Genomic DNA, 144179 nt, shown 5'->3' with positions numbered 1-144179 from the left:
AATCTGCTCTAGTGGAGCTAGAGCACTGCCCATGGCAGGGGGGTTGGAACTAGATGATCTAAGGTCCCTTCCAACCCAAACCATTCTATGATTCTATACCAACATCCTGGGAGGTTGAGTTCACCCTGAAGATCCTTTAGGATTTTCATATTGCTGCGGTCTTGAACAATCAGGTCCTAAATTGGTCACAAGTACATTAAATAGAATGGGGCAATAAGCTGGCACTTGGCTCTAGTTTACATTTAAGATCATGCTCACTTAGAAAGCACTTGCATCACTAGATGGAAATGGTAAAATTGTTGATGATGATGTGAAAAGGACTGAGGTGTTCAATAAATATTTTTGTTCTGAATTTGGAAACAAGAAGAATCATGCACTGATGTCACAAGGACAATGCACTTTCCATCCCATTAGTAACCAAGGAGGCTATTAAACAGCATTACTAGAGATAAACGTTATTACCTTAACAGGTCTAGACAACTGTCACCCTCACAACTAAAATGAATTGGCTCAAGGGACCTCTGACCCACTCCCACTTAATCTTGGAGGACTGCAAATGTTTTAGAGGACTGGAGAAATGCTGCGTTTTGGGCAAATCATTAAAAAAATATCACTAGGGCAATTGAAGTAATTCTAAGCCAGTCAGCTTAGCAATTCTGGGCAAAGTAATGAAATACTAGTATAGAAGTCAGCAAATAAAGAATGTCAGTGGAAATAATAGGGGTCAACAATATTTACAGGGAAAAAGTCTTGTGAAAGAAACTTGATTTTCTCTTTCCCTTAAATTATTGCTTTGGTTGATAACAGCTACTAAATAGATGCAAGATATTTGCCTTTTGTAGATTGCTTGAGCATTTGCAATACTCTCATTATAAATTACCACAATAACTAATAACATTAAAGTATCAGGTAAGTAAATTAAGAACTGACAAACTGGCAAATCTTAAGTAAAATACAGACTTTGGTAAAGACTCAGCGAGAAACAGAAGTGTAACCAGGTCCTGATGCTACAGCCAATGCCACCCAGCTGCTTTTTCTAAGATCAGTGGTTTGTGCAGTTTGTGTAAAACTGACTCCAAGTAAAAAAACTGGGATGTCACGGTTTCTAGGAGTGCCAGCTGAAGCCAGTTTTGTACCACTGCCTTCTCTGCAACTGGCTATGAAAAAATATCATTGTGTAACCGGGCTGCAGCTGGTCCCTCCGGGCACACGAAATCCAGAGCGTGTGCGGGGCAGGAGCTCAGCCCTGGGGCCTCTCTCCCGGCTGTGGCAGAAGGGACAAGTGCTGGTCGGCTGCAGAAGCAAGTCGATCTGAACCGCTCCACTTCGGCACCCGTGCGGAGCCCCCAGATCCCCCTCTGACCCTCTCGGATCAGGAGATCGCCCGCTGGCTGGAGACGGGCCGTGTCTTCTCGTGCATCGCTCCTGGAACCCTCCCAGCCCTGTGTGCCACGGTCCAGCTTCATGGACCCACTGGCCCACAAGAGGCTTGACGTTTGGGATTCCGGTTTTCGGTCACCAAAGTAGTCGTGCTGGGAGTATTTAGCACAGCTGAGCGCCTCGTCTGTGCTCTGACTGCTTTTGCTAGACAGCGTAAAAATAAAAAGCTGAGAAGTAAACATGGAGATGTTAACATCCTTACACAGCAAGATTTCACATCCCTGAGAACTTACACTCCAAATTCCTCTTTTAGGGGAGGGAGAAGGGCAGGAGAGGCTTTGAACACCCTCATCTAGTAGGAATAGATCTCTCAAAATCCATTTATGTTAGCAGAGGGTCCGACCACGTGCATTTATTCTGCTCTGTGTAATTACCACTTTTGCCTCCTGGTAATTATTTTACTACCCAGGAAGGATTACAAAGCCATTAACCTGGAAGAGAAAAAGAAAAAAGCAGGGGCATGTGAGAAAGACTTTGAACACCAAATTCATTCACCAGTTAGAAACAAAAGTGCGTGTTCAGAAGGTTAATTAACAAAAAGTCTGTCTCAAGGCAACTTCTGCTTACTACTAATGGATACCATGAAAATTCATAAATTCGCTGCTCCCGACGGGAGGATTTGCTGACTGCAGACTGCTGCGTGGGACTGCACCTCTCTGCTCCTTCGCAATGGAAAGGCAGGGGATGGTCAGAAAAGTCCCTCATTCAAGCGAAGGGGTAAACTCCTGCTGACTTCAGCGAGGCCAGTTTTTACACACTGTGTCCTTGTCTGTCAGGGGGACACATCGCCCCGTGCTCAGGGAAAGGTTTAAACTGCAGCCTTTGCTATTTGAAGGGAAACTTAAAGCTCTTGACCTAAAATTAGCACTGCCAGCTGTGTTTCGGGCAGCACACCAGCTTTTGCTTCGCTCTTGACATGAGGCAGGAAGGTCCAGACTACAAAGGCTCCCGATGCCCCGGGGACCTGCTCCCACCGAGGGCAGCCACGCACAGGCAGAGCAGGCAGAGCCAGTGTATAATGAGCAAGAGACCCAAGAGCTCACACGTGCTCTGGGAAGTGACAGCTTTCCTGGGAATGGCCATACCCTGTCAGGCAAGGGGTCATCTAGGCAGCAGTGCCTCTCTGGCCACAGCCAAAGCGAATTCCTGGAGAAAAATGCAAAAATACCTACTTGCCCTGGGTAGCGCCTGCCTGCCAGCCATTCGCAGCTCAGGGGCTTCCTCAGGTCTGTGTGGTTTCCTTCTGCTAAACAGCCTTTTGTGAATCTGCCCAGCCTCTCCTTGAACTCGGGATAATTTTTATCGTTCATAATATAATACTGCACCAAAGAGATATAAGGCACATGGGGCTATGTTTTGCCTTCCTTTACCAGGGTACAGTGGCCTCCCCGGTACCGGTGGAGGCAGAGGGGATTTAGGACACCTGTATTCGAAGGGCTCACTGCATTTGAAGGCTGTTATAGATCAGCTTGCACTGAGTTTTCCTTCAGGCCTTTATGCAATTGCTGTGATTTCTTGGCACTGAGTGCGAACGATTCACCTGAGTTGAGTCATGCACAAGGCGATGTGGCTCTGGAAGGCTTCCCACTGCAATCGCTGTGCTCAGCAAGTCCGCGAGGTGAATACAAAGGATCTTGCAACTGCTAAGCCTTCTAGGGAAAAGGAGAGAGTTAAAAGAAATTCAGCAGTCGCCTGCACGGATCACAACCATAGACTTTATAAATCAAGCTTAGCTCCTTTGCTGGGGGAAAGCAGCTTCTGGAGATCTAAGACTTGAAGGGAGATGGCATAGCTAGAAGGTTGCATTTGGGGGACAGGGCTGGATGTTGGGAAGGTAAGATGGATTTCCACAAAAATGATAGAAGCCAAGGAGCCAAAGAGCAACACAGAAGTGACTCCAGAGCCCACCCTTCCACAGCAGGCATGGGACAAATAGCATAGGCTGGGTGGATAAGTAAAAACCTGGTTAGAAAGACAGAAAGCAGAGAGATACCAAGAAGGCAGCAGAGGCAGCATCACTTGATATCTGGGGAGAAAACTGGCAGTCAGTGCTGCAGGTAGCATTACCAGTTAAAACAGAGAGTGGAAGAAAATATTGCATTCACCAGCACCTGATCCAACGCCCATTTCGATCGGCAGCTAAGCTGCTGCTCTTTTCAGCAGGGCGTGATGGGATGTGGCAAGGGGTTGCAAGATTTTGCATAAGGTTGGATGAATAACTCCGGCAACACCTCCCCTCACCACTGTTATGCAGCAGCTCTACAATCTAGATCAAGCATTATTAAGAGGCTTTCTAGGGACCAAAATGTACATCATTTGGCCCCACTTGTATCTATTCATAATATACATTTGTTGCAATGCTTCTTCTATCCATACTGTCCTACTGAAACCACTGCCAGTATAAACTGAATGCTGCCTGTGTGCTCTCAAGGTGGGATTGCAATAGGTTACCCAGAGGATACAGGATCGAGGCAGGGCAGGAGGTGAGCAATCAGCCCTGCAAGTCCATGGGCAAATATTCAAACACACTTACACTCCCAACGCACAGAACCACCCCAGCTGCAGATGGGAGGGCATCAGTCCACAAAACTCAGCAACCTGCGATTCAGTTAACATCTTGAACAGCCAAAATCCAGAGTGGCCTTGGTGACATGGACATTTCTGCTTTGATTTTCAAGATCTGTGTTGCTTGAACCTGTTTATCTTGTGTTTAGCTCCATGACCTGATTAAATCCCAAGTCAGCAAAAGAAGTAAGCTCAAAATTATGGTGTATGCCCAGCAGTTCTCTTTCAGGTATTAGAATAGAATAGTTCCAGTTGGGAGGGATCTACAACGATCATCTAGTTCAACTGCAATATTTGCCTGTAAAAAGCTATGCATGTTCTCCCCAGAGCCACCTGCCTTGCCTAGTAGATATGCCCAGTACCTCGGGCTTTACTCAGTTACTTGTAGTTTTATCACAAGAAGCATTTATTTTAAAATTTGACATGCCAAGCACGTGCCTTAGATTGAATTTACTTAAGTTCCTTGATGCCAGTGAAGATGGCTTTCTGGAAATCCTGCTTTGACATGGCTTGAAATGGTATAAAAGTAGATGGGAACAGGAAGCCTGAGGTATAAGGACTGGGCCATATTCAGATGCTCTGGGTTCATCCAGGTGCTGTTTCACTCCTTCGTAATCATAGAATCATAGAATCCTTTAGGTTGGAAAAGACCCTTAAGATCATCGAGTCTGCTCTGAAGACGCAGGCAATGGGAAATGGCAGGTGAAGGGGCATAGGTGGCAACTTGGCCATCTCTGTTTGGTCATATGTCAGTGTCTCTGAGTGAGGAAGATGGGTCACGTGTGGAAGAGAGGCAGGTGTGACGACCAGGCTCCTGCCAGATCTCACCATCTTGTTGAAACACAGCACATTGCTAGAGTTTCCGAAGAGAGTGGCTTGCCAGCATTTCTTGTCCCTTCTAGTCTTTCTTAGAAATAACTAAAAAGAAACTTGGCTTCAGTTCTGGGCCTGAGGCAAAGAGAGGATGGAGGGGTTTAACCCAAATGACTAAGCCTGAAACCGAATATAACTAAGTGAAAACGGGTTTATGAGAGGAAGTTAGAAGTAGCACTGCCAACCTCACCAATAAAAGGTATTATGTCAACTGAGCTCAACATTTTGTGGTTTCAGTCCTCTCCAAGATTTTTAATAGGCTGTGAACTTGTTCCTTCATATATTTGATCACATCAAGAGATATTCATATTTAGAAAATCATTTGGAGAGTGTCTAAGTGAAATAAGGGATTTTAAGATTCCCTCATGTATAATGGACTTTCTAAGTTCCTGCTTTTGCTGTGATTCCTTCAGCTGTTTCAACACTGATTCTGTACAGGGCAGCACATGAATACCACAACGATTGGCTTTAAATACAAATGTATAAATATTCGTATACACTAATGTGTGCTTAATCGAAAGAAAATCCCAACCATAAAGAATCTTTGAGAATGTGAACTCTATTTTTTGAAAGCTAAATAAACTTATTGTAACGCAGCCCACCAGTGTAAGGCTGGCTTGTACCTTTCTAGCCATCTTCCCTTCCAAAAATGAATAAAAGAATCGTCACAATCCCTTTTATACTGAAAACTGTGCCTGCATGAAGGAGGGAGATGGGTGAGGAATTGTCTCCTATGTTGATGCCAGTATAGTTAAAGAGGTAGAAACAGAAATGGAAATTGCTTCTGCACCCGAATGATTGCATCTAGGATGCGATACAGAGGTGAAACAGGAGCAGGGAATGCCTTAAAATGAGCCCTCCTGTGATGGCCACACTTGCTATGGGATACACAGATGATCAGTTCCTTCCAGAGCACTCACTCAAATTTGCCTTATTTGACTTTCTTACTGCTCAGTATTTCATGTTCCTCCCTTGAAAAACAAATGCTCTCAAATTTCAGGTCCTTTTCCCTTCCCCATTTCTCTTTTTTAGCACAGACTTCCTTAGGTGTATTATAAAGCTTAGCTACCTCCCAGGTCGAGCCTAGTCCTCTGTTAGCCTCAGGCAACTACATCACAACACCCCACATATAAACAGATCAGGTTCTACCTTGTAAATCACTCTGGGCTTCTCTTCCCGATACTCATCCCCACAAGGACATTCTTCCAGCCCCAAGAGTTAGAAGCTGGTTCATTCCCAGCCAAAACTACTCATGGGACAACCCGGATCTGCTGATCCGGGAGCCAGCATTGAAGCCAGAAGCCAGTCCCTTCACCCGCCCCAGCGCATGGTCCCCGCAGCACACTGCACCACAGCAGTGTGGCCAGAGACATGGCCATGGCCCCTTCAGCTCCAGTTTGCTTGACCAGGCCCCACTGGCCACCTCCAATATCTTTTGCATGAAAGGTGATAGTGGAAGAGTGTGTTCCATGCTGTGCAGTGCAACACCGTCCTGGAAATAGTCATCCCTCCTCTTCCTCACCAGGGCTGCTGCTTCCCACCCCGGATACTCCTTGCTTGTGCTAGTGCAAAATTCACATTGGCACATAAACAAAGAGAAAAAAAAAAAAAGAACAAAACACACTGGTTTAGCCCAGGACAGGTCTTCAATGGCAGGATGGCTCCCTTCAGTGGCCACACCACCTTCAAGTGCTCCTTTCTCATTGCTTCCTCCTACATTCGTCTTCCTTTCACACAGAGGACCAGACTGAGCAGAGTATCCCAGCTGAAGTCTCACCAATCTCTGTACCATGGCCTTTATCCTGCCTTGTATCTACTGGAAATACATCCCCACCCCTTACATCCTAGGAGTGGACACATCACCATCAGGACCATGGCATGGTGGGGGATCTCAGTCCTCCTGCTCTCAGAGGCACTGAGGTGTTCTCCTTCCCGGTCATTCCCAAGCATCAAGCACCTGTTTCATGGCAGAAACTCTGTTGTTACTCCATGCACTAACGCTCACAGCAACTGAATTTCATCCCCTTCTCCTACTCTTTCCTCTTTGCCCCGCTGGGACACACCAGCTCCCCTGTACTGGCAATAGTTTCCCAGTCTCCTCCTTGAGGAACTGCTCTAGCAGCTTCCCCCAAGGCCTTCCCTACTACTCACATTGCCCTAGCCAGTTCCTTACCCCACCAAAACACTCATACTAATTCCCATCTTAATGCATAATTTCCCAAATGGCACTTTATCAACTGCTCTGAGAGACAAGGCGGGTAATGTATGGTTGCAGTAGATCTTACCTGGAAGATTAGTTCTCTTATCAAAGAAAGCTAACAGGTTAGGCTGGGATGGTTGACTTGGGTAAGCTCTGTGGATGTTATCTCATTTTCTATTTGCTTCTATGTCGGTAAGTGTTCATCCCTTCAAAGTTTCTTTCAAAGCCTTTCATCCCACCGAGGTGAGATTAATCTAACCTGTGGCTGTCCTGATCTCACCCTTCCTCTCTACTTGTTTCCAGTTTGCGCACAATTGGAGTACAGATCTGTGCTTCTCCAAATCAGAGCATGTGTGCTGCCTTCCTTTCCTGCAGAAGTTTTCAACAGTGTTTTGCCGCAGGCTTTTAGCAGACAACAGCAACAACCAAAAAAACCAACCACCCTGATAACAGGATGGTTTCAGTACTTAAAGAGGGCCTATAGGACAGATAGGGAGGGAGTCTTAATCAGGGAGTGTAGTGACAGGACAAAGGGTAATGGTTTTAAACTGAAAGAGGGTGGATTTAGATTAGATATTAGGAAGAAATTCTTTACTGTGAGGGTGGTGAGATACTGGAACAGGTTGCCCAGAGAAGTTGTGGATGCCCCCTCCCTGGAAGTGTTCAAGGCCAGGTTGGATGGGGCTTTGAGTAACCTGGTCTAGTGGAAGGTGTCCCTGCCCATGGCAGGGGGATTGGAACTAGATGATCTTTAAGGTCTCTTCCAACTCAAGCCATTCTCTGATCTATGATCTATTCTATGAACATGCACACGTGCATGCACAGAGCAGGGCTTGCAGTAGACTTTCTGCAAAAGGAGGTGGCAAGAGGAAACCATGTCAGTGCCATGACTTTATTGGAAAGGGGTAGTTTGCTAGCTGAGGAAAGCCAAAACGCTAAGGTGCAGTGAGGCAGGGAAGGAAAGTATGGCATCATTTCTCCTGTCCAGACATTGGAAGGTAATATGTTGTCATTGGCCACGTGTCCACCCACCTGTAATATTTATACAGCTCCCCATCATCTTTTAGCTGAGCACTCAGGATAATAGGTTTATTCCCTTCTGAGGCAGGGAAATTAGCCTTTTTTCCATTTTACAGGAGAAAAAATAAGGCACAGGGGGGCTAGATTTGTGTCATATAATACCATAATAGCATAAATACACATAATAGCCATTACATGGCTATTTTTAAATCTTTAGCTGCACTCTTCATTATGCACTATTTTCACAATGCAGTGAAAATCAAAATGTCCCAGTGTGGGAAAATTGCTTACCGTTACCGAAAATACAAAGTAGGTTTTCACGGCAAAAGAAAAAATCCCACAACCTCAAAGGTGGTTTCACTTACCTTTTCTAATTAGCAAAATACATTTATAGTCAAAACACGCCCCTTCCAGATATTACTGTCATCTATAAGCACATAATATGCATTTTAATTCATTTTAAGGTGTTTGTCTGCAGCAAGTCTTCCATTTTTAATATACCTGGCCACGTCAATACATTTAATATTGTGAAATGGTTGGCTTTCAGTTTTGCTCAGAGTTTTATAGATGAGAGCTACCGAACTGCCCCATAGAAAGGTTCAGCCCCGTGGGGTTTTCAGTGCTGTTAACTCCTCCTGAAGCCAGCCTTGAATGGGAGCAAGCACTTACTGCCTGTGTTTGCATTTACTTCCTTAGCTAGCGTCTTGTGCTGCCTTTTACCACGAACTTCATGCAGAGTTTTTGCTCCTTTGCCCTGACAATATGATTTTTCGTAAGGCAACCAGGCAGGGGACCTGTAAGTATTACCTTAAATATACACTAGAGGATGCTCTTGGGTCATCAGTGAGAGACAAACTGCTTCCTTCTACTCTCAATCTGCAGCGCGTCAAGACGTTTCAAGGCTCAGAAAGAGTTTCAAGGCACAGACGGTGTTTCAAGGCTTAGAAAAGATAAGAAGAAAATGTTCACATAGGGACAAAAGTGTAATGTAAATGACAAAGTAGTGACAAAAACTACTCCCCCATGCTTTTGCAATGCTATTACTGATCAATATACATTTAAAATATGCATGCATGCAGGCAGGGACTTAGACAAGTCCAATAGTTTCCTTTTTTTTTTTTTAAATCACCTATTCATTATACATTACGTGGGACATAATTTTGACAGAGAATATGGGGCAAATATCAGATAAAGGACATTTCTAAATCCTCATGTGCTGTAATCGTTATCGTAGACAACAAGGAAGGAAAGGAGGAAGTTTGGGGCTGTTATGCATTTCTGCAGCTCTGCAGAGAAGCACCCTCCCCACCGCAGCACCCATCTCCCACTGGGTAGCAGCTCCCAGGACTCGGCGAAAATCCTGAATTTCAGCCTCAGGGCTCTCTGCGCTCAGGCTGCTGGCCGCAAGCGGGAGCCCCCATCCTCCTGGCAGCTCTTGGGGTATCTTGAGGGCGTTCCTGGGTCCAAGACACTCTCACACAACAGCCTGGAGGATGGCGGCCAGCAGAAAGTTTAAGCACACCCTTAAGCATCCGAGTGCTCCCATTGATCCAAGATTACGCCTACATGTATAATCCAGACACGCAGCGGTGCCTTCCCTCCCACCGGTAACAAGGGAACTTCTGCAGAGATTTGTGTTTGTACCAAATGCTTGTTTATAATGGCAATAGTGTCTTGCTCTCTCGTGGTTTTATTTTGCTGGTTTGAAAGACTTTCTCTAAAAGCCCCCTTTTCAGCAAACTGCCTCGTTTTGCAGGATGAAACCCATTGCAGTGCACTGGAACAAATCCAGTGTAACGAAACACCTGGATTCAAATTCAGACTGTCAGGTGAGATTCAAACTAATAATAAAAAAAGGATTTTAAATGAAGGGCTTGCAATTTCAGGGGGAGTTGGAAAACCCAGGGGGGGATTTTTTGTTTTTTAAAAACAGTCCTGGCATTCTCAAAACAAAAGAGAAAGGAAAACCCACTGTAAAAAGCTACATTAATTTCAACACAACGTGACTAGAGGATGCCGTGTCCATCAAAACCATGCTAAAACTCCAGCTCAGGTGGCTCTTCAGGGGCCCAGCACCTGCAAGGCTGCAGCCGGGAGAAACCTTTCCCAGGAGCAAGGCTTGCTCCAGCCTTCAGCCTTGACAGTTCATCCAGCAGAGCTTCTTTCATACACAAAACTTTCTGTACTTTGCTCCTGTCTGAAGGGAAGGTAGGTTTCAACATCTCCCACAGCACAAAGTCACCCACCAGCTGGAGTGACAGGGGAAGCTACCAACGCTTTTGCCACCCACACACAAAACCATCAAGCCCAGTCCATCGTAGTGCTGGTATGGCCTCGAGGAGGAAGGTAACGTAAACTGTGCCGCTGCTGAAACTCCTCTGGTGGGGAAGTTCATGCTGCTGGGTGAACTGGTGGTAGGAAAACAGATTAACGGTGTAACCAGTAGTCGTGATGCTCACCTGGGACTGTAGGTTGCAATTCAAGACCTTGCTGCAGTCAGAGAGCATCTTAATCACTCAAACTGAAGCTGAAACTCCTGCTCTGAACTTCAGACCCCTCATTCAAATTCAAACCTTTTCCCTTGGAAAATCTATTTTCCATATAAATCCCCAGATACCCTTTCCTGCCCCAAAGACGTGCGAAATGTTTGGCCTAAGCAGCTCCATGTGGTAACAAATCCCAAAGGCTAATTGTGTGGAAAAGCATTTCCTTTCATCAGGTTTAAATTTTCTGCCTTTTAGCGTTGACTGCACCCTTTTCCTTGCATCATGGGAAAGCAATGTTTAATGCACGGAGCTGGAAAGAGCCCAAGACCACCGAGCCGTTGCGTGAAGACCAGCGGGCTGCCAGCAGCTTTAAACAACTGTTGATCACCACCACCAAATTCCAAACAGATTACCAAAAAAGGCCAAGGCCAAACCCTTATTTCTAGGCTATAAAAACAGATTCTTCCAACTGTTGTTATGGTGAGGAATTCAGCTCGTTTGCAGATGACAGGCGGAGCGGAGCTGTCAGTCGCTGGCAGGAGGAGAACACCCAAGGCTTGGGAAGTTGTACCTTTCTCCTTTATTTTGCCTAGGTAGTTGCTAACATCGCAAACAGCTTTTCAGAAGAAAATGACAAAACATCCTCTTTCAGTTTGAAATGAAGCCGTAGTTATTCTGACTTTCTCCAGCAGCATCTCTAGGATGTCTTTGCAGTGTGAAGAGGTTTCCTCCTCCCTCCCCAACTTCACTTTGTCCTCCCAAGCATCCGCAGGGGCTGGTGGCTCTGAGGGCGTATTGGGAAAAGCCAGACCAAGGGACAAAGGGAAAAGCTGGCAGTGCCCCTGCTTTGCTCTTGCTAAGGAGCAGCAGCAGCTCTGGACAGAAGTTGGTTCAAGCCCACCAGCCCAGTCTGGTCTGAACGGCTTCAGGCCCATCTCTCATGGGAGTGAAGCTGAGACAGCAACACAACAGGCAGCTTCAAACCACGCAGCCCACATCAACCTGCAGGCAGGGGGTGCAGGGCCCTGGATGTGGCTACGCCTTAGCAAAGGGGGTCCAGGCTCTGGCCCCCTTTCCTGCTGCCACCTCCTTATAGGGGCTCAACCCTCAGCCTACAGCAGAGGTGGTCCCCAGGGATGGGGCAGGGTGGAGCACACCCATCTTTTCCTTACGAAATCCAAAAGCAACCTTGTAGAAGAGGTCATGCACCCAAATCCAGCCTTTCCAAGAGCCCAGGAGAGCACCAGCTATGCCAAGCATCCCCGTATCAGGCTTCCAAACACAGTTTTGCTCCCATTTTTGAAGGAGGATAACTTAAAAAAAGGCAAACTCACCGACAGGGCAATAAGTCAAATCAGTGTGGTTTCCCCAGCTCATTTGCGGGGCTGACACTGGCCAACGAAGCCATCACTCCCGGCTCCACCTGCTTCTTCCCAACGTGTGTCAGCAGCAGCAAGCTATGCACCTCTGGCCATGCCCACGCCAAGTCCTCTCCCAGGCACAGACCCATGCGTGCTGGGCAGAAAGCGCAGCAGGCAGGTTGGGAAGCAGCAGAGCTGGTCCCGCAGGGCTCCCGGGAACTTTCCTTCCTTTGGGCGATAACTCCTGTATCTGGGCTCTGCGGAGCTCAGGCAGAGACACCAAGTTTGTCCCCACCGGGAGAGTGCCACGGCATTTGTTCGGACCAGGCAAGGCAGAGGATGCCCTTGTGCACGTAGCTCTGCTCACCTTCCTCCCTGCCCAGCCACTACCGAAAGGGAGGAAATAACTAGCTGATAATCCTAATAAAAATGCAATTAAAAATTAAGCATTACCACCCAAATCCTTTGCTGTAACAATGTACAGGGTAAGCTTTCAGCAGATTAGTCGGCAGCTCCCAGCTACCCTGTATTCACGTGCATAAACTCCACTTTTCTAAAATAGCTGTACCTGTAACCTGCATGCTCAGATAAACCGGCATTGCTTTGCTCCCTTCCCTGGGAAGACGTGGCGTGTGGGGGACAAGTGCTCGTCAGAGGCAAGAAAGCTCTGGAGTAAATCCCTTTTTATTATCTGTAGATGTAAACAGAAGGGCTGAAAAGAAGTCAGCTCAGAAAATATCTGGCTACTACACATTAAAATGTGGTGTTTGGGAAAGTTATCTGAAGGGCAGCAGCCTTCCCGAGGCTCAAATCTGCTTCCATTTAAGTCAATAAACATGAACCTCAGCTAAAATACTGAGCAGAGATTTCTTCACAGATCCTTCATTCAAAATCTTTGGGTGAAAGAAAGTACAATTATGATTTTTGTAGGTTTATGGCCAAGAAAATGTAACCAGGTTATTATAATGGAAATGGTGTCACTCATATCACCACAGGGACAAGGCCAAAGTTGTGGTTGAGATGGAGTTATGAATAAGCATTTTTGGGTAAAGTAAAAAAATACACTTTTGGCTGTACAATATAGCCAAACATAGAAATAGGTAAATTTCAAAAGTCAGAGTTCTGAGATTTTTTTTTAGTTTCTGAGGGGTTTTTTGCTATTGAAGTTTGAAAATGGCTCTTTTTGGGGCGAGAGCTGGACTGGCTGAATTACAATTTTGAATACAATCTCCTTATTTAACTGGTCTCATTTCCTCAAACAAAATTCCTCTAGGATAAAGAAATTCTCTACTTCATCCATCCTCACAGTTATCTTTGCTTTAACAAAGTTTCCATGTTAAGTTCAACATGAACGTCTTTTCTGTACACATCCCACACACATTCGGATGGGCAGTTATGCACGTTCATAACCTCAGCAGTTAAAATTTTGTTTAAACACAACTCACCTCAAAGAGCTCCAGAACAAGCCAAATTTGTTGCCTGCTCTACACAGGCTTCAAAGCAAGGTCTGTTTGCATTCACATGTCATTAAAGACAATATTGATGAGCTAATGAAAGGTAGAAGTGGAGCAAGGCATCAAACGCTTGACAATAATCCAGGGACAATTTTATATTGAGAAAAGAGCTGCTCTAGTCTAATGAAGCAGAGAAAGAAGTTGAAGCAGCAGCAGAAGTGCAGGCAGATGCTAAAGCAGCCTCTGCATGCAGAGGGGGAGACAAGGGAAGAAACTGAGCTACAGGTTCTGCTTGTTAGCTAAAACCAGCTGAAGACACGCAGATAATTTTCCCATCCCTGTTTATTTCCTTTTCTTTATGCTTATGATGCAAGTAGAGATTAACATGATTTTAAACAAAGCCTGAACTGTTGCATAAATTCAAGTTCTACATACAGTCTTGAGAAAAAAAAAAAGGATGAGTATATGAAAACCAAATATTAATACAACTGGTTTCTTTAGGATCGTGGAGGTGATTTTGTTATGTGTCTTTCTAACAAACAGCCAAATGGATATTATTGCCTTGTACCTCAAAGGGTAAACACTTGACCAGACTTAGCTTGAGGCTGGGGGAGAACCCACGTTCTCTCAACATTTGCCTCTGAGATACTTTCAAATTAATTTTTCTTCTGCTTTTTCTGTTGCCTTCCCACCGCTTTTTCCCCAACTGCCTTCTATAAAGAGGCCTGTGCTCATGGCAGCCCAATACCGGGGTGGAGGGGCTCATCTGGGCTTGCTAATAACCAGCTGTCCCTTCTGTGTCATAGTGAGAAGCTGGGTTTGGTTTAGTTCAACTTGTTGCACAGTTTTGCACATGCACGAGGTTTGAGGAATCGCACAACGGGCCTAGTTGATTTTTTTAAGGGTTAAGAGGTAAGATGGAAAACAACACGTCAAGAATCCTCTGTGACCCAGGTTTCCTTCTCCCACATCCCACGCTACAAATGTTTCATGCCCTCAATTCGGTTTCTGGGTCGCTCTGGCATTTCTCCCAGCCCCAGCCTCGGCAGTGGGGTACGTGGAGGAGCTCAGCATGGGGACTAGACCCTGCTCTATCACCTCACCCTGTTCAGGCGCTCCCAACCCCACGCGGAGCCCGGTTTGGCTGAAACTCAGCTCGTGCAGAGAGTGCATCCACACCATCTCGCCTTGCTTCATCACTGCTTTCTACACAGCATGGAAGCACTTCCCAGGCGGGTCTGCAGGGCCAGGCGCCCACAGCAACATCCCACCCTACTGCTGGGAATAGCAGAGTTCTCCCTCATTTCAGGACCCAAGATTTCACCCAAATATCTTTTGCTGTTTGTTATTCTAGGGAGAGGGGGCTTTCTGTGGGAGATGACAGTATTGCAGAAGTGACTTCAGCATTATTGGCTCTACCACAGCCAAGAGACAAACACTTTCTGCTATTTACCCCTCAAACTCCGGTCAATATTTACTGTATTGCCCTCAATGCATTAGTGAAGACATTCACTCACATCCGCTGCTTGCCAAAAAGCAAGTTAATTTAACTCGGTGATACAATTCAAAGCGGTTTTGAGTCATCTACATCCCTGGCTGTCGGTGTCCAGCCAAACACTGCATCCATCCATCCATGCATTAATAAAGTCTTAAAAATAGACCATCGATTCCTCTAGACCTGAAATGACACGTGTGATCCCAGGAAAGCAAAAGACCCAACAGGGACGACCTCAGCTGAGGGGTGCAACGCAGGTGGTTTTCCTAACGTGTCTTCAAGTGGTGGTGGCCGGGTCCTCCTGCTCTCATGGAGCCCACGTCTGGGGAGGGGACACTGAAGATGTTCCGACAGTGCCAGTGCTGCCGCCTCGGCTGGGCTTAGGTGCTGACAAACGGCGGATCAATTATTCATCAGCTAAAAGGCAGACTTCTATTACAACAGATGTTTCTCCGAATGTTTGACACTGCCCATTAACTCACCCTTTAATTTTAATTGCTTAACTAATGGCTATGTTCAAGGTTAAATGAGTTTAAATCTTCATTCTTCTCTTGTGCCGCTTAATATAAAGATACCATCCGACCTAACAGGGAAAAGGGAGGGAGAAGGAACCGAACCAAGTATTGTCTTTGACGGGATACAAACAAGTGGCCAGTTAATCCTCCACACGCCTGCCTGGGGGTAGGCACAACACTCGGACCTGGTTCTCTCTGAAGCAGAGAAGCGATGGAAGGATCCCTCAGGCTGAAGGTGGCCGTGGGGTTGCAAAGCCGGCTGGACCTGGGACTGCAGTCAGGAAGGAGGCGGCGTGGGGTGAGCATCCTTCCTGAAGCCAACACAGAGAGGAAGCGCCTGCTCAGAGAGGTAGGAAGTGCTTGTATCAAACACGCTGTTTAGGTTGCTTCCAAACTGAGAACTCGACTTACGTGAGTAATCTAGGTTTGTAAGTCATGTGGTGTTGGCCCGGCACGGTGCTCCAATGTTTCCTCCTATAAATATTTATAGTCCATCTGAAGAGCAGAGTTTGCTGGCCGAGCGGGGAAGGAGCTCCAGAGGAAGAGGAGAGCTTCGCCTCCCTGCCTGGGGCAGCAGGGAGGGATTTGTCTCTCAGAGGATATGACCCCGAAGAAGTGCTAGGCTGCAGGGCAGGGGATGCAGTCCTTGCCTTGCTGCTGCCATTGCATCCTTCTGGCTGATTTCTCCACTCATTTTGCACCAGGCGGGACTACGCAGCTGGTGCTCAGCATCTTAGCGAGATCACAAACACACGAATTTCTGCAGCGTGCATAGCTACGGTCTTGCTATCTGCCAAGCCAGTAAATACCATGCATTTTAGCTCTACAACTTGGTACCCCCTAGGAACGAGCAATATAGGTGCTGCTAATGCCACAGAAAGAAGCGTGCCCCTGTCCCCTCACTGCTTCCCACCGCAGGCACTAGGATGTCCCCACAGCAGTACCCACCTTCTCTGCCAGGATCAGTCCCCTCAAGTCACACCAGAAGAAAACCTAAGGACGTATCCTGGAGAGGCCACATCACCAGGCAGGAGGCTTTTCCTCAGCTCAGGCACGCTCAAAGACACCCTTCGGCATAGCATCTGTTGATGTAACTCAAGAATATGTTGCACCATTTTTCTAGCAGGGCCCATGGATTTAGTTTGGATAGTTCAGATCTGCCCCCCCCAAAAAAATTACCAGTACCAGTGGGAATAATGGAAGAGGCAGGACCAGACCCAGCCCTCGCCGGCCCAGGGAGGAGCAGCACCACAGCACCCCCATCCCAGCAGAGGGACTTGACACACAGGGTCAAGGAAAACACTTTTTATTCTCTGTGTCTTACCACACTAAGGACACGAGAGAAGGAAAGAGGAAGCAGGCAGAAGAATAAACATTTTTTTTCAACATAAAGGAGAAAAGGAAGCACGTCTCCTTCCTTTCTGGCTTGCTTTCCTTCCTTTTGTCCTTCTTTCAAGAGGTGAAGGAGCAGAAATTAATGCACACCATTCTCCAGGTTGTTCTCGCCCTTCAGGATATGTTGGTCCAGATACTTCTTGTCTGTTTTGTGAACGATTTGGAGACTGAAAGGTGAGCAGACTAGGGCTACAGGAGGCTAGGACCTGATGTCTGCTTTGCTGGTGTAGATCTAGCTGAATTCAGCCATTACAGCCAAACCAGGCTCTAACACTATGTTCCTACCAGGATTTCGTAAAAACTCTTTGGTTACACCCCTCACTCAGATTCAGGAAACCTAGTCCCCACTTTTTGTCCAGGAAACATTCAAGGTCAGGTTGGATGGGGCTCTGAGCAATCTGATCTAGTTGAAGATGTCCCTGCTCATTGCAGGAGCGTTGGACTTGATGACCTTTAAAGGTCCCTTGCAACCCAAACTATTCTATGATTTACCAAGGAGGTTATAACCAGTTGCTTCACTGCCATCACGCATCAGCCTCCGCTATGATCATGACCTAGAGCATGCCCAGGCCTGGGTGTCCATGTAGGAAGAGGGAAAATCATTAAAAGACATCAGCCTGTCCCCTGTAGCCACAACCAGCATTACACCACAGCTGTTAAGACCAGGGCTGGCCATGGTTAAATACCCCTCCGGGTCCCAGGGACAGTTTAGTATGAGAAGAGATGCTCCCTCCTTCCTGCCAGAGTCTCCTCCACCCCAAAACGGTACCAAGGAGAGACAGCTGAAAACCTGTGACCTTCCAATTTCGCATGCAGCAGGAGTGTTTCCCAGCCCTTCTTCCCAGCTAAGCAGTTATAAATTGGAACAAGCCTCTTTAGCTTAGTTTCTAAACTGAAAAGAAGTTCTTAGGTTTTTTAAGTTTTTTTTTTTTTTTCCCCCAAGCAGGCTCACGAGGACATCCACTCATTTGATTTTGGCTCCAGCTCAGCAGCGTTCGGTAGTGACAACCATCAATCCTGCCAGACAGCCGATGGCACAGACTGCTAGGAGTGGGCGATCTCAATTTTTTGCAGCTACGCTGCAATTTGCGTGGCGGTTCAACGCTAGCTGGCAGGCAGCCAGGCGTTCAACATCCTCCTCCCACCCAGAAAGGTGTCTCTGCAGAGCAAGGTGCCGGGGCTGCGCGACGGCTGCCAAGACCACGGCATGAACCATGCCAGTCCTGCAAATAGATGCCGGATCGCAGAGCTGTTAATCCTACACATTTCAATGTCGCAAAGTTCACCAGTGAGATTTTTTTTTTTTCCCACCCACCGAGTTCAGCCTGAGTGGTATTAAGTTTAATTTTATGGATGGCAGAAAAGGAGAAGGTTGCACCAAGCACTGGCAAGGTTGAGGTCCGGCTACCGGCTTGCCCCTACCCTTTGGTGAATATCAGATTTCTGAGTGCAGAAGTGAGGATTTCATTCTTTGTTCTTAAACTCATTCTTTCCATCCCAGGGGCCAGTGGAATGTAATCTCTCCAGATGCCAGCACCTCTTAGGAAATTGTAATATAGCAGCTATGCACTGTAAGTGGCTTATTCATACAAGGAGAAAAGAATAGTAATATCCTTGGGGGATGGTTTTGAAACGGTGCGCGGTGACACAATCCCAGGGACAGGCAGGACTTACTTCAGCTGAGGATCTGTCCCCAAAGCACGCTTGTTTTCAAGAGGAGCAGCAGAGCTGGCATTTCATAGTTTGCTCTTGGTTTGTTTAAAGTCTTTTCTTGCTGTTTAAAACCACCAGTTCTTCCTTCCTGGGGAGGGAGGCAATGCTCTTATGGGTGCTGTAAATGATCAGAGCCAGACAATCAGCTGAGTAAATTATCCTGTCCGCTGACACTAAGAGACTCCAACGAGCTACTAGGAACCTGATCAGTGCTTTTTTCCCCTCTTGCTACTATTATAATAAAATAAAGGTTTGCTGAAAGTCCCTCTTTGGAGCAAAGCAAAAGAAATGCCTTGTGGAGAGCAATTCCAAGGAGCATTCTCAAAGCTCTTGTCGACCAACTCCGAATTAAGAGGTTTGTTGAGAAGAAAAGGCATGCAGGAGAACAAGGGAGCCCGAAGAGCCAACTGACAGATTACCACACGACAAAGCTAAAAGGGAACTCCAAACCCTGCCAGCGCGGCTGCCCGCAGAGCCTGCCAAGAGCCAGATGCTGCCGCGGGGATAATATCCTCCAGGGCTGGGGAACCGGGCACTTCTCAGCCTACCGAGCTGAGGACAAGGGGATGGAGGGGCAGCTGTGTACCCCAAGCGCATCACATGTATAAGAAAAAGCCTGGAGAGAGGCATAGGCAGGTCTCTCTGGAAAAAAAGAGAAAACTAACAAACAAACAAAACAAAAACCCAGGGTATCTGCTTCTTACCCAGAAACTCCTTGGGGAGGCGGGGGGGGGGGGGGGGAAGAAAAGCTGCAAAAAAAATTTGGAGTCCTTCTGGGTAGCATCTTTCTTCCTTATGCAAAGCAAACTGCCACTTGCAGGGGGGGGACAGCAAACAGGTCAGGCAGGGGAAGAAATGACACATAAGCAAGGGAATAAGCAACGTGCTTTGCAGAATTAGGAACCAAACTGCACACATTCAGGAGCTCAGCGCTCACCCCACTCCAAGTAAACTTTTATTAGTAACCAGCTCCGATGGCTCTGCAGCAGGATTATGCTGAGAAAAGGGCAAGTTAACACAGACATACTGGTGTTAACATTACCCTTGAATGGAAGTAGCACAAACACAAAATATTTGTTTCGCTGCTACTGTGCAACATCTGTTCCTGATGTCTTAGACATTCTCCACTCTCCCTCCCTTGGGGTTTCAAAGTACACAAGGAAGAGGGAGAGGCTCGCAGGTAGCTGACGCCGTTGTGCCCGCTTGGAAGTTGTGCGACATCAGAGCCCATTCAACAGCCTTTACGTGGGCAAGAGTCTGCACCGCTGCACTGGAGTTTGCCCCACCAGCACAGAGCTTCGCAGGATGCGGCCAACAAACCAGACACTTTCTATAGAAAGTGCATTATATTTTCTGCAATTCAGTACCTCCACACGTGAAAATCTATGGGGATGGCAAACCTGAAGACTTTTACCTGAAAGACTGCGAATCTAATACTTTCCTTAGCAGATTTAAAAAAAAAAAAAATATATATATATATATATTTTTAAACCCCACTGAATCAGCCAGCTTTGGCTGCAGTGCCAAAAGCCAGTGATACAGTAAGAGCTCTCACTACATCTATTTTTCTTCCACAGAACCCTTTAACACCATGTAGTGGCAAAAGCTAAGGGAGTTTGTGCCAGGTCATGATGTGGAAACAGGCTCTCCCAGGGAAACTCCCGGCACTGACATTTTAGCAACAAGGCTTTTAGATATGTCAACTTGAGAGGAGAGTTAAGAGATCCAGATATCATGACTGTGCATGAGATCATCCTGGGGGACAAATTCGGGTTTTGTAGTTACATTCCTGATATCTCCCTGCACTCCCCTGTTCTCCATCAACTGCACACAGCCGCATCACATACCATGAAGACCCAGTATATGGAGAAAAACACACACAAAAAGGCATATTTTGAAAAATCATTTTCCAAGATAAATCTCCTACATTTCCTTATTCTGAAGCAGTTGACATTTTTTGTTGGGTTTGAAATAAATGAACCAAAAGCCAGAACTTCTGATTTGAAGGTGAATAATAAAGCATTGCAAGAACTTGCCAGTATGCTACTGGAGGCACAGTGAAACACTGCGAGAAAGTCACTGTGCTCATACCGTACTTCAGAGCAGTGTTCAGTAAGTTTTGGCATCTTTTGATGTTTGCAAATACTGTAGAACAAAGTGTCGTCTGATCTTTTAAATCCTAGTTTTACAAGCAGCAAGGCTTAAAAAAAACAAGCCCAATAAAACAGGTGGCTTTTGTTGTTGAAAGTCTCGGGTGACTTTTTAGCCTAATTTTAGAGGTAACAAGAGTTTCTGATTCTGCTGATGCTGAGCAGTTAAACGCAGCGCTCAGGAAGGATTGCAGTTTCTCTGCCCCGCTGGAACTCAGTGCTACCAGGAGCCAGAGCACCTCAGCCCCATTAGCACCAGCAACAAGAAGTAGCAGCACGATTACAATCATTTTAGGGTGAGACCAAGGCCCAGAGCCTGTGCTTTGCTCCAAAAACCATTCACCCCTTTTGTGTTCAAGTCTGCAACTCCAGAATCCTCCCTCGCCAAAACTGTCCTCATCCGCTGGGTGCAGAGCCTGGCTCTCATCTTCGCTGTCTCTTTGGACAAGTCTTGCCCTTGCAGGAGGGGATGGAGAACCACCTGAAGACACTGCTGGCTGCGCCCTAGGCAATGAGGCACTCAGTAAGGTTGAGAACAGCAAGTTCAAGTCCCAAAAGGCTGTGAAAGGCCCGAAGCTCTGCCTGCATCCCTCCTGGGCAAGCGCTGCCACCCCTGGCTTATGGCGCTGAACAGCATCACTGACTCCAGCTCCTTTCCTTCCCCAGCTTTGAGAAGGTCCAGACAAGACAACATCGGGTGCTTGAGACCGTACGACCTCTGGATACGTGGAGCTGAACAGAATTCCGTGCTCCAGTTTCATGGCATTGAAACTAGGACTGGGTAGCAGCCGAGCAGCTCAGCAGAACTTCCTCAGACCTGCTCCCCAGCTAGAGCAAAACTCAACCCCCTGGGCAAACTTGAGCTTAAGCAAACTTTCCACGCTCCCTCAGAAGCATGGAGGTGAAAGTTTGTCTGCCAGGTGTAGGAGAAGTAGGTGCCAGGAGACAAAGCGCTGCCCAGATCAGGGGACGATGGTGAGCAGGCATTAATCCCGCTACACCCTTCCATCAGCCCGAGCAGAGCAGAGATACAGGTACCTGCAGCAGCAGGTCTCACAGACCAGGTGTCTCCCAGCAGTCCCAGGCCCTTTCCCCTCCAGCAGTGAGTTTCTCCACCATACTCTCAACATACGTCAGCTGAAGTGCTCGGACCTTACAGGGCAGAACGCAGGAAGGACCGTCACGTTCACGACCTCATTCACTTACCAACACCACCACAGGCTACACTATCCTGCACTGGTCCAGCTCCAGTCTCACAAGGTTAATAACCTTTGGCATAGCCTGGCCCCTGCCTCGCTTTTCCTAGCACGATGTATCTGAACACCCTCCTTTTGAATTAATGCAAGAGAAATTACTTTCATTAGTAAGACGCTAATGAGGTTATTTCTGAAGTCAGAACCAGAGCTTCAGTTTGAAGGCTACAAGAAAGGGAAGGCAATCACATTTGGGTTTTTTTCCCCTAAAAATTTCAATGGTATTCATTAAAAAGAGATCAAAATTCTACCTTAAGCAAAAGCCTAAGAGAAGCCCCAGGAGAACACAGCCTACTGTTGGCCAAGCAGAGGTCAGTCCCTAAGAGTTTCCTGAAGAACAAATATAGCACCGAGGTCTTAACCCTGCACGTTTTACAGAAGGCACTTCTGCCTGCATTGACCCAACGGCCCATTTCTCATGCTGCCCACCTATAGACAGCAGCTTACAGCCTGGGGCCTCCTGTATCTTACTGGCCATGAAATAAAACACCCAGGGGGCTTTAGAATAAGCTCATTCTGCAGTTTGGCTGCTTTGCCCAAGACTGAAAGTTTGTAAGTTAGGTCAGTTCCCCACATAAGCCCATTTTTACAGCTCAGTCATCACACTGCCAGTAGAGCCTCCCTCCTTATCCACCTGAGAAGACAAAAGCATCAGAGCATATGACCTGGGCTAGACATTAGGGGGAGAAAAAAGCTTTCCAGGCTAAGGGACAGGTGGGCGCCACGGCAGATTGCCTGAGGAGGTTCCCGCAAAGAGGTTAGACACATATTTGTCAGGTAAAACTAACGGTGAGTTGGCCCTGCACAGGAACAGAAGGACAGATCAGATGCCCAGACAAGGTCTCTTCCCCTCCTCTTCCAAGGATTTTGTGTATGTTCTTTGACAGCAACAGGGTGAAAGGGTTTGCTTACAAAACATTTTCAGAAACAAAACTGTTTGATGTTTAAGAACATCTCTAAGGAAATGATTAAAAGGAAACCAGCTTCTTCTGACAGCTGATTAGACGTCAGAAGGTTTGAAATCCTAGTCACTGCAACTACTCCCAGTCTACCAAAACTAAGATATTTTTATTTAATTTACAAAGTAAGGGAGATAGAAGCTTCTGCTCCTCCAAATGTCACTGGCCCTCCATAAAAATAGAGATAGCTTCCGGTACATGAGAAGTGTCGCAACATATTCCTGGTCCTTGTTCAGCGCTTATTGCCAAAACCTATTGCACAGATGCAATGGATTTTTGAACACAAGATCTATTATGTTTCCTGCCAGAAGCTCAAACGTGTACAGGCTTTCAAAACACCTTGCCAGGTAGTTACTTTTTATACTGACTCAGTATTTGCTGGCAGTCACTGCCAAGCATTAGCTTGAGTCTTACCAATAGGTTGGGAAGTCAGCACTGCTAATGAAATTCTTCGTATTATCTGAACGATCATCCTCCCCCCATCCTGAAGCAAAATTCAAGTAATCCTCATACTCAAGGACCTACCCAAGGCAAATGAGTGGAATTTGTGATACTCAAGGCAGAACTGGCATCACCCTTTCCGTCCCCCTCTTGCACCCAGCCCAGACCAGCATCGCATTTGTTCTGCAAAATCCTGCTGGACTGGAGCTGCCTTATTTCCCTCACTTTGGAGACACTGTATTTTTACACTTGTGCTTTTGAGTCCAAGCTCCCTCAGTATGACCTTGGGAACGAAGATGGCACTGTCTCATTCCCATCTTGTGCCAGCCAGGAAGCCCAGCGCCTGCCAAGCGCCGGCCAGACACCGCAGAACATCACGAAGTGCGAGGGAGGTTCTTCCCTGCCATGGCCGAAGCCAAAACAGCCATTTGATAATTAACCACCCAGATCAAGCCAGACAAGCCACGATGATGAAGGCAAAGATAGCTGTGCTCCCCCACACAACCTGCGCCCGGCGGGGTGGCCAGGAGGAGGTTAGGGGCTGACCCCAGACCTCGCTCGCAGACACGGCGGCAGATGTGCCGGGCTTCCCCACAGTCTCCCCCTTGCCTGGCAGATGCTGGCCTCTCTGGGAAAGCGCTAAATGGATTCTGCTGAATCACTGCAGCAGATGGTTCGTAACACCACCTGGATAGCACAGAAAAAAAAAAAAGGAGATAGATAAGGAAGGTTGGGGAACAGAGAGTACCTAGTGTGTGGGCTGAGTTATCCCCAGGGAGAAGTAACCTGTGGATAAAGTCATCACTTGAACTTTTGTTTCCCCAAATTCCTATGTTATTAAGACCGATAACATCCCTTCCCTAGCAATTCTGTCCCGAGGTCTACAATATATATTGCTTCAAAGCTCCTTGGGAAAAGCCTTCAAAACCCCTTGGGATGCCGGGGCCCAGCCTCTGCCGCTGGAAAACGCTGGCAGCGCTGCGCGGCACAGGCTGCTTTGGCTGGCAGCAGCACCAGCCTTCATCCCTGCCTGTGCCAAACTCCTCTTGCTGGGGTAGGGCACATACAAGGTTGACGCACATACAAGGCCCAGCCCAAGAATATTGTAACAGGGGTTTCGAGGGGGGTTGGTTTGTTGTTGAAGCCAGGTTGGCAAGTACTTTTCTGCAACAGATCATTTTGAAAGGGCAGAGGAGCCAGCTGTGTACAGAAGCGTGCAGCTGTACGAGAGGGAACAACAAACAGGAAACAGGTAACAATAACCAACGTGTTTGCTCACTCTCCTCCCGTTAAACAGCATTAGCAATTTTATTCTTTTTTTTTTTTTCTTTTTTTTTAATTGGGATGAAAAGAGCTAGTCAGGAAGAGAGCAGGGGGCTATGGTGCATACACAGAGGGTGCATGCTTGGAAAGCACTCAGCATCCTTCTGCAGCGGCTCATCCCCACATATGGTAAGTAAGAAACCAGGACCCCTCAGTCCTGTTGTTATGAAAGACACCTCACTGCACAAAGTTGCTCAATCTGCGGCACTTCCAGCCAGGTCCTCCCCGGCACAAAACATCAAGTCATTTGAGACAAAATGTTCTCTAGGCAGGTCACTCACAGCCCCGTTCACGATTCCTCCTCCTCCTCCCAGGACAACGCGTTTTCACACAGCAACTGCACCATAGGCTCAACTCCATTTCACTTGAGCCCAGCTTTGTCCTACATAGGCTGTTTTTGCTGGGTCACACCTGCCATCGATTTCCTCAGATAACAGCTGCTGTTTCATGTTCTGCTGTGCGCCTTCCTCAGCAAAATGGCACAGAAAGATACTCATGGGCAAGCGAAGCTCAGGGTGGCACGATCCAACCCTGAGCACCAGTAGAAGCTGGATGGTGACAGTACTACCAGCAAGCTGGGGAATACAAAGATCCCTCTATCCCTCCACCCCAACTACTTCTCATGGGGGACCTCCCTCATTAACACGCTTGGAGGCTTATTTCACCTGCAAGAATCTAACTTAAGCAATAAATATGGTCCATCCGCACAGTGCTTCCCACAATGCAGGATCCAACAGGACCAGGCACCTCACCTGGTGACATGCCCGTGGGTCAGCATGAACTCTCCTCAGTGGTTGGGAGGCACTTGGTCCAAACCCGCACCCCACCACCCAAGCTAGGAAAAAGCCATTCCTCCATGGTCTCCAGCTGCACGGTGGCATTCGGCGACACAGGGCCAGATGCACCCAGACATCCACAGCCACCCCTGTGCATACCAAGGCCAGACCACCTCCAGAAAGCACTTAGCACTTCAAAACAAAAGCTAAAAATAAATAAAAACGTTTCACAACACTCACCCCAAGGAGAACCGGCCTTTGCAAGGGCAGCAGGAACCCAAGCTGCTGGCATTGGTAGGACTGACCCTTGCCAACCTGAGCCCATTACATGCCGCAATCCTGGAAGATGACAGCCCTTGCAGCCTGGGGTTAGGACAGCAGATGTCCTTGGGGGTCACCCCCTTTCCCATAGGGAAGGGCAGGATCACTCCCAGTGTACCTGCGAGCTGGCAGGCAGGGAACCCTGCCTAGAGGGATCCCATTGCTTGTTTGGTACATACGCACCCCACACCCCCCCCTTTCCAGTATCTGCGTAGTGGCCTGGTTTCTTCTCGAAGCTTTTTATATTTCACATTCCTAAGATTTAATTATGTTATCAGAACAACAGGCATCAGGATTTGGAGTGCCAGAATTCACATTAGCAATTGCTATCAACAAAGAAAATGGGCACAGCATGCCCATGCCAGAGTAGATGTGGGCTGCTCTCCTCAATCTACTCACGGTTATTTATAGCCTGTTTGCAAGCCATCCACCTCCCAGGTTTAGCTTCGAGCTTGCTTCTTTCTGAGCACCCTCTCCCTCAAAGTAAAGCCTTTTACCTCCCCTCAATGGTAGAAATTAAAAAAAATATATATATTCATAGTTTCTAACACTTCACCACATCGGAGCAGAACCGCTGTGCATCTCCAGCAGCTTTCTGCCCTCCCCGCAGACAGGGATGGAGGCACAAGGTCTGTGAGGCAGGACACACGCTTGAACACAAGAAATACCTATTTTGAGATGATTGCAAGGAAGTGGCTACATGATAGCATGAGTGGAGAGATAGCTGTGCCTCCACACCAGCACTAACTATAATTTGCCCATCCTTCAACCAGCACCATTTCGAGGCAGTCTGATTCGGCCAGGATCCTTCGCCTCCAAGTAATTAAGAAACACAAGACACAGTGCACATAGTACAGGTGCAAACCTACCCACCAGCTTATTCTCCTGCCCTGAGCAGCAGCTGGCATGGACAGCTCACGTCTTCTTCCTCCTAATCCCAGCTCCTCCTGAAGTCAACCCAAGTTTTAAGGCGGATGTTAGCGGGAGTTGGGTCAGACCTCAGCTCTCCCAAGCCTGGGAGAGATGCAGCGCTTAAGAGAACCCCTCCCTTCACGCAAGTTAGCCGACGTGGCTTCGGTCAGCCCAATGGTGTTGGGATGCTGGCAGGCACCAGCGCCCTTTGCTGGGCTGTCCATGCACGCTACATCACTTCTGCATCCACAGGCTTGTCACCCCGTCCCCAGCACCCGCCTGCAGCTGTAAAGCAGCATCGCTTGGGGCAGGGCTGGTCCAAAGCACACTCAGGGCATCAGAGGGAGAGTTGAGCCCGTTCAAACCTCCCTGATACTCCGGTTAAAATGCAGAAGTGGTGCTGGTTTTAGTCCTGCCCAGTGACTAAGGAAATGCTCGGTCAGGCTCTGACTGAGATACGGCAGCTCCTCACATGCCTAAAATTCCACGCGGCCCTGAAAAAGAAAGACATTATTAGAGTATATAATAATAATTTAAAAAAAAGCAGCACAACCACCTGTAAAACATTAATAATAAATAACAATAAAAAACCCCAATTAATTAATAATAATAAAAAACCAAACACCACACCCCTTCTGCTAAAGGGGGGAGGAGGAGGAGGCTTAAGCTTACAACTCTAGCACGTTTTATTTTGTGTAAATTTATAAAGACAACAATCCTAGTCACGATTGTCACATTGTACAGCACATACCAATACAGTGGCAAACAGAACTCCACACAAAACTAAGCGCTAACAGTAGCTTGAATCACTCTTCCTGCGATTGTCGTATCTAGACTAACAGTATTACACTAACACTGAAGAAAAAATAGTTCACTATAAAACAGTGATAGAACGTTTTTATAAAATATATTCCATTCCAATAGCTTTTCTACATACTGTATACTATAAAACTCTCCCACAAAAATTAGTGTCTTTAAATATACATATTTAATCTGAACTGCACCAAGATTAAAAACAATTAAAAATATCAATGATTTTTTTTTTTTACATTAACTTCACAGTATTTGTTTGTAGTAGAAGACAAATCCAGTGTTTAAAATGCAGAGCAGGACTGTTCCCTACAGAGACAGTAACCGCCCCACAGTGAAATAGTTTATGAAGAGACAAGCTAAGTGTGCCATGTTTTTAGTACTTCTCTGTAGAGTCATGAACCATTTTGAAAACATGCTCCGAGCTATTGCAACTTAAAAATAAGAGACACACACAGAGAGATAGCCAAAAAAAGTCACCTTAAGAACAAAAATAAGTGCAAACATTTTTTTACTTTAGAAATTCAAGCTATGAGGAGTGGGAACACAAATACCAGACTATGAGAACAGCGTGTTCATGATGTAGTCAAGAATGAGAAAGTCTTTTTTTTTTCCTTTTTTTTTTTTTAAAAAAGCTTTTGCCCCATATTCACTGCAGTACAGAGCATGCTCATAGCATCAGTTTAATGAATTATTTCTATACTAAGATCAGACACAAACTTGTTTCAACTTTTCCCTGCTCCATACGCTAATGATGTTCTTACGGCACATCCTATTTTATGATCTTCTAAAAAAAAGAAACAGTAATTGAAGACTGAAATGCAAAAAAAAAAAAAGTGTCACAAGAATGCAAAATTAAGATTACCAGCTTCAGTAATGCTGACTCTACATTAAACTCTTTACATGTTGTTCAACATGCAAAACCCATTGTTATAAAATTTAAAGTGAAGTGTAAATTAACTAGTTTTGAAATAGATTAACAGTAATAATTCCACTTCAAAAAAAAAATCTAATAAATACTATATCAAGTATCTTCAGGAGAAAAAAAATAACTTAATTTTAGTAGAAAGAAAAATAACTTAATTTTAGTAGATTTTGTTCAGTGCTATTTCCAATCACAGCAAAAAGAAAAAAAGAAAAAACTGATTAAGTAGAATAAGACCACAGTACCAAAGCCACTTATGTTCAAGATACAGTACTCTCCCACAACTTTCATATGTAACAGGTTCAGCAAAAATATTTTACAGTCGAGAAATTAGACTGAAAACAAAACCCAAAACTATAAATAGAAGCAAAATTTCACATTACATGTACATTCATAGTTTAAGAGATGAATAATAAGAGGAGGCTGTAACAAGTATATCCTGATTTTCTTTAAAAGAGGAAGTATTTTTAAAAAAAAAAAAAAAAAAAAATCGATCCCATATTATTTATGTAGGTAGTGCTCAGTTTTTGGACCAGAGGGGGAAGGCATTGGGAAATTTTTTTCTTCATAAGATGAAATACAGTATTTTAAGCACAACTTTTTAAAATAATCTAACTCAGTGCTTCAAATTCATTTTAAAATAAACGCTTAAGTTTTACAAAACAACTCCAGGAGCGTCAGGAAAGCTGGTGAAGCAACACTAATGCAGCAGAATGACATTCAAAACCCTCAGATATTATTATATTTCAGTCCCATGTACACGTACCTTGAATGGATAATTTGACTGGAAGGGAATATCTGATATTTACTGACATGCACAGACCAAAGGATGCTCTATTAGGCAAGTAATTGAGTTATTTTGAGTAAAACTGGTTATAGTTACAGGCAACCTCAGTTTACAAACAAACTAAAAAAAAAAAACCACCTAAAAATACCCCAAAAACCTCCTCTGAAAAGGTGGGACATGGGGGAAAAAGTTGGGTCATGTTTTCCCTCCAGCAGTTTATCTGCATACTGCCCCTTCGAAACACTGGCGATTGCACCAAATTCGGCCCAGAGGGAATCACCAACTTCATAAAAAATTAAATAAAATAAAATTCCGAGCTGCTGATTTTAGCATAGCAGCAAACTTCTCAGACAAGATAGCAGGGCATCTCCTAACACACGTGGTATGAGTTACCTTGAACTAAGAAACCCCCAGAACCTGATACCGAGAGGGGTTATTTAGCCGCTTTGGGGCTGCTGTCCCCCCCCAAGGGGGACAGGATCAGCCCCTGGGTGTCAACAGGGGAATGAAAATATTCACATATCGTGATTTTTTGTATGTCGTAGCATGCATCCTTCAACATTTCAGGAGTGAATACACTGCAGAAAGAAAGAGGTTTTCCATCCACATTTTATGCTCAAAAGCAGCTTTTCAGTAGGTCAGCCCAGGGAGGAGGATGGGTGGGAGGGGAAAATTTAAGTCAAGTCCCGAGGCAAAAACTTCTCATTCAGATTTTAGGACCGATGGCAAAACTATTCTAATGTAATAAAGAGAATAAAAAATGACCAGTACCAAAGATGCAGCCAGGAATCCTCAACCCCTTTATAATTTGGGCCAATTTAAGGTCTCGTCTAGCTCTATAAAATAAGAGTACTTCCGCTTACTCTGCGATATGCAGACAAGTTTCTCTACACTGAAATGTATTTAAATCATAGTTCATCTCTTTGGATGTTTCTATGCAACATGCAGAGAGCATTAGGGGAGCTTAATGGAATCCAAATTTTTCTCCGGAATTTGCTGATAATCTTTCTTCAAACTAAAAAAAAAAAAAAAAAAAAAAAACAACCAAAAAAAAACCCCAACCCTGACCACAAAGCAAGTACTTCCAGCATGAAAACAGATGCTAAATCATTGCAGAATTACTTAGATCATTTCACATTAATAATGTACCATGGGTGCGCAAGAGAAGACCTAAAGGACAGTGCTGGGAAGGGGGGAGATGGAGAGGTGGAAGGATTGCATTAAAAGGCCTCTGGAGTGTATACCTCTGCATCTTTTAAAGATCATATACCTGAAGTGAATATCACCAAAATAAAATAAAGGAAGAAGGAAAGAAAAAAAATATTAAAATTCAGATGCTGCCTTTTTTTCCTGTTTTGTTTCGAAAGGGCGAGGAGGGGTGGGAAATTAAAAAAAAAAAAAAAAAAAATCACGCGTCTCAAACAACCAAGGACTTTACAAGGCCACAATGAAATTTGCGGATATGTCTGTACAAATCCCCAGACTGCGTGAACCGTCTCTCGCACCACTTGCACCCGTGGGGTTTCTCCCTGGTGTGCACCACCGCGTGGCGGCTGAGGTTGTGGGAATACTGGAAGCTCTTTCCGCACTGGCCGCAGGTGTAGGGCTTCTCCCCCGAGTGAGTCCTCTCGTGCCTCTTTAACGTGTACATGCAAGAAAAAGTCTTTCCGCAGAGGGTACAAGTGGGGACCGACCCGTCGGGGGACAGGCGGGTCCGGGAGCCGTCCTTGTCACGGAAATGAGAGCTCAGGTGCAGCTGAAGGATGTGCGGGCTTGGGAACACCTTGCTACAGAGGGGGCAAATGCAGATATGCCCGGGAGGCACGAGGACACCCGAGGAGGAGATATCCGACGAATCCATGTCGTCCTCGCTATCGTCTCGCTCTTGATCTATATCCTCCTCTCGGGCATGAGAGCTGCCATTCCCCGTGAACATGTGTCCTAACCCTGTCACTAGGCTTTTGGCTGAATTCCCAAAATGCTGACTCTCCGGACTCCTGGCTTCGCCGTCCTCCTGATCTGACAGCAAGTCTTGTTCATCTTTAACAAGTGGCTCGGTACCCTGCTGCTGGCTGTCGGAAGCCAGCTGTCCAAAGACATAGGAGGGGTGTAAGGAATCTCTCCCCGGCACGGCTTGAAAGACAAATCCAGCGCGCAGTCCACATCACTCGAAGCCAGGGGATGGTTAACAGACCTTTGGGACAAAGGTCCTGTGGAACTATTGACATTAGCCTTTGTTTTTCCAGCTGCTGCAGCGCACGGTTCTGCCTCTGTCGGCACAGAGCTGACACTTATATGATCAGAGGACCAGGCGGGGTGACTGCTGACCTTTTCTTTGCCTGCTGCTCTCTCGTATTCTGCAACGCTGAATTTTTGTTTGTTTCCTGGGTCAAACTCGTGGACCAGGGGCACTCCGGCGTCTAGAAAATGCTCCGCTTTCTCCAAACTAGCCGCCTCATCATTAATCTTCTCTTCCGAACATAATTCTTTATCTTTCAACTTGCCCTTGCAGACTTTCACAATGTCATACATGTGAAGGTAGCTAGCCGCAGCCAGCACATCTTCGACCGGGAGACTGTTGAATTCCAGCTTTCCCTCGTACATGAATTCGAGCAGCAGGCTGAAGGCAGGGGCTGTGACAATGTCACTGTTCAGATGCACAATATCCCTTTTGTCTAACTGGTCCCTGTAGAAAAGATGGAAGTACATACTGCAAGAGGCAAGAACGGCTCTGTGAGCTCTGAATTGAGCTTCTCCAACTAAAACAGTACAGTCACACAGGAAGCCCTGGTGACGCTGCTGACTCAGACACTGCAGCAACTGGCGGCTATGGTCTGGAAACTCCATTCTTCCTTCATAACCTGTTCAAAACAGGAAAAACTTGAATGCTACTGTAAACTAAAGCCTCCTAGCAGCTGTAACAAACAGATCGGCTTTTTGGTAACACAAGCCAAAGAAACAGCCTTGGAGATAACGTTTACTGTTAATTGTCTGTAATAGTTTTATTGGGGGGGGGGGGGGGGGGGGGAAGGAGGGGGGGAGAGAAAAAAACCCAACACAACATGCTTCTCATCCTTTCGCACCTGCTCTGAACAGGAAAAACTTGATTGTAAGTAAACAAAAGCTAGTAAAGCGGCAGCCCCTCCAACCTTTGTTTCTCCCAGTAAGCACTAATAAAATTAAGAGAAGGAAAGCACACACACACACACAAATAAAAGCATAAACTCCCAGGCTGTCTTCCCAGCAATGCTAACTCGGGGCATCTTTTAATAAAGCATATTACCCACGTCACGCACATACACACACGCACATTTAAACTTTATCCTCAGTCGTTATGCACCGAATCACAACAAAACAGTCGCGGCTGGTGCTGGGGAAGCGGCGTTTTTGCAGGGAGGGAGCAGGGCGGGGAGGGCGGGCGGGGGAAGCGGCCCCGGCCCCAGCACCCGCATGCGGAAAGGGGCGGGGGGGGGGGGGGAGGGAATAAAGGGAAAAAGTTTCCCTTGAAGTTATTAAAAGCCAAGCAGGAGAATAAGCGGCGTAAGGACAGCGAGAGGGCAGGGCTGAGGCTGCAGCCGGCTACACCTGCCGCGGCCGGGCGCTTACCTTCCCGCGGGGCGCGGCGGAGCCGGCCGCGGGCGCGGAGCCGGGCGGGCAGGAGGGAGCGCGGGTGCGTGCGCGAGTGCGAGCGAGGCGCGGCGGGAGGGGGGGGGGGGGGGAAGAGAGAGGCAGGCGGGAGGGAGGGAGGGAGGGAAGGAGGAGTGCTCGGTTTGCTAATTACACCGCAAGCTGGAGAGTCAGCTGCTCTGACTTCACTGCGATGGAAATGCTACCTCCAGCTGTGCGCCTTTTAATGCCATATGTTACTCCAAATCTCGCTACCAGCCAACCACAGCTTGCTGCCTTTTAAAGTTCCAGCAGCCCCATTTATAGCCCGCGATTAAATCCCACAAACTTGCCCCGAGCCCGCCCCCCCTACATACTCCCCCCCACCCCGGACCCCACCTCCCACCGCAAAGTTGCTCCCCGCAGCCCGCCGCGGTGACCTTCGCCGGCGCCCGGCTCCGCGCAGCGCGGGGGGGGGGGGGGGCACCGCGGAGCCGCTCTTCGGAGCCCCCCCCCTTTTGCAGCCGCGCTCCCCAACTTTGCAGGGAGGACTTTCCCCTTGCGGGAGGGGGCGGGGGGGGGGGGTTCACCCTCCCGGCCGGCTCACCGCGTACTTACCGGCGTGCGACGGCGGGGCTCGGCGTCCGCATGTGCGCGGTGGTGCGCGGCGCTCCGCGGGTGCGGCGCGGGGCCGGCGGCGCGGCGGTGTTGTGGAGCAGGTTGTTAGCCGGCCGCTCTCGCGATACTTTCCCTCCGAGCCGCGGGTGTGTGTGAGTGTGAGTGTGTGTGAGTGTGCGTGTGTGTGTGTCCCCGTCTGGTGCACACAATAGCCCCCGCCGCCCCGGCCAGCCCCGCCGGCGGCGGCCGGTGTGCGCTGCCGGCTGTGCCCTTCCCCCCCCTCTCCTCCTCCTCCTCCTCTCCTCCTCCTCCCCTTCCTCCTCCTCCTCCTCCTCCTCCCCTCCCGGCCGCTGCATTGGCAGCGCGGCCGTCCCGCTCCCAACTCCGCTGCGCCGCCGCGGAGAGGGCGCGCCCGCCCGCTGCAGCCCGACGTGCCGCGGAGGGTGGCGGGGTGGGCTGCCCGGCGGGGAGCAGGGCCGCCTCCGCGAAGGGCCGGGGGGGGGGGCACGGAGGGAGGGAAGGAAGGAACGAAGGAAGGAGCGCGGCAGCGGGACTTGCGCGGCGCCTGCCCCGCGGCGGGGATGGGGGCGAGAGGCGAGGCGCTCCCCCGGATTTATCTTTAGTTGCGCGTCAGCTGATAAATACCAGATGCCTACGGATTTTTCAAGATGACCTTTTCGATAGTTGATTTGAATTTTAAATTTTAATTAGCTGTAATCCCATCAAAAGTGAGCGCCTTCAGAGGGAGAGAGCGTAGAAGCGCGGGGCCGGCGGGCGGGGCCAGGGCTCGGCCGCGGTTCCCACCGCAGCGCCCGGGGTCAGACCCGGCAGCCGCCGAAATCCGCCGCAAAACTCCGGCTGCCGGAGCCCCGGGTGCCTCCCTCGCCCCGCTGGAAGCCGGAGCGGGGCCGGCGGGGGGGCGGAATGTCGCTGCCGTGGGTTGTCCCGGGAGCCTCCGGGCTGCAACAGCGCTGGGAGGGAGGCAGAGGTGGCCGCGGACATGAAGCGATGGATTGAGGCTCCGGGTCGAGGTTGATGTTTAGGGTTTTGCTGCCCTTGGAAAGAAAAAGGGATGAGTTTGAGAGTGCTGTTAGGTTTGGGGGGGGGGGGGGGGGGGGGGGGGGGCGGAGGGCTGGTGTCACTTCAGAGCTCCCCTGCAAACACACTGTGTGGTGCCAGTTGGAGTCTCTAGCCTGTGCTTTAGCCTCCAAGAAGTAACACAGGGAAACTCCTTTCTCTTCCTTCCTCTAGGTTGCCTTGTCTAGATTATCATACCCACAGGACAGCAACTTTTTTTTTTTTTAAATGTATGTCTTTTCCAATGCACAATGGAAGCATTAGCGCCTTAAAACATCAGGCTTATTGATTGGTATATTTGTTACTAATTTAATCCCGTTCTTTGATATTTTATCTTTAGGCTCTTTGTCACGGAAATCAGGGTGTACGTTGCCAACACCACTTTTCTCTCACGGACCTCAACTATTTAACTCCATTGGCAGCGAATGCCAGGATATTTGGGTAGGTTTTGAGCATTAATGACTGCATCATCAAAAAGCTCTTCTCAGGTATTTGGTAATACCATCATCCATACCGTTCAAATTAGGGAAATTCCAGCCCAGAATGTGGAAGTGCCCAGCTCCAGCGAAAGAGTTAAAGGTCCTGGGGTTAAATCTGTCACCGTTCAGTAAAGCTGAGAGCTTTATCTGTTTGTCCATGATGGCAGAGACGATCAGGGAACGGCAGCTCTCTGTCCTTTTAAAGATGGTATTATCCCGCAGTCGCAGCCTGATTATACAGGCTCTACCAAAAGTGGAGCAATTTCTTCCCCAAAGTGCAAGTGCAGTTTCCATTAAGTTACTCTGTGGATTTGTCGACTTGCAGAGTTTCGCTGTCTTTGTACACTGGAAATGTTAGGCAGTCTCTTGTATTCGTATGAATTATGCTGCTTGGCAGAAATCCCTTATTTTGTGTAATTCCTTGTTCATTTTTCCCCTCTCCTCAATAAGGGGAGAAAAAATAAGATTAAAAAAACCCCAAGGTTTTAATTCCTGTTTGGGTGCTGTAAGCTAGAAATAATTGTCTACAATCTAGCAGTGTCTTATTTTTAGTAAACCAATTACAATTTCACAGTAAGTCTGTGGTCATTACTGAGTTTGAAATGTCAGAAAATGCAACATCAGGTATACATTTTGCATGTTGTTGGCTTGCTTTTTCAGGACTCAGAAATACTATACTCACCTTCACACCAAGGCAACGATAGATACAATACAGGTGTTGTACTGATTTAACCACAGTTGTATAAAATACTGGTAGTACAACTCTCTAATGTAAACAAGCCCGAAGTCATTACTGGAGGCAAGGCAACAGGAAGAACTGCCCCAGAAACTTTATTCCGAGAGCTCCTGTGTTTCTGAAGGCCCTCGTGAAAGCATGACATGGTAAGCAAACCATCTGCTTTCATCTCCCTGGCCCCTGAGCCCTTTGCAGGCTGAAGGCTCCCCTACCACCAAGCCCAGAAGAGGCTCCGTTTTCAGTCCTTCCTCGAGGGAGCGGAGCCAGGCAGCAGCTGCTCGGCCGATACGTAATTCTCCGACCGGCATCCGTGCTCGGGGGAGATCACGACCATTGCGCCACCGAACATGAGGACGGCTGAACGTGAACGAGGACTGATGGTAGATGTCGGGAGCCACCATGTTAGGCATCCTTGTGCAGCTGTGTGCATTCCTGGGTCCAGCTGAAACCCTCCTGGGTGCCAGCGAGCCTTTTGCTGTTTATGGAGCCTTCTAGAGTTGAGCAGAAAGCCTAGGTTTAGGGTAGAGAGAGTAAAAATCAGCGGTGCTGGCAGGGCTTTCACTTGCCAAGCAAGGCTAGCCCCGCTCCTGGTTGTTTATGCTGCCTGGATGCCAGCCAAAGCCCACAAAAATTAGTAGAAAAACCAACTGGATCAGGTCCATAAAGCTTGAGGACTTACTTCCATTCTTAGCCCTTTGATCCAACAGGAGTATATATTTACCGAGCAGGGCCTCTCTAGCCCTCTTTGTTGGCCAAATGCAGAAGTGGTAGCAACAGGTTTTTCATGTGATTTAATTATTTTCTCTCTCACCGCATTGGGCAGAAGCCTCTTTGTGTTTGTTTCTACATGATTTCAGTGCTTTTATGTTCTTTTTTTTTTTTGTAGAGCATCTTCTCTGTGGTAGTGCAGTTGCATTTCAGAGGGAGAGTCGGGGCCTGAGATTGTTTGATACTTGCAGGATTGAAGGTATTTTAAGTGCATTGGTCATAGCGAGGTTTATTTGCAGTTCTTCCAAACTTTTCCAAAGGTTGATTTATCCCATGCAGATGACAGCGGGCATTAGGACTGAATGCTTCATTCCCTCCTGTGAAACAGGGAGGAATTTAACCCCAAAGGATGCTGAGCCCCGTGGTGGTGAGAGAAGGAGCTGCCATTGGCGTCCACGGATCTTCCCCAATTAGCAATCTACTCCAGCACTTACCTTGCAGTCAAATCCAAGGTCAGCTTTCGGGGGGTTACTCAGTTTGCAGTCAAGTCATAAAAGTGGGCATGACCTTCCCAAAGATCTTTTCGAGCACGTCATCTAAGACTCAAGGCAGCATTAACTTGCACTATTGCCATTCCAGACATTAATCAGAGCATATATTGCAGACAGTCTCCTCAGCAGTGTGCTTATGTGAGTCGTATTTGTTTTATGGCTGTCCTGCTGATTTCTCCCTGATAACAAGACCCTCTGTGTGCTGGAGTATTTGTGAGTATATATTGTAGCAGCTAGGGCCATTGTCAAATCATCCTACCAAATGGATAGGCTCATAGCACTAAGCTGCATATATAAATTACATATTAACTTGTTGTATTTGCTATAACATGGCTATCAATAAGGATACACCAATCTAGCGACATGCACTGAGAGCGCAAAGGACTCTGCAGAGGTACCGCTGGCACAGGTCACGTTTGACTCCGCAGCAAGAGCTTGCAACATCCTCATCCGAACCAGCCAGGCATTTAATATCACACCTGTACTTCAGCTCCCTTGTCAGCGGCTGGGAGACAGCTTCCTCTCAGTTATTCATCTTCTATAGTTTCACTCAGCTTGCCTAACCCTCAACTTCTGGTTGTTTTTGTTACAATCTGCCATGTTCTGGATTTCTAGAAATGGTAAATGAAGGTACTTTTTCAGCCTTTAAAAATCCATTGTTTTTTTCCATAAAGAGAGCCCACTTCTTGGTTTGCAGTAGTGAAGGAAATTTGCATGGCATTGATAAGGCACACTCTCCTCTCTGAGAGGGGTTTTTTCCCTCTTTCACCCTTGCTAATCACCCTGGCAGCCATATTTTAATGTTGCTTGGGTTTTCTTTGGCACATTCAGAATATAATATACATTTACTTTAAAAAATCTAATACCATTAAATATGTTATTTCCTTTTCAATATTTGTTTTATTTATTTATCCATCCCCAGGAAGGAAATCTGAGAGCCCACGTTATAAATTAACAGGTGTATAGAAGTTTGTAGCAGGATATATAGAGAATGACAGTGAAAGGCCATAAATACCAGTGGACAGTAAGAGACAAAATTGGTGTCTGCTTTGGGACCAGGCATAAGATTTATCAGGCCCAGACAAAAGTCTTTAAATCTGAAGCCGATGTATTCTCAGATAAGCTGAGCAGCACTGGTAGGGTCCAGTGCAGAGTTACTAATTTCTTATTAAAGGAGAGGTTCTTAACTGGCCTTGCTCTATTTGTAAGCAAATAATACACCGTGTTAACAATGCACTTTATTTTAGTAACTCCCAGAAGAAAAGAGGGCTAAATACTGCAGAAGTGTTTTGCTAGATTAGGTCTGGGAAATCTCACAATGGAAATACTTGCTAAGCAAAAATATAACCTAGAATAAAGGGCTTCGTACTAGCAATGTTCTGGTGCCAGTTCAGCAGCAGTTCCTCAGAAAATGTTTTGTCCCAGGATAAATCAATTTTACCTCCAACTATTACCCTGAGCTTTGTAAGGCAGAGAGTTGGCATACCTATCCCACTGTCTGTACAAGGTCTCTTAAGCAGGATCCTCTCTTGGGACTTGTGGGGTTGAACATATTCTTAGAACAAATGTTGTGGTCGTCATTAGATAAATCTGCAATCTCAGGGCATAAAAGACTCTATCTTTTCCCACGTGTGGCATATAGTCTCGGTCTTCTCTTGATTTTTGCTTTTCCACGGGGTTTCTAAATCAACCCAGCCTGAGCAAATATAAACAAGCATAAGCATCCCAGATGCCAGTTAAAATAATAAAATCCCAAACATCTCACTTTTCTCCATTCCCCATACTAAAACCTTCATGTGCGACACAGTTCACACCATCATTGCTAAAATCTTTTTGTTGTTGGCCTTAGTGATGCCCACTTTTGCCCTCTCGAACCCATCCAGATAGGTGCAGTAATCACCTCTGCTATTTCTTTATCCTTTTGTCAGGTACTGAATCAAAACCAAGCTCCTTGCTCCCACCTCCAAGACCCTCTGTAATTTGGAGTGCTCACACTGGCATCATCTTCTAACCCCATTCCCTACTCTCCCTGGACGCTTTCTTCTTCCCTCACCCCTGCATCCTTTTTGTGCTGTCATATTAGGCCCCTTCAGCATGGGTGTCTGTCTTACTCTTCGCCATGCCTCAACCTTTCTTTGGTGTCGTTCCCTTCAGTCTAGTCAGAGGAGCTGGGATGAGGATTTGGAGAGAAGCAGCACTGGATAGGAAGGATTTTGGGGTGAGTCTGGGAGCTCTGTGCAGAGAGAAGCTGGGCTTGGTGTGCTCCCAGCCTCTGCTTGACTCCTTTGGGAGCCCGGATGCCAAACCCGCGCCTCTGAGAGCAGTCCAGCCACCAGGGATGGAGAGAGGAATGGGAGGCTGGGGATGGGGAGGGCAAGACAGACCATTTTTGTAGTCAAAAAGAGCTGCTGTTGTCTCAGGGCTGTAAAGTAGCCATCACACTGGTCGCTCCACTTCCCTCTGATGTATTCCAGGTGGAGGGGAAGTCCAGAGAATGTCATGTAAGAAATGCAAATAAAAATATCTTTCTAGACTTCCTTCTCTTATGTACTGTCTGCCAAAACCTTCGCTCCCCTCCTTTACTGTTTTGCCTATGGATGTGTTTTATGCTTTTATCTTGCTCTTCTGGTAAAAGAAGTACTTCTTGCTGCGAGTTTACATAACTTGCTTTTTACTGCTCTGGAGATGAATGTGGAACTTTGGTCTTAATTAGACTCTCAGTGTAAGTCCTGTTTTAATGAATCACTGAAATATGTGAATAACATTAAGCTTCAGAATATGGTTGCAGAGTTGGATACTTAAAGCTGGTTGCCCGGCTGGGTGAAGGTGAGGGGGAAGGGACTCCCTGAAACACGGGCATTAGGTTTGAATTTAGCTGCAGGTAGACTCCTCTGCCTGTGGAAGAGTTTTGATTTCAGAGCTCACACTTGTGTACTGAACGCTGCTCCTGCATCATGGCTTCACCATGCAACAAAGTGACAGACTTCACAGCATCACGGGTTCAGGCTGCAGTTTGAGATCCAGGCTATTACATTACCGAGTTCCTCCTGCAACACAGTGAAGCGCCTGAGCTCCACCTGCACTCATGGAGGAGAAGGTTTTTAGTAGTTTGCTCTCGGAAACAAAATGGGATGGCAGAGATGTCAGAAAATGCGCAAAACCTTGGGAAACAATGCCAGCTTATTAAGACATACTCCTGATGCTTTTGCAAAGTGTCAGTCTTGTCTGGCGAACCCAGTGACACTTTATTAAAGAGCATTTGGAAAAAAGGCTTCCAAAAGACGCTCAGCACTGTGCTTGACTGGAGGTCAGCCTGTAACAGTTAATAAGTGAAAGGAAACAACCTGGAATGGTAATCACCTGCCAGGGACCTGCAGGCATTGCTGGTAGGATGTCATCTGGTCAAAGCAGGATGGGATGAATGGACCACTGTCATGGAAATGGTGCTGGTGACAATATTTGCCATTCGGTATACAAAAGGGTTTTGCAGAAGTTGGCATGATGGTGAAATGTTCCGTTGCAGAAAACAAAAAATGGACTAAACTAAAAGTAAAACTAAACAGACTAGAAGAGTTGCAGAAGAAGTAGCAGTGGGCCAAAACCCTATGGTTTTTACATCTCCCTTAGTTTGGCTGACCTTCAAGACCCAGACTTGAGGATGTGCCTAGATGGTCCATTTGGCTGGGGTGACTGTAGGACCTTAGTTTGCGTAGCCAGCAGCATACACAAAGTGATGTGCTGCTGCTCATTTCTGCCTTTAATTCCATAGTACAAAAGGCTGAGTACTTATTTTCAGCAGAGTGAAGCAGAGATGGCCTCCAGCTCAAGTCCAGAGCAACGTTCAGACTACACCTTTGTAATTGGGATACTCTCAGGCTCTCTGCTGCATCTTAGGGATGAATATGGGGGAGGATTTGTGACTACATGCATTTAGACCAGACTTCTAAGAAGGCAGGGAAAGAAAAGGAAAGCAGAGGTCCTTTTAAGATCAGTTATGATAAAAAAACCCTAGAATTTTGGGGGTTTGTTTGGTTATTGGGAGTTACACCTGAACTCTCCCAGCTCTTCCAGCGCTGCATTTGATGTAGAATCAATACTGAGAAGACCCTCTCTGATGCAGAAACTGAAATCCAAATAATATCTCTCTCCTAACTAGGAGATCAGATTGCCGATTTAACGCATGTCTACAGGTAAGGTGGGCAAATGTAGAGAGATTTATATAGAGGAGAGATTGGAAAGAAAGAAATTGCAAGTTAAACGGTGTTTGAAGTGACAGGGAACTCTGGGGAAATAGGCAAAACCTGAAGAGCAGCGAAAGGATAAAAATGGTGAAGTTCTCTAGAGAGGCTGAAAAAAGGTACATTTTATTTACTGGAAAAATAAGATGGGTAAAGGCTAAATCCCACAATCCGTTACTCATGCAAGGAATCCTGTTGACTTAAATACTTGTGTACAAGTATTTCTGTGGGTAAAAGATTTGTTGGACCGCGTCCAAAACCGGGTTAAGGTTGATGTTTTCACAGAGACTGCAGTCTTTCGTATGCCACCCCGGGTAGTAAATGACAATCATGGGATGCATTTTACAGGACGCACCAAATAAATTTAAACACACACACCACCCCTTTGCCTAAGTGCGTGGGAGGTTCAGGGTGGCGAGGGGCTCACAGGAAGGTGACTCAGTGACCTGGGAGGCAGGGTCGGTGGTTACGACTCTGCCGCGGCTGAGCGTGGACCCTCTGCCGGAGAACGCCACTGCCAGCACAAACTCGCACAAGTTGTTTTGGCGCCTGGCCTAGAACAACACGGGGCTGTTTTTTCCCTTTTGTGCTCGACTCCGTTGCAGTGTGACAATGTGAGATTTTTAATTTTATATGCAGAAGGAAGAAAGAATGCAACCTTTTTTCTTTTTTTTTTTTTTTTTTTCCCCTTTTTCTCCACTGTACTTCATGTGCGGCAGTGTTACAAAGCCAGGTCAGCAAATACTTTATTCTGGCGACAAGTTTTCGTGCAAAGGGCACAAGGTGTGGCTGTGAGTGACCAGGGCACCTGTAATAGTCACAGACAGAAGAGAAAACCCAGGATGTGCTGCCCCCACCTTTAACTTTCTGCAGTGGGTTCTTCAGCTGTGGGCTGCCAGGTCCAGCTGATGCAGAAAGAAGGAGAGAGCAACGAGCAGAGCAGGAGAAGGGAGGTTTTAGGTGCTTAAAGCCCGATAGACAAATGAGATAAAAAGTCCCATCTCCCCCATGCCCTGCTCTTGGCACCAGTGACTCAGGGAGCCAAGTTGCAAATCTTGCACTTGTCCAGGTGTGCCTGGATGGAGAAGAGTGACCCTGGCCATGCAGGACTCTTCCCACATCTTCAGCACAGCCATTGGAGTGACCCTTGCGTGTACCTGCCCAGCAGCACCAGGAAGGGCTCCAGTCTGCCTAGATAAGCCCAGTCCGAGGAAGCTGGAGGAAGAATTGCTCATCACCCTCATCCTCCTCCAGGACTTTGCAGAAGATGCCGTGAATGTGCACAGCCCCAGTGTCACTGAGGCTTAACGCTAGGCAGGTGCTCCCTGGATCAGGACCTAAATGGTTAATTTTCAAGTGGCTTCTTAGAGCAGATGTTCCCATGTGTATCCCCTCCTTCCCTCTTCTGACACATTTCCTACACAAACAGCAGATTGCATTGCTGCTGTCCTTTTGATCTGCGGGAGGGGGAGGAAAATCCCACACAAATGATATTAGTTCTCTTTTCAGGCAGGCTGGTGACGGTGCGTACGGGCATGTGCCTCCCTCCCACCTCTCCCTGCCCAGATGTCTTTTCTGGGACTTTCTTCTTTAGCCTCTGCCCACTTCTGGAGCTGCTTTTAAGGTTGCTTACCTTAAAGTCTGGAAGGAAAGAGGAAGTAAGGTTGGGCAAATTGTGGAAAAATTATGATTGCAAAACATTGCTGTCTGTCTAAACACATACAGGGGCTGGGGTACAGGCTGATCCATCTGCTGCCACGCTGCTAGCACTTGTGCGGTGCCTCACACTGGTGTACCTGAACTCCTTGCAGGCGCTGATGAATTAAGCCACGCTGCCTGGGTGAGGCTTAAGATCCTACCAGACAGGAGACTGTCTTTGAGCTTCTGTCCGAGACCATTCCTTATCCCAAACTTGCTGTCCAGGCTGGTGGGGTGTCGACTCACAGGCCCGCGTAGCCTCAGAGTGGTTGCAGAGGGACGGCTCTTGCAGCCTCAGTGCCAGGCGACTCAGGGAGGGATGGCAGGAGCCTGCAGGTTCGGATCAGTATGGGGAGATCAGTCCTTCCCTCTTTCTTCCAGGATAAGAACCAGGGACAGCAGATAAACTTGGCAAGACAGCAGGTTCAGGATGAATTAAAGGAGGTGATTCTTTATGGGATTGTAGTTAAGGTGTGGATCTCCTGCTTGGCACCTTCAGGGTGCCAAGACTGCATGGGTTTGGAGGACCATGAGAAAATTCCATGGTCAATAAATTCACCAGAAGGTGTTAAACGCAATGCACTGGTTTTGGCTTAGAAAGCCACACAGTGTTGACAGTGTGAAGAATATTCTGGGGAAGCATACTGATTGCTCACCCTGTTACATTCATCCCTCCATATCACTGCTGTTCTTTGTTGGAGAGAAGACACTAGACTAGGTGTACCTTTGGTCTGCCCCAGGATGGCCTTTTTTATATTATTATCTCAAGATATGGAAGAAAGCTTGCTTTCACTCTGCTACTGGTGGCAGTTGCAGAAGCCCTCTTAGACGTATGGTGGAGATGATGGAGGTAGGTGTGGTGGCCACCGATTTTTCTAGCATCGTCCTCCTAATTCCTTCCTGTGACTTGACTGGTGTGAAAAAGGCAAACAGTTCTGCCTGAGCTCTTTCCTAGAAAGACCAGACATCATTATTCAGGAAGAGCCTTTGGGATGGCTGGGATGCTTAAAGCTGCCGGTATCACTGGCCTTGCCACAGCAGCCGGGTGGATGCACCGACGCGGGGCAGGATGCATGCGTGAACTAGCCTAACACTGAGCTGGCTGCTGCTGAGAAATCTAAACGTAGCCAGCAGAGTTTTGGAAATTGGATCTTTTTCTTCATTTAATTTTGTCTTCTTTCCCTGCTTTAGCATCATCCTCATTTCTAACCCCCAGCAGTAGGCTTATAGTATCAGGGCTCTCTCCTGTTGTCTTTGGAGGCTTCTATAACGAACACCTGATTATTATGAGAATGATGTTTCTTGAGGCAGGGGATGGGAAGGCTCAAACGTGACATTGTGACCAGCCAAAACAGCAAGCCAGGGAGTGACTGATTGAAATGCTTTAAATAACAAATTCTTTTAAACCAAAAACAATTCCAAAGAGACTCAGCCTATTTGCAGATGTTATTCATATAGAAGGAGAGTCAAATATCATCAAATAACCCACTAAGCCTGACTTGCTCACTGGCTTAGAGAGGATACACTAAGCTTTGCGCTTTATTTCACTCGGTTTCTTGAGCTTGTAACCAGAACCAGGCAGTTTGCAGCAGTCAGCCCGCATGTTCAATTCAGCTCTTTCCTCCATAGTTAAAATTGTTAAAATTGCTCAAGAGTATGTAATGAAACCACCTCTGTGTGGCTGTTCACCAGCATTTCTGCAGAGGCATAAAGTACGCGTGGTGCTGGGTGGGCCTGTGCGGTTTTGTGTATCGAGGAGGGTGCGTGCAGCGATGCGGCTGGCACGGGCAGTGCTGGCCCCTCTGCTTTCCCAGTGCCGGAACGTCTGCCCCGGCACAGGGCACCGGCGGCGAGCAGCGCTGCTCTCGGGGTGAGCCCAGCCCTTTGCAGCAGTCGGGCAAAAAATACGCGTAGCAGCAACAGGCAGCAGTGGGGAAAGGAAAGAACAGGCTTGTCACGCTTCTGGAAAGAAAAGTGCAGGTTGCTTTTCTTTCATGGCATTTCAAATGCAGCAGCTTTTCCTGTTGTGTTTGGGCTATTTCTTAGATGGCGATTTGCTGATATCCTTGGATTTCACAAATTTCTGATGTTTAGTGTTTCACCTTGGCTCCAGGGGAAAAAAGAAACCTGCCCAGTTCTTTGTCTTCCCCATTTACATTTTCTCATTATTCCTCCATTGCAACTCATCAAGTGAACTCTCGTTTCAAAAAGTACGGGGGTAGAAAAGCTAGAGTTTGCTGTACTTTCATTTCCCTGTAACTTTTCCGAAGTTGATGAAGTGATGAGAAGTTAAAGTCTGAAAAGAAAAGCAGTTGGGAAAATGGGGACAAATGAATCCCTCCCACTCCTCACCCTGGCATCTCCCCAACATCTTTCATTTTATTTTGTTCAGCAATAACAACAATAGGAAACAGAAATATATATCAAGTAATCAAACGTCCTTTATGAATGCTCAAAAAAGTGATTTTTTTAGTTTATTTCCGTAAGTATTGGGCTTTGTTGCTATACATTCTCAGGGCTATTCAAAAGGGGGGTTGTTTTTTGGGAGCACACATTTAGTTGAAAGGACACCAGAGTTGCCTGAAGCAAATTAATTTCAAATTCAGATTAAATAAGGTGAGGGAGGGGGAAAAATGGGAAAAGTTAAAAATAAAAGCTTTGGAGAAAAGCAGGTTATGGTAGGCACACTCCCAGCCACCAGGAGCTCAGGCTGAATACGAGAGACAAGGATTCGACCAGAAGTGTGGGAAGACCAGGGTCTCCATGAACCATGCAGGTACACTTGCTCTTAGATATTATTCTGTCCATCAGACCATATTCTCTCTATGATATCAGTAAAAGCTGAAACCAATTTCTTTGTTTGCGCGTTTCCCAAAGTTGCCGGCATCCCTCCTTCCCACCTCGCGGCTGGCCCATGGTGTGGTACAAGCTCTCCTTCCCAGCTGCTTTTACAGGTCATCCCGGCAGTGTTACCAGAGCTCAGGGCTTAGGTGGTTGCCCTTCACATCAGGAGACCGTATGACACTTTTCAGCATTTAAAAAGATAATTTTATCAGTTTCATTGCCTTGTATGTAATATATATTTATGAAGTGTGTATCCATATGATTTCTACCACTGAGCTTCTAACCCTGTGGCAGCCCTAAGGCTTAGTAGACTTACACACAGCAAGACTCAGATTCTTTCCTTTTAACATCAAATCGTTCATTATTGTGTGATTTATTCAAAGGCTGCAGCATGGAAAGTAAGAAATGCCCGTTGTTGCCAATAATATAATCACATGTGGGGCTTAATCCTGTAAACATGCACAAGTAAAGTTACTTACATATCTAAGTCTTTGGTGCATGCAGCCATTTGAATAAACTCCTCAGCCTGAATGTGCATCTGTACAGTATTTAATGCGAAGGGTTTGAGCCAGCCTGGGGTCTTTGTGCTAAATATATAATAATTATTATAATGAGGGTATTAATGATTTATTTGTGTGCTGTTCTTACATCTAGTGCCAAATATTATACAGAATGTGTATCTGGGAAGAATTTAGCCCTTCGTATTTTATATCTGTAATAATCCATGACTGAGTTGCTGGATTCCATCTCATTTGTATATGCCATATTTTTTTCCAGAACATCTGTTTAAACCCACACTGGATAGCTGCCAGATTAGTGGAAAGGATATGGTATAAAGAAGACTTTTGTTTCCTCCGAGCAAGGAGAAAAAAATAAGTTACAAGTCGGTGCATATTGCCGAGAAGAAGCAACTTTTTCTCTCCAGAAGCAGATGTCCTGTAGTGTTCGAAAATGAAATGTTTTTGTGTCTCGCAGGCAAAGGTTCTGCGCTTCAACAATATTGATTGTCAGTTAGTACAGGCTGTCAGCCTGCCGTGGTTAACCTACCAGTTGTTGGAGAGACAATCATGAGCAATTAAGAATCACATTTCGCAGTTTCAAATGCATCCATATTGCCACTTTATTCAAAATCCTTTTTTTCATGTTGGAAAGTACATTGATGAGAGAGAAAGAGTTTTCTTTTTTCCTCCTGCCAACCATATTTTCATTGCTGGCCAAATTAAGAGAGAGATATATTGCTCATAAACTTGCTGCAGTTTCTTGATTAAAATCTTACATGCAGCACTCCTTTCAACATCAATCTATAATAATAAGGAGGGAGCACATTGCATTGCATGTCTTTGTGTTGTGCCTTAGATGCAAAGCACCAGGGAAGCATCAGGGAAAGACTCAGCTGCAGAACAAGCAGTAACGCAATGAGAAAAGGACTGTTCTTCGCGAGGACGGACCTTTGTGATTTGAAACAGGCAAAAGGATAGGAAGATGAAAACCAAGAAGAGCCGAAGGCTTAGCAGCTGAAGTTACAACGGTGCTGGCTATGCAGCGATTATGGGAACAGCTGATAGAAGTAAGGTAGCAAAGTGCTGAAATCAACCTGTTACGCCAAGAAAAACAGCCCACATGAGATGAAACACGGAGTGCTACACAACCCCAAAATCAGCAGTGCCTGGAAAGCTTGTGGCTCTTGTCACCCCTCTGCCAAGCATCTTTCAAGGCTTTGGTAGCTGGTGGCCTTTTAGAGGGAAATATCAGAGACACTGGGTCTGAGCACTCTCTTACCAGAACTCAATGTGTTACAAAGCCTGTGCCAGGCACTATGCGCATTATGTTGTGACAAACTGTGTGCATACCGTCACCTTGGCTGGTGGTTTCAGTCCAAACACCTGGGAACCATCTCAACCTCATGAGCCAACATGACTGAGAAGGACTTTAGGCAAAGACAAATCCTGCCTCCGTTTCCAGAACTCTTCCAAACCAAATCATTTCCTAAAAGCAACAAAAATCCATCAGTTCTTCCAAGAGAGCACACCACTCATGGCCTCAAAAGAGATTTCTGACCATCACATGACTCCCTTCACAGGGTTTGTCAGCACCCTGAACCTCAGAAGCCCTTCCCATGCCTCTGCCACCCACCTCTCGTGAAATCCATGTGTGGTCTGGGTCCATAGTGCTCAGGGGAATGGGACCGGGAGCAGCACCGGCAGGTTTCGCTGGTGGGACTATGCCCCTTGCAGAACACATGAGGTTCTGCCTTACACACAGGCAAGGCAAGTAAATGTCAAGTCCTAAGTAAAACCATATAGATCATTCAGAGATTGTCAAGAGCAACTAGTAGAAAATGTCAGCACACGCTTCACAATTAACAGAGTCAGAAAAAATAGTTGTCTGTGAACCTGTCCATGGAAAGGGTTTCTTTCCCACCTCACACTCCTCTCCATCCCATCATCATTACAAAAAACCCCAAACCCTGAGCAACATCCAAATGGACCAAGCCAGCAATGGACCTGAGCGGAGTCCCACAGCGCTGCCTTGGCATTGCAGCACTGATGGATTAATCAAGTGAAATCTTCATGACTCAGGATCTCAGCAGAAGTATTTCAGAAATGATCAACAATTTGGGGCAGCAGTACTAGCAAATGAAAGGTGCTGAAAATGGGGAATAACAAGAAAAAAGGGAAATTATGTAGCTGAATAATACTGAGAAATCATCTCCCACGCGCAAATATACATAGGTTCTGATACCAAGCCTGGTATGAGTATAAAAGTGAAGAGTTTCATCTTTAGTAAGACTTTGTCAATTCAAAACAGATTAAAGGGATTTCTGTGCAGTAGGTCTCTCTGACCATCTTCACCTCTCCTCTGTACAAAACACAAGTTTGTGGTTTCACAATCACATTTTCCTATTTTTAAAACATGTTTTCTCTGCCGCCTTGCTTTGTGAGAAAGACACTGAAACTGCAAGAGAAACTGTCTTGATGGAGGAAACTGAAATGGCTTCGTGTATGACATGCGAACAATGGAACAAAGTAAACACCAACAAAAATAGAAAGCAGTGCTTTATTTTCTCTCTGATCTTTCATTTTTAGGAGCTATTTGTGATTACAGAGAACTTCCAACATTTCAGGCAAATAGGAAATTTTTAAACAACTGATGTAATAGAGAGTTTAGGTGTTAGCATGCGATGAAACAATATCTTATTCTTACTGACAGCAGAATACAAAGATTTCTTGTATTCAGGACTCTTCCTGAAACTAGCAAGAATGATGGATAAATGTCTTTAAATGGACTGCAGATCTTTGCATCACACTCAATAACTAAATGCTCTGTCTCTTTGATTCTTCTAGGATTAAACATTCAAGAAAACTAAACATGATTTTCCCCCCTCTCCTATGTTTGCCTTTGAGTTGAGGAAAAGTTTTCAATCAAGCGATTCAAGCTGTGGAAAACGTTAGGTACCCTGAGCACCTTACTATGATTTATGATCCCCAAAATCTCGATCCTGATACCAGAGATGAGAAACTTGGATCCATATTGAGAAAATGACTTGGTCTTATGCTAATCTCGATCAAACTGTTGACACTGCATTAAGCAAACATAATAGGGTGTAATTACATTTTACACTGATCTATAAAATATTCATGTAGTAATAACGAACATATACATGCAATCATACAATATCATCATCATAAACTGTGGTCAAATACATATGATATTTGCAATGCTTATACCTTGTTCATATAAATAAATATTCATTAGAACTGAAACTAATTACTGCATGGTCGATGACAGCTGAGAATATTAAGCACCACTACTGAATTATACCTTCAAAGGCAATTTTGAAATGACATTCATTTTCAAGTTCTGGGTCAGTTTGTTTGTCCAGCTATGATAATATTTTTTTCCAATGGAAAGAATAATGTTTATACTAATTGTCATGCGAATGTCTAAGCATTTTCTGTGACTAGTAATCAAATTAGGGAGCTGCGAGTGTCTGTAAGTACACCAATGTTAGTCTATTTTCATATTTAAAATTGGCCTTTCCCACAGCTCATTCAAGTTTATGTTCGAGCCACATGTCCCACAGATAAATAAACAGATGCTCTATATAAAGAGTTAGATCATATTCTGAATGAGTGAGGAACATATGTCATCATTAAGGGAAGCTTCGGTGCCAACGCTGGCATTAAGGTAGAGGAAAGAAAACAAGGAAGAACTTGAAATAGAGCAACATAATCCCAAGGAAGTTGTCAAAACCAGAAGAGAGGTTATTTGCGCTAGAGTTGGCAAGAAAATGTTGTTCGGCCGTTTTTGCTGAAAAACAAAAGAATAGCAAGAGGAATTTTTGATTTTTAACTAAAAAACGTCCTCTGTTGTTGGTAGTTTTGGGCTGAAACCAAAAATTATGGGTTTTTTTACCTCAACATGACAAACCCCTAAGTTTTGTTTGAACAGAACTTTTTGTGAGGGATTTAAGGTGCCCAGTTTTCCAATGAAAACAATGACAAAACAAATAAAACTGAAATTTCCCAAGAATATTTCTCTTTTTTTGAAATTTAGGGGTTTTCTTCAGTAAGAAATTTTCATGGAAGTTTTTTTTCACATGCCGCTGATGAAAGGAGGATATCCAGATATAGCTGATAATAGATCTTTACTGTCTGAATGCAACTAGATGACATTGTTTTTATTGTTACTATTGTGTTGTGCGCTTCATAAATAGAGACTGGAAAGACAGTTCATGCCCAAGAGATCATTGTAATCTAAATATAAGTCTAGAGGCTTTATTTATAAAATGTACAGAATCAGGGTTTTTTAATTGCATGCAGAAATATTATTCAGAGAAAAATACTGTGCATACATGAAAAGAATTTTAGTTCCCAGGTTTTGGGAAAATCATAAGTGAAAAATTATGCTATAAGTAAAAAAAAAAAGAAAAAGTTATCCGCAAATGCCTCATGAATTTATCTGCAATTGATCATAGCAAATGAGCAGAGGACTAACATAGAAAACCTGGAAAAGACTGAAGAGCCCCCTGAAGTACCAGAAGAGGGAGGGGAGTCTGTGATGTGCAGAGGAGAGATCACTGATGCAATTAGAGGGTTTATGTAGGATATTGTTTCAGGTGATGGTTGGTTTCCTAAATCACAAACTTCCTAAGACACATCCGAAGGTGCAGTGAATAATAATGTGCAAAGCACTGGAAGGACAGAACTGCTGTTACACCAATTTTTATCTCTAAATTCACTAAAAAAGGGTTTATTGCTTGGATGAAATCCACAAGAATTGGGGGATCCAAGGGTGGGAGGGGAAAGACTGTCTCAAGGAAAGGAAAAGACCTGTTTCCCTGCTATCGGTGTAGCACGGTGGGATCAGGAAATCGGGGGCCAGGCTGGGGAGCCTCTGGCCGGTGGTACGCAGGGGAGGTGGGATGTTCTGCATCTGCATATTGTGCACCAGCTCCGGAGGAGGCTGCTGGTTGCACCGGTCAGTGGCAGTGTGTAAAGATTTGGCAGTACGCGGCTGGATATGTGTGACTTGGCTGCCCGCACCATCTTTTTATGCACTTAATTTGAGAAATGAGTACACGACAGAAATTTCTGATGGCCTGACATGACAGAAAACATCCAGTGCTCTGTACGCTGAAAACCTCCTATAAAGCCTCAGATCCAGATCTAGTCCTATCTGAAGGAATATCCGCCTGGCACTCCAGATTTGGAAAAGAAATTTTACTGGGGAAGTTGTTGGAAGGTTTTTTGGAGCGGGACCATTCACACCAACAAGCTTTGGGCTATTTCTTGTCCACGGTTGTGCAACTGCCCTTCTGCCCAGGTCTTCAGCACTGCCACTGAACAAGTCCAACACCAACCAGCCCCTGCCAAGGGGTCCCGAACGTTTGGGAGTGAGGGAAAGGGGCAGCCTGGTCTAGGGTGGCCACTTAAGTTGTCTTCACCCAGTCGTTGTGGCCGCCACCACCTGCTCTGGGTCTCTTGCATGGGCAGGTCTTCTGAGGTTGACGGGAAGGAGAGCAGAACCATGGTTTGCCGAACGCAGTCAGCGGGCGCTGGCAGTCGGTCGGCAATCGGGTACGTTCCTACCTCGCTCCAGCTATTTCATTTATGTGACAGTTTGTGGGAAACATCTGGCACAGCATCTGACTGACACATCTCCAGCTACAGAAAGCTGAGAAAAATCAAAGCAGCCACCAGGGATAACAAAATGCGTTTTTATGCATCTTAAGCCTCATTCTCTTCTCTCAGCCACCAGACCTGAGCCAGGGGTAATTCAGCTAGATTCAGTGAAGGACAGGCTAAAGACAGCGTGAACTTTGGTTAAAACGTTCCTGCCTGATGAGACGATCCCTGAACCAGGCCATCCAAGTTCCCCTACTTGCACCATCACTGATTTTGTGTACGACCCTGGGCAAGTCATTTTTCTTTCCCTCATCTCAGTTTCTCTCTCTAAATGAGGGAAACAAGACACTGCTTTGGTCACGGATGTTGGTATCTGCCAGTGCAGTCTAGAAGAGTTAAACGTAATTACAGCCATTCTGGCTCCATCGATGATTGTACGTAACGTCTGGTGATCATCCAACAGCCAAAGGTAAAACAGGACCAGGAGCTGGAAGGTGAAACGTTTTCAGTTCAGCCTGAATGTGTAGAGCATGTTTTTAGGGCAGATGATGAACCACTGCAACGGCTTACCAGTGACCATGGTGGATTCTCCACGCAGAATATCTACAGGCGGTCTGGGTGTTTTTCTGGCATTAAAGATAGAGGTTCTAGCAGACTAGAAATGTGTTTTAACATTCAGCTTTCCTTCATCCAATAGCTGATGTCCTTGCTACTATAAATTAAAGATAATACTATTATGTGAGGGAAACCCAGGTCTCTGCAGGGCTCAGATGCACGATCCAGTTACTGCGAGTGAACAAGCTACCTCATGTCAGCTGAGATGTGGTAACTCTGCGAGTACTTGCTCCTACAAGCAATAACAATAGCTCCCTACAGCAACTGTGTGCTATTTCAGTTTTGCTTTCCCCACCACAAGAAGTGCCATTCCACTGCCTTTACAAGAGACGAAGCATGCACACAGTTATAACAGTTGCTCAGCTCAGTTGGGCTGACAAGCGCTAGCTTGTCAAATGGCAGTAACTCGATCGAATGTCTGAGCACTAATATTGAAACTCCACTGAAAATGAGAAGACCTCTTTGGAGATGTGTTCATTCTCAAGACGTCGTAAAAGTGGATGTGGTTTTACAGCGGCAAAGTTCAAACAGGTAGCCCACAATCTTCTCCCTGGGTCTATGTGAAGCTCTCCAGCTTTGTAACCAGTCACTGCTGCTGTTATCCAAAGTCGCTGCTTAAAATAGTCTGCTGTAGGAATACACCAGAACAGCCCTCGTCCCACATCCAGCCATCATACAGAATGATCTAAATGCAAAAGAAATGACAAAAATTGTGGTTTTGGGAATAATTAGATCAATTAGAATGTAACAAGGAGAGTGGTCTAGACATAGACGGCATTTAAATTAGCAACAAACTGCTCCATTTGGGTTCTTCAGTTCAATCACCTATTTAATCATCAATTCATCTATGTGAATTCCTAGCAAATTAGAGAATTTGCTAATTTAACATACCCTGAAGGTGGTGACTAAATTATGTATCAATGTCACTGATGCCTGCTCTGTCTAAAGCATAAGAGAAATGCAGCCAGGCACTTCAGAGAGGGGCTTTGGTGTCACACGCTCTCGAAGGATCACATGAAATGCTGCATTTTAGAAAGGTCTGTAAGGCTAAAAAAGACACTTTGGTTCTGCATTAGACAATCTGAATTTTGTTTAAACTTTCCTTGCCCAAACCCGAAGCCCATGCACAAAGCCGCCGATAAAAGAGAAGGAACTGAAATAAATTTCATTCTCAACATGTCCTGTACTCCAAAGTGGCAGGTGGCCATTTTTGAAGCCAAAGGTAATGAACAATAATCACTTTTATAAGCAATATAGTATAAGCAGATCTAAAAGTGGGAAATGATACAGGAAACCGTATCGTCCTCTTAACTGATATGCTAAGAAACTATCCTGTGGCTTGTATAGCACTTCTCCCAGGCCATACAAGATGCCATCAGTCTCTCCTAGTGGGGCTAATCCTTACCTAGGTGAAACCAGCCCCTGTGGAAAGCCTGCACAAGAGTTATCCATCACTCAGGTCTGCTCCTCTAATTGCAAGTGGCACCTAAAAAAAATCTGTTCTGTCTTTATAATTTGTGCCCTGCCAGAAGCCAAAGTGTCCTTCCTCTGGGGTTCAGACGAGATCCTCTCACGTCCTTCTTCGGGACTGACACGGACTTCAGTGAGACTGAAATCAAGCTCTGAAGAAAACAAGTGCACGGTGAGTCTCTGAAAGGGATCTTTGCAGAAAACATGGGTGGGGAGGGAATGGAAGATGAGGAAGTTGAGTGGGGAACAAATCTGGGAGGAAAACAAAACTGGAATTTTTGAAAAGTCTAATTTTATGCTGTGCAACCTACATGTTTTACCCTCTTTCCCATTCACTTTCGTTGTAGACTCAGCAATTTGAGGAAGCTCCTACTGCGTAGTCAGTAACAGATTGAGGATTCAATCTTGGGCCCTGCCTAGAGCAAAAAAGATTGTATTATTTGTCACACACAGTAGCTCTGCTTAAACATCCCCTAGAAACAGGCATGCTCCTCTCTGGTGAGACCAGGCTGACAGTCCCAGAGATCCTTTCAGGTATGGTGGATGGAGTGGTACCTCTACAGGTAAGAGGCAGCATCGTTCCAGTGCGAGGTGTGCTTTGTCAGCACACCGTCATCTGCAGGGGTTTCTGAGAGGTTACGTGGTGACTTGAAAACAGGCTTACCGTCAAAGAGTTCAGATGCTTCTTGAGTGGTATTCAAATGCCTAGAGATATAGGGATGGGTGCAGCCTTGGCAAGATTTTAAAAGCAAGATAAGGAGAAATGAATAATTAGGCATCTGACTGGAGCTGAAAATTCACATCTCTCCTCAGGACCGGTGCACTGCTTTGGCTAAAATAAGATGCAATTTGAATCTTTGCCAGTTGCCTGTATTAAACTGAACCCTTTTTTTTTTCCCCTTAAGATCAGAGATTGCTTTGTTCAATGTTGGAGCACGTCAGAAATTCTTCTGTGATCCTTGGATGTCTAAGTGGGGGGAGTGGAGAAGAAGGAGTTACCATATTGCTGCATTTGGCACCGGGTGCAACCGAGTGAATGCTGCCTCCAGGTCTGGGTCTGTGATTCAGCAGGGATTTTGATAAATTAAAGAGGCTGCATAGATGCAGGTACCCACCTTGCTACCTCTCCACGCCTGTTTTAGGACATTTGGCTTGGTTAAATATAAACTCCAAAGAGAGGGTCCCTCTGCTCACCCCGGGGCTGGCTGTTTTCAGAGAGGTTTGCCCTTCAGCCCAGGACCTTGCACAGAGACCAGCTTTCTTCCATAGCCACTTGCTGGCTTTAAAATGACTTGCTCCCTTCCCAGATGGGCCTGATAACAGCACAGAGCTGGCTGGCCCCAGGCCCTTGGGATTGTAAAAGGTTGCAGGCACCACTGCTGCAGCCCAGAGCAGAGCCAGGAGAGGGGTTACAAGAAAAACTCCCTTTGACTTCAGCAGAAGTGAGATTATTTGGGCAATAAATGAATACAGCAAGTATATGCTAATGTAGCCAGATCTGAAATGAAAATAAAGACAATTTTAGCATTCCTTTACAGTGCCTGATTGAAGAATTTGGTCACATGGCAGTAAAGAAGGTCACTGAAGAGAGGTCTTTTAACAGAAGCTCATTCGTATTTTAAACTGGTCACATGCCTTTTCATTTGTGTCTTCTCTGATGTGAGTCTCCTCTTCCTTCATCTTTATTTACATTGATCTGTTCTCATATTTTGCTTTGAATTGCAAGCAGACTTTTCTCTATTACCCAGTTTGAAGGGGCAGCAGAGGCATCGGAGGCATCCCCACTCAACTCCTGTTTGCCCTGTCTCCGAGAGGAATCATTTTTCCTAATGAAAGAGCATTATGGCAATCGCATTGACACAATGCATTTTATGCTGACTGGTCAAGATCAATTCTAGAAACAAACTGTAGCATGCGAGTGTTTCTACTCTTCCATTTGTCTCTGCAGTCAGGCACACGTCAAATACATTCCATGTCACGTCGCGGACCAGAACAAAAGGTTTGCATCTAAAACGGTGGGACTCATAGCTAACATTATCAGAAGTGTTGCATAGGGATGCCACTGTAGCAAAACATGCTCAGAAGGATAGCAGCGTTTGTAAAAGCATGCAGTATATAACGAGGAGAATTTCATCATGCAGAGCAAGGAGACGTGTCGGTGGCTACAAAGCAATAGATTTAATTCATACCTGAGAATAATTTGATCTTCAGTTTTCCTCCACACTACTTACTACGCCCAAACAGCTTGTACGAGCTATTGATGGGCAGAAATTGTCAGGGAGTTATGGCTTTTTAAGATCTGACTTTCTCAGCAGTTGCAAAGGCAAGAGCAGAATGCTGATTAGCTCTAAGATGGCATATGCATAAAAAAAAGGACCCCAAGAATACGATAATTCAAGGCTACTTAAAATGAAATGTGTTTTTGTAAACATTACGCAAATAGTGATTTGGGGAATCTGAGCCCCGAGCCGAAAGCCAGCCTGAATGCATTTCCAGGGAATGTGCAGTTAGTACCTTGACCGTGGTAAGATTACAATGAGCATTTTCAACTATTGCTAACTATAAACAGAAATTTGAGCTGTGTGGGTCAACATGGTGACTCAGCAATCAAAGTTACTTCATCCTGCCGCAGTCAGAGGACTGCAGTTTGGTTTCCAGCACCACGTTTAGGATTTCCAGGGGGAACAGGAGATGAGTCAGGGAATTAGAGCAACCTTGCATTACTTAACTAGTGCTTGTGGCTTGATCAATGGCACTGGGAAGGCTCTGCTGTAGGGAACCCCTGCAACAGTGTCGCAGTGTGCTCGCTGTTACAGAGCGCTGTGGAGGCTGCCAGTGCTGTCAGATGTGGGGGGGGGAAATAGTGGAGAGAAGAAAAAAAATATATGGTCAGCAAATAATGTGAGAATTTACTGTAGCATCACATAGCAGATAATATTTACCTTATTGTGCATGGACTGGTGCATACGGTATCCCAGCTGCGATGCAGGTAGACACAAAACTTTATATCCCATGGCTCAAAAATACTGCTATTTTCAAGGTACAGCCAATCACCGGTAAACTGGAACGCACACAAAACCCGTGACGTTCCTAGAGCAGGAGCGTGTCCTCACTCGTCAGCTGCAACGTCAGGCAGGTAATTAACAAATGCCTGGATAAAATGAGCGAGGTCTTGTTTATCAATCAACATACTATTAATTAGCTCACATGTCAATTGTAATTGAAGTGATTTGTATTAATAATGGTCATCTGTGCAAGTTGTATGGCGTACCTGCAGGGATCTGTGCTTGCTCCTGGACTTAACTTTTGGCAAACATTCTAACCTAGGAAATATCTTCACAGTTTCAAAATACTAATTTTTTGAGAGACAACTAGCTGTGTAACTGATGGCTATTTATTAATAGAACCTATACATGGAAAACCATCACCTAACAACTACTTCTGAAATAAAAACAGAGTAACAGTGTTATGTAAGAAACTGTCTAGCTGAAGCAATGTCATAAAAAAGCTCCAATGACACACATAAGGGGGGTAACATTATTTGCAAATTATAATAATAGCTTTCCACATCTGTTCTCATGAAGAGGGAAAGCTGTGTGGCTGCTGGTATTTTATTTAAGATTTGAATCCATCCATATTGCTTTACATTTTGTAAAAATATCGATGACTCTTCATTTTACCTTTTCTTACTTTGTTAAAGGCAATGCTGTAGCTCAGGTTACTCTGGGGTTGTCATCATCCCAGGATCAGGTTGAGCCTCTTCTGGAACTGAATTGTCCCAGGTGTGCTTTCAATTTAAAAATGACTCTATGAAGACAAATATTAGGGCAATCGCAGCTGCTTCTGTGCTACTGAACATGATTGTTATTTTATCATTTATAGGATTGCCAGAGCTCCCTGGTGCTGTGCGGTGTCCTGGCACCTCACAAGAGGCAACGTCTGCCCCAAGGAACCTATGATCAAAAACCAGAGAAGGGGCTGTGGGAAGAGAATTAATCAATGATTGACTTTCTCTGCATTAAATACAGGAGTGTCTGAGGTATGGAGATTAAATGACTTGGCTAGGTTATGCAGAGAGTCTATAAAAGAATTGGGAATTGAAAGTAGCCCTCTTCAATCTAAATTCAGACACGTTGAGTCATCAGTCAATAACAAGACTGATTTCCATGGCAGTAGCGTTTGGAGGCTTTAATCAGGTTTCATGTCCTATTATGCTGGGTACTGTGTAAATATAGAATAACAGATACTCTCTGCAGGCATGTCCTTAAACAGATCCCCGCTGATTTCAGTGGAACTCTACACGTCCAGAAGGGTACCCTGGGGTAGATCTGATTTTCTAAATAGGGATGAGATGCAGTAGGTGAGAGTAAAACCTGCAGGATTTATGGGGAACAGATTATAGGTAATGGGATCACAGGGGTGCCTGCGTCAGATATGCAGTGTAGCAACTTTGTTGATCACTTGTTTTATTTTGGAAGAGGGTAAACGAACAAGGGAAAATCATAAACTTTTTCAGTGGGAGTCTGGTACTTACATGCTTTGAAGTATCCGAGTACTGGTGTTTTACTGAATTGCAAAGTTTTCCTGCCCAAGAATAAATCAAAAACACTTAAAACAACTGCAGCAAAGCTCTTTTCCATTTTTTCACATAAATAGTCTTTAGCAAAGAGTAAGCTCTTTGCTAACTTAAAAGGTGGGATGGTGAAAGCTAAATGGAAAATAAAGACGCTATAATGGGAAGAACCATGAGCACATTTGGAGGACATCTGCTGAGATGTTATCGGTGGCATAGAAGCCCTGCCCATTCGGTGACATCATTTTCTACAACTTCCAGCCTGTCCTGGCAGGCTCAGGGGCTGCAGCGGGAACGCTGTGTGAGAGCCAGGCTGGATGCAGCAGAAAAATACAGTGGGCCTGATTCCCTCCAGGCTGGCAACGAGTATCTGGCTGAGGAGCAGCCAGTTCTCCAGCCGAATGCAGATGACAAGGCTGAAGGCAGTGAAGACTGCAAGGCAGGTCAACAGGTTGATTTCTTTCACAGTTGCCTTTATTATTTTAATATTTAGCATGTATGTTAGACAAGCACCGAGAAGCTCCTGCAGAGACTGTGCTCGGCACTGGACATGGACATGCCGAGAGGTGGGTTCTGTCCCACACGGCCCCGAAGGGATGGCCCTGTTATGCACAGGCTTTTAGTGAACCCAGCTTAATGCGTGAGCCATTCTATTCAAGGCTGGGATGGGAAGTTCAGCAGACAGGCAATGTTTGATGACTCGAGGACCAAGAAAACTAATGTTATGTGCTGAGTATGGTGAGGGGTGGAGTGGGGAGGGCAAGCAAATAGGTACTTGTTATATTAGCAGACATGCAGGGTTTTTTAGCCTGAATTTTGCAGTGTTTGTGCATGTGCCTGATTCTTATTCCTGATATCTCCTTAAACTTCTTCTTAATGTCTGCTTGACTTCTGGACATCATTAGCTCACATGGCAGCAGCGTTTTCAATGCCTGTGTCTACATTAGCATGTTAGACTGGATCAGGAACGTGCTTTTGAAGCAAATCTCCTGATCATGCTGATTTATTGTGCTTCGGTCTGTATCACAGACTGGTCTTGAAATGCATGCACTGGGCTCCCTTCCAGTGAACCTAAAGCAGTGAGATCCTGCAGATCAGTTCACGTGAACTCTGGCCACCACTGGGCATGCAGTCCATGGGATCCCGTTACCGCTAGCCCGAAGCACCCCCACCTCACTGAAACACCTTCGGTGTGGAGACGGGGTCCTCAGCACCGACTGAATCACTCCAGAAAACCACTCCCCTAGGGCCACTGCTGCTCACGCAGACTGAGCGCATCTCGGCTTGTTGCCCACAGGAAACTTCAGGCTGGGGGGGAGGAAGAGGGTTTGGGCTTGGAGAGGAGCCCTGCCCCTCAAAGCAGGATGGCCATAACTCGTTCTGGCCACAGGGTGCAACAGCCACAAACCTATCTGTAGGCACAGCTAACAAAACCAGCGTAGATGTAGCCAAAGGCTAGTAAAAGCACTCAAAAGTTTTGTGACAATAAGAAGTCAGGCAGAAAAGGAGACCTCAGTGATTTCACTGAGGGCAAGCGGTAGCATGAGCTCAAACCTGATTAGACATCAAAGAACTACAGGAGAGAGATGCTCAAACAGCAAAAAAAAAAATTATAGATATATTTTTTTTAAAACAGATTTTTTAATATATATATAAATATTTATATAATATTTAAATTATTACCGGGGCTCCCCTTTCATAGGACTGCTTCTTGTATTATAAATAAAGCAGAAACTTCTCTCTCTTGTTGCTCGATAAGCCGTTGCTTTTTGGTTAGTGTCTGATCGGCATGACTGCAGAAATGAGGACGCAGCAGGGCTCTGAAGTAAAGAGAGCACCAAAGATACGATTTTATCTTTCCTCTCTTTTCCTGCTTTTATTCATGGTAGTGTCATCTCTTTTACCTATGAGGTGTCAATACAGATGAAGACATCACTAAGTGCAATTTTATGACTGCAGTAGCCAGAGGGTCAGACCAGAATGATGCTGAAATGGTCACTTCTGCCCTTAGAAGTTTCCAAACTATACAATTTTGAGGAGGTGATTCAAAGGGTAGCAGATTTTTGCGTGCATGCAGATGCCGTTAAAAATGCACTGACGAAATTAAAAGCAATCCCTTCTAGCGTTAATATACAAATAATAAAAAAACCTGCCAGTCCACTGGATAAATGTCACATGTATATACATTTTAAAGGATCTAGGAAGCCCCTGTCACCATAACGCCTAAAACCTTAACAGCTCAATTACAGCTCTTGATCTCTAGGAAACTGCAAATGTCATCAGGAAGACTGACCTGCTCTGCGCTGGCTTTCACCTGGAGCTCAGCGAAACCAGAACCCATTGCTGTGCTGGTGCCCACATCCAGCAGCACGGCTGCTGCTCCTTCCACGTTTCCATGTGGGGATCTGCAGGGGTAATCAACCATTCAAACTGCACCCAAGTTTATATGCCCACATTGTGCTTAACTCTGTAATTTTAGGTGAAGAGCATAATCAGCGTCGGGTGCATGAAAGTTGGGAATGCAACAGGAACCTGAAAGTTTTTGCTTTTCTTTTAATATGTGTCCATAACTTCAGTACTTCAGTCTCAAGAGGATTTGCCTTTCTGACTATAGTGAAGATCATGATGTTTCCTCACACAGATCACTGGAATTTCAGCACTTTCAGGTATCTTCCCAGAACTAAGAACTCATGACATGTTACTTTATAAGCAAGGGGGAAAAGCAGCGGTTTGAAGCAGACGTCAGTCCCTTCAGATCAAAGACCGTGTCTTCTGATGTGTCTCTACAGCGCCTAATGGTGCCTGGTCCAGACTGGGACTTGTGGTTGTTACTGTAACAACACAAGCGGCTGCGGTGGTGTATGAGACAGAACTGATATATTTGTTATTTTTGTACGTTCTATATCTAACTAGCGCATTTTCTATGCAAACCAATTCAGTTCCTGTTTATATACCAAACTCCCCATAGCGTGTTTGCTGCCCCTTGTCATGGCTATCATTATTCCTGGTGAAGAGGACTGTACTGCTCTCACTTTGGAGTTTGTCAACAGCGTTCGTGACTCAGCCAGAAAAGCTCTTTGCGGGACTGGGAAGCGTGCCTTCTTCCTCCCGCTCCAGCTGGAGAAAGCACACTGCCATCCCAGGGCTGTCCAGCTTTAGCACCCTGGCGACCAGGAGCAGAAGCTGGAAACCAAACCTAGGTCTCCTGTGCAACCTCTCCCAGGGCTTTTAGCGAGCCATCAGGAAGAGCTCCCAAAAATGCCTCAGCAAACAGGCATCATTCAGTTTGCTGCTCTTCATGTTACCAGTTTAGCTGACACTTAGTCTTGTAGGAAATTCATCGGAGAAGTACAAACGAAATCATACATTTATTTATTCACAAGATGAATTTCTAAAAAGCAAAACTACAATGTTTCAGTATGACTATATTTATTATTTTTTCCAGATAGCCTGCTACTGTTTTGCTATTGAGAAATACACCTTCAAACATTGGATTTGTTCAATTTTAGAAGCACAACTATGTTTATTATATTTGGCACCATGAAATGCACTTTTAATTTGTATTTTTGTTGAGCTAGATTTTTGTTTGAGACCAAACCTGAGTTGTTTAAAAGCTGTTAATGCCTAGACTGAGATACTACCTCTGTAATTCTAATAGGATGTCATATAGTCTCTTCCTTTGAGTACCTTTGAGTACAGCCCACCTTTTAAAAAGGGAGGAACAAATTCACTGTTGGCCCATAAAGGTGCTGTCATTACTTGCAATCATGGAACAGAACTTGTTCTACTGGGGGTTAACTCAGTAATTCCACTTCATCTTACCGTGCTAGTCTTTCTTCTTATGCCTGACTGGATAAAAAAAAAATTATCCAAAGCTGCATAATTTCAATGTTTTAAAATAACTTTAAAAAGTTACATCGAATTATATGTTACCTATGCATGTGTTAAAAATGGATGAGAACAGGAGTGCCTGCTCTTCTGGTATGGTATTGATACACTGCCTGGCAATCAACCATTCTTTGCCACTAACCCCTACGTTCAGTATTTTCGGGTAATATAATACCAAGGAACAGTTGATGCACCTTATCCTGAAACATTTAATAAATTAGAGTCAACAGATGTGAAATTTGAGGAAGCACTCAGGGAAACCTAGGGACTTCCCTGAAAATTAGGGTTTATAGACTATAATCCCAATGATGATAACTGAGTGATAAAACCCACATTGTTTGCATTTATAACAATTCTTGAGTGATTTCATTGTTCTCAAAGAAAAAAAAAGCTGCTTTTGTTCATTGTTGATACAAAGTCACTCTTGTTGTTGCAGACCAGGCACTTCCTACTTTACCTGGGTATTTTTATGCACAGTACTTTGCTGTGTTTGAGAGATAAGCCCTTACTCCAGACTCTGAATCGCACTTCCCCCTCAAATTTGGGGAATGTCAGATCCAGATCAGGATCCAAACTTTCTAGTTTGGGCCTGTCTTTCATCATGATAAATCAACAGTCGGCAAATCTAAACAATCTGTTCATGTTGAAATTTGGGGGTTTTTTAATTGTACTTCCTTTCCAGCAAACAACAGAGGTTTATTTTCTTCTCTTCAGGACAGAAAACTGTTTACGGTATGACCTTATTTTTTAAACTGCTGCTTCATTTGCAGGGGGAAGTCCTAATGACCTTGCTCACCACGCAGCCTGGGAGCTTATCAATCAGGACGGGGTTTGGCAGGAAGGCAAGAAAGCTCTCCTGCAATCAGATCTATTACCAGAGATCCCCCTGCCTGGACAGAAGTGTCTTACAGCCAGTGAACTCCTGTACTTGCACATGCTCTTTATTGCTAGGTGTAACTGCAGTCTGAAGACTCAAAATTAGTTCATAAATGAATTTTCCTCTTGTTTTTGTTAAGTTTGGGCTGCCTGCAAGCTTTGCACACTGATGATTAATTTAATTTTAAATATAACTTTAATGCCTACCTACATTTTAATTTACACTAAATATTCTGTATGTAATGCATGGTAGGTCGAAATGTGATCACAAACCCAGATTTTTCCTTTGCATCTTAGAGAGTTCTCACAGCCATTTCATTCTGCCCTGATATCAACAGAAATCTTTCCACTGACTGCAGCAGATGAGGATTTGACCCTAAAGTAGGTAATTGGGCCCGTACCATGGGGTCTGCTTATTCCGCTAAGTTGCCCGAACGGTACATTTTTTAAAACTCTGCTGAAAAATGCCGTAGTAAACCTAAAGGAGTGCCATCATAGCAAATACCATGCTGGTGTAGCAGCTCTGCCAGGAGGAACTGGTCTGTTCCTTGGTGGGAAAGGAAGTCTTGCTCTTTCTCCCTCCACCATGAAGAAGAGTGAAGCCGTTCCTTCTCCGACTCCTCGTTGGCTCCTCTAGCACACTGGTGTACCCAAAATCCAGCGATCCATTTGACGCTCAGGAACCCTTGTGACAGATATGATTAGATAGACCTAGTTGATCAAAATGGAAGAAGAAAGTGAATTTCACTAAACGTGTACAATCATTCAGATGATGTGGTAGAAAAGCCCTATTATATCAAATAGATTTGCTACAAGTGTAAAGGCAGAGTCGTATTCCCCAGCTTTACTGCTGTAAATGCGTTTTATGCACCCTTATGTTGTTAACAGTGCAAAGCTGTGGGAAGATGTGCTGTTTTCTAAATTCCAGCTAGCTTCTGATTGCAAAAATGTGATCATCAGTAATCGTACGTTTCTGAAGAAACCCAATCAGTTCTTCCAGCCCTGTTAGCGTTTATGGCACTGTCAATTAGAAAATAAACAAAATCCCTGAATGACCAAAGAGGGCAAATTTTGATACCGGAAGCGCGGAGAAATAATAAATCTGTCAAAGGCATTTCCACAACATCATTTTTCAGAGCAGAACGGCTCTTCAAAATCTTACAAAATACTGCTGTGCTGTAAGCAATAGTTCAAGTAATTTGTGATGTTTTGAGCCATTCCTGCTGTGAGAGCAGGATGGCCTCGAGCGCAGCGAGGCGGCGAGCAGAGCGGCATCCAGCCTTGCTGCCCCGGCCCCTCCGCCACCACGAGTCCCCGGGCAATCGCTTAACCTTCCCATGCCTCACAGCCCGCCTGCTGCGCAAAGGGATATTGAAATATCCTCCAAGGTACCGTGATACCTAATTATTTAATCAATCGGTATTTCACGGGCACAAGGGAAAGCTCCGAGTGCAGGGTAAGTGGACTGGCACCCCACACTTTCGAGGAAGCTTGCTGGTGGCACCCCAAGAGGTTTACGGGGGCCTGGCCCTTCCCAGAGGTTGCAATGCCGGGGGCCGCCAGGGCCTCTCCCCTACGGCGGGGTCGGGCCCCTGTTTTTTGGGGTAAATTGCCCACGCTCCAGGCGCCAGGCTCCTAACGCTGGCGGCTTCCCGCAGGGCCGAGTTAGGACAGGCCACATCACCTCGCGGGGCACGGCGTCCCAAACGCCCGGGTCAACAGCCGGGACGGTCGCAGGGGGGCGACCCCGCCGCCGGGCCGCCCGGGGACAGGCCGCGCCGGGGGCCCGGAAACGCCGCCCTCGGGGCCTGGGGCCGGCCTGGCGGGTGGGCGGAGGGGGGCGGCGGGAGGGCCGGGCCGGCGGGCGCTGCCCCGCCGCGCTGAGGGCAGCTCCAAGGGCGGCGAGGCCCCGGCGGCGGCGAACCCCCCCCCTTCCCCCCCCCCCCACCCCGGGGAGCGGCGCGGACCGGACCGGACCGGGGCGGCCCCTCGGCACGGCGGGGCGGGCGGGAAGCGGTGCGACGGCGGTAGGACCCGGCGGCCGCTCCCCGGAGGATGTGAGCGAGCGCCGCGGAGACGCGTGTGGGACGAGCCCGGCCCCGGCTGCGGGAGCTCGGCCCGGTGGCGCGGGGGGAGGCGGCGGCGGCTGCGGGGGGGGGGGCTGCTGAGCGAGGCGAGGGGCGGCCTCTCCCTCCCGGCCGGAGGCAGGGCGGCGGCGGGGGCGAGGCGGAGCGGCGGGGAAGGCAAGCCGGCAGCGGGAGCGGGCGTGTGAGCCCCATGGGCCGAGCGCCTGCGAGAGGGGGAGGAGGAGCCGCCCCGCAGCCCGCCGCCCGGGGATGGTGAGGAGGCGGCGGCTGCCGGGAGCCCAGTGAGGCCTTCGCTCGGCACCCGCCGGAGAGCCCGCCTCGCCAGCCTCCCCCTTCCCCCCGCTCGCTCGCTGGCTCGCTCGCCCCTTCCCTCCCCTTCCCCTGCCTCCCTCCCCGGCTCCCTTCCCCTGCCGCCGCCACCCTCCCATCACCTCCTCCCCGGGCTCCAGCCATGTAAGTGACCCGCTCCCCCGGCTGGGAAGGGCTGGGGGAAGGAAGCGACGGGGACGGGGCCTGCTCCGCTCGGCCGCGCCGTGCCCGCCGCATTGTGCGGGGCCGGGAGGGGAGGGGAAGGGAAGAGAAGGGAAGGGGGGCGGCCGCCCTCCGCCTTCCCCGGGCGGCGGCCGCTGACCCGCCTAGGCCGCGGCGGCGGATGGGGGGCTGCCCCGCCGCCCCCCCCCCCCCCGGGCACGGCCGGGCTGCGACGCCCCGGGGCGGCCGGGCGGGGTGGGGGGGTGAGGGGGGCCGGGCTGCGGGCGGCCCCCGGCCGGCGTCCTGCCGGCGGCCCCGCGGCGGACAGGAAGCTGTTGGCTCCCCCGGGATGCGGTGGATGAGAGGGTGGCGGGGCGGGGGGCTCCCCCGGCGGCCCTCGGGCCTGCCCCCGCCCTGGCCCCCTCGGAGCCGCGGCCCTCCAGCGCCGGCGGGGGCTGGGGCCGCCCGGGACCTGCCCGAGCATCCCCCAGGGAAACGGGGGTGGCGGGGGGGGGGGTGTATTTCTAAAACTGTGGCAGATAAAGTCGTCAAGTGCCCCCCCTTCTCCCACCTCACCCGCCCCCATTTTCTCCCCTTGTCTTCTGTAGCCGCGTTGTTCAGCCCAGCTCTGCTTTGCGGACCACTAAGTGTTTGCCGACGGGGGTGTGATTATTTCCGTGGGCATTTGGCGTGTGTAGGTGGCTGTGCAGCGTTTGTGGACTTGATTTTTTTTTTTTTTTTTTTTTGCAGTCGTGTTTTGCAGAGCTGTAGGGAGCTGTCCTAGCCCCCCCCAGGTGAAATTCTGCAGTTGCCAAAATGTTCTTGGAGACTTCTAGGACTTTTGCTTCTGTTTCGTTGTAGAAAGCATAATTATAATCAAGTATATGAATGTGCTGGGACTTTTTATGTATTTTACTGACAGTACGCTACTGATGCTAATGCAGCTTGCACCTTATCGGTATCCCTGCCCTCCTTCCACTCCTCTAGGGAAAGTATTTAACTGTTTTTCTTTTTGTTTTCCTGCCACCTCTAACATATAAGAAGCAAATCCCTGATTTGCTCTTGTTTGTTTTATTTATACCACAGGAGGGATGTACATTTCAAAATACAGTTATAAAGGGGAGTTACTAACACTTAATTCAGAAGAATATTTGTTTACAGGTAAATAAATTTGACATACTGCATGACTAGTAATTACTTTTGTGTAGTAGTTAATTTCCTGATGACAGCCACAACATTTGTCTGAGTTAACAGATTTAAAGACACTGTGGAACTGCCTTTGATTTTTTTTAAATAGGAGGGTTTTTGTTGTGTGTGATGTTTATAGAACTGTTTTTGGTGTGCAGCAGTGGTAAATCAAATTTAAGAATTGATCCAATGTCCACAAGTAACTTGTAGCTCCAGCATTCACTTGCTGGCTTATAAAAATGTCCTTTAAGTGATTACATTAAGAATTAAATAGGTTCATGACTGACTTGACTTGTTTGGGGACAGAACAAAACTTCTGTTATAAATACTTTAAAATGGAATTTGATTAAATGCATCTCAAGTTGGTACAGAAGTTCTGAGCAGTATAGTTCTTAAATTATATGAGCATAAACTGTAAAAGGACTTGTTCTTGTTTGGGAACATAAAGAGGATTTTGTCTGGGCTGTGTCTTTGACAGAGAGGGTGTGAAGAAGCCTCTTTTCTGCCATCACTCAGTTTTGAAATAGGCTGCTTAGTTTGTCCTATCAAGCTATAGTTGTGGTTGCAGCTTGGACAGCTGGATGTCGTAACTCTGGCCCCTCACCTGAACAATATTAACCTCCTGTCTATTGATCAGCAAAGGCATGAGAGTACAAGTATTTCAAATTACAGTTTTGTAAACCTAGATTAGGCTAACAGATTGAAAGAAAAGTGGATGTGGCTTTAGAGGTTTTTGTTCTCCACTTACCATTTTCCCTATATCTTAGTGTTCAGAAAGGCCTTTCTGAACCTTGTGATAAGCTGCACTTGCTGCCATGAAATACCAGTTTAGACGTCGTGTCATTTGACACAGGACATATAGTAGCAAATACTGGTGACCGCACCTAACTCGTGGCCCATAATGCGTTTTTGTAAAGTAAGCTAAGATGCTGGAACAACCTGGTCCTTCTAAGCTTTCTTGAAAGCTGTCTGCCCAGATTTGGTAACTGGGTCACGGTGCGAAGCTACTGCGGGCTTAGAGGGCCTTGAGTGTGTTGGAACCGCCGCTGCTCCTGTGAAGCACCCAAGGCAGGATTTGCATAATGCAGGAGATGTACTTCACTGGTCAAAGCCTGGTGGGGACACCTATCTACGCTCCACTTGAAATGTTGGCTGGAGCCCAGCTTTGTTGTGTCTGTGCTGTTCAGGTGCAATTGGCTGTCAGCTGTGAGCTTACACTGGGTTCTGGGATCTGCTGCAGGAAGAGAGCTTAGGTTGCTCATGATATCCCATGTAATGGGCCCAAACACACGCTCCTCTGCCCTGCTCCATTTCCTGTGTGTCTCATCTGCTCTCATGACAGTGTCATGTGGCCAAGGTTAGGCAAACACGGGCAGCTGGATCCTTTTTTGCCTCGTCCTACCGCGGTGCATTATAAGAACATGTAAGGATGTGTAGCACATTAGGGCTGAGGGAGTCCTGGGAGCATCAGGACTGTGCCACACCAGGGCAGTGGGCATCGGTAACTGGTGGTGTGACGGGCAAAGCGTTACGCCAGGAGCATGCTTTGCTGTAACCTGCTTTCTGATCTGGGCTAACTAGTACAGCCTGGACACAGTCTAACATGTCAGGTGAGGCAGTGGCAGGACCAAGATTGGTGGGTCTGATCGTCCTTCAGTCTCTTGCTTGCTCTCCCTCATGAAGATGAGGTGATTACCATAGATGCTCCTGCATCCCATAAGCTTAGGTTTCAGCTTCAGCGTTATGGAAGAATTCCTTTTCTTCCTGCTCTGCTTTAGGGTGTGAGTAGAAACAAATATAAAATTTCATCTTGGAAAGAGGACAAGGAGGACAGATTCATCCCTTGATTTTGTAGAGACAAAAGAAGGCGAGCATAATAAATGGAAGAGAATGAGAGAATGAGCTCTAACGCGACTCTCCCAAATACGGAAGAGACGATTCTGCTCCACCTTCTGTTAGACGGTTGGTTTGACTGACTCCTTAAAGCAGGTTTCGCTGCTGCAGTGCCTAAGGAAGTGAGTTATCTCATTATTTATGAAGAAGTTAATAACCTTTAAGGAATATATGCGTAAAACCAGCGTCACCGTGATACCATGCTGATGTCATGCCATTCATGATTTACTGCACTTCAGCCGCATGAGGAATACTTTGGTATTGAAAAAGGCATTACAGAAGTGCTTATTGAAAAACAAGCAAACAGAAGGCTAAGAGAAAGACAGAGTTGTTTAGCTTTTGACAGTATTCAGTCATGTGCAGACACAGGCTGGAGCAGCCAGGTCATACTTACCTCAGATGCCCTCTGTTCACTGGGAACCATTCCTAGATGGCCATAAATGAGGACTGTAATCATTCTTCTTTTTTTTTTTTTTTTCCCCTCTAAGGATTTTATGGAAAAGGAACTTTCTCTGGTTTACGCATCTTCAGTAGTGCGTTGACCTGTAGTTAACTTACTCTTCTATTCCGAGAAATTACTCTTACTTGCTGCCACTGTCTTCAATAGCGTCTTTTACTAAAATAGATATATTAGGCACAGCTTGAACGTGTGTTTTAAAATATACCAGATAGAGTGGGTTTGCTGCTGTTGGAGCTGTGTCTATGGACATCTTGTTGAACAGTGAGAAGGGATTCTTCACCAGCTATTCGCAGTGTGAAGAAAAAATAGCTTAAGGTTCCCCCTTATAAAATAAGCGCTCTGGCATAGCTGACTGAAGAACTGAGGTGGAGCCCATGCTGCAGGTTGGTGTCAGGAAATGTTTAGTGTTTTCCCACTTCGTTGTGCCATGCTACCCAATCTTCTGTGCATGGCTCCTTTACGATACCCCCTGCCCCCTTCACCACCCCTCTCCCCTTGAAGGAGACAGGCAGGTAAAGACACATCCCTGATAGTAGGGCTGCAGTAGCAAGTGGGGAGTGTTTCTTGGGTAGAAATTGTAGGGAAAAGGCAGTCCAAACTTTTTGGACACCACAGACAGTAGAAAAAGTAGTTCCTCTGAACTTTGGATTTCTTTGTTCTGCTTTTTTGGGCTGTATTGTCATTCAAATTCAGATTATGAGATGACAGTTTAGCCTGTGACAGCAGGAGGCTGCCAAGTGGTAACCTTGGCAAGCGTTAAGCCAGAAAAACCTGGAGTAAGTTAGCTGCAGACTGCAGAATTTTGGGCCTTCGTACTTTTTTCTGTTTTTAATAATAGAATTGTCCTTTCCACAGACTAGTTTGTCTTGTAGCTTCCTTTTTTACGTATTGATTGTTCAATGCAGCTAAATCATTGAATTCAAGATGCAGAGGTAGGTTGCACAGTCCCTGCTTTCTGTTACGGCACAACGTTAGAAGCGTTAACTTTCACACCTGGGTGTTGCATTTCCAGACGTAAGCTGTGATAATCTTAGGGGTTTTGTTCAACACTTTGCAAATTGCTCGATGCTTAAACAAAGCCTCTAAACAAGGTCTAGTCTCCTGTTGACATCCACAAGTAAGTCTAGCTCACATGACTATTGTGCATGCAATTTTGAAAGGAGAATGAAAGCCTGCCATGTTCGTCAGGTTCTATCCTAATTGCTCTGGAGCTAAAGGAGTTTATTCCAAGGTAACTCTGGCAGCTGTGGGTTACTGGTCTCTATTCTGCAGCATATGGTGTTCTCATATTTGTTTATGAAATTAAGGAATTCTTACATGTCTCTTGTTCCAATGTCATTTTTCATGTGTTTTCCCTCCCTCAGGCAAACGTCTTATCTGTTTCTTGGAGTTGATAATTATAACCAGTGAGATATGGCAGATTTGTAATTTGGGGAAAAAAAAAAAACCAAACCACCTTGTTTCTGGGGAAAAACTAGAAAATGAAGTGTTACTGGAAAAGCTGAGGAATAGTGATAAACAGTGAAAGTTCGCAGGCAAAGTATCACGGGAGTGACCTCCTTTCTCCCAGTCCATTTCTGCTGGCAGTGGTGGAACTTGTTCAAATTTGACCTCCTTGCTTCAAAGGCTGCGCGTTTCAGAGCACTGGTGATGTATGGTACAGAGCCCTCTGTCCCTGCTGGGGTTTCGGTTCTAGGTTGGATTCATTTTGACCACCTGTTTCTTCCATCCAGGGTTGTGTCTTAGTGAGTTATGGGGAATTAGTTGCTTTTTAATCTAGTTTCTGATGGATGGCTATCACCTGCATGCTCAGAGATAATTGATGCATGCGTGCCAAATGCATGCAGAGATGGTGTATATTTGTTAGGCAGGAATGAGATGTGTCTGTGGTTGGAGAGAGACTCCAGTAAAAGCCAGGTCTTTGGTGGTGGATTACAAATGCTGCTGGGTTTTGTTTTGTTAAACTTCTTGGTTACTGCTGGGAATTTGTCACCAATTAAATTTTTTGATCACCCAAGTCATACCAAATTGAATGGTGGTATGGACACTTCGGAGAGCACAGAAGTCATTAAAGAAAAACAAACAGAGAACATTTGTACCATAAGCAGAAAAATAATCAGATTCAATTTAGAAAAATAATAAAAGCTAATGCATTTGGGAAGAGATTACTTTCAATGAGGGAGAGAAATGTGAAGAACATTTCTGTGGTAGTCAGCCATGAGCTAGGCACATTTTCAATAAGATACGGCAATTTTGAGCTATTTAGATAGGGACTTCATCTCATAAAGCAGAGGGGTAAAAATCCTAAGTTGTATTTAGGTGTATTTCGTTGTGAGAAAGACAGCAGCAAACTGCAGTGCGTTCAGGGAAGAGCAATAAAATTGATCAGGGTGTTATAAGGGCTGATTTAGGATAACAGAAAGGTACGTGAACTTATCTGATATTCTTTGTATACCTCTAGGAGAGGTAGGAGTTATAAATATCAAAGGTAGAGAAGACGCTTTTTGGGGAGTCGAGGGGATCTGAGCGGGATTAACAGGATGACGCTGAAGGTAGGAAAATCTGAAGCAGAGTATTGGGAATTTTTACTGTCAGAGGTTTATCTCTAAGATGCACTCTTGGTAGTTGATAGACTGCTATACATCAGGCTGTAAAGAAACCTTCCAGAAGAGGTTCTGGAAGTCATCTTACCAGGAAATATTTAAAACTGGACTTTGTGAAATCTCAGAATTTTTATTGTTGTGGAGAGTGAGGTGGTGTTGGAGAGATGGAGGTCTACTGGGCAAGATTTTGCATCCACCTGTAATCCAGACAGCATCTGGTGGTGGTGTGAGTCTGTCCACAATCAGCCTGCTCAGTGAAGAAGCAAGACTTTAGCAAGCACGTATTTTGGCACCTCCATCCGCCGAGATATAAAAATCCTTGTGAAGAGCTAAGCCCTCATTTAGGATTTGTAATAATAATTAAAAAACCCCAAACCAACAGCCCAGCAATGAAAGCTACTCCCTGTTGTATCCCTTGCTGTACATATGTGACATGCTTGAAAATGATGGTGCGCTCTTCTTTTGATCCTTTTAGAAATAGCTGAGAAGGAGAAAAACGGGAAAAAAAACCCCCATCCCTTTTGTGGAGCCTTCTGCGGGAGTTCAGGAATTTCAACAGAGTGATCTTTTGGCATAAACTGATTTTTCAAGAGACATTCCTGCCATTATGAATGAAGTAGCAATAGTGAAGGAAGGGTGGCTTCACAAACGAGGTAAGTGTCTCTTTGCTCCAGGACAGTAGATTGACTTTCTCTCGTGTGGTGACCTGTCCTTTAGCAGCATATCTTCAAATAGTCTGTTACTTTCCAGTTCACCCTAATGGGAGATGGCATATAAGGAGCATGCGTGACTTCCAAGTTTGAGAAAACGCACAAGGGGTTTTCTTTGGGGGGGTGCGTGTGTGTGTGTGTTCACTGAAAACTGCGTCAACTACTTTGAAAATGATGATAAAGATAGCAACTGAAGGAGATGCTACTTAGAGTGTTAAAGGTTAAACTGTAGCAAATTATTTTGGTTCATATGTAGGTCTGCAGCTTTTCTTTTTCTGTTATAAGGTAGAATTGTCTTGAGGTGAATCTTCACTTGAACAGTGAAAAATACGCCTGTATTTTGCAAGCAGTGCTGTGCTCTTGCAGAGACTTGCTGGAGAATGTGCTATTTTGTTCGTGTCTGAACCGCTCTTGGTACCAGTGTCCTAGACGGGAAGAATAGCCTTGAGTTTGTGCACTCTGTGCATTTCTGTTGTACCACTGATGACATTTGATTTTTATAAGAAGTCTTTATTCTTGACTGGGTGGCAAAATGAAATAACATAGTCACGTGTGCCGTTTTGCTTTTTGCATTCTTAAATGTTTTATTCTCAAAACAGTGGATTTGTTCTTTTTTGGGGGGGTAGGAGGGTGTTTGTTTTCAAGCACTACAGCATTGCTCCTGTAAGTTACCTGACTTACCTGTTTCTTTGTATGCTACTATTGTTTCTTGGAAAGGGGAGAGCAGTGTTAGGTACTTTCCATAATATCGTCATTTTTTTGGACCAAAAACAGAGTCTGTGTGCTCCAGCAGTAGGGAAGCTCACATGGTTCTGCAGACTCACGATTTTTCTAGAGGGTTTGCAACAACTTGACTGAAGGTGCAAAGGTGTAGCATAATTATTTCTGGAAGAAAATGGAAATACGTTATCATAACCTTGATAAAGGCTGATGGTTCTTCTGCAACAATAAGAAATTTCTAAGAATTTAGAAAACATGTTGATAATCCCTGTTTTAAAAGGGTGGAAACATATATTTCTAACAGCCAGATATGCAGCTTAGTTTAGCAAATTGTCTGATGCTTGATGTAAAAATATTTTGATAAAGTTTTTTCCTTTTTTTTTGTTCTGGTTTATTTCAGTTAGAAACACCTTTCCACTCATTATCTTACATAACTCATTCGATGATTCTGGTGTACCACGGCTACCTTGTTCTGATAAAGTATTTGAGAATTATGCTGAATGAATGAATCTAGAAACTCTTCAAATCAGAGATATGTTTTTAGTTTTAAATGATGTTTTTAGGCTGAATTTTTTTTTAACCTTCTATTGTTACAATTCTTCCTGCACTTACCCGTAATTCTAAAAAAAATTATTTTGTTATTTTGAGGAGCACTGTACAAAAATCTGGGGGAGAAACATTTATTTTAAAAAGTATGAAAATGGAATTGTATTGTCAGGATGATTCAGAGGCAGATGTGTCTGAAACTTTAAAACAGTAATGTTGTATTTCAAGCTTGTCTGTATTTACTCTTGAGAAATGAATTTTTGTTGTTTCTAGGATTACGATAAACCTACTTTCACATAAGGAGACCTCTGGAGGAGATCTTAGTAAAAGATGCCCTGATCTGATTTTTTTTTTTTTTTTTTAATTACCTTAGAGAAACAGATTATTATCTCTGATGGTTTGCTGATAATATTATGAGATTATCTGCTGAACGCATTTCCAAAATGTTACTCTGCATGTTCTGCATATTTGAGACTGCAAATTTGTGCCCAAACACCCAAACTGTTAAATATATCTTGGTGGTTTTTGGATGCCAGGTTTCCTAATCTTTTTAACCTGTTCCTCAATGCCTTTTAGCCTTCTCCGTATGTGCGGGTGACACCTATTTCGTTCCGCTTCATTGACTTTGCAACTGTTAATTTGGTGTTGTCCATGTGAGGAGCGTTTTAGAAAGCAGTGCTATCTCTCCTCCTCAGCTTGCCACTGTGTCAGCTCCGTTATTCTCTTGGTTTTTGTAGCTGTTTCGGGATCAGTTGACAAATTCAGTTCTCTTGGCTGGGGATGCGTGTGGGGGGAACTGATCCACTCGTGTGCACATGTGTTTTGTAAAGGATTTTTTTTTTTTTAAATCATCTACATTTACTGCCAGACCCTATGAGTTTGCTGGCTGTGCAAGATCAAGTGCTTCAACCACAGGATGTTTCCAAAACTGATGTCTGATACTGTGAGCTTCTGCAGTTAAGGCATAAACAGTAATTACTGCAGGGAGGGACTGCTAAAGGAGGATTTTAGATATAGGAAATGTGTATTGTTTGTCTTTTGGATCATTTTTAAAACCGAAGGTTGCACTGCATGTGTTCTTTAAAGATCCTAGGGCTTTCCACATGCAAATATTTTAAGTAGTGACTGGCCAAAATCCAGATTGGGCAATGATGTTCTCTCTACCTAACATTCCCCCATAGCTTTGGTTGGATATGGTGTCTCTTAGTTCACGTCCTGAGCAGTTGAACAGCATGGCTGTGTGCAGTTAAACAGTTGCTACATCTCACCCCAGCAGTGGCTTAATTTTGGTGGTTTTAATGATTTGTGTATGTATAAATCAGGCTGCAAAGTGCTCTGGAGCCCTTCTGGATGGCAGGTGTATATAAGCATAAAGCCATCATTAGCAGGAGCAGGTGTTTTGGCCTGGCAGGGAAATAGCAGGGCTTTCTAGAATTGTGGGGTTGTTTTCTTCTGTCAGCATTCTTTACATTTCTGTTTTTGTTTCCAAGATTAAAAATACAAATGGAGAAATGAAATTAAACATCACTGCCTGGCCGAGAGCTCTTGGCAGTTCTGTAAGTCAGTTGCTTAAAGGAAGCTGTACTTCCAGTAGCACAGACGTTTGTTTGTGCAGGGGCCAGAGTCATCTCCATGACATGTCTAACCTCAACCAGGCAAAAATAGAAGAATTCATGAATGAATCTTTTTTTTTTTCCCCTTTTTCCCCATTGGCAGCGCTTGGTGCTGTTACTCTAATCACACTGAGGCGATAGACTCTTGTGTGAAGACAGAAACAGTAGTTAAAATACTAACCACTCTTTGCATAACTGCATGGCTGAAGTGTTCCAACACACACGTAGAAAACGTGAAGAAACTCAGACTTGGGGTTGGTGTACTGTATGTGTACATCCAGAATGTGTAGTCCCTGGTTGCGTTACGTTGAAGGTTTGTTTAGTGGGAAAGGATGGGGGAAATGGGTCGATGCAGAGGTGCTGTAATTGTGATTGAATATGAGGGGGGAAGGAGAAAATTATCTGCCCAAATTGCTGCTTGTTGAGTTCTGAGATTACAGGTTTTCTGGATGTATGTCATGAGTATCCTTAATTTTGGTCGTGTGTTGTGGAACTTTTTGGATAAAAGAGGTATGCCTGAGTGTATTTTATTGACTTTACTGATCCATTTTAAAGATCTCATTGGATTTCTTGCATCTTTCTGCTCTGGTCCCTGTTTATAAAGGTCCTTCTATTGTCTTCAGTCTTCATCCTGGTTTTTTTTTTTTGTTGTTGGTTTTTTTTTTTTCTTTTTTTAAGTCTTTCTGCAAGGCTAACAAAGGGGGGATTGTGTGTTTTGATACTCTGTCATCTCTGTCTTCCCCAGTATGTCCGGTTTTCTCATTAGGGCATAAACTTCTATGGAAAAAGGAGTCTTTTGGAGGCAGGGAAAGAGGGGGAGCGAAAAATGTACACTGACATTTAAAAAAGGAAATAGAAATCTCGATTTCTCACTCGAGAACTCTGAAGCAATTATAAGTAGCAGGAGAGACCTCTGTATTCATCCATTAATATTTAGCAGCAAATGTGGAGCTACTTTTTGCTTTTGTTTTTAAATAGTATATAAACACCGCACAGTAATTTTAACTGTGAAAACCAGAACGTGTCCTCCAAATGTCAATTTGTGTGAACTTCGGGCAGGTAAAACTGTTGGACTGGTTGGGAGTCTGGCTTCCAAGCTGATCAAAATTGCTAGAGGTCCTTAAATAAGAAATTATACAAAAGATACTTATTCCACTTATGGAAATACTACTAATTTTTTTTGCTAAAGAATTATTTCTGTAATGAAATGGAGTGATGCAGACGTCCTAATAAATAACCAGTAGTCCATTGTGATTTGTCTTCCTATAGCTTCATTGCATAAAATGAATGCAGGATCCATATGTAAAATACAAGCCAGGAATTAAATGCTGATTGTTGCTTCTAAGTTTCTCTAGCAGAATAGCACCGATGGTGAACTTTAGCTTTGTTATTTTGAGCACAGATTCATACTTTCAGTATTCTGTTGGGATGAATGAAAACAGGATCTTACGAGGTATGACCAGAAGTTAACTTTTTTTAAGCCAGTGGGTCTCTTGTGTTGCTGTTTTTCTTCACCTCTTCTGTCTTCTCTCTTTTGTGTTCTCACCATATTCCCTACCTCTTTTTGTATGCGTGTGTGTTTGTGTTTTACTTTGGGATGTTTTTTATTTTTTACCTTGGCTTCTGTCTGTCCCTGGGATGTAGCAGTGCACTTTCTTGATGACCTGTGTAGCCACATCCTTCGAGGTTCAGATTAGTTCAAGGATTGTCTGGCTTTCATGGTATTTCAAAGGAATGGCTGTGGCACTTGATACAAAGGATCCTAAGACACATCTGAACTCTGAAGATGCCAGCTATAGAGGGCACAGCTGCTTCAGAGGAAAAATTGAGGGGATGAGGAAAGGTAAGAAATAAGATAGGGGCTGAACAAAGAAAGGAGGGTGGAAGTTTGTAACAGAGGCAAAGAAGCTGATTCTACTTCCAGAGCTGAAGGGTTGCGTTTATAGGGAAATCTGTTGCTGCTCTTATTGGAAACAAAAGATAAGCTGTGTCAGTTTGTGGTTTTTCTTGTGTATCTCTTTTTCAACGCAAGGGGCAATAGTTTTGCAATGCTAGCTCTCGGTTGCTTTCATTTTGCTTGCCCTGTTCTGGGAAAAGGGGATAGGGGAGGAACCAGGAAATTGTCGACCAATAAATCTGACCTTGGTGGTAGGCAAGATGCTAGAGACATTAAGAAGGGATGAGATCACAAAACATCTGGAGAAATATGAGCTGATAATGGCTAGTCAGCTAGACTTTTGGAGGGTAAATCTCATCTGATGGAATTATTTGTGGAGAGATCATAGGAAACAGGCTGGATCCAGTGTACTGTAAAAAGTCTGCTTTGGATGACAGGGAAGTCAGATGCTGAGGATTACCTAGTACAGTGTAACTATACTGTACTACATCTTTGAAAGAGCTAGCACAGCCTAGAAATTGCTCATCTTCCTTCCACTGAGCGGACTACTTAAGTCTTTGACCATCTTTGTTCCTTTCCAGTGTCCTTTTAGAAAAGTCTTTCTTCCAGAACATTTTTTCGTGTAGGAAAACCCGTTCTTTAAGCCACAGCTTCACATTTTTGAAGGCTGAAGTCCAAATGTTTTTTTTTCAGTAGAAATTACTCCCAAAAAATCATTATTCCAACATTTTCCCTCACCTCTTTTGCAAAATACTTTCAGTTCTTTAGAGAAGTCATGCTAGGTTAGATGTTTTTCTCTGTGTTTGTAAACTGACTGTCTGGAAACGTACATGTGGGTGACACCAAACGCACTCTCGCTTTGAATGGCAAAGAGGAAGAGCTCAGATGTTGATGCCCACATTATTTCTGTCAGTCCTGGAAGTTTACTTTCATATTCTGTTTTATTGTACTTCAGAAGCAAAACAAACTAGGTCTCAATTTTATCTCTAAAAGTGGGGTAACATCATAAATTACTGTTACTTGTCATTAAAAGAGATTTGAGAATGAGGGATCTAGGACGTTGCAAGCCCTGTTAAAGCAAGCCTGGGAATGATTGATACAGTGGATCATGCAGAAACTGCCTGCGTTGGCTTTGATCCTCTTTTTCATGGTTCCTTCATTTTTGAGAAGGAAAAGGTAGACCTGTGCAAAAACCAAAAAAAAGTTGTTCACGTGTGGTTTTCTGTTATTTTTTTCTCTCAGTAGGCATATTGAGAACTCATCAGGTTTGGATTTAGGAAGACAGAAGTACTAAGTGAGTATGCTGTTTTGAGGTAAAGATAGAGCAAGAGAGTAAAGCTTGCCCGTTTTTCTTGCAGGAGTGGTTTTAGGCAAGGTGCTGTGCCATGCATTTTAAATTTGGCGCCTTGTCCTCACTTGAAAATGTCTTCCCCTGCAGCCCCTGTGTGGGTGCCAGAAGGTTCCTTCCCTTGCAACATTCCATGCTGGTGCTGCCCCTGCTTAAGCACCATCAGTTGCACTCCTTGCCTGTGCCTGTGGCTTCCCCTGCCTAAACTTGCTCAGTGTTAGCACTCTTAGCCCTAGACTTCACCATGTGAAAAAGCTGGTGAGGACTTTGGTGCTCTTAGAGCAGTACATGGTGACATGTAGCGTATCTCCTTTTATTCACTTTTTATGTTACTAATAATTCTCTTAAAAATTAGGGTGGTGGTTGGTCTCAGACTCATTCAGGAAACAAACCTTAATATGTATTGGAAAGAGGGATTTGCTTAACATTTGAACATTTAATTTGAATGCATTTTAAAAGACAGAGCAGTGTAAAAAACAAACAGCTGTCAGCCTTGTGGTTTTTTTCCCCTTTTACATGTTAAAGTAACTGATTTACTAAGAAAAAAAATGAGTTAAATCTTATTTAAAAAGTCATCTCTCATGGGGGGAAGACAGAGGAGGGATTATTATTTTCAGATGTATTATGTTGCAGGTACAATGTGCCTCTTAAAGGGGGAACAAAAACCAGGAAACTATGTGAGGAAAGAGGAAGAAAAAGAATGGAGAAAGAATAGCACCATATTAGGTGTGAAGTAGTGTGCTTCTGTGAGAAATATGTACAGCAACTGAAAGGGGGAAATAATGAAGACTGACTTTGAGTGCAGTTGGAAAACATGTTATGGAACTCTGGGATTATTCTCCTGCCTCTTCAAGTTGAGCCAAAAATGTGAAGAAGATAGCTGGTCAAACAATATTGTGAAATTTGTCAATTTATTCAAAAGTGCACGGTCATATTTGAGGACAGCCGAGGTAAACAATCATCACAGACTGCGGGCAAGTCAGTTACTGTTTCCCTGAGTCTCTTGGGTAAGTGGGGAGAGCATGTTTTGAAGTGCTGTCCAAAGCCCAGGGCTTTGGTGAACTGCATGTAGAAATACACTTCGGAGTCAGTGGTTCTGTGCATGACTGCAGTGGTATTTCGTGCTAATATTGAGACTGAGTGCAGCATCTGAATCATTTACATGGCTATCAAATCAGTCTCCTCTGCTTGTACTTTACTAATGTACTCTTAATGAGAACCACAGAACATGCATGTCAGAGAAGTGGGTTTTGTGTTGGTCGTGAACCACGGCCTTCATAGGAGATACCTGTTTTGGGAGGGAGCTCCAGTCTTAGAATGGTTTGAGTTGGAAGGGACCTTTAAAGATCATCTAGTCAACCCCCTTGCCCTGGGCAGGGACATCTTTCACTAGATCAGGTTGCTCAAAGCCCCATCCAACCTGACCTTGAACGCTTCCAGTGATGGGGCATCTGTAACTTCTCTAGGCAACCTCTTCCAGTGTTTCACCACCCTTATAGTAACAAATTTCTTCCTTATATATATGTAGTCTCAATCTACTCTCCTGTAGTTTAAAACCGTTACCCCTTGTCCTGTCACTATAGGCCCTGGTAAAAAGCCTCTCAGTCTGTCGTATAAGCCCCTGTTATATATTGAAAGGCCGCAATAAGGTCTCCCCAGCGCCTTCTCTTCTCCAGGCTGAACAGCCCCAACTCTCTCAGCCTTTCTTCGTAGGAGAGGTATTCCAGATAAGCGTTATTATGCTGATATGAAAGTCTTAACTAGTGAGGTTGACACTGGTGTTACCTGAGTGGACTTCAGGTGCTGATGGAGGTCAGGGCTGCTTACAGCAGTCGCTGCTAATTCTCAAATTTTAAGTGCAGCCCTTATGTTTGTGGTGGCTTTATAAATCAGTTCCCACCTGTAGAAGTCACAAGATTTTGTAAGTTTTGCCCCTTTTTCTTTCTGAAGCAGAGGAGCTTGCTAATCCTCATGATGTAAAGAAAAACTGGAAAACATAATCCGAGTGCCGCCTTCACAGTTTAGACTAAGGAGAAGAAAAAGGGCTGTTTAATTACTTTTAATGAAAAATCTCAAAAAATAGAGGATTTAAAATATTTTCAGAAAAATAAAAACACACACTATAACTTTTAGCCTTAGCAATATACCCTACTGTTCCTGCAATTGTGCCAAACGATCTGGGGATCAAGAAATGCATCCTGATTACACTTCTGAAAGCAAGCTATGTGGAAGAATATCTTTCACATTTTCTGCAAGAGGCTTGACAGGTCTAATGGCTAATAGAAACGTACAAATGAAACTATATTTGAACTGCTTTTTTATCCATCAAATGCCAGTTAAATCTCAAGATTTAAGAGAAAAAATAGTTATTTAAAATTTTTGCCATGTGTTTCCATATGAGCCTTCGTACGTGCCGTATTACAGCTGCCAACATAATGCTGCCTTGTTCAGAATGATGTAGTTACAGTGGTGTGGAAACTATTTGCAATAAGTAGGGTTTATGCCCTGAAATACAAGGGTACACACTATTTTGTATATTCTTGCCATTATGCCTAAGTTGGAGCTTCACAGTTGGAGTGTCAGTAGGAAGTTACACCTTTGAACAAACCTGTTAAGCAGTTCAAAATCCATTGTCAGGCCTCTTCATAGCTGCAAAGTGGGAATACTACCTTTTATTTGCTGGTTGCTTTTCAGGGGCTTCCAGGCATGGATTGTCTGGACTGGTGTTTTTTTGTGTGTCATACATATCCCTGCGCCTGTCTGTGGTCTGTAAACTTATAAATAGCAGTCAGTTAACTAAATGAAAGTGTTTTCTCTGTAATGCAGATTTTTGGGGATTTTGTTTTTTTAATTTTTAACTTTCAGTTATGCAATCTCCTTCCCCTCCTATCCGTTTGAAGTAGAAAGGAAATTTTGGAAACACCAAGAGAAGAGAAGGCATTTTTTTCTTAATTCAAGACTTGACTTAAATGTGTAGTTGCATAGGTTTAGCTATATTATATGTTTATTATTCCACTGCAAGTTTATGCATGGAGCAGACTAGAATCCAGTTTTGGTAATATATGGTGGCAGTGCTGGTTGTGGGGCTTGGAAGTAGTTTTATAGGTGGAAATTGATTTCTGGACATAGGATATGAATCCTTTGCCACTATAAATTCAGTAATCAAGTCATTCTAAGGTAGGTGTTCTTTGTGCTGCTCTGGCAGTGTCTTGAGAAGACCATGCTTTAGATTGGGAGGTTAAACACCACTAATTATGGCTTTTTCTTCAATAATTTTTTTAAAAAAGAAATCTTGCCTTTTTACATGGTTGTTAATAGAAAAATGGTTTCGCTGCTTTAATACTGCCTGTGGTGATATGTTTCAGACAGTGAAGGCGTAGGATAGTAGTTGACTTCTTCAACTTGAAATTTTCTTTGCATCAGATATCATTGTAGTTCTAGGTCTTCTTTTCTGGTACAGATACATTTTTGCTATAGCACGAACATTTGAAGGTATATAACTGATGCATCTCCTGGTGCGGAAGTCGAAGTTGCCTTGTTACTTGCATGACAGGAAAAGTATTTATTCTAAATAAGAATTAGGCGAAAATTACTTTTTCATACGTGGAAAATCGCTGCAAACTTGCCAGCAACAGCCTTCAGCTGACTTGCAGAGATATTGCCTATTGAACACTATTGTGACAGCTTGTTTCTGTCGTTTTCGCTGAAGTTTAGCCTGTAAAGTCAAGATATCTTGATCTGAGAGATGGGGAGATAGTTAAATTACATCATCATGGAAGAATACCAGCATACTTAGCTTTAAAGCCATTCAAGACTACATTGGCACCCCTTTGTTATACAGTGTAGCTGAAAACGAACTGCAGCAATAATGAACCAATCCATCTAAATCACAGCAGCTGAACAACTGACTGTTCTATCTCAAAATGCAAATGCCTTGTGCAGAATGGATTTAATTGTAAATGTTTGCTTAGTAGGGAATATGAGCCTTTTAGTTTGTGACAATAATCGTGAATACAAAGACCCACAGAATTTTAGGGTTTACATAGTTTGTCCCTGTTCTCATAACAATATTTCAAAGTCAGTCTTTTAAAATGTACCATTTGGCTTTTTTCTAGCCAGTGAATAGAACTCTAAATGCCCAATCTTTAAGCGGTGTTTCGAAAACTGAAAGATAAATTTAGCTCTATGTATTTAGATCAGGCAGGATTTTCTGTTGTATTTCTTTCAAATCTATGTTAGGGCTTTTATATAGCTTCAGATAATAAGAGGAAAAAGCGCTGACTTTCAGAGCTTGGATTTGGTTTTGCAGTGCAGAAATGCCGAGTGTAACTTAGAGTATTAGCGTTTTCTTTGAGGTTCTAGTAAGGTGCCTCTCAAGCAGTTAAAATGTTACTGTTAGGAATTTCTTTTCTAGTAAAACACACCCCACCCCACCCCCAGCACCCTTAAAATCTTAATTCTTTGTTAAATTCTTGAAACCTGGCTGCTGAATGCAGCTCATGAGGATGAATCTCTGTCACCGATTTGAATGAATTAAAATAAAATAGCATTGCCATTTTTTAGGGAAAGGAAAAACCTTACCAAGCTTCACTAGTAAAAAGAGAGAAAGCAGAAATGCCTGACTCCAGGCTGTTCCTAGGTATCTTTTTGTGTAAGGAAAGACAGATAAAACTTTGAAAACACACACACAAAAAAAGTGTGCATGTTTATGCTTCTGTTGGCATTTTGTGTATTCTTTAATAGCCTTCACATGTGGATTAGTCCTTCTGAAAAAAAAAAAAAAAAGGCAACCAAGCCCCCTGAAGAATAGGCCTTTGTGACACTGGAGAAGTTTACTGCGCCAAAGTTATGGTAAGAATTTGTACATTTTGGCTGCTGGAGTACTTCCTTCCCCTGCTATGTTTTTAATGTTGGAAACTTGTAAGTGTGGAATAGAGGGTGTTTTTTGGTTTGCCCCTTTTTTTTTTTTTTTTTTAAATGACAATGCAAACATTCATTTCACAAACTAAACCGCCCGTTCACATGACGCTGCTGGCTGTATATAAACACCCTGTTGATCTTGTTCTGCACAAGTCTTCATTGGGCTTCCTGAGTCATATAGAAATGCTCTGCTGCTCTTTTTGGGGATGTGCTGTGGACTTAGGCTGTATCTGCTCAGATTTAGTTTGCCAAATTGATATCCCTGAAATAAATGTTTTTACTTGGAACAGGGCCCTCAAAGTCGGGATGTTTTTCTATGTCTCTTTTTCTCTGTGTGTTTAAAATATTTCATTCTGCTATCTTGGGAATGGTTTTTGTTTTCCCTGTATTCCTCAGATAAAGCTGAACCTGTCGGGGAGATGTTTAGTATTTCTTAGTTGCAAAACTGTCTTCCTCTTACATACGATGTTGTTTCTTCACGTGGATCTTATGTTTAATGTTTTAGTTTGTGGGTAGGCAAAATAGCTTGGGATGAGAGAGCCCTGCAGAGCACAGAGGGCCGAGAGGACGCCGGTAGCTGCACTGCCAGGTGAGCCTTCCTGGCAGCCCGGGACGCGGCGACAAGCTGTACAACACAGTTGACTTCACAGGGGTTTTCTGGAGTAACCAAGGGCAGAATTCGAGTCCAAGGCTAGACTGTCATGGTGACAAAATATTTAGAAAACATTTTCTTGCTTGAAACAAAAGCTTGGATTGTGCAACACAAAGTACCGTCCCAGTGTAATAAACGATGTTGTGTATTTTTAAAGGGTTCTGTGTGTTCCCTGATCATCAGCTCTTGCTGGATTCAGCACATTCAGGTAAAACGAGGCATTTTTCCTCTGGACTGTTAGCTTTACAAGCTGGGTTAATTCTCCCCCTTTGCTCAGTGGGGTTGCAAAGATGTAGCAGCCAAATCTGGCCTCACATTTTGAGCATAGTAGACAGCCCTGTTAAAGACAGATGCAATGGAGCAGCTTCTTCAGCTTTGGTGGCTCACCTGCATTAAGAGCAGTTGCTTAAATCTTACACCTTGTCATTGGCATAGACTGATGTGATCCTGAGTGAGCTCTAGGACTAGACTTGGTGATTGCTTTTATTGTATTAGAACGTACTGTTCTTGCTGCAGTAGGAACCTTTTGTACTGTAGGTGTTTCATCCTTCCATAATAACTGCTATAACTTTTTTTTTTAATGTCTGAGTTTTTGAGATGTCCCAGCCTTACTGATATCTACCCTCTGACTTGAAAGGAAGCCAGAGGTCTAAAGTGGCTGTAGTAGATTGTTCATTGGGAATAATATAAAATTATTTTAAGATGAGCAAACCTGTGACAACTGAGTGAAGACTACTAGCCAGCCGTGTACAATTCAGTTCAGCACAACTGCGCCATTTGGAGTTAATGCATTTTTTTGCAGTCTAGTCTGTGTTTCCTGGGTAATATCAGTTGTAATTTCGGAGAAAAGCATGATTTTACATGTATGCCACCTTCTCTGCTCAGAGCAGCAGGTGGCCAGATTTCTTTCTGAAATAGTGACTTGTCTCAGCTCTACAGCAACTATAACCAGATCGTCTGCAGAGACTGTATTTTTTGATCTTCAAAGAAGTTGATGTTTTCAAAGTTGCTGTAGTTGTTGGAGTATACTGTTATTCATGAAAATGGAAAACAAAAGCAAAACATGGAGGGGGGAAATATACTTTTCTAAGGTTTGCATCATGTTGCGTCTTTGTATGCTTGGCATGTAACCTTGTCCCGTTCAGAGTGCTGCTCTGAACAGGGCAGAGCTCGTTCTTTGGGCTGCTGCTTTGTTGCTATCTACTAGTTCCTCTGTTGCACTGAGCTGCAAAACCAGCTGCTTTTGCTTTTCATACCTATTTTTACCATCTCTAATTTGCTATTAAGATGTTAGCTTCTGCCTGCAGTTTGCCTAGCATATCTCTATACTGCGACTACAATGTGGGGGCAAGCAAGCACTTCTGTGCTTTCTCTTGTGCCACCCTTTCACACTTGGGAAATGGTCCCTGTAAACAGCTGCAGTACTGCTTTACTATCCTCTTTTAACAGCTCTCGCTCCTTGTGTTGCTTATAAAAGGCCTTGATGAACTTGCAGTGCATGTGTACTGAGACTGCTGTTCGCTGCAATGCCCAGTATTGGTCCCCCCTTTTTTGTGTGTGTATCTGTCTGGCCTTCCGTTGTCCCTGTCCTGTGACAGTAAACTCTGCAGAACAGGGACTATCTCATTGTTTTATTTGTACAGGAGGTGGCTCAGCTCCAGGTGTGTATCTGAAGTTGCAGTGTACTGCAGTAATACAAATCATTATGTTATAGAAAGCTGTATCTAAAATAGGAAAAAAAAAAAAAGATCAGATTTACTGTGATAAGTTTTATGCCTTTTTAAGGGTTGGGTTTTGGTGGGGTTTTTGTGGGTTTTTAGGTTTTTTTGTGTTAGTTCTCTGACAGGTTACTGGCAGGAATGTGCAAAAACCAGTATGTATGAAGTTTTCTTCCCATTTTAAGGAATCCTCCTCCCTATGGCCAGAGGAAAGCTGCTTCTCAGCAGCTGCTCCAGGCTACTAGGAATGGGCTGCTTCACAACAGCTCTTGTTGGTGTCTTGGAGAGATTTGTTACTCCCACGACTAGACTGGGTGTGCTTATGGCAAAACCTCATGTTTCTGGAGACTTTTCTCTTTTCAGGCACCATTTTAGAAGTGGAATGACACAGAACAGGATGTGTGGTTGTAGATACATGTTCATGCTTCAGAGGCTGTGCATACTTTTTTGACCATGTACAATCCTGTGCTATTTCTCTCATCATTCATGGGGTGAAATAAAACATGGAGGAACACAGAATTAATTTTTCCTTTTTATGTCCAGTACACACACAGAATGTTTATTGATATTCGTCTTTCTGCTGACTTTTGCAATCCTCAAACCAGTTACTAGAGGCAAGGAGATTAAAAGGAGGGCACATAGCCAAGCAAGACTTGAGGTTTTATTCCTCAAATTTGATTTGAAAGTTGCAGTTTGATAAAGTTACATTCATTCTATTTTTTGCCTTTGTATTTTTATAATTCTCCTGAGTTACCTACATGTACTATTAGTGTTAGAATTTCTTTTGTAGTGTTTTGAATGGCCCTGCTTTGAGTGGACAATTAGACCAGATCACCTCTAATGGCTCCTTTCAACATAAAGTATTCTGTGATTCTTGACCAGTTTGATATTGGGAATCTCATGCCCAGCCTCATTTTGAAGGAGAATAACAACCCCATTGGTAGAGGTGCTTGGTTTTAGTTTTGGTATTCCTTGTGGTGGCCGTCAAACAGAAAATGAATAGCAGTTCCTCTGTTGTCAACAGGCCTTTTCATTTTTCAGTGTTGGCTGATCTGTTCAAATACAGAAGTCGGGATTATTCAAGGAAAAGGTTCAAAACATGGAGTAATAAACAAAGCTTGCTAATTTACTACTTGTTAGTATTCTGGGTCTGTGCTTTGGAACCAAAAGTTGCTTTTTTGCTTTAATTACTACAATGTCTGGTTTACTAAGATTGGTATGTAGCTGTGAAGCTGCTGGGAGTTTTGCTTTCTTTTGTTTGTTTGCTTGGCTGTTGTTGCTGTGAGGCTGTCAGAAAGTAGAAATGTTTCTAACCTCATCCCAGCCTTTCTCCTTCACCCTTTTGTAGTCCTGGTATAAAAGAAGGGGGAGAAATAGGGGTAGCAGGATGTGTGGTGGGGCTAGCTCTGTTCTTTCTGGTCCTCTCCAAGCAAGGCTTCAGTTACTTTATGTCACTGATGGAAGTTGAATTAGGTGCCTTGATGGTCACTTTCAGCAGTAGCTGGTTGGTTGCAGCTCCTTGAGACTCTGACCATGACAGAGGAGATGTGCTTTAGATTCACATTGTGTTGCTGTGGCTGAAGTTTACAGCAACAGCCTGTTATAGAAGTAGAGGCATGGGCCGTAAGGTCCATCTTAGCAGCAGCGATTGACAGGATAGTCTACTGATAGAGGCGACCTGGAAGCTGAGCATGGCTGATCTGGTGCCCTCAGCTAGCACCAACTCACAAATTTCTTCCTTTGTCCCAATCAGTATAGTGACCGTGTCCTTCATCAAGGCCTGTTCATGATGGTTTAGTAGCGGTCTGTCATCCTTTGGCTGTTGTGATGAGCAGCCATCTTTTGGAGTCAGACTCGACAAATCAGGTGATCCACAGGGTGATGGATCTCTGCTGTTTGTTCCAGGGTAATAGTCACCTCAAACAGTTGACATTACATGCTGCTTTATGAATGCCCTTAAGTTGTAGAAGCTTATTACACAATTGGTGCTCTGGATGGCTGCAACTGGAGTCCCAAAGGACAGAGTAAATTTTGGACCTGATGTGCTATTTCACTTAGAAGAGAGGGCCTTTGAGGGCAGGGTTGAAGTTTGGCTCAGCCAGAAATGGGAAACCTTGAGCAGTCTCCAGCCTCTGGAATTTGTTTTATCTGAGACAAGATTGTTGTGTGAAGTCTGGAGCCAAGGTCTCCATATGAAACTACATCAGATCTGTGTTTAGATCTGTGTCTGAAATGAGATAGCTGTAGTTCCAAAGGGATTTTTTTATTTCTTATTGTTTTATAACCTAAAATCTCCAGAAGAGGTTGGTTCTTAAAGGATGCATGTCTAATACCAGCTTCCTATTAAAACTTTCACTAATTATTTAAAAATTTTACTTATGACCTGCCATGGATTTTTTTTTTCATTTTTCTACTTTGAAAACTTGATACGTCTTCCTTCCTTTTCCCACAATACCAGGATAGTGCTGACTATTTTGGAAATTGTTTTCTTTGTTTAGATGTGGACTTCTGAATGCAAACCACGCCTGCATCTGATACCCTCTTCCATTTTTGCTGGGCTGGAAATGCTGTTAATAAAAGGCGTAGGCATTCCCCATTCCTTGTTGCCCAGGGGAGATAGGTAGGTTGTTGAAACTGAAGGCAGAGCATCTAGAAGCTGAAGAGGTGGCTGGTGTATTAGAGTACCGTCCTGGAACTGAGAATCGAAGCCAGTCCTCCCCTGCTCTGCCACAAACTTCCTCCTATATGATCATCTCAGATAAGGTTATTTTTATCTCTCTGTGCCCCAGTTCCCTATCTGTAAAATGGTGATAACAGCACTTCCCTACTTCACAGGGATGTTGTGAGGACAACTGCAGCTCAGGCTGTGGGGCTCTTGGATACTGTGGTAACTGGGAGCACAGATGGAAGAAGGGAGCTGTTCCGCATAAAAGATTTCTGTTCTTTAAGCCCAGTGGTAGATTACAGCACTGATGTGAGTGTGGCTTCCACTGAAGGCATGGCTTGACTGGTGCCATGTCTTTTCTCCGAATGTTTCCTTGCTCACTACTGTGTGCATACCAGCAAAGCACTTAACGTCCTTGCTAAATGCTATTGTTTGCATCCTTGGCTGCAGGCTCTGAGAGCCCAGGAGCCTGGGTGAGACTTGCTACTCATGTGTTTGCCAGCGTGGGCTGCTCACAGTGACTGAATGGAGTACGTACTTCTGGCAACAGCCACCCAGTGCGTTTCACAGACTCACTCAGACCCTGGAAGGAGTTAAAAATACATATGAATGAATTTTCACTTGCAAAATTCAAACTACTGTGGCAGTTACTCTGAGCAAGCCATGGACTGCAGTCTGACCAGAAGAAAGCAACTGTCCTTGACATGACTGGTTAAATTTCATAGAAACCACATCCTTTGTGTTGCCACTGACAACATAACATTCCTTAACATTTGATTTCAAGTGGCGCTTTATTACCCAGCTGTACATGCAAGCATACTTTCTTCGGAAGAGTTTCTGTCCAAAGACACCACAGTGGAGTGCAAACCTCTTTCCGTTTTAACGTGGACTTTGTAGTGCTTGTTTATATATAGTACAAGCAGGTAAGAGACAGGAAGCCTGTCTGCTTAACATTTACATTGTCACATGTCCGAAGGGAAGGCTGCGGTGAGTTGAATATTTGTTCAATCAAATCTTGCTCATGCAAATTGAAGTGTCTTTTTGGGGAGCTTTTTGGGCCAGGAGGTAGGAGTGTACTTCGTTTATTGCTTGCTCCTTGAAACATGTGGCTCATGTCATCTTTCGTGTTCACCTGCTTTGATAAATTCTATATTTAGTTGTCTCTGCCCATCCACTTGAACAGGACAAAAATAACTTCAGTGTAATCCATCCTCTCTGTCCTTTCCTCTCCACCCCTTCCCTCCCCTTTCCTTTCCTGCTGCTGGGTTTAGGGCATTCAGTTGTTTGGGAAGTGGTGGATTTTTTGTTTGTTTTGCTTTGTTTCCTTACAAGTAGGGTTGGGGAGCAGGAGAAAACATTTATACCCTGCAATAAAATTGTTGTGAAGAGTATGCAAACTGTCAGAAACACTTCCTCCTCTCTTATAACGTTTGCTGAGGGGTCAGAGTGTGTGCAGAGTGCGTGGAGGGAGGTGGAGCAGAGAGGTTGAGAAATGACTTGCATGTGGTATACATCTGTCTGACAAAAAGCCAACCGTGCCAGGGGATAAATGGACAAACAAATAGTGTTTCAGTTCTGAACTCGGAGGTTGAACCTAAAGTTTGCGCAGGAGCAACTCTTCAGATAAGTTTCCGATGGACCTTGACTCCTGTTGTGCAAATGTAGTAGCTAGCACAGAGGAGACTGTCCTCTAAATCCATGCTTGGGAGAGGATCTACACATACGCTATGGTTTGCATGGCTTCTCCTGTGTCCCATGATGGGCATATGTATATATCGTCATAAAGTCTGACACAAATCAACACTGGCCAAAACCCCCAGAAGTATTTAAGCGCCTAACCCCTTGACTTTAGCATGAATTAAGCACAAAATTAGTTAAGCACTTTTGTTAATCTAGCTGTGGATGTTGACTGTTTTTATCTGCGATCCACTGAACTTACCAAAATGTTTGCTGTCTATGTTATCTGAAATATTGTTGTCTTCAACTATTAAGCTGATAGGGATTTGAGGGAAACTGTATTGTTTTGGTGAAACTGCTTTGAGATACAGCCTGCCAAGTTCTTGTATCTTGAGCTGAGTGTTGGGTATGTTGTTGTTGCTGACAGACGCATTGTCTGGAGATGTAGGGGGAGTGTTTGTTCTCACAAAAAAATACCACTTTTTGTAACTTCAGCGATTTTTAGGTTGTGTTAAAGGTGGTGATGAGGAGCAGAAAGATTGAGGGAAGACCCCTTAATTGATGCCTAACAGAATTCAAGTTGTTTCTTGATGAAATTTTTCATTCAGTATCTGCTTTTCAAAAGAAAGTGAAATTTTTTTTGCTTATTTTTGCATTCATAGAATTACTGCAGGACAGGAGGAAGAAAGAATTGGTTTTGAAAACTGGTCACAATTTTAAAGATTAAAATTCTCCTTTCTTCCTCCTCTTTTGCCTGTGTGCCGATGAAAGCCTGAGCCCCGTTGCAGTGTCGGGGTGGCAGTGCTGCCCCATTTTGACTTGCAGCACTCTGGGTGACGCAGGTGTGAAGGACAACTAAATGGAGGACACCAGATCATGCAGGGACTTGTGTGACATGAAGTGTGTTGGGCAGAACAGTGGAACCGCTTACCAACCCTGGCTTTCGCTTAGGAGCCTAAATCCCAGTTTGAACCCCCAGGCTATGAATTTGTAACAGGACTTGCTACAGGAGTCTGCCTTGCCACCTCACCTCTGTGGGGTGGCATCCAATTGCCTTGGCCCCCATTCTCTGTCCTGCTTTTAAAGCAAAGAGCACTTTAGTTTTTAGGAACATTAATTCCTTACTTCGCAAGCACAAACATGCGCTCCGGGTGTTTGAAAAGGAGTGGGCCCCGAATTGAGAGTGCGCTTCTTACGCTTCTAGGCATAGTGGTAATCCTGTTAGTAGTCTGGGTTGCTGCGATGGTACTGGGCAGGCCAGGCTGCCTTGCAGGCATCTGCTTCTCTGCCTATTGAGTCAAGTCAATATCCTCAAAACTGTAATTTTCACTGTAATGATGGATTACGCTTGTCACGATTTACAGAATTTTGTCTGTGTTAATAAAAGAAAAGAGATTCTAATGGTTATTATTTCTGAAGTCCAATACGTCTGAACTAAAGCTCAGTGTATGCAAGACAAACTATGCTTTAATTTTACAATTGTCTGATGGGACTTTGCGATTTATTTGTTGTTACTTCCTTAATGATGTTGCAGTCAGAGGCACTGTTTTGCTAAATGTTGTGTAAAAAGTAAATTGTAGCACAGCAGATGTTGGTATTTGGATGGATGTCGGTGCAATGGGGGGACAGCAACAGTCATCTCTGTCAGCTGTCTTCAGGCTCGGCAGGCCTGCTGCGTGGTTACTTTGGTGTGTAAAAACAGCTCGTTTTGCAACTGGGAAGTTTGGCATTACATTTGGCACCGAGCCATGTAACTGGGTTAACACAAGTGTTTATCCAGCAATTTTCTCAAAATTGGTAACTTGGAGAAAATGTTTATTAAACTTCAGTACAAAGGAAGGGGGAAATACGGCTGGATCTCTTCTTTTTAAAAGGCATTGATGTTTGTAATGCTAAACCCCATTTTTTTAATTCCTTTTATTTCCTCCACCCCTTTCTTGTCTTTTGCTATTTCATCATCAACCTTTTTGCAGCTTACTGTTTACAGTTCCCTTTTTAAAGATTAAAACAGGGAAGCATACCTGATGAAATGCAAGTACATAGAGTGCCATAACTACCTTTCTCTCCATCCTGTGTGCTGTCATGAATTACGTGCAAAGAACTGAGGACTGCAAATGAAACTATTTAATTACCACCCCCCCCCCCCCCCCGTTTGGTAGAAATTCCAACTGCAGCGTGGAATGGGAGCCCCGATCTGCAGAGCACTTGATTTTTGTACGATAAATTACTGTAAATTTTACCGTTAAGTACAAGAATACCTGCAGGCCATCAAGAATTTTTCATAGAACTCCTGTCAATATCAGACATATTTCTTTATGGAAATAGCAATTTAGACTGCATTTTTAGTAAGGAGGGGCAGGAGAAAGTAGTAGTTTTGCAAGACAGCAGCAGTTTCAATCAGATTTTATACCTGAAATTGGGAACCTGTTGATATAAGGGTCATTGGGAAACTTTATCATAATGGAGACATTTAGTTTGGATTAGTTTTTCTAATCCATTTTAATCTTGTATTGCCCCTGTGATTAAATAACTAAATGTCTTTGTTGCTTAAAAAGGCTCCCATTTCTTTTGGAAAAGGGAAGATGATTAAACCAGGAATTTGGATTCTCTGGTGAGGGGAAGAAAAGTATGTAGAAAAACATATTCTCAAACCAGTGATGGTGACCCAGTAGTAGACTTGTTCTTAGTTAATTTTGTAGTTGAACTGCAATTCTATCACCAAATATAATATCAGGATGGTAATTTTCATGTGGGTGCTTTGTTCTCTCTCTTCCCCCCCCCTTTAAAGGAGAGGGTGTTACCTGTACCTTTCAATTTCTGTACCTGAGCATGGCTTCGTTTAGAAAACTGTAATTTGCAAGAAGGTCTGCCCACTACAAAGATTCAGTTATTGTGCTGTGGATAAATGAAAATTGCAGATTAGCCACTGCAAGTGTGCAGTGACTGCTTTTTGGAAACTTTTTTTTTTTTGTCTCTTAGCTTGATACTGAAACTGTAATCCTGATGTTAAAATGGTTTTCTCACATGGGGGGGGGTGGGTGGGGGGGTGCAGAATAAATGCATGAAAGCATTAATTTGGGAATAATCTGAACTTTATAGCTTCCCCAGACCAGAGGGTGGGCTAAGTCTTTGTAGCCAGCCTGACATTTGGAAGATTTCACTGTGAGCATTGGTTCTGCCTGTGAAGGAGCAGGGTCAGTGCAGTGATGTTGTGTGCTCATGGCCAGGCTCTGTGTTAGCTCTGTTTAACATATGTGTGTGTGTATTTAAAGGATGTAGCTTTGCTATTTAAACTTGCTTGGATTTGACCATGTTTCAAGAACGAGCTCCTGAATGGGGAGCAATACTCTCCCCATGGGCTGGGCACAGCCTGCCCTTCCAGCTGCCCACGTTGCTGCTGGGACGGGACAGGGACCGGGACTGGTGATGGCCACAAGCACAGCCGGCGTGGCTTGGAGTGAGGGTCAGACTGCCACCTCTCCCTACCCTCCCTGCCTGTGCTGTCGGCAGCCCAGCGCCTTCCCCCCTACACAGCCGAGACCCAGCACTGGGGACACCCCGGCTTGTCCCTTTGTCAGCATCCTCCTCTCTGATGCAGCAGACTCCAGCCAGAATTGTGGTAGCCACATCTTGGCTCATGTCTACCACACTCTTCCCCCTCCACAAGGTGCCTCTGTCCTCCCCCTTTCTCCTCCTGCTCCCCTCCTGCCTTGCTGGTGGCAGCAGCAGGGTTTTCAGGGTGGCCTTGCTTGGCTTGACCCCTGGGGTGGCAGAAGAGCCCCTAGCAGCTGCCACCTGAGCTGATAGCATCAGATCAGGGACCAGTGGAAGAAAATGCTGTAACCAGAGCGTGTGCTAAGCATTGACCGACAAAGCAGTGTTTGCATGCAGGGTTTTCTGTACATGTGCATGTACCTTCCTTTGCAGAAGTCCTTGAGGCATGAACATGGCCCCAGATGACCTTCTTCAGGAACGTTACCCCAGGTGACCTGTAGGTTTTTTTCTCTTGTTTTATAAACAAGACAAAGCAAAAAAACCTCTCATATGAGTTTAAAGCTTTATTCATGGCTTTCTGGTGTTCTTACACTTAAAGTGTGGGAATCTAACTCTCCTGGACAGCTGCTGTAGTTGTTGGAAGTTCTACAAACCTGAAGAGTAGCTGTAACCCAGCTAGGCAAGGGATGTGTTTTGGTGTTTGTTCTGCTTCTGTTCTTTGGGGACGTGCTAGTAAGAGTGGGAAGGTGAACTACAGAGAGCAGACTGTGCTCAGTCATGGGACAGGGCTTTTAGGATTCAGGTGGTAGAGAGGATGTGCATAGTGAGGAGCAGTCGTGTGGTGCGCTGTGCTTGGAAAATCAGGTGCAGAGGAAAGGTGGGGCCGATGTAGCGGTCCCTGACCTCTGAAAATCTGGTGGGGCAAGTGCCAGGTTTGATGCCCACGGAAACTGGTGTCAGTTTAGGGCTGGCTGGGGGTAGGGGGTGATGTTTGTTTTTCCCCTGGGAATAGGAGCAGTTTTAAAAGAGGAGATTGGAATTTTTGCCATGTCTTCCCAAAACACCAGTATAGGGCACTGCAGGCTGGAAAGTGTAATTCAAGCTCCCATCTTCCTGTGCCCATCTGCTTTTCACTTTTGTGTGGTGTATACCTTTCAATTTTGATGCTTTTTTAAAAATGAAAAGTGGCTTTAACGTACCAAGATGCTGTTGCAACATGAAAATTAATTCATGGTAACAGTGTCAAGGTAGGTGGGTCTTTATTCAGGTGGGTCTGTATTTCATTCCTCCTTATGTAAGAAGCAGACTTCGTGTGACTGACTGGAATGCATCTCTCCTGGAGCTTGGAGCTGTTAGGGAGAGGTATGATGAGCTTACTATAATAGATGTCTTTGGGGTTCAAAAAATAATAGTCACGATTATATGTATGTGTTTTTAGTAGTACATACATATATTTCAATATTACAGGGCTAAATTGTGGTACCACTGAAATCCAGTAGGAATTTTGCTGTTTGATTATATTGAGACTCCATATATTTACTGTGTATTGTAAAAATAAATGAATTTTAATAGTGTTTAAGGTGACAGAAGTATGTCTAGCCGAGCCTGCGATGCTGTTGCGGCAGCAGCGTGGTTGTACTCTGCTTTACGGTGACAACACACCTCAGTCCAAGGCACAAAAATCCTTGGCAAAGTTTCTTAGGCCTGTGTTACTCGGCTAAGCTTAGCACCACAGCTATGGTGGCTCTTTGCTCTCACGTTACCCAGTGGTGAAGTTGCTTTAATAAATTCTCAGTATGCGGTTAAGTTCTTTGCAAAATTCCTCTGAACTGAGGCAGGCACTCCTGTTATCTGGAGGAGACTTTTCATTGCTGAGTTTGGGGTAGTGACTCAGTAAAAGTTATCTGTGGAATACTAAATTTGGAGGCGTAACCAGGAGGTTGCCATGATAACAAATACTAGAACTTGCTTTCTGGGAAGTGCTTGTAATTTTTCCATTGATGGCCATTAAATGGCTCAAGATAAATGAAACTTTTTATTAGAACTAACATAGTCTCCATGTGCTCCTCCAGGGTTTTGCAGACTTGCTAGTGACGAAATGAAGAAGGGAAATACAAATTAGCCCCAGCCATAAAAACAGCACACCCCTTTTTTTACGTTGCTTCTTATTTTTGCCATTGAAATATTTGCTTAACTTGGCTTTTATGCATCTTTCTATGAAATATTTACACAGTAACTGTTTGTATAAACATGTTTAAAATTCTGCATTGATTTTTTTTCTTGGCACTTTTAAGAAATTTCCTGATGCACAGCATGATCACACAATTACTGGTAGAGCTTTTATGGTAAGTGGCCTAAAACAACTCTGTGTATTTATGTTGAAAATTAGGACTCAAACCCAGAAGCTAAAGGATAACAATACAATGTGTTAATTTCTTACCCTGCGTAAATTGCTCATTTATAAAAGTCCATGTTCTGCAGCTTAGTTTTTACAAAAAGAGCTTTTTTTTTTCCGTTTTAAACCACCTCTGAAGTTGGTCCATATCATCTGTTTTAGAAAAGCTGCTGTTTCCATAAATCTCCCGTGATGTCCCTTAGCCTTTTTTTCACCATTTCTTTACAATTCCCCGAGGTTTTTATTTGCTTTGTGAATGACACAATGATCTAGTAATGAGAGCCTAGGAGAGCGAGCCAGGGACTCGTGAGTCCTCGCCGCGGATGTTTTTTGCACGGCTGTGTCCTGCTTTTTCCCTCCCCTGCTCTTGCTTTCCCGTGTGCACCCACCCCCCAAGTTACCAGCTCACCTCTCAGCTTCACCAACTTTGGGATTTTAATGGGGAGCCTCTGCTGAGTGCTTTTCAGGTGTAATGTTCACAAAGCAAATAAATGCATCATAAAAATCACTCTCGCCTGAGTCTTTGGCTCTCCTAATCTTTTTTTAATGGGGCAGAGTGGGGGAAGGGACCTAAAATTAATTTTTAATCGATTAATGATGCTTTTCCTGAACGTACTCTATGTGTAGGCAGCCCTAGGAATACAAGCTAAAACAGCTTTCGGACTTATTTTGTTTAATCTCTGGAAAAGCTTTGGTTTGCATGCGTTTCTTTGCTTTGTCCCCTCTTACACTATCTGTCAGTCTCTAGACAGGATTTACTGAAGAATAAAACTGGGTATGTCATATTCAAATAAGGCATGTGTTCAGATAAGCGCAAGAGTCATGGCTGAGGATGCTTATGCTAAGAGGTAAAATAATTAAATCAGCTTGTAGATGATGTCTAGAAAAGCCAGCCCTTGTTCAAATACACCAGGGTGTGGCAAGTTTGGTGTTTTTGGTTTGGTGGTTTTTTTTCTTTGTATTTTTAGTAGAGATCATAAAATCTTTGGAGGATTAAGTCACACCCTTTATATAAATACATGCAGTGTATTTAAGAGCCTGATTTGCAGGAATACTGATTGTATTAACTTCAGATTGAGCTCGAGGAATAGTTGTAGGTACCTCCCTCCTCTAAGGGAAGATGTTTAAAAAGTTGCAGAGGCTTATTAGCTTAAGTGCCTTGTTAGCTGCTTGTGCTATTTTCCATCATAGTGTCAAGGTAAAAATTACTTGGGGAGAAATAATTGTTCCAACTATGCTTAGTTCAGTGAATCTGACACCTCCTCTGTCATTTTTATTTATTTATAAAAATGAGAGAGAGTTGGGCACCTGTCAAAAGCAGAGGAATACGTGATGGCACTTTCTGTTACAGGAACTTTTTATTTTGTTAAAATGCTGTAGCTCCTTGCGAGCATATTACAGAAAAGATTTCTCTAATTGTGTTGGACACCTCGTGGTAGTTTTAAGTCCTTTTGCTCCCACCATGAGGTAGTGGAGATGCAGTTCACTCTGCGAGCGTTTTCAGCGTAGCTTAAGAAATCGCTTTACACTTCCCTGTAATTTATGTAGCTATCCTTAAAACTGCTGTTTTTAATGAAACTTCATTTACATTTTCTCCCACTGGAGACAGCTGTAGGTTAGGACTAGCCTGACTAAGCTGTGCCAAAGGTAGGAGTAAGGAGTTTTTTACATGCTGATTAATTCTCTTTTGCTCCTTTGGGAATATCTGGTATTGCTTAAATTGATTGCTGTAAGCAATATGGCAACATTTTTGACCTTCTAAACTGAAATTCAGCAAAAAAACCCCAAAACCCAAAAAAACCCATAAACCTCTGTGTTTCAGTTTTACATAACCATACAGTTGAAATACAGTGATAAAAAATACAGAGGTGTCATCTTCTGTAGGGGTGGTGTTGGCTGGTGATCTCAAACCCTTTGACAGAGATGGAATCGGAGAATGTGGTAGTTGTCCATCCCCTGCATGGAGAAAGTATTGGGTGAGAATCTGTTTCTCTTTCTCCGTAATCTGACTTCTGATCTCTCCCATGTTCTAGCTTTGTGAATCAGAGCACCCATTCCTTGCTTTCGTTAGGTGTTTCCCATCTGCGCTCTTGTGTAACTGAAGACAAAGGTAGCTTCCAATACGCTTATTTTTCTACACAGCGCGCACGTAGAGCTTAGTGGGAAGCACTAAGCCAAGGCTGTTTGTTGCTTTCTGAAGTTAATGTACGGATGTGGGGTGCCAGGTGACGAGGAGTAGTCCTCGCGGGGCTCCCTTTGTCACTCAAAGGCCAGACTGCTCAGCCCTCCCCCTTCGCCCCACCTCCAGCTCCCCTCTTCCTTCCCTCCCTCCCCAAATTCCCCCAAGATATGGTAATGAAGCAGGTGCCCTGTATTGCAGCTTTCTCTGAGCGTGAGAAACGGCAGTAGGTTTAGAAAAGCCGGAGCTGAGTTGGAGGAGGAGGAGGCATTTCTTCTTAACCTGTTGGCAGTCATGTCAGTCACGGCCGTGCGGGCTGCCGGCGCACCGCACGACTGTCCAGCTGCCTGAGGGAGAATAAAATGGGGAGCGGATTTTCCATGCCCCGAATTAGCCCGTTGCGACCGTGGGACCCCGCATTAGGGCCGTGAAAGGCGCAGAGGAGCCGGGCTGCGAGCTGTGGAGTGTTGGCCTGGCACAGGCGGGCTGCGGGCTGACCTCCCGGATGGGGAGCAGCCCCGGCGGCAGGCCCGGCCGCCTCATTGAGATTCAGGGCACAGGCGGCGCCTCCGCAGCTGTACGCTGGAGGCGACGGCCGACGAGGCATCCAGAGAGGGGCCAAAAAAAAAAAAAAATCATCAAAGAACCGGCCCCCTTCGCTGCGCCTCTGAATAGGCAGACAAACCAGAGGTCCTCCTCTCTCCACAAGCGTGTTGGGAAAGACATTAGCATAACCTCTTCCCCCCCCCTTTTCTTTTTCTTTTTCCTTTCCCCAAGCTACCGAAAACCTGGCACTGTTTAAATATCTTGTTTTGACAGTTTGTTGAGGGAAGGGAAGAGTGCTGCACCAGCCTGGTGGGTGTCTGTGCAGCTATTTTAAAAAAAAAATACATATTTGAACTGAGAGTTTTCATTCGGGTCACCCTAGACTTAATTGTTTGGTGTCAAGTCGTTAAGATCCAGAATTAGCTCGCTGCGTTTGGAAAGGGCTTGCTTCCGAGTGCTTTAGAAATGCAAAGGCAAGTTTTCAAGCCCTGCTTGCTTTTTCCAAATCTGTTTTGATTCCAGCTAGTTTTGAAGCGAGTGGACACTTGCTCTATTTACTCAAGCAGCAGAAACTAACTGTAAATCCCCATCCCACTCCTCAGCACGCACGAGATGGCAGCTCCTGAAAGCTTCATGTCTTTAAAGAAGCTGGCATCTGTTTCGCCGAAACCTTATTAGGCCGACAGGATGCAGACCACTTCTCCCGGCCATTGAAGTCTCAGAAATGAGTCATTCCGCCTTTGACCGGTGGCACATTAGTGCTGCAGTTGGCATAACTTTCGTGTTTCCCTCAGACGGTTCAGGGCTGTATGATCAAGGAATGTCATACATCTTTGGAGTGTGTGGGAACGTAGAGAAGGCTTGCATAACTCAAAAGCTCTACTATTTTGAGTGTTAACCTTAATTGTAATTAATGGTGCTACTTCTGATGCTCAGAGCAGAAAGTTTAATGCATTATTTATCCTTAGATTTGTGGTAGCCACTTGAGTGTGTTTCATATAACTGAGACCTTGTTTTCAGTCAGTGCTCCTGGGCTTGTTCTGGTTACTTTGGGGCATAAGAAAGTTAATAGTTGGTCCAGTGCTTTTGTAAATATCAAGCGTATCATTGGATGCTGACTTGGTTAACCTAATGATTTTTTTTTTTTTTTCCCAAACCATTGGTATGTATGAGTTGATTAAAAAAAAAAGGCAGAGGCTTCTTAAATATAGTCTGTTCTGAATTAAAGGGTGTGGTGTTGGCTTTGAATGAGCTTGATGCAGCAACAAGCATGCAGCAGTTGGTAAATAAAGATGGATTTTCTTTTGTTCTGCTGGTGCTTGCTGCTCATTATTCTCCACTTACCCCGTGAGCTTCCCAGGGAGTGGCAGCTGTTTCTGATGTTAGACACTCTATCAGTGGTAGACAGCTCCAGATTCGGTGAGATACTGTTGTGGGGAGGAGAGGAAAATAACCTAACCCTGCATTATTGTAAATCCTCAGTGGAATTAACTTTTCACGAACCAAAAGAGTTTTGTGTTTAACTTTTTCTGAAATACTCAGGCGTAAGCATGCTTTGCAGTACGTGTTACTGTGAAAAAGCTTTTCTGGCATGAGATGGATTTACATTCTAAGTGTGTGTTAAGTATTTTAATGCGCAATGTGTGGGGGCAGACACAAGGCAATAAAGGGAAATCGGTCTATAACAATCTTCGTGTATATTTCCAGATATATACAGTTTGGGAATCTTTGCAATTTGGAAATTGCTTGGAGTAAACAAAATGGTACATAAAGATTTTAAAAAATAAAGCTAGCAAGCTACAGAGGAGTCTATTTGGTTCCAGGATTTTATATGTAGGATTTATAACCCATGCTTTTGCTTTCCTGTCTCTGCAGTGTTAGCATTCTGTTACTGAAAACAAAGACGACTCTGCCAGGGCATTACACAAGCAATGAATCACAGAGGAAAAAATGTTTTGCTTTGTAAATTGTTCACTTTTCCATGGTGGATCATCTTTTTTTTTTTTTTTTTTTTTTTTTTAGTGTTGTCTGATAGAATTTGCCACACATGCTTGCATTTACTGTACTCGCTACAATTCTTCTAGTGTAACTACATAACTACTAATATTAGTGACTTCAAGTAACTTCTTGCTTATGATTCTTAAAAACAAAACCGCAACAGGAACAAAAAACACAGGGCAAAAATTGAAACAGCTCAGTTCACTCTTCAGGCATGACAGCTTGCTGAGTATATCAGAGGAAGGAAAAGGTGTTAATGTTTTTCAGTCAGCTTTGTCCCAGCAGTTCCACATGATTGTTTTTTGTCTATATTGACAAACTCCTTTTCTGCCTAAAATACTTGGATTTGCTGTTGTGATCAATGTGGTCCTCCTCACAGGTTGTAGGAAGTTTTTAGTGTTTTAGCTAATCATAAAAATATAAACTTGTTTCTTAATAATATGCACTTTGTACGTTTTCTTCATGACTGCATTGGTGAATCTGTGTTTCAGAACTTCTGTAGAGGAACAATAGTTTGCTCAGGCTTGAATGTAAAATTATGCTTATAGATTATCTGATTGGGAAGTCACACACCAGGCAATGTCTTGCCACTTTGCTGCAAGATGCAGAAGTATAACCTCAGTGTGTTATATAATAAAATTTATACCATAGATGCTGCAGTGTGCCTCATACTGTCCTTGGCAAGAGCAATAATCAATAATATGTATGCTTGACATGTTACAGGATTCACTAAGCTCCAGACATGTGGAAAAAGAAGTTTAAAATCATGTTACTTATTTGCAAATTAAAAAGGTGGATCAGGAACCAGAACCAGCTAAAGCAATGGATAAGGGAAGGTCCAAGTAGAATGGTCCTTGCAAAATGCCTGGCAGTAACGAAATCCTTGATTTTTCACACAGAAAGAGTGAAGAAAGAGTGAGTGTGGAGGAGGATGCTATATATGTATGGAATACACCATTTTAAAGACTACGTGATTAATCCTGTTAGATGGTGTGTTTCTAACAGAGAAACAGATCGGTGGAATAAAGCTGTAAGAGAGCCAAACATAAGCATCTAATCTAAGAGGAAGAGTCTCTTGTGACAGTACAGTGTAATTTTTTGTAAAATTAGGCATACTTCACTGACAATAACCAGATAATAATTTCAGAATCTGCAAAAAATAAATGTCTCCTCTGTAAATACCGATGGGGAAGACGTGTAGCATAGATTAGGGAGTAAGGGAAATGGAAACTCTCTGTCTTGCCCCTCTTCAGATATTTTTCGTCCCATCGAATCTGGATTTAGTCCTAAATGCAGGTATGATAAGGGGTATGTGATGGTTCCTAGGTCTCCTGGGTCTGCTTTATGCAGGAGAAGAAAATACCAATGAGTCAGGTATGTAACAGTGTGCTCCAAAATTGTGATAGTCCGGGCAGCCGCCTCTCCGACCTGCTTACCTGGCAAACCTCTCATCAAAGAGCTAGGCTGAGCGTGCCATGTATCTTCTTGTCCCTGTAGTCACATCTGTGGTGTAATAGTAATGAGATTGGAGTAATCTCACTGATCTGGGCTGAGTTGGACTGATAATTTAAATGTGAAAGGCTTCATAATCTCCTACTGATCCCAGAAAGTTTTCAGCGTTTAATTAAGGTCAGAATTAAAAATATGATGACAACAAAACCTTCTACATTTACTGCCTTGCTTATAAATGTTAAGCCATGACAGCTATAGGCGAGTTCTTCTGAAATTCCTAAGGTGACGATGACATTTTTGTAAACCCCTTACAGGTTAGTATAATACAGCTGTAACAGATGTCTCTAAAAGAAAGACTGAGAAGGTTTGTGCTCATTCCTTTTCCTCCCATCTTTCTTGCCCCGCGCCCTGTTTCATTAGTGCAAATGGATGTTTTCTGCAGACATGGCCACTGCTGGAAAGGTAGCTCTGTGTGACTCTCTCCGCCAGTTCAGTGACTCCTAGTTTTTTGCTTCGTATTAGAAAACTAAAAGCCTAACGAGGGCTAACAGGTGAAAGCAGCAGCTAGGGGTGCACGCACCCATGGCCATGTGGCGTGGGCGTTGGGGTTGCTTGTGCTTCTGTGTGCAGGAGAGAAAAGTATGAGTCTGAACGGAGAAGAAATGACACAGCTGGTGCCCAAAGCAGGTTGAAACTGCACCGCAGAAGGAGAGGAGGTCTGTGGGGAGAGGAAGGAGGCAAAGCAGCTGCAGGGGAGTTCCTGGGGCAGGGTGCACATTGCTGGGAGAGAAATTACCAGCGGAGGAGAGCCGAGCAGCAGGAAAAGAGGGTGTGAGCTGAGCCTGGGAGAACAGGAGAGCAGCAGCAGGTTGCCAGAGCCAATAAATCTGGGGAGCCTTTTCTTCTTGCCGCGCTTGGTGGTTGTTTGAAGAGCTTGCCAGCAGATGAAACCGTGGGCACTGGGTCCCAGCAGATGAAACCGTGGACACTGGGTACCAGCCGCTGCAGAAACGGCATCACGGTGTGCACAGGCGTGCTCCTGCTGTGTCAGACCGGAAAAAAGCTTGGCTCCTAGTCTGCTCCCTCGTCCTCTCCCTGATGTTGAACAAACAAGTGAGAAACCATACTGGAGGGAGGAGGATATAGCTGCTGCCCAGCTGTGGGTGCTTTGTAGTGACCACTTCTTTTAAAAATTTTTTTGAATGAGTTGTAGTTGGGATGAGCAGAGTTGGAAAAGTGTGGCTGGTAACCTGATTTGAATAGCACCTTGAGTGAGGCTTTAATAGAATAGCCAAATACAAACGTTACTGCAGGACCTTATAGGACCTAGAGGGCCAGCGTGACACCATGTAAAGCTATTTGAGGTTCTGGAGAGACTGCCTGAGAAGATGACAACATGGACAATGAGCAAAGGGGGAAACCGAGGCACGTTGACAAAGTCACCCAGAAGAGCCACAGGTGGAACCCCTGCCTTCCTTCCCTGAAGCGCAACTGAGTAAATCCAGTAAATAACGGAGGTTTTGGTCAACTCTCTTCTTTTTATTCTGCTGCTGGACATTCTGAACGTGGCTGTAACACAGGCACCTGACTGTCACCTGTGCAGGTTACTCAGACGAGCAGTAGCATGGTGTGAGCAAGCGATGTTTTCTCAGAAAAAGAAAGGTGGAATATTTTTCAGAATAGATGTTTGTTTTCTTTGTGGTGGCTATACATCATCCAGTGTTTTCCCCTTCATATTGTGATACATCATCTTGTGTTTCACGCTTGAGATGTTGAGAGGAGTGAGTGATGTTATGTAACTTAGGCAGAGAATTATCATCTTATGTTCTAAAAGTGACTGTTGGTTTGATAAAGCAGTTGACTAATTAGTAAATTACCCATTGTTGTTTAAAATACTTGCGCTGCAAAATGTAAATGAAAAAAATTTCTCCACTTGTCAGTATGAAAAATGACAATAGCAAAAATAATACATAGGACATCTGCTCTGATTTTTTTAAAATTTAAAATGCATTTAAGGCAGATGTTGCAGAATTTGAATGGAAATCGGAGTAGATGGAAGAACAAAACATAGCTGTTTACCTTTTATGAAGTCCCATTTTTATGGTTAACATCGCTAGCAATATCTGACTCAGTGCCTGTATTTTTCCACTGTTTGTATCGGAATGAACTGAATGTTCTTAAAACTGCTGCTATGTCAGGATGACATATAGTTTCAATATTAAAAAAAAAAAATTATTGGCGAGTCAGTATTTCAGGGTGTTTTCTGATGTTCTCTCCCTTTGCCCATCCTTTCTTTCCAGGAGAATACATAAAAACATGGAGGCCGCGGTATTTTCTTTTAAAGAACGATGGCACGTTCATTGGCTACAAGGAACGACCGCAGGATGTCGACCAGCGGGAATCACCTTTAAATAACTTCTCAGTAGCTCGTAAGTGTTTTTACCTGCTCCCTCGTCCAGTTTGAATGGTTGATGTCTTCTTGTAGTCATAGCGCTGGTAAGCTGCTTCTTCACAGCTTTGTAACATTTGAATCTGCCCAGAGCGATGTATCTAAACACTAAATGTGTTTATCTGAGATGATAAAACCCCCCTGTGTTTCTCAGGAATGACTGTGATGTGGAGGATTGATGCTCTGCTTTTTTTTTTTTTTTTTTTTTTTGCAGTTTTCTACTAATTTAGTGTTTCTGGTTATAGAATAAAATGGGTTTATTTGTTAATATTTTGTATGTCTGTTATTCAGCAAGTTGCTTTAAAGTGAAAATTAACCCAGGCACGTCTCGGTACTTGGCAGGTAGGCACAGCTGAAGCATTTCAGCCTCGGTTCTGCCACCAGATCTGGATTCAAGTGGCACTGACATAGGTCAAAGTTATTTGATTGTTAACATAAGAGAATGCGGAGTGAGCACTGGTTTTGATGAAACACACTCAGTTTTTCTTAATTTTGAAGACAAACCCATATTTTTTCTATTAGAGCCAACAAAAGGGTTTGGAAAGAATAATATCTCCTAACCTCTGCACTCTGTCCTATGCAAACATTTCCGACTGTGCTCAGGTGCTGCAGCACAGGATGTGATAGAAGACTCTGAAGATGATTTCCTTTTCTTGCTCATGTTTTTAACCTTTCACTGTATACTTCCAGCTTTTATTTTCTCCTGTTCTTAATCTTTCCTGTCTCATGATCTGCCTGTGTCTCGTTCCACCACTTAAAAATAGATCATTGTGGCACCTGTTATTAACAACGATCTGTTCCGTGTTCCTGGTGACTAGTGGAAGCAAAGCTCTGCAGAGGGAAGGGTAGGGGCTTTCCCTCTTCATTACAGGGTAGCTTGAAATATATGGGGTTCATCTTTGTAGTTGACCTTTAAGCAGACAGATTTATTTTGGAACACCCTGGGCCCAGAATAGGGCTGGGCAGCACTAGGAATTAATGCAAATGTTCATTTTTTTTCCGCTGGTAGCAACATATACCTGTTCTGACTGATAATGGGAATAAATAATGGACGTGCTGTTGCCTGGTGCCTCTGTGCAGGACACCAAGAGTGCTTTGGGGTTTTTTGTCTTGTTTTAGAGAGAGAATTGTAGTGTTTTCATTTCAGTAATGACACGGTACTTTCCTCTTTAGACTGGTATCTCCTTATGGATCAAGATGGTAAAGAAAAGCAGCAGAAAGCCATTAATTCATAAATTAATTCAGTACTTGGTCTGTAGCCAGAGGCTTTTAACAAATGCACTTTTTTGCAGGACAGTTCCATCCTGTGGCTGCTAACTGCATTACTTACAATAATTATTTACTGCAGCTCAGTGCTAAGGAGTAAAAAAAGATGTGTCCATTGCCTTCTCTTTGTCCAAGTTGCCTTCAAAATGGTTAACTTAAATCGGTTTTCACAACAGGAATATGGTGCTTTTTTTGGCACATTGAGCCCATCAGTCTTGGCATTTATAGATAAACAAGTTTGTTACCATGGTATCGGAGCATTGTCGAAAGAGACGCGACACATGCCTATAAAGTAAGGTGTAGCCCTCGTGAGAGGGATTGCAGGGAGGGTGGTGGGTGGAAGGATGTTCCTAGCAGTGGCTCTTGCCTGGTGAACCAGTGGCCGGTTGGGAAGGCCTTGATGATTTGGGGGGGGCCTCCTTGCTAAAAGTCATTATTGTTGTTTTGGGCCCACAGAAGCAGCTGTTGCCCCACCAGGATTTAATTTCTGATGTAGGCACTGGCACGCAGTGCTGTCAGCACCTGATGTGCGGTTCCCTTCTGGGTAGCCTCCGCACTTGTATCATTTGGATGTGTTTTGCACCACAAGTTTTCCCTTGGAACCTGCTTGCCTGGTACTTTCATTTGGGTTAACTTGTCGAGTTAGCCTGGGTGAACTCGAGCTGCCTCTGGAGGAAGGCTAAGGCCAGAACACAGGCTCGTGCTGCAGAGGCAGCCTGTAGAAGCCTCCTGCCAGTGAAAGGTGGGGGGAATTTAGCTTAAATGTTTTGTGAAAATTCATCCTTTTTTTTTTTTCTTTTTGTTTTTCAAGAGACCATGATAGCCCTGACTTTTTGTTAATTAGTGAACTAGGGTTTTTTTTAATGAGATGGCAGGCTGTCTGTGTCAGTCTGTTCTTTGGAAGTGTTCCCATGTTTCTGATTAAAATCTTTACCCTCTTCTGCTGTAAAATAATGTAGGCTTTTTTATCTTTGCAAGTAAAAGGTTTTTTTTCATGACTAGGGGACTCTTCCTACTTGTAGTGTAAAATTCATATTAAGTGATTTTGTCAACCCATGAGAGGTATGAAATATTCAATTCAGGAGAAAACAGTGAAAGAAGATAACATCTAATGATGATCTGTCTTTTCCCTTAACAGATATGAAGAAAGTATTAGCAATAAATAGTGTGCTTTCCATGTGCTTGACAGTCTCTTCTTTCTCCTACACTAGCCTTTTCGTTTCAGTCTGTGAGGGTTTTGATCATACGTCTTTGAAAACTTGTTTCTAGGGCCCCCCATGAGTAAAGAGAGGCTCAGCTTTTTTTTAAGTACTTTTTTCTCCACCTGATTTTCCATTTAAAATAGCCATATATCTATGTTTGTAATTTAATGATATGTTTAAGGAGTTTATTTTCCCCGGAAGTTACCTATTGGTGATTTATTAAAAAAAAACAAAAACAAAAACCCAAAGCAAAACTTCTGAAAGATGGTGCCTGAGCGTTTAACTGATTTTTGAGTCATATTTGTGTTCGTGTTCTGTACTTCACCACTAGTAAGATAGAAGGAATAAAAAAGCCTGTACCTAAATAGTTCTGCTCCAGAGACCCTGCAGATAACCAACAGAGCCTGGGTTGTAAATCTGTGAGATAAGTAGCCTTCATACCGATTGTAATCTTGGATTATCATGTATGTCTGCCTATTAGGTTATAAGCCTTTAAAACCATATAGCTGAGAAGAGCAGTATATTGTGAAAAACCACGTGGAGAGAGAGGCTATTCCTGTTAGAAAGAAGGGATTATTTCTCCAACTGTCAAAATGAAGGGTGGACTGTGGTGGTTTTGTTGTACAGCTGAAAACATAATTGCTCAACAATATGAGTGCTCCTTTTGGGACAGGACTGCGTGTCTGCAGTCAAGCATTTATCAGAGGGCATGGGATGGCCAGATTAGCGGACAGATTTTTTGTCTGCTGTTACTAGTGGCCACCTTAGTCCAGGTCTGTAACTCAGAGCTCCCAGCTCCTCGCTTTTGCCGTGCTGAGCTGTTTGGGCACGAATCTGTCCAGTGGTGCTAGCAGAAAAGGAGCACTTCAGCACAATATTCCTGTTTGCCTTTCCAGAGTTTTATTTATTCATCATTCTTCTTGCCTGATTTACCTCCCCCCCCCCCCTTTTTTTTTCTTTCCTTGATCCCCTTTCTTAAAGAAACCAAAGCAGGAATGGGAAGGATTTTTCCTTGACATTATTGTTTTAAGTGTGATGTCATATAGGGAGCAGAGTCTGACACTTTCATTGCAAGTTATCTGCCTTTTAGCTTAAGTGCTGGGGAAGCAAATATTGTGACATTTTAGAAAGTCACTGGGATAATACTAAGTGTCTTTCAAATACAAAATGGTAATTTACATTTGAATGCCTTGGTGTCTATTCCTGTTAGGAACAATTTCTCTATCCTACTTACTTTAAAAGACCAAACACCAGGAAAGAACCAAGAGGTTCTTTAGAGCAATTTAAATCATTTTTAACAGGCTGCTGTTTATAGTACTTACTTTGTTGGAAATGGGGAATACTTACATTGGCCTGTTTGACAGGAAAAACTGTCTTCGAAGTGAGGAAGTGGGTAAGTGACCCTCGGCCTGTATTTGAAATGTGAATGTTTTTATAGCAGAACCCCCAAACATGCCATGAATCAGACCCAATATTACACAGCATCTGTATCTGTGCTCTGCTGTAGTGGTGCATGTTGTGGTACGGATTATAGAAGGCAAGTTTGGTGCTTCTCTAGCTTGCCAACTACAGTAAAGAGCACAGAGTTTATTTTAAAAGTAAGAAAAAACCTACTGCTTCATCGTTTCATTGATAAAATCTATGCGATTGTCATGTATGGAGAGAACTAAGTGGTAGCTTCAAACTTTCTGAAACCTATGTGGTACAGCACTTTGGTAAAGCAATTTAAAAATAAAGCCTTCTGTATTTCTTGATATGTGCAGTTATGATTGAGCAGGGTAATTAGACAGCATATTGTTCACTAAACAAAACACTTCTATGTGACATACTTGAATTATAGTGGTTATTAACTGACAAATCTCTATTATTCATCTTGCTGTATGCCTTAAAGATTGCTGGATCAGCAAGCTTAACAAATATCAATGGACAGTGCTGATTTAGGGGAAAAGTGGTGATGTTTAATTGGTCCCCTTCTATGACAGAAAATGACTTGTGTGGTTTATTATGCTGAAATGAAATGGTTAAAGTTTAGAGTTCATGGCTAGTTTAAATATCTGTGCCGCTACTTCAGAATACCTAATCTGAGGCACTAAAGGTAAATCTAAAGTCTGTTTTAAAAAAGTAAGCAAAACCTCTCAGTTTATTTCTTCGTAATGTTGCACTTCTGGATAAGTGTAGAACAGCTCTGGATGAGCACGAGGTTAGAAATAGCCTGATTTTCTTCTGCGAGTCTTCAGCCAAATTCAGTGTCTGTTAGGGCTGCATTGTGCAGGCTCATAGAGGACAACCCTAGCCTTAATCTAATCACGTTAAGCAGACAAAAATGGGAGACAGAACAAACAAACAAAAAAAAGAAGAGCAGCTAAGCTAAGGTGGGTGATCTGGGAGCAGGAACGAGATCTTTTGAGCTGAATTTATCAGAACCGGGCTTACTGGGCTGTGCCAGCTCGTGCAGTTGTGTTCGGCTTTCATTGCCATTCTGTGAAAGAGGATGGAGGTAGCTGGAAGGCTAAATACGGCGCTCTGCAAGCACGGCTGTGTTGCTGTGTGGAAGTTCTTTAATCTTGGTGAGTGAAGGAGTGCCGTTTATCACACTAAAACCTTTTCACGACTCATTAATAAACTTTCTCGTATCTAATTGCAGTGCTTTAGTAGAATGCAGTATAACCTCAGCGTGCTATTAAAGAAAAATTAGATTTTCTTGTCATGAAAAATGCAAAGTTACTCATTGAAAAGCTTATAATTCCAGTAGCAAATGAGGCATGAAATATATTGCCAAAATACAGCGGCCAAAAACACTGGCAGTAAATATTTTATCTTGGTGCTAATTAAGAGCTTGAATTTAAAACTGAGCATTCTAAATTTTCACAATAATAAAATTAACCTAACGATACCAGTGTAGCCTTAGTAACGTGCACTCTTATTCTGGCCGGATTCTGTCCTCGACTTGTACGTTGCTGATGGTGAAGGATGTTCATAGCTCTAGCAGTAAGCAGAAATTTCTTCTTGTCTTCATAATGCCTTTTTATTTACTTGGAAGTTGATTTAGAACCTGAAGACCAAATAATAGCAAGCTTGTGGTTTTATTAACTGCAAGGAAAAGAATTTAATGTAAGGAAAAAAAACCCCAATTATCTCTTTCTTCTTTTCTTTTCTCCAGCCCCCCCCTTGGTTTCTTAATTTGACTTTCCTTTAACAGGAGCTGTTTAATTAGCATTAGATTTTCTATTAATACAAATCTGAAAAATGTGGTGTTTTGACTTCTGTTGTTATTTTATTGATTTTCTTTTGTTTTTCAGATCCTCTCTTCTAGTATAGCTAGGATACCCTTAATTAGGTGCATTTTCAGGCTCAAATTTGAAGGATAAACACTCATAACATCCTATGAAGCTTAAAATAGTAGGTGTGATTTAAAAAAAAAAAAAGAATGCTCAGCTCTCGAGAGAGCATTTTTGTGAAGGAAGCGGTGGTTTTGCATGTAGCTGTACTTCTGTAGCCTTTTTAGGTTGTGCTTAAATACTGGCAACGATGGAAGCTGTTAGCTGCGTGTCCGTACAGCATCTGACTCTGCGGCAGCTGTCCCGAAGGCGTTCCGAACGGGGTCTTTTCTGGGGGTGCCTCTGCAGTTTGATGTTCCCTCTAGTGTTTGAGGACTGGAAATGCTGAGTCTAATCTTCATCGGGTCGCTGCAAAATGACCAAACGCGCTCTCTAGTAACTCCTTGAAAGCCAAGGACAGGGTTTTATGTCAGGGAAAGTCAAAGGGAGGGCATGTGGGGGCTTGGCTTTAGTTTCAGTGGATGTAATTGCTGCATTATCAGCTGACTTTGTCCGTGTGCTCTGCTCTGGGTGACCTTTGGAGTGTAGGACCTGAGTCTGAACGGCTTCTGTGTCGTCACATCACATTTCTACTTACCTCTATGGGCAGACCAAATGTGGAGCCTTTCTAAGCAGAATTTGATTTCGGTGCTGCTTAGATGACTATCTCCCAAGCTATTTATTGGTTTCATCAACACAGTAAATTGTCTCAAGTCTCCTAAAGAAGTACTTACAGAGATTTCTATGGCTGATTAATCGCAACAGTTTGCTAGATAAGAATAAAGACAAATGATTATTTAAACCTGCTTATGTACCATGACTCTTTCTTCCTTGATTGTGGTAGAGTGCCAGCTGATGAAGACAGAACGACCTAAACCAAACACATTTATCATTAGATGCCTCCAGTGGACCACAGTAATTGAAAGAACATTTCATGTGGAGACTCCAGAGGAGCGGTATGTTTCATTCATATTTAATACATAAACTACTTGCAAAAGCAGATGCGAGTGTTCAGTGTTAATATCGAGTCCTTTGCTGAAGCTCTTATTTATCAGATGATGTACGTCTAGACTGAAAAGCGACAAATAGTTTTTTGAGCGCCTCAGTTTTAGTGCGTATTCCAGTATAAAAGGTACCTTAAAGAGGGTTTCAGAGAGTGGATTTTGATTAGTATTTGTAAATGAAGTGTTGCTAGGTTGGGTATCCAAAACGGACAGGTGCAGGTGTGTACCAGCACACAGGTAGCTGTTTCTGGAAACTTAAGGTTCATTTCTTACTGGAAATGTGGTATGCGAAATGAAGGGTTTCTGACCTGGGAGTTTCTGGAAGGATGAGCACAAGTGAAATAGAAATTCAGGCAAAGTTGAGTTATATCAAAATAGTGACCTTTTAAAGTCTTTTTAGACACCTTGTTTTTAAAGGAAAAAAGTTAGTTGTGTCATTGCTGACTGCTAATGTTTTATGCAAATTGGATAATAAAAGTGATAGTTATCTGCTGCAGGTGCAGATTTCTGTTTCAGCTGTTAGGAAACAAGGCTAAGAGCATGCATCCTGTGCTCTCATCATTGGAGAATTGATCTCTTACCTCCTGAGAGAACAGTTTTCCAGCACAGCTATTCTACAGCTATAGAGTATTTAAATATTTACTTGCTCTTCAGGAACTGAACTTAAATTATTCCAGTACCATTGCCCTAGGGGAAGGGGTATTTTAAAACCCTTGTCCTCCCTAGATATGATACTGGCACATGTTTATTTTTAAGATCAGCAAATTCTACCTAATATTCTTTGCTTTCTTCTTTTGTAGCCTTTGCATGCCCTGATTTAAAGAAGGTTCCTGTTTATTGCTTTTGATTCTATTACAATGATCAGAAGAAGGTGAAATCAAATTAAAAGCAAAGAAAAAGAAACTGGTCCTTGTTTCTTTTGGTAGCTTTGTGGTCAGTGACCCTAAAGGGAGTGAATAACAGTTTCCACTTGGGGGGAGATTGTATTTCAGTCTTGTTTTGTTCCCTCCTAGCCAATTAAGTCAGCTTTGTGACACTTCAGGGCTCGGAGTGTTAGTCACCTCTGTTGTGTATGCTTGAGACATAGAAGCTGAGGGTGAAATTCTGGTCTCCCAGAAATCAAAGATACTCACTTCAGGAGGGCCGAGATCTCCACAAAGTCAGTAACAAATCTTAAAAGAGATGTGAAGGTAGATAACGCCTTTAGCTTTCTCTGTGCCTTTAAAACCAACATTTGTTTTTTGAGAGAGATGGAGAGATAAAAATACAGAAGAAAAAGTTCTTTTTGTAATCGCTCTGAATATGAAAAATGACTAGTAAATAAAGGAAGGTGTTTGTGGTGGTGAGTGAAGTAGTCTGTGCTGGGAGTATAGGCAGAATGTTCAGAATGTTTAGCATTACCTTGCTGCCCCAGACAGAGCTGGATAGTGCCCATTCAGACAAAATCCAAAATAAAAAATGCACAGGGTGGGAAAGACCTTATGTGTAATTGGTGCAGTTTTTATTAGAATCTTATGTTGGGTACTTTTTCCCATGGACTGCTTCCTCTTGGGAATGATCTGCCTCTTCCATCCATCACAAACTGAAATCCACATGTTCAGATACGATTTTTTTAATTTTTTTTTTTTTTAATAATTTCACAGAACCAGTGAAAAATTTGGCATTGATTAGGACGGCATGGCTTCACTGCAGATTGTGCATAGAGTTGTTCAGCATTGGCTACTTCTGTTCCTGCTGTAGTAGCAAAGTATTTTACCTGGGGTATCCTTGGGAGAAGAGTTTAGCCAGTGCACAGAACTGGCTATGTTGCTACTGGCAACTAAACCACTACGTCCCGTTCCCTACAGATACAAAAGACAGTAAAACATGGTAAATTCACATAGTCCACCGAACATGTCTTCAGCCCCTGTATGCCTTAAAGCCCATCCCAAAACCCTGTAAGCCCTTACGAGTTGTATGCTTTACGTTCAATAAATTTGCAGTGAAATGAAGTGAAGCCAAGAACTTTCAGTTCAGTAGTTTCCAAAGGTGTGAAATTTCCCAAAGGACACTGGAGTGGAAGTGGTCTCCATGGGAGTCGAAGGGGTCAGTGTTAGAGCACCCATTGCTGAAACAGCTGTGGAAACTTTATCGTAACCAAGACCTGTGCCTAAGATAAAATGTCACTGCTTTTGCTGACATTCTGCTAAAATTTACACAGGAATTGCTGTACTTCTGTCATCATCTTTACAACAGAGGAATAACCTAAGTATCCTGGGCTTTAATACCTTCTCCTAGAACACCCCTTGCCATTAAAATTCAGGATATGTGTGCGAAGAGGTGGCATAGTGCCCCCAACAGTTGGATATATGTGTTTCAGTGCACTGTAGGAATGGAGAAGCTGTGTTTAATAGCTTTGTGCTGCATGGAAGTCTTTTGCTTTTTGGTTTTGGCAAGTCTGTTTTTGTTATGTAAATCTCCCTATCACCGGGTCGTATCTTGAGCTGCTGACTGAATGCATATTAGAAATTCTATTGTCTGAAAAGCCTTATATTGTATCCAGACTGGGAGGACTTCAGTTGTCTCTTGTTTCTAGTACAACTAATGAAGATACATGTTAAAAGTGCTCTTAAAAATGCATTTTTACAGTGCTTGAAAATGCACATAATTCATTGTATGTTACATTGATTCATCAGGGAGCATTAGTTGCTCTGTATTCCTTGGTGAGCCTTGCCATGGCAGACGGTAATCTAAAGTCACAAGTAATGAATGACTTTGCTTATATTTTGCCAGGGAAGAATGGACAAAAGCCATCCAAACAGTAGCAGACAGCCTCAAGAAACAAGAGGAAGAGATGATGGATTTTAGATCTGGCTCTCCCAGTGATAATTCAGGAGCTGAAGAAATGGAAGTTTCTATGACAAAGCCAAAACACAAAGTGGTAAGTGAGCATAGCAGGAGTAACAATATTTTAGGTCTTCTCAAATGTAGACAAAAAATAGCCATCAATACACATCTGTTCCCGTAACAATTACACAGTTGGTTGTAGATACAGCTTCTGGAGGAAACAACTGTCTGAGCTGAGCAGGTACCAGGCAAAGCCTGTCTGGGTCCACCGGAGTTCTGAGTTCAGATGTCCTTACTGGATGGCTTTCAAGGCCAGCTCAGGTCTGTATTTGGTTTGCCTGTTGTCCTGTGGTACAGATCCTGAAATCATAGCTCCTGCTGGACCGTGTGACTGTGTAAACTCTTTGCAGGCTGGTACAAAGATATTCCGGTGGATTTGCAGGATTTGGGGTGGGTCCAGTGGATTTATTTGCTCTGGATTAAGGGTTTAGGCTAACTCCCAGACAGCCGCTGCGGTGTCTGTCCAAAGTGTTCCTAGAGCTTGGGTTTTTGCATCAGGCACAGCGTTGTCTGAATGCATAGGGCCAGCTCAGCAGTGGCCTTCCATGAAAGGAGAATGTGCCAGAGGAGATCTTTGCCCTGTGGAGCCCTTTTAGGTATCTGTCTTCAGCCTCCCCTCACTTCTGTCTACCCCCTCGTGGTCTCCTGCTTGGGTTTCCATTTTCCAAAGTGTTCCCACCTGCTCTTGTAAGAAAGAATTGATAGAACCTGCTCCCATGCGAACGCTGTGTCTGTGGATTGTACCAAGGCACTTCTGTCGTGGTTTAACCCCAGTCCCAGCCGAAACCAGGACAACTTCTTTGTGTCCTTATCTCACCATTGTCATCCCCACTTTCGTAAGTTTGTTTCAGTTTTGGGAAAACCGATGAAGGTTTTAAAGAAAAAAGGCATCCACCAGTGTCATCACTTAAGTACATGTGCCAGCCTTGTGTTATGTCAGTGGTTTTAGACTTATGTGGGTGGCTACTTACATGTCACTCTGAATTGTAGCTGCCATTAGGCTTCTGTGTCCTTGACTGAACAGATACCGCTCTTGCTGAGCAGCTCTTCATAGAAATGCAAGAACCACCTCATTGGTCAAATATACATGTTCTTCTGAGGCAGTAACTGTCTCTCTCTGGGCATGTTAGTGAGGATAACCAAAATGATTATTGGGGTCCTGGCATCAACTGTCTTGAACAATTAGCAGAAAGTCTCCTCAGCCAGCTCTAGGGAAGAATACGGAGGAAGTTGGCTGTTGGGAGCATCTGAAAATTTTTCCCCAACCGAGGCTGCAGTAGCCTTTGACTGTAGAAGTCTTACTATTGCCATGTTGGCAATGGTCATTGATATGACGGTACAGAGGCTATCCTCGGCCTGCAACAGATTCTGATTTTCTGCATCTTTCCTGATGGCGAAACAAATAAGAAAGAATGGCTAATCTGCGAGGCAGTCATTTTATCTGTGGGTTTTGGTGCTGTTCAATGAAGCACAAGAAAGCTGGTCCCCTAGAGAGGTGGGGAGCATCAGAAAAAAGGTATGGGTTTAATCCCTGGAATCACAGCAACATGTGCCTTTTAGTGAATGTCTGCACTGACAAAATGGTCAAAATGTCTATGGATTAATATTAATATGTTGAGTGGTATTTTCACAGTTGAGTGTTGAGTCATGTGAAAGTGTTCTGTTAATTGAAAGCTCATGGTTTTCCCTAAATAGTTTGATTGCTTATCTTTGGGAGTGCACTGGTATTCATTTTTATGGAAGAATCATTTCTGCTCCTAAATTCTACTAAGCAAAAGGATTGAAAAAACCCGCATAGGCAACATACGCAATGTATTCGCACATGAATGAGAAATTCTAGTCTGAGAATGATATACTTGTTGTTAGTTCACGTAATTCAGTTCTTGTTTATCTGTATCATTAACAGACCATGAATGAGTTTGAATACCTTAAACTACTGGGAAAAGGCACTTTTGGAAAGGTCATTTTAGTTAAAGAAAAAGCAACTGGACGGTATTATGCTATGAAAATTCTGAAGAAGGAAGTTATTGTAGCAAAGGTGAGTAGATGGGAAACTTGGGAATGTGGTTCACCCTTGATACAGCCTTTGGGAAAGTCATACCAAGGGTTCTCTCAGTACTTGTAAATAATTGCTCCATTAGTGTTTGAAAGGGACCCGTGATCTGAGGAATCACTTTGCTGATTTCCTTCTGCTTGTGTTTCAGGATGAAGTAGCACACACTCTGACAGAAAACCGTGTTTTACAGAACTCGCGGCATCCATTCTTAACAGTAAGTATTTCTCCCTCTGCTGAGTGTAACTTGACATCGTGACAACCAAGACTTTCCTTATTTTTTGTTATTTATATAATACATCCGAGATCTGTGTTTTCAGAGTGGCTGTGTATTTTTGTACCCTTCCATTTTTGGGAAGCACAAATTAAAATGCTTTTTTAAGTCTTCTGATTCTTGCGGAGCAGGTCCTCAGTACCTCTTGAAGACAATGTTTCAGGGTGTGGTTTGACTTTATGGCTCACCCATTTAATGGCTTGCTATCTCTGAGAGAAGTATCTGCTTTCCTTGTCCTCCAAATGCTTGGTCTCCTCTTTGTAGCAGAGATCAGGGTGACCCTGATCTTGTGCCAAACAAGTTCAGGAAGATAGAGTGGGGGAAAAACCCTTTAATTTTGCCTGCCTTTGTTGTTTTTTTAAGCTCCCAGAAGCAGCTCATTATGGAATCGGAGCACTGGTAATGCCAGCCAAAGGATAGTGGTGGGAGCATGTGGGATGGGGCAGGGAAGAGTAGGACCGTGCTTTATCCGCTGCTTTCCTTGTGGATTGGCTTAGCTGTAAAATCAAACCATACTCTCAGTTTAGACCTTCAACACCAGCAGTCTTTCTGCGTTGAGTTCAGATGCCTAAGTTCCACCTCAAGATTTTGTTTCTAGTATTTATTACAAGTTGGCTCTGAATTGTTTCCAACCGCTTAAGCCCTCTAAGAGACCTGCGTAGGATCCCGGTTGTTTCCTTTGTCCAGGTACACAAGGGCTTAGCTGGAATTTAGACCTTTTAAGCATGGCCTCTGGAAGTAAATATTGACTGTATTGGGTATAATCAGTAAATGTTTGTTGACATGTCTAAAACCCGATCCTCCCTTTCTCTGCAAAAATATGACTGGTTTAAAAATGCCACCCCTAGTAATGAAGACGATGATATCATATGCGGTATTTTCTTTTTAATGCTTTCATAAACCCAAATATCCAAAACAAGGGCTGTCTTGAGAAGTCAGCTACGAGACTGGGTTACGACCAAAAAACTTAAGACTGTGGCAAACAAGTTACTTCTGCCACAGGAATACACGTGACAGGACTGTACAAAGGCACCTTGTGATGCTCCATCACACCCTCCGTCTGGTCTGTTTTTGTGAATTGCTCACAAATTGATATTGACGGCATTGCTCAGTCCTCTGGCAGGCTGTCAATGGGGAGCAGTTGCAGGCAGCAGGGCAGAGACCAGGGGGTTGGTGTGTGTAAATATGTACGTATTTCATATAAGAGGGCTTGTAGCCAGCACGGTAAAACCTTGTGCTCTGGGGTTTGGTTGTGGCCTCTTGTCTGTGAGATGAAACTGTGGGAGCTTGTGGCCTGGGGAGGAAACTTCAGAGCCACTGTTGGTACGTTTTGTATCACTGTTAATGGGCCAGGACTTTGTTTCACAGCATTCTAGGCGTTACTGATAGCTTCTGCAAGCTATTGTTTTAATGTTTTATTAAATTTATTTAATGAAATAAGTTGGCAGTGGATCAGTCCTCAGCTGCAACAGGAAAGTGTAAGTATTACATAAGATCCAAGGACAAAAAGTCCACTAAAATAGAAAATTTCATGTTTGTGTTTCTGCAAATCTATTTAAAATGCTTTTATAACTGTCATTGTGATCTGTCTTCTAAGTTTTGGTTTAAATCTGTTTCAGGCTTTAAAGTATTCCTTTCAGACACATGATCGCTTGTGTTTTGTTATGGAGTATGCTAATGGAGGGGAGGTAAGGGAAATGTAATGATGTTTAATACTTTAGGATTTTCCTGTACTACTACTAATTCTGCTTTACATTATTTAGCTAAGGTCCATGTTTGCAATTCTAATTAATCCAAGTTGTCCCAGTTAAACAGAGCTGTTTGCAGGTTTAGCTAATATTAAGAATTAAGACTCTTAATTTTCTTAACTCCATTTTTAGAGAATAGAGGTTTTGGGTGTAGGTTCACATTTTACATGACAGCAACATATTGTAATCTGACATTTAGTAATTCAAGAAGGCAAGGTTGCTTTCTAGTTGCTCTTCGGACAACTTTTAACACTTCTTAATTAACATTGTGAGCATGCGTTACTTTGGAGGGAGAACTGGAAACAGCAAACTACTATTAGTCAAGAAGGAAAAGTTGGAATATTAACATGTCTCTAAATCATGCATTAAGCTGTAGTTCTAATATGCAATTGTAGTTCAATCAAAATGAGTTTTTATAATTTTCTGTATGTACAAGAATGTGCAGCACACAAACTGGTTATCAGTCTGCATCTGTGAATATGAGATATAATTGTCTAATCATTTAATTTATGATGCTTTTTAACACATTTGGGAACACAGCTGGGTGAGGATGGGAAGGGGTTTTGTCTTAGGTAATATCACATTCCAAGCAGGATGGCCTGCGAAATGCGAGACATAACTCAGAAACATGTGCAATCTAAAGGTAACAAATTATTGTTCTTGTAGTTGTTTTTCCATCTGTCAAGAGAGCGTGTCTTTTCTGAAGACCGGGCTCGGTTTTATGGAGCTGAGATTGTTTCAGCGCTGGATTACCTGCATTCAGAGAAGAATGTGGTTTATAGAGATTTGAAGGTATGTAGAAAAATAATTTCATGGGCTTTTTGGGTTTGCGCTTTTTGTTAGTTAGTCACAAAAGAAAATGAGCCTGAATTATACGAAAGCCTTTCCTGACTGAGCTTTAACATAACAGTTATTGCAACTGTTAGACTTGACTTTACAAGGATGTCTAAACACTTTTATAGTCTAAGAGGTTGTGTAATACATTTATCAGGACTCTGGTAGCATTTCAGAGAATATGAAGGGTTACTGAGCTACTTGGATTGCATTTTCACTTGCCTGCTTATGTTCTAAGAAACCTTGCTGGTTCTTCTGCATGGTAGAACATAATCCTGGGCTCTTCATCCCAGGTCTTACCAGATAGATGCAAATTCATACTGTGTGGATGTTGGACTTCCTTGCAATGTGCTGCACAGCACTATCTTCATAGTACCTGCTTGCAGTTAGAAAATTGGATAAGCTTCAAGTTGCTTATTTGTTTGGTGAGCACAGAAAGGGGGAAGAAAAACCCAAACAAACAAGAAATCTCAGGGCAAACGAACTTGGGAAATTCTTGAGGAAAATGCAACAATAGCATTTTTTTTTCCCTGAGAAGTGTTTTCAGGAGAGGATGAGGAGATACTAGTAGTTCATTTAGGAGCAATCTAAACTGAAGCATGCTGTGTAATGTTTTCAGGCTACGTCAAAGTCATTTGGGATTCCTGCTGGGATTTTGTCTCCCATATCACCATGATTCCTTTGAAAGTGCGCTTTATTTCATACACAGTGGAAACTACGTCCTGAAATCTGGATGGCTTTCTCAATTAGTGGCGCAGGCTAGGATGAATACCATGTGCTGAGTAAATGTATGAAGAGATTCTTGTGTAAAGGGTCTCTTTGGAAGTGGTTCCTTAGCGTTGCATTTGATTTTTGTTTCATTTGCTATCCTTTACTGGTACAGAATATTTCATACAATCACTTAGAGTAAAAGCAGAGATGAGTTGTGTGAGGGGGAATACTTTATATATTTTTAAAAGAACTGGTGTTCTGTTGGTGATAGTATTGTAGAAGCATAAATACGTCTACATTCTGCATTCTTTCTGTATATATGATGGGTTAAGCGAAGACTGCAAATTAGTTACCTAACATTCCCTAAAGAACTAAGGAAATTGATATAAATGTGTATTTACATCGTACGTGCTTTGGCAGCTACTATGGTTCTGACCCCAGTGAGAACGAGGTTGAAAACTGATCTGCAGAAGTTCATGTCTTTCATTGACTTGCTCAGGAGCAGTGTATGTTATATGTAATAATGTCTTTCATTTGGATTTTCTTCTCAGTTGGAAAATCTTATGCTGGATAAAGATGGACACATAAAAATAACAGACTTCGGACTATGTAAAGAAGGCATCAAGGATGGAGCAACAATGAAGACTTTCTGTGGCACTCCAGAGTATCTTGCACCAGAGGTATGTTTATGTTGGCTGTTGTACTAAATTATCTTCTTAAATGCCATCCGTGATAGCAGTAGTGATACAGAATAATTCCTGTACCATAATGTGTTCATACAGTAACTACTGTTATGTAACAACACATACTGAGAATCTTTTATTCATCATGTTCTGGGACCTATCTTTAGCATAACGGTATGTGATAATTTATCTTTCTTCCACTTTAGGGAATATTTACATTTTACTGGAACATGCTTGCTTCTTGTGTCAGAAATCTAATTTAAAGAAAAACTTTTAAATCACTTCAAATACTAGGTGATGGATTGGTGACTGTGTTGCAATTTGTTGGCTGTGTGTTGACCTATTTGAAAGCTATCAACAGGACTTCGCTTAAGAAGTAAAAGTATTGTCCAATTCTTTTACTCTTTGAAGACAGTATAAGGCAACATGTTTTCAGAAACAGGACAGTCTAAGCTTTTTCTGCAGTATTTAGCATGGTATGCATTAAAAGTGCCGACTGTTTTGTGACTGTAAGAGCACGAGATGTTTCGCAATGTTAATTTGAACTTTTCAGTTTCAGAGGAAATAAATCCAAGCAGGGGATCTCACTCCCCAGATTGTATGTTTTGGGGATTTTTTTTTTTTTGTACTAATTATTTTTTTTTTAAGTGTAAAACGCAAATGTGTGCTTGCAACTTTCATCCTGGAAATACTCCTTCTGAGAGTTGTGCAACACAGGTGGTGTTATAGCTGTGAGATAGTTATGGGCAGATCAAAAGTGAAATTGTGTGATAGAGGATATATGTATACATGGTATTTTGCAGGCAGACGCTAGTTTTCTCTGCCCACGCTCTGAGCTGTCTGGAAGCAGACTTGCTGTATTAGTTAGGGCACCGAGCCTGAGCTAACGCGGTGTGCCTCGCAGAAGGGCTGGTTGCCTTGCAGTGGGTGCTTTGCTACCCGTGGCGTTAAGACTTCCATCCAGCTCGGAGCACAGGCAGAAGCAAGTCTTGGGTTGCTGGCAGATTATATATTGTTGGCAAAGCCAGGATGTAGCCTTTCTCTGAGATGGGAGACTTGGGCATTGCAAACCTTTCTCGAGTTGAAGTATGCAGAAGTATAAAGTATGGAAAACCAAAGTGGAGGAGGAATATTTCTACTGAGAGCTGATGTCTTTGCTGATCAGCGCTTTTGCGCTTGTCGCTTGCATAGCAGTGGCAGTGTGTTCTTTTTTTGTTTGTTTGTTTGGTTTTTTAACTCCCAGCTGCTTTCAAGGGCCTCCGGTCTCTTCGTAATAATGAAGAACGTGGGCACCTGTCGAAGTAGCTTGCAGCAAGGAGGTGGAGCCAGTCTCATGATAGCTGCCAGCTCTCCATGGATCACCAGAAGTCTTCAGTGAATGTAAATTGGGGTCCATGCACCACAATTTGAGATTTACTGATGCAGGGAGTAATTAGTAGCACGACAGAGTGTTGTTTATTCATAAACATGGCTTTTATTTTAGCTTTCCTCTTAAAATCAATTGCTGAACTTCAGTTTCTCATCAAGGATTTTATGAGGAGACTAAAAATATTTACTGTTTTGGTTTTGTTTTTTCCTAACTTGGAATGTGGGGATTCCCTGTGCAGGTGTTATGTTGTTCTTTCTGTTATATTTGCTGTTATTTTTCTTTTTAATATTTATGAGGAGTTAGCTCATCCAAAACCCTGAAGGACAAATCCTTTTGATTAACCCAGCTCTCTCCCTTACTTGCAAATCCCATCTGTGAGTTGGAGTGTTAAATTCTGGAGGCTTTTGTCATCTGGTCGATAGCATGCAAAAAATCTGGAAATTGTGCGCGAGCGATATTCCGTGTGTTTAAGGTCATACATCCTTAAAAGCAGGGGTCTCGATCTTCTTGTCTGCATTTGTAACTTGAATCCAGCATAGCGGCATGTTTGTACAGTTGTTGCATCGTTGTTTTTAGGTTCATACTGGAATCTTGTGCATGGATGACAGTGACTGAACCATGTCAACTTTGATGTGTCAGATGCATCGATGACTGTGATGTTTACAGCTGTTCTGCGTTCTCTTTCAAATTCCATCTCACAGCAGTCTAGAGCTGCTCGTTAGGAAATGATGATCCTTTAATTTAAGTGAAATGACCTTGTTACTTTACTGCTCCCCAGCTATACTGCATGTTGCAATAAATCATGGATGAGTGCAATACCTTTTTTGTTACAGTATATTTTTGACGCTAACACCGTTGCTCTGTTTTGTGCAATCACTAATATGAGTGTATGCTTGTTGTGATAAAGAACTTTGAAGAAATGAGCATTTTATATTCTGTTTAGAATTAATGGAGGTGAAGGAAAGAGTTGTAATTAGTAATCTAAATTATAATACAGAGTATTAATACGCTTACTAAAGTAACATTTGAAGTATTTGCTGCATTTCGAAAGCACCTGTAGCATTTATTGCATACATAACAAAGGCCTTTGTGGTTTTCTTTTTCTTTCAGTCTCTCCTATTGCATCTCTTGCAGCAGTTTAAAAAATAAAAATTGGAGGCCCCGTGACTTTTTTATTTTAGGTAACCCGAGTGTAGGGGAGTGCGAACAGGAAGCGCTTACTGAACGGGGTGACTCAGAGAGCAGTAACTGCATTGTCACACAATATCTCCTGTGAGCTGAAGGGCCACGATGCTTGGGAAGGATGAGGCCGGCTCCTGGAATCCTGTCTGGCCGGCAGCTGTGTCGGCCGTATACATATACGGGGCAGCTGCACAGCCAGCTGTCGTTTGGTGTGAATCATACGGCAGGGGATGCTGTAAATAGACCAACGTGGGGTAATCTAATACCTGGCAGCCTTTTGATTTTTACTGCAGGCCCTTTCCCCTCGTTCAGATAATTAAGGGGAATAATTAGTGAATAAAGAGAGGCAGAGTGCAAACAGTTGTTACGTGGAGTGTCTCGATGCTTCTTTTTTGTGTGCAAAACCTTTATCAAGGTTTGTAAGAGGTTCAGATCCTGCTTTTGTTAAACTTGCATTGACTTCGTTTGGCTCTTTCACCCTTTTAATTTTGAGTGTAAAGTATTCTGAATTTGTAGCAATGTAAAGCTCACACAGACACCGTGCAACAAGAAGACACGATGGTGGTGCGGTTGTGGTTTGTGCTCTTAGCAAGAGTAAGCAGTTCAGTGCAGACCCGTGAAAAGAGTAAAGATGACAACTAAAACCTGAGGACAGGGTCTGGAACATGAGACTGTTGGTGTCAGCTACAGACAACTGCGTAGGAGACACAAAGTCTAGAGGAGTCCTCATAACATCCACTCCACAAGCCACAAAACACTCCCCACTCCCTTCAGCAATGTTCAGTGCAGAAGATCAGAAATGCACTATGACAGGACTTCTCCGGAGCAAGCAGGAGAGATGGAGGGCACTGCTGGGGTCCTGAGTCCCTGCACCAGCTGAGGCTTTGTTAGGTAGAAGTGCCCAGAGGAAGGAAAAAATGAACTGTGCTGGACTCCTTCCGCTGTGAGACCTGGCTGAAGTCCACCCCACTGACAATTCCTGGGTTTGCAGCCCTCTAAGCAGAGGCAGGAGTGTTAGAGCTAGTAAGCAAGTGCGGTTGGAAGCGGAGGCAGAGGGGAGGAGGCGAAACATTTCCAGACAATTTGGCTGCCGTTTTACGGCCTTACAGCCGGTCAAATGTTAGGAGTGGCATTCTGGCTCTTGGTGTTTAATGTAGATTAGTCATCTAGTATTTGTGGGTGGTCTTTCAGGATGTGTCGACCAAAGGGTGCAGAGCCACCCTTTGAAGGGTGCAGGTTGATATGAAGATGATGGGGATGTTTGCCTTGTCGCTTGTGAAGTAACAGGTTGACGGTCTTTTCTGTTCTCCCCGTACTGGCTCCTTGGTGGTTTGGGTTTTTTTCTAAAAAATTAGATCCCATTTGGAACAGTTTGTGATGAATAAGTGAGAATTTAACAGCTGGCTCTGTAATGTGAGAACAGTTCTCAGCCTTTGGGCTTTCAAAGGTTGTGCTTATCATGACCATAATGTGAGGGAGGGTGGGAAGAAGAAGAGAGGGAAGCTGCCGTAACGTACCCGCTGCCTCCTTTTCCCCCTTCTGCTCACCTAGTGCAGTGAACGTGGATGCCAGTTCTTTTCAAATGGATCTTCTGCAAATACTCTGCTGGTGGATTCGGCTGTGATGAGAAAAGATGAACTTGCTGGGGTAAACTTTGCCTCTCAAGTTCTGTGTTCATGCCTGGTTTGGGAATGTCTTCTAAAGCCTTTTCCTTACATTTCTGCAGGTGCTGGAAGATAATGACTATGGTCGTGCAGTGGACTGGTGGGGTTTAGGAGTTGTGATGTATGAAATGATGTGTGGCCGGCTCCCTTTCTACAATCAGGACCACGAAAAGCTCTTTGAACTCATCCTTATGGAGGAGATTAGATTTCCACGCACTTTGTCACCTGAGGCAAAATCTCTCTTGTCAGGTTTGCTGAAGAAAGATCCTAAGCAAAGGTGAGACTGTTGCTTAATAGTTGCACTTTTAAGCACTTATGCCCTCAGAAATACCAAAAAAAAGGGGGGAAAAAATTATGTTAAAGGCTTCACAAAGAAGTTAATAGTTGTGCTATGCAGAGGTGTGTCTGTGAAAGGGAACTATCTTCAAGACAGGTGACTTAAAAGTGAGTGTTTCTGTGCTGCCTTATGAAATGCCCATATTGCCATCATTGAAAAACAATTGAAAATGGAACTGCGCAAAGGGCTATTGCATGCATGCATGCCAGCCATTTTTCTTTATTTAAAGTTGAGGAAGGTATTTCAGACAAAATTGTAGTTTTGTTTCTAATCCATTCAAAATGATCATCCACCAAGATGCAGGAAGTGGACCTACTCATTTTTGTTTTAACTTTTGACATGAGCGGACACCGCAAATAGCGACATGAAGCAGCTTTGGTGATCAGAAGGCTGAACTTCGGAATATGATGGGTGCCATTAATGCAAAACTATAGCCTGGGACAAAGCAAGTTAATCCTGCCTTCGGTCGTAACGAATCCAATGGCTGCTGTGGGTTATAAGCTGCTCTGCACTGAATGCTTTCACCTTCTGTCCTAGTTCAGGCTGCTGTCTGTTTTCTGAATTTTTGTTTAAATCTGTGCCAGTGATTTAGCATCCTGCTTTGGACAGTAGGTGGTGGTGTTTGTACCATGTTTGTGGTGGAGTTTATACCATGCTTAATCTACTTTTCCTATTTCCTCCTTTTGGTTTTTTTTTTGTTTTTTTGCTATGCTGTATTATCTAAAAAGTAACCCTTGATTTAAAAACAGAAAAACAAAAAATCCCAAGCCCTTAATGGCTAACAAACAGAAAATAGAACAAGATCCAAAAAGGATGTTGACCTTCGCACAAAGATAAACGTCAGTTTAAAAACCTGCCATCTTGTCAACCCAGAGATTTTTAAAACAAATAATATTGTGACTTTGCCACTGAGCTCCTGTCCTGAACCTTCCACCGTAAATAGTCCCCAAATAGGAAATCTTTCATGTGAGGTGCAAGCAGAGTATTCCGGTTTGCTTTCTGATGTTTGTTTAGTCTGTGTGCGCACGTGTGTGTGTGTGCATATAGCAGGAAGATGGTTTTTGCCAGTACATGGATACTTGTAGCAAGGATTTTTGTCATCACTGTAGGCTACTTCTGTCACTATTTTTGATGGAAAATCCTGTTGAGAGGTCTTGTAATGCAAATCCACAATTTGTACTACCAGAGGATTCAACTTAGCAGTGACGTGGGGAACCGGGAACAGTTGCAGTCAGGAACATGGCCGGCCTTGTACTAGGTGGCAACAGCTGCACACCCCTCCTGAACTCGGCGCCTGCGAGGGGACCTCCAGGAGAAGGTTGTGTAATTGATTAGCAGCCCCCCCAGGCACCGTGCTCTGTGAGCGTGGCTGCAGCCTCTGCCAACAGGATTCCTGTCCAGGAAAGCGCTGGGTTAAATACAATGGTGACCCTTTTGTAGCTTATTCAGGTGGGGCCTTTCAATCACTGGAAACACAAACAGCATCTGCTGTAATTTGTTCTTAAAGGAGCATCTCTGATGAACCAAAATGCAATTTGTTTACAAACAAGAATGCCACTCGTTTCTAATTACAAGGTTTTCCCAATGCCAATAATTACTCCACAATATGCTCATTTTATACAAATAGCCACTTCTTCACACGTATCTTCTGCGGGCTTGGAACCGACGATGCTCTGATCTGTTGGACAGATGATTTTCATGCTGCTGATAGAAATAACTAGACTAGACAAGCCTGCACACAGGCCCGCAGCTTGCTGATTACTCTGGTGCTTCCCAAGCTTTTTGGATCGTGGACCATTCTTCAATACTGGTTTCTCACCAATCACCCTTCACCCAACTTTTTAAGTGAAGTTGTGATTTCTGCAAATCCCCTGTGCTTCGTGGCATTTCAGGCAGTTCGGAGAACTGAGCTTGGAAGCACTAGGGGTAGAAGTCCTGAGTCTTGGCCTTGTAGTTTTATGTTCTTTTTACTGTGTGGTCTGTGTGCTGGGGTGGGTGCCTGGCATACTTGGTAGTTGACTCATAGTGAGTTTATGGAGCCATATTGAAGAAAAACAGCCAGATAGCTACGAAAATACATTCAGTGAAAAGTTAAATAATGTGCAGTAGTCTGGTTGACGTTAGCCCATTGATGGTGCTTTGGGGAACCACTGTGTAATTGAACAGAAATCCCCTCTTCCACAAAGCCCAGTGGTGGACAGAAGTTGGTGTCATTGTAATGTTGTCTGTGGCATAAAACATCAGAATTGGCAGCATTTAGTAACTGCTGATGAACTTCAGAGTGGGACGGAGGAGACAGCCAAAACCATGAGAAGAATGAAACTGGGAGATGTCGTCCCTTCCCGTAAAATCCTCAAAAAAACCTGACAACAAAAAAGGTTGATATAATGAAGCTCAGTGACGAGGCTATTTTAAGTTAAATATCAAGGAGTTAGGGAATTGTGACCTGCGTCCGTGCATTAAATCTTAAAAATTACCTGTTGTACCTGAGCTGGATATATAGAAGCAGTCTTAGCACTCTGCGTTCAGTAGTATCAGTTCAGTCTCAAACTCACAGGCATATGGGGAAAATGTGAAGAACAATAAATTGCATTCTGCTTTTAATCATGGCTGTTTGCTAAATTTGGTCATATAAAATCCATTCTGTAAGAGAAAAGGAATTTTGAAGTTTCTTTTGGGATTGATATAAGTTTATTAATCTTGTAATGTGAGCCGTAATTTTCCTAAGAAGGAAAAAAATCTATTCTGTAAATATTTCCTTTTGATGTGACCTGAAATTCTCCTTTGCTGCTTTGTGACATATGTCAAATGGAAGAAGGTAATCAGAGCATTTTTTCACACATAAAACAGCAAAGTTTTTAACTTTTACTATTCTTTCTCTGGCTGTGGAGACTGCAACCTGTGAAAGTCGGCATGGATCAGAGCGCTCCATGTAAACGGGCTGAGTTTAGGTGGGTGGGTTTGTAATCAGCAGAGTGTCTCGCAAGCTCTGAATCTTGGCAGGTTTTAAACTTGAGAGAACTTCAGGATGGTTTCATCTGAATTTTGATCATGTGTTTTCCCTACGTGCCGTAGTGCTCCCTGTCATAGGTCAGGGTTGTTCAGCCTCTTTCAGATGGGGTTAGTCACAAGCTGCTTCATCTATTTCTGTCTTCTGTGGTGCTATTGGACCTTGCCATTCAGGAAGAACGAGAGGAAGAAGATGCAGCATTTCACAAACGCCTGTTAAAAGATTTAATGACTTCACAGAGTTGTAGTTGTGGCTTTGGAGCGCTGAAGGTGGTCGCTGGGAACTGGTGATCTGTCCTTGCACCCACACAGAGATCTGGCACTTCCTTCTTTCTAGTGATGGTCGTTCTTTCCACATCCAGAGTGCAACTTTGGCTGCAGATGCTCAGGAATATCAGGGTCAATCAAGCCTTTTACCTGCATGAAAACCAAACTCCTTGCTTTTTTTTCTTGTGAAGGGAGGCAATTTGTAGTTAAGGTGTATGTCTGTGTCCTCTGTTTGTGGTGCTCTGCTACGGAAAGGGTAGATGGCTTGAGCAAACGTGCTCTCAGACACAGCTAGGTCTGCAGCCCATGCAGCCAGTGCTGGAGTTGGAAGAGGTAGAGGTGACAGTCATGGGGAGTGCAGGGGCCTGGAGGTGGTCCCAGCTAGCTGGTGGCAGGCAGGAGGAGGTAACCTTGAATAGCTGGTCCTCTTAGGCAGCAGACTTCATGCCTTGTGGGCATCCAGAGTTTTGAAACCACACGAGAAGTGTCGTACGTTCGCTCTGAAATATGTGTGTCTTGAGTACAAAAGTGTTTCTATCTCCAGACAACTCCAGTGTCCTGGGTATCACTTGAACTGCAGAGTGCTCATCAAGTCTTCATACATGTTTCACCAGGTGCTTTGAGGTAAACTGAGATTTAGCTGTTGTGTATGGTAATTTTAGTCTAAATCGGTTCAGTCCAAAGCTATTCAGAATGAGTTTGGACAAACTCAAACAGTTCACCCATAAGAGATCTAAATTGAAGCTGAGGAAAACATAAAAGGCAAATTTAAAGAGATTTTTTTCCCAGCTTTCTAGAAATCGGTAGTTTAGAGACTTCCCAAGCCTCAGCATCCTCACATGTGACTACTCTGTGGTTACTAATGTTGGGGAGTGGGAGCTTTTCCAATATTACTGCATCCACTGTGTTGTGGTTAATGAAGAAGTGGGGAAGTAAAGCTCAGCACAGAGGTGGGAGTTGCATTAGGCTTTCCAAAGTCTTTGAGCAGGAAGGCCCCCAAAGAGTGTGTGTACAGGGCTTTGGGAAGAATGTGGCCTTTTCCTTCCAAATCTGGAGTCATCAAATCGTGCTGTTCCCAAAGCCAGCCAGAGCTTCTCCATGCCTATACTGTCTGTCACAAGAAAGCAATGTAGATGCAGTTCCTAAATCCTTCCCTGTGGCAGTTAGAGGCCTCTGAAGGCAAGGGCCATAGTAAAATAAGTTACTAGTCTCCATCCTGACTGTATCAGAGAAGGAGAAATACGCATCTGTGTGCTCTGAGCTGGTAAACACCAATAGCTTTTGCTGAGCTGATTTTCTCAAACCTGGTGGGTATATTTGCACTGTTGTAGAACCAGGTTTGGGGGCAGGGCAGAGTCAGAGAAACCATGTTAAGACAGAACAGCAACAGAAGCGGTGCCCAAAACCGTGGCCATCTCCTCAGACGAGGACGGTGCACGTGCAAATCTGTAAACAACAGAAACCTGTCACCTAAAAGGATGACAGTCTCTTCAGATGAGGATTTGCCCACAGTCTGAGTCTGTATTGTGGCTCCTAATATGGTGAAGCACGAGCTTATGAATGGGATTATTTGGCAGGGCAGAGTGAAGGCGGTTGCTGCCCGCTTTCCTGCGTTGGACCCTGGCTGTCCTTACTGTAGAAACTTTTTAACTATAAAACTAGAAGTTTGTGGGTTTCTTCTTAAAGAGCTGGGAATGGACCTAGGTGCTGAGCACTGTTTACTTTTACATGGAGAAGTAGAGAAACAGTATTTTTCCTGTGATCCCCTAACTGCAATCTTCTGGCCTGTGATAATAATACTTTCACTGTTGACTGTGTGTTTATACACTATATTTATATATCAAAAATCACAGTACATAAATTTTTAAAAATATTTGCACATGATTTATCTATGGAATGATAGCTGATTGCCCTTGATTTGTGGAGCACAGACATTTGTCACTAAATGATTAAACGAACATGCAAGCAATACACAGTTCCATAAAAAATTAAAAATGTGGAAATTGTTTCAGTTTAATATTGATGTTGCACTTTATTAATAATTTTCTCCTTGGGATTTAGCTGAAATATAGAAACAAAGGCTCACACAGATGGAAGTTAAATGCATAACCAGAATGGTTTGGCAGGTATTTTTTAAGGAGACCAATTTAGACAGAAGTTTGGGTTTTGAGGGGTTTTTGGGGGGTTTTTTTTTTAGTTTTTTTTAATTGCTTTTTGGCCTCTACACTTTCTGTTGTATTTCCTTGTATACTGTGTGTACAGTATTTTTTTCTTTTTAACTCCTATTTATACGATTTTTGGTTCTGTCTGAAGACTTAAATGCACAGAATTTAACTTTGTTGTGCAAGAATCTTTTCAAGACTTTTATTCCTGCTATATTTTTCTTCAGTTGTTGCATGTCCTTACAAAAGACAAACCTGCTGCTCTTTCAGTTCTCAGTGGTGCTTAACCATGATTTTTGCATTAGGTGCTGATTTAATTTTGTTCTCCTTAAGAGGGTCCTTTCATAATAATTCTGAAAAACAAGCGTGTATTTTGGAGTAAGGCCATATCCAAAATATGAGGTTTCTATCGTTTCCCCATTTGCTTTGAATGGATTTGTTTAATAGTATAGATTTTTAAAAGGTAAGTAAAACATCTGGGGTTTTTCTTGGTATTTCCCTGAGTATGTTTTGCCCTTCGTGGAACAAAGGCTTGTATTAGATAACGTATTTTCCAAAGCACTCATACATGGCTGCAGCCAGCCAGCCTTCCTGCAAGCTTCTGCAAAACACGATTCAGGTTCTTCTTGGCTCGTAGTCACTCCTGAACTTCTGTGCAGAAGCGCAGTCTGTTGACATCTGTGGATAAAGAGCATCGACTCCACCCTCTTCTTCACCAACCATCGTCATCTGCACTGGGGAAGCAACAAGGAGCCTGGTAGAGACTTGGCAAAGCCTCTAGACCTGTGGGGAGCTAGCCGAGAGATGATTACTCACAGAGTTCGTCTCTGTTCCCAGGCTCCCCTGGAGTTTGTCTCTCTTCCAGGCTGCTCTGCAGCTGTATAACGTGCTGCAGGCAGATGGGAGAGCCATCGTCCGGCTTGGTTTGGCCTGTGGGGCTCTAGGGTGAACTTAGGCTTGGTCTTAGAGCTTACCTGGGGAAGCAGAGCGTCACCCAGTACTTTGCTACTGGAAGACTGGGGACCCGTTCCCTCTTCCACTGCACATTTCCGGAAGGAATGTGAAGGAGCAAACCCCTTCGGTTGCTGTGCCACTCAATGGAAGAGGGCCAGGAAGCAAGCATGGACTCCCAACTGCCAGGCACCTCTGCGGCTTCGTCTCTCTGGTACAGCTGTGGCCTCTGCCAGCTTGCGTTCTCTGAAGACGGTGCTGGGCATGGCCAGGAGGGTTGCATGCACCAGGATCCATCCCCAGTTGGCAGTAGGGACAAAGTGTCACCGTATTTGACTCCTCTGCACTAAATGATCGTCCAACGCTGTCCCAGTAGCGTTGTGCCTTCAAGCTGCATCCCGGAGCATGCAGTGCAGTTTCAAGCTGTAAAAATACCCCTTCAATGGGCTTTCGCACAGCCTTCACATTATCTCTGGTATTTTGAAGCAACCCCCTCCCCTCTATCCCCAAATAATCATGTATTAGGGCCGCAGGGTTACCGCATGTGGCCCAGAGGAGATTCAGGGCCAGCTGCTGTGCAGCACGGATGAGGCCTGACCAGGCAGCTTGGCTTCAGGTTCGAAGAACAGTCCTTGGCCCTTTTTTCTGTAGCGATATAGCTCTAGCCTTGGTCACATAGAGCCATTGTTCCAAGCTCTTAAAATAGGGATAATATCTCAGTTTGCTCGTGGCACCAAGAATCAGAGAACAGGCAGATGCTAGAGGTCAGCCTGGATGAACATGGTGGCACCTCCTGTACTTAAAATCCTGAGCGTCATCTTAACCTTGTTACCTGAAAGTAAGTCTCCTGCTGATTACTCAGTATGTGTTTTGTTTTCTCAGTGCATGCCTTTGCTTGCAGATGTGGTTCAATCTCTTAGAGAACATTTTAACCTCCACAGCAAAATTTAAGCATCTATTAGCTCAAGACTGCAACTAAACTGATTGCATCTATAAGCTGTGTGGACAGTTTTATTTTGGAATAAAAGTGCTTTATCTTGATATACCTTAAGTCAATAAAACACCCTTTGTGCTTTCGTGAAGCCAAGGAGGAGGAAAGATTTGCATACAACACGATATTATCATTGCAGTTGTCAACTGTTTTCTTTAATGGAAATTTAAATCAGGTTGCATACATCAGTTTGTCTTAAAAATCCTTGCCTCTCTTACACTTCAAAATCAAATTCGGTTTTACTGCTGGCATCACTCTGCTCTAGAAAATTGTAAGGGGTAGTCACTTGTTAATTTAGAGGGAAAGGTGTGTGCCTCAGACCTTTTACTTGCAGGACCTGCTGTGGTCCCCAGGACAGCATCTCTCCTGAAGGGCAGGTCTTTTGAATTGTGATTATTATTTTTTTTTCTTTGTTTGTTTGTTTAAGAGAGACCTTTATTCTAATTCTATTTGTTAGCATGTTTTCAAATCTTTTAGTGGAACTGTGTTGAAGCCGAAAATAGACTATCCTGCAGCCCTTACACAAAAAAACAAATATGAAGCAAATGCTAGAACTGCTCCCAAATGTATTATATAAACTCAGAATTTCTTCATCTACCGTTTAATAAAAATTGTATGAGAAAAATAACTGTACTCAAACATTTAATTACTTATTTTGCCCCAAACAGGTTAGGTGGCGGTCCTGATGATGCCAAGGAGATTATGCAGCACAAATTCTTTGCTGGCATTGTTTGGCAAGATGTATACGAGAAAAAGGTACTTACACAACTGTTCTCCCAAGGTGAATTGTAGCTGTGGATACACTGAATGTTTCAAATTTTGTTGCCCTCTGTAAGGTTTACAGAAGCCCTGTACAGAAGAGGTTTGCAATTGTTTTTAACAAGGCTAAATTGCTTCATATTTCTTAAAATACTGTAATCAGATTACTTCTGAACCAAAGCTTTTTTTCGCAATGAGAGGAGTAGCTCAATGAGATACTTATTTCTGTGACTGAATAAATAGGATGTAACCAAAATTGCTTCCAAATTTAGACAGCATATAAGCTTTTAAAATGGCTTTTCCTGTGAATTCTTGTTGCCATTCCTTGCTATCAACTGACCTATCCCTTGCAAGCCCAGGAGTTATTGTTGGTTCCTGAGCATCTGAAGCAAAACTTCCTAGAAGCAGCAGTGGAAGATAGGCTGTTTGTTCCCTTTGCATTTTTCCTGTCTTTAATGATGAAATTAGACTGAATAGGCAAGTGCAGAGAAGCGTAGGCTTTTGCATCAATCCAAGCCTAGGTTTTTTTGGTTTTTTGTTTTTTTGGTTTTTTTTTTTGGTGACAAAGGGCTGATGTGAAGTGTCTGCACTTCATGGTGTTTCTCACTGGTTTTCCTTGAGACCCTCTGAGTTTGTAGGCTTTTCAGTGGGAGCCACTGAAGTCAAAGAGCCCAGCCCTTTCTGTATGAGTGTGTTTCATCAGTTGTCTATGCCTCACTGTCCTTTCATTCACAGATAACTTACTCCACTCCTCCAAGATGCCCTGCTTCGTGCTCTCAGGGCAATCTGCTGTTGTCCTCTCCCATTTGATTCTCACCAGCCATGTTTTCCGTAACACCCATGTGAAATGCAGCTAACTAAAACGTGGGTCTGGTGATTCAAGGTTCCCATCTACTGGTGCCACAAGATCCCACTCAATCCCAGCCTTTCCCGATTTTCCTCCTTCCCCCTGCAGCCCCTCGTGATATCAGATCTTGTTTGATCTCTAAATACAGTTTAGTCCTCCCTCCAGCTGGTGGGAGCAGGTAAGAAACGTAGCAGAAACTGAGTTTTAATTCTTTGGATTCTTTTGGTAAAACTAATGCAGTGATCTATTAGCAATGTTTGTATTCTTAAAAAAAATAGAGCATAACACTGCTGGTTTCCATACTGTAGCAGGAGAATTGTCCAGTGCCTGTATACAAAGAGTGCTCTGTTTCCTTTTCTTCTTTCACTTCCTCACAGATTTGTGTGGCTAAAGGGAATTGAAAAATCATAAAATAAGTTTTTGTGCCTTGAAAGTGTAGATAGAGTTTAGACCTCTGTCCTTTCAAAGCATCCCTTGAGAGTGCTGCGTGCGGTCATGAGAGCAGGAGGCAGTTGTATGGAGTTTATTCAGTGTAATGTAAAAAGTATATCTGAATTACTGTTCTAAACAGGAAGTTATCCCCATTTTCACCCAGCTGACAAGCTGAATACTTGGGGGTTTGCTATTTTTTTGCAGTTTAAGGTAAAAAATTGATAACAGGGCTCAAACGTCTTCAGTGAAGTTATCTGTTATTTGATGGTAGTCCTGGTTCACTGAATGGAGGAGAACTTGCACAAGCTGGAGGCAATTTATTTATCCATAGGACTGAGAAAGCCTTCATAAATTGTCCCATAGTAGTACCGACTCAGATTGTTGTGGAAACTACCAGGAAATTCCAAATGTTACATATTTTGGAGAAAACAGTGTGCTAATTGAGACCATTTCTGACCTTGGCATATCCAAGGAGGCTAGATTCTGGTTTTCCTCCTGTCCCGTTAGCATGTGCATCTGAAAGAGCCATGCTGTGCAAACGAAGAGATTTCAGTAAGCCTGTGAGTAATTGCTGCCTATGTTCTGGGTGGTCCAAAGAGGATCTTGCAGCATTTACCTGAAATGCAGTCTCACGGATAAAAGCTGAATTTTGTGAGCTGCCTGGAGGTGTTCATGTGCCTAGAGGTGTTTACATGCTAAGCTTGGTTACCCACTATCTCCAGATAATGGTGAATAAGTTTATGAATATAGGCTTGGGGTAATCGAGAACACTTACTTTGTAATTAAGCTTTTTGGAAACATAGCTTTGCTTTGAATTATAAGGAGTTCTGAATAACTGGGGTTGTCCCAAGAATTTAAAATATTCATTAGAGTCTCCTGGAAGAGTGTTGTTATTTGTCTCTGGTGCAAAGAAAGGTGCGATTTAATTTGCAGTATTTTGCCCACCCACAAGCGAAACATATGCAATGATATTTTAATCACATGGGTTTTTTTCTGGTCTTTTTTGTCTCTTAAACCAACATAAGCCTGCGGGTATCATGCTGGTCTGCAGCAGTGGGAGGCTACAGGTGGCACCTCTCTGCCAGTTGAACTGCAGAGCTATTGCAGTGACAGCTTTTCAGTAAAGCAACATATTTGCTTGGTAAAGCCAGCGTTAGAGTTTTCTGCGGCTTCCCCTCTGTTTCCAGCTTAATGTTCTGAATTTGACAGCTAGGGGAAAAAAAAATTGTCTTGTGGGTGCATCATAATCTGTCTCAAATTGCTTTTAACAGATACTAAAATAAAAGGGAAAATGATACAGGCAGCGCTAGCCCATTACACGTGTGTTCTGACTTAGGATTGCTGCTCTGAGTCGTTCTGATGTGCATAGTTCAGGTGTCTGCTGCAGTGCCCAAGTCCTAAATCACTCTGTGCTGCGCACAGCAAGCTAGAGCAACTGGGAACATTGCGAGTGCCAAAACCACCATTAGCTTAAAAGGGCAGATAGAACTTCACACACGCGTGCACGCACAGCTTGTCAAAAACAAGCCAAGGTTCGCTTTAAGGAGTAGGCAGAAATGGCTCTAAAGAGAAAGAGAATAGAGTTAAAATGTGAAAGAAAGAATGCTCATCCTCAACAGGGTTTTTACATATAGTATGTTGGTGTGACTTGATTGAGAATAGTGTTACTAACATCATAATGTGAAGCATTCCCTCTTCAATAGCTTCAGGAGGACTGTAAGGCTCAGAGTGACTTTGGGATATCCTGTTTTCTTTTCCTTTTTAAATTCAGGACATAAAGACCACTTCTAATGACCTAATTTTTTTGACAGGAACATTTGCCAGGCTCCTTTAAGCCATCCTTGGGCACAGAGGATCATTAGTAATCAAAAAAAATGATGATGAATGTGTACTATAATTGTACTCTCTTATAATAAACAGAATTTTTATGTCCCTTAATTTTTAAAGATTGATTTTTAAACAGTAAATGTTTCTTTGTATTTGGAAATACTACCATATGTGTAGATTACATCTCTTAAAGTCTTCACATTGAAAATGAAGGAGCTTCACTGGGTTGTTGTTTGCAAGACAGGACAACACTCTGTTAGGTGCTCTCAAAACAGATCAGAAAGATGATCCTGGCGATAGGGAGCTTGAAGCTAGTGTTTTTCTTATTTACCAACTTGCCAAGCAAATGATTCTTCAGATTTAAGCTGGAGGAAAAGTTGGGGGTGGGGAAGAGGTGTTTTGTACATTCAAGATTTGCTGCTGTTTTCCAGGTAGTGATTTCTGTCGGTGTAGTTCTTACTTCTGTAAGGGCAGAAGTGCAAGTCTTGGGGTCACTGCTTAATTCCACTTGGAGCAATTTACCATTTGCCTTGAGAAACCTTTCCCTGCAGTTTCAGATTGGAAGCCGTACACTTCCTCAATCACGCTCCTAAATTGTTGCCTGGTGTGGCTCTGTGCTATTAAAAGATGCCCATGCTTAACCCCAGTGGTGGGCGAACTGAAGCCCAGCGCTGAGAGCTATTACATGTCCTCTGTGGGAGGGCTAAGAACAGTGTTTACATTCTGTTTCTACCGCATTGTGCAGTGGGGAGGTGAGCGAGATCTGAATCCCAGCTCCGTTGCCCTCCAAAATTGTACGTGTTCCAACTCTGTGCATCTGTATGCAACCGGCTCCGCCACCCCGCTTCCCAGGCGCGCTCCTCCTCCAGCCCCAGTCAAGCAGCTCCGCTCCATCTGGAGTTCCCCTTGCCAGAGCTTGCCTAGGTACACATGGATGATTTCTAGCCTGTCTGCCCAAGCGAGTGTCAAGAATAAAACCCAAATAGTGCGACTCATGGTGTAACAAGAGGAGGATGTTCACTGCTAAGTCTGCTCGGTTTTTTGTAAGCACTCCAGATTTTCTAAGTTGAGACTTGATACCAAACTGCTTTTGGGGACCAGGAGTGTAAAAGCTTAATGTTGCTGCTGCCTTGTCCTAAATTCTCCGGGGCTGGCCAGACCTACAGCACAGTTGCAGTCAGAGCTGCATGAGCACCGTAGCTCTGCAGCTGAAATTTTTTTGTCAACATTACAACCCTTGTGGTGATATGCAAGTCTAGCTGATCAGTTTGGTATCACTAAGCATCTTTCTTATTCATTTTCATCTTCCTCAAGCATAAATCTGACCAGATGCAGTTGACAATTTCCATATAATTAGGTGGGGAGCCAGTATATACTATTATTTTTAAATGTTTGTAAGCATGTTATTTATTACTTGAAGAAATATTAGGATTCTAGGTTTTTCTTTGTGCAGTTAAATTCTAGAGACAAAATGCCTTAAATGCCCCATAAATAGGAGGTGCATACCTAAATAAATACTTTTTACTGTATATGGTTCCCTCTTTATGAACTGGTGTTTTTTAAACTTATTTTAGGAATGTAGGAAAAGGCACTGTAGCTTATAACGCTCTTTCAAATTCTACCTGTTTCAAACAGTCCTGCAAGAACCTGTAAATGGACAGTATTTTTTTTTGCTTTTCATAGCTTGTACCTCTGTTTAAGCCACAAGTTACATCTGAAACAGATACAAGATACTTTGATGAAGAATTTACAGCTCAGATGATAACAATCACTCCTCCTGACCAAGGTAAAGTTTTCCCAAATGTTTTCCCACTGTGTTCTCCAGACCACCAGAAATAATTTGCTGTAATGCTACCTGGTCTCTTCAGACCATGTGAAAAAGCATCAGTTTAAACTCGCTGGTTTTCCATATATGTATTTGTCCAAGAAGTTGGTAAATTGATGTGAAACTTTCCACATGTCTTTCCAGTTTGGGAAGTGAAAAACCTGTTTTAGAAGACAGTGAAATTACTTGTACTGTTGTCTTTTCCAAATCTGCACACTCCCACTGGAAAATAATTCTGTTCTTGAGTTTTGCACGTGTGTATCTGCACACACACTGTGTATCTGCAAGCAATCAATTGAATATGGGCTAATGTCCGTATTCAATCAAAATATATTTTATTTTCATGGTAACTGAGCATGTTTGATGCTCTGAAATAGCAATTGCCAGAAATTCAGAACACTGAATATGGATTTAAGCAACGCAGCTCCTAGCAATTTTAAATGGACATCCGAACAGCTGTTGACATACAACAAGCAGCATCTTCTGTGATGCCCACTTAATGGGGTGTGAGGTTTAAGACTTCCTGTTTCTTTGTCCTTTCAAGTTGTGGAAGAAAAAGGCGACAGTGAAATTTTCTGAAATAACTTTACCGTGCATTATCTTATTGTTTGTTTACTTAAAATCAAAAAGGTAGCAAATGTTGTCTACTGTTTGTTTTTTTTTTCATTTTTCAGATGACAGCATGGATTGTGTAGATAACGAGAGAAGACCTCATTTTCCTCAGTTCTCTTATTCAGCCAGTGGAACTGCTTAATGTTTTGCAATGTTTTCCCATTCAGAAACAAAACAGACTGCATTTTGGGGACCTTACTTCAATGGACACTAGAGAACTTTCTATATTATCTGAATTACAAACTGTGTTTGTATTACGATTTAGATGAATTTGTAGGAAGCCTCACAGATTCTGTATTTAAAACAATTCTTTGATGCATTTTTGAGAAGGAAAACAAATCCATTCTTAAAGTATTACGTCAAGGCTTTTATGCTGAATGACCATAGGTTTTTAAGAATATACACCAAAACTGTTTACTTTAGAAATAATTAAGGTATTCAACATATCAGCAACTCTGACCAGAAAATCCCCTTATTTTATTTATTTCATACAGTTCATTATCTAAATATAGAATCTGCACTCTGAACAATTAGATTTATATAGGAAGATATAAGACTTTAGTAGCTAGTGCAATAATATAAGCAACAAAGTGAACAAACTCTGGAGGGTTAAGGTTCAAACTCATTTTGGACAGCAGTGAAGTGTCATCCAACTCCAGAAAACCAACTATAGGAACAGCATTAATGGCCTCAGTGAGGTAAATCAAAAAGCAAAAGTTATTTTTGTTATAACATCTGCTACAAGACATTACATATCAAACTGAATCCAGTGGAATTGCCACGTCGTACAGATGAGTATTCCATTCTAGACAGTGCATTTAATTATTCCATTTGCATAGAGTTTAGGAATACTTCATAGGATTGGCTTCTCAGAACCTAGAAAATGCTTGATTTACCAATCTAATATGAAATACAACAACACAAAATCGCCCACTTTCACCACTGTATAAAAATACCATACAGGTCTAAGTGAGAAATCATCTTAATGAGCGAGTCAGCCAGACAAAAGTACATTTTGGCACTGAAGTAATGACTTGTTGCCGCTTTTTTTTATGAAAAGATATATGAATATATATAAACACTTAATGATTTTTTGCATCATGCCAGATCATTTCTTCTTTCTTGAGTGTGCGTTAAAGGTATCAGCCAACAGTTCATGGTGCCTTCTCACTCTTGAAGATTCACTTTAACAGTGTTTCCCATGTATAAGAAAAAAACTAGGTTGAAACTTTATATGTGTTTGAATAATAATGGTGTTCAAAAAGTGAACTTTTTTTTTGTTTTTCATTTTTAATCTTAGTGGAAAATTCCCCACACCCTATTTTTGTTGTATCATGTTTCTTTGTAATTTTCATAAAAAGCAGTCTTATTCTGTCTCTGCTGCGAATGAATTTATTCCATTGTAGGTTGCGTTCTCTTAAATTGCCTTTTTTTGTTTTTCATTCTCTTGACTGTATAAAAAATGATGACATGTACTGCAGTTAACTAGCATTTAATTTTTTTATTTGAAAGGGAGTACGTTATGAAAACCCTTGCTTCCCCTTTCCATCAGAAACTGCTGTGTTGGCACAGAGAGCCCATCATCTTGACTTTTTTTTTAACAACATTCAACTCTAGTATTTTTACTCATGATATGAAGTTTCCCTCCAAATACTTAAATAAAAATTGCTTTAACAAGTTAGGTTCTTATTTCTTGTGGTAGGAGCCTTCTGAATTTGTAGAGATGCAACAACTGCTCCAGTTTCTTGAGTTTGATGTGCATATCACTGAGGGATTTAGGCTTTTCTGCCCCTCCTCAGTTGTTTCATCTCTGTGCTGATCATTATGCAAAGATAATTTTGGAAAATGTTTCTTAAAAGAAATACACCCTGTGCCAGAAATAGTTTGTCTTGAGGTGGATGAGGACAGGCCTCATTTTGCTGTCCTCCTGATGCCAGTGAGATTGTGTTACTGAGGCCCTGATCTTAAAAGGTATTTCTATTCCAGTCACTTGGGCCAGCGTACAATATATAATACTGCATTTCAAACAGGAATACAGAGAAAAGTACAAGAACGTCCAAGAACAACTGCAGTATCCTTCAAACTAAGCACAGAAGCTGCAACTGTAGTAAGCCATTAAACATCCAAAACGTTTTTTTGGTTCAAGGAATAAGCTATAATTCCCAGTACAATTTACTGCACATTTTATGCAAGGAGGGAAGGTGTGGAAAAAGGGATCTGTGTCTCTGTAGAGACTGATGCTGGACAGCCTGTCCCATTCTGCAAGCCTGATCTCCTAACTGCTCTCCTTCCTTTGCTTCTGAGCCTTCATCTGAGTTTCCAGCCAGCCCAGGGACGAAGTCCAAAGAACTCTTCTGCAAGTCTACAAGCCCTGACAAGTTCTGAACTACCACACTTCGTGCATCCAAATATAGGCAGCACGAATGAGCAAAGGTTACCATAATCTGCCCCAGGAAAATCTGGTCTTTCAAATGCAGGAACAGACATCGATCGGGTTGTTCTGTTAAGGCTGATCATGTCTCAGAACGGTATTTTTCTGCCAGTTGTTGCTAATGGATTTTTGTTTTAATTCTCATATATAAAATGGAACTTAAAAAAAAAGCTGCCCAAAAAGTCTGGGAATCTTAGTATTGTTAGCAACAGTGAGCTGTGAGGGCCACACCTGAATGCAGGGTCTTCTGGATATTTTCCCTCATTTTGCCTGTCATTATTCAAAATACCTTGCCTGTCGTCTGTAACGGAATGATTACTGGCGTTACAGCTGTCTACCTGCAAACATACAATGTGTTCTTTACATTCTGATTTTAGCACAGAAAATCCTATCGCAAAAGTCTGCGACCTGAGTGTTGTTCACCTCTTATTGCTTTTGTACCATATATGCAGAGACTGCTTAAATCTCACATGTTCCTTTAGCTCTTTTATTTGAAAACCCCAAACTTTTCTGTCTGTACAGCCAAAACCTCCTCATTCTTCCTTCGGGCATTGACAAATGTCATCTTGCTCTGGTGGTGTACATTGCAGCAAAGACGGTGCATCCCAAGTGCAGAACACTGGTAGTATACGTATGTTACAGCCCAGGAACTTGGTTGTAAACTCAGGTTGGGAGAAAAACAGAAAAAAAAACCTTTGCAAGAGCAAATAAGTGACATGCAGTTCTCTGTGTGCTTCTGACTGCAGTCAGAAGATGAGGTCAGCTGAGCACTGGTCGAAACAGATACACTGCTGCTTGTGCTATTTGGGGTTAAGAATCGTTGGCAGAAGCCAGGTAGTTCTGCAGATTCTATTTTATATTCTCTTCTGTAACTAAAACGTCCAGTACAATCCCATTAGGATATGGCAGGCTGTTCTCCCTTTAAACTGGTGAAGATCACCGTGCTTTATAGCATTCCCAGCTCTGCACAAACTATGACCTCTCAGCCCCCACAATAAACTAAACTGCTCTTTCTTCATTTTTCTTTCTACACCATCACCCCTCCAGCAGGTCACGTCCCCGTGCTCTCCAGCTGCTGCACTGCTCTTGTGCAGGCTTTGAGTATCTATATCTCGGCTGCTATTTGAATTTGTTCCCAGTTTTCCACGTGAAAACAAATTATGATAGTTTTTGAAGGTTTGAGATAAAAACTTTCCTTGATTGTTTGAATTGAATCATCTTTGCTTTAACTGGGGGTGAATTTTCTTGTCTGCTACTTTGGATTGCTTATGTGCATTTAAATGCTCAGTACAAGAGTACTGTATTCTTCATATTCTTAAGTGCCTGTGGGTTTTTTCCAATCTTTGTCAAAGAAAATACCCTTTGCTTTTTAGAAAGCATGTGCTAAGTCAGATTTTTATCTCCAGTAGCAGGATTTAGGATGGTGGTCCCAAATTAGAGGTCACAACCTATAGTGGGAATGCAAACTCCAAGGAGACGGACTTGCAGAAGAGAAGCCCAGACACGTAAAGTGCCTGAGAGCTGCATGGGTTTTTTTGCCTGAGAACTTTGGGAAATGATAATTTAGGAGGAAGGTTTGATGTATTTCACTGTATCTAAAAGAGTTTCAGAGGTAAAAACACATTTGAAGAAATGGGCCAATGTAAAAGGATCTTGTTTCTTCAGTGTTGCAAATAAGTATGTTTGTCTTCCACTTTTAGCTCAATTTTCTTAATAACAGGGAGGTTAATTGCCACTAGAAGTAAAATGAAAAGAACACACAGTGCCTATAGCAAATGGGAGCTTATTATCCCCAATGCAGCTGAGTGTACAGACGTTTGGTAGCTGTCTAATGGAACATATGTTGCATTCTAATCAGGTGATGACTAGTTGCTCTGTGTCTGAAATCATTTTAAACAAAACCATTTTGTTACAGTAGTCCCTGCATGCCACTTTTTCCCCCCCCCTTTTTTTTTTATTTTAATTTTTGTAACTGCTGGTCACCATCCTGGTTTTGTGAGCATGGTGGGTTCTTTCTTGAGGACCAGATCAAGGACTTTGTATGTGAAAACACTACTTCCCTCTCTGATTTTTCCACGTGCCTGTGGCTGGGTTCTCAGTTTCTCCTTTGCTGAAGCACTGCTTCACGTGGTTGTCTGCCTGTTACTGCTCACTACCTGTTTCTCTAGAGATGGACTTTATGAACTTCTTCCTGTGTTAAATGTAACCCCTGTCCATGCTAAGATGCTATTTTTATGAATTTTTCCACACTGTTTCTTCATGTCTTCTGTCATATTACCATAACTGCTTGTATTTTGCATCTTCATCAGGTCTTTGAGTTGTTTGTTTCAAGAAGATAATGACAACACAGACCGCGGTTGCTGTTTTCTGAATTCTGAGGGTCTCTCAAATTCTGCACATTTTTAAAATAACAACTTTCACCCCACAGAAGAAGATGAGTACAAGAGTGAAATTTCTTCACAGAAACAGAGGAGACACACTCCCTACCCCAAATGTTGCAATCTTTAGTTATTTGTAAACTCTACCATATCTGTTTCCTTGCACTATTGTGTTCTTACAGTACTGATGCTGTTAG

The 144179-nt window shown here is 43.6% G+C and overlaps 2 protein-coding genes across 3 annotated transcripts; one reads left to right on the top strand and one right to left on the bottom strand.

The window, feature by feature from the left end:
* Nucleotides 1-30591: 30591 nt before the first annotated feature.
* ZBTB42 (zinc finger and BTB domain containing 42) lies at nt 30592-33448 on the bottom strand. The gene is given in 3 exon segments (XM_050898181.1): nt 30592-31304; nt 31307-32035; nt 33399-33448. Coding segments are annotated over 2 exon segments (1428 nt in total). The 5' UTR covers nt 32022-32035; nt 33399-33448.
* A 32208-nt stretch (nt 33449-65656) lies between these two features.
* On the top strand, nt 65657-139386 carry AKT1 (AKT serine/threonine kinase 1). 2 transcript variants are annotated; one of them, XM_050897342.1, is made up of 14 exons: nt 65657-65819; nt 72457-72634; nt 104813-104941; nt 111591-111702; nt 114523-114667; nt 116543-116674; nt 116841-116906; nt 118583-118651; nt 119378-119503; nt 120808-120936; nt 125217-125431; nt 133540-133627; nt 138420-138522; nt 139236-139386. In XM_050897342.1, the coding sequence occupies exons 2-14, from the start codon at nt 72589-72591 to the stop codon at nt 139313-139315; spliced, it is 1440 nt and encodes a 479-aa protein (XP_050753299.1). In that variant the 5' UTR covers nt 65657-65819; nt 72457-72588; the 3' UTR covers nt 139316-139386. The 2 variants fall into 2 exon arrangements, with proteins under 2 accessions (XP_050753299.1, XP_050753298.1); XM_050897341.1 differs by having other exon boundaries at nt 114523-114670.
* Nucleotides 139387-144179: the final 4793 nt, after the last annotated feature.

Source organism: Gymnogyps californianus, chromosome 5 (genome assembly GCF_018139145.2).
Source record: "Gymnogyps californianus isolate 813 chromosome 5, ASM1813914v2, whole genome shotgun sequence".
NCBI classification, from domain to species: domain Eukaryota; kingdom Metazoa; phylum Chordata; class Aves; order Accipitriformes; family Cathartidae; genus Gymnogyps; species Gymnogyps californianus.
The sequence above is the reverse complement of the archived record's forward strand: the minus strand, read 5'-3'. Positions and strand labels throughout refer to the sequence as shown.

Bases quoted from the DNA above. Each gene is read 5' to 3' on its own strand.
- AKT1 (XM_050897341.1), top strand. From the start codon at position 72,589: ATGAATGAAGTAGCAATAGTGAAGGAAGGGTGGCTTCACAAACGAG. The intron at 116,907-118,582 runs GTAAGTATTTCT...AATCTGTTTCAG, and splicing joins CGCGGCATCCATTCTTAACA to GCTTTAAAGTATTCCTTTCA. The intron at 118,652-119,377 runs GTAAGGGAAATG...TTGTTCTTGTAG, and splicing joins AGTATGCTAATGGAGGGGAG to TTGTTTTTCCATCTGTCAAG.